Raw genomic sequence first — 121,896 nt, 5'->3', positions numbered from 1 at the left:
TGGTTGCTAACGTTTTTTTGGTGGAAATGTGTTTTTTCACAGCAGTCACCCTCTGTACTTGGACTTATTGGGAGAATCTAAAGGCAAGAACATCCCAAATATTCATTTAGGTCTTTATTTTAGACCTTTAATGTTGCCGTCTGTGAGGAAAATAAATGGGGCTCAGAGCCTCAGGATACTGAAATCTGTATTTTTTAAATCGGTCAAGGGGTACCCTGTACGTAATATAGCAACGGGGAGGGGCCCTGACCGTCCGTCAATATGTGACGGGATGGGAGTGAGAACACACACACACACACACACACACACACACACACACACACACACACACACACACACACACACACACACACACACACACACACACACACACACACACACACACACACACACACACACACACACACACACACACACACACACACACACACACACACACACACACACACACACACACACACACACACACACACACACACACACACACAGGTTACGGGAACTTCTCCCTTTCTCGCGCTGTATGATACATTGTATCATACCTTCTCACAGGTGCAGCTCTGTGCCCCTCGAGAAACACAAACCTCTCACTTTCTCGCGCTAAATGCGAGAAAGTTTTTATAATATACAGTAATGTAAAATAAGCACTATCTTTGAACTTTTGCCCAAAAGAATATGAAATTCACCCCTGGTGTCATTCTGTCTGTCATCCCTTGATTCTACTTGCTTTGATTGTTCAAATGAGATGTCAACCATCAAAATTGGATAAGGGGTTCTTGAGATATCACTGTGCAAAACACACAGGTCAATTTTGACCGAAAATAGCATGCGAAGGGAGGTATGACCTAACGCAAGAGAAGGGTTAAAAGATTTTAATAACACATATCTCAAAATATGTCGACCCATGTCACATAGATCCTAAAGGATGACCATGTAAGGTAAGTTTAAGGGAGACATGTAGCCTACTGATGTACAGGGCTTTATGTGCTATGGCAGACTACAATAAAAGGAGGTATTTCCGTGACAGCCTGAAACAATGCAGAGAGAGAGAGCTGGATAAATGGTATGGAGTACGTGAGGTTTGATAAACATCTGGACATATGTTGGATCGAGTGTTTACAGAGCTGCTTTAGAGGGCAGCTCTCAGGATGTCTGTGACACGCCGAGTGTTTTAGAGAGGTCAACACACACAGGTGTTCTTTGGCTTTTAGGACTTTGTATAATGCTTTTAATGCAGAGAATTTGTGTTTAAGGAATGACTTCTGAAGTAGGAGTTCCTTGAATTGATGAATGGGTTTGCACTTTAGTCTGGGTTTGTTATGTTTAACAAGTGTACCTGCTAGCCTAGCCTAGCTACTCCATTGTTGAGCCGGTTTGTAAAGAAAGCTCACAACCTTTACTTTTAAAATAACCTATTTTATATTTGTGTTACTGATCCTTAGCTTTTGCCCTGGTAATGTCTTAGAGCCAGTATGTAATTCAGTGGATTCAGCACTGAGCCCTGATTGGTCAAACGCAAATGACTGCTATTTTATCCTGAAGTTTTTGAGGCTCTTCTTTTTTTAAACTCTTCTAAAGTTCTGCAATATTTCCCACAGTTGTTTTGGATCTTTGGATTTTGTGGCACAGTGTGGAGAAACAGTGCTACTGTGGACCTGTAAATCCCACTGAGACAATGTATCTAAAATCAGGTAAAACAAATAAGCTTGACATGTACTGGCTTCTGGATGGGGGTTTATGCTTTAAAAAAATAAACAACTCTTCAAACCCAAATGCTTCCTGTTGTTATATCGTTGGTGTCCCTGCATTATCCAAGACCATTTCCTTGTTAGAAAACTATAATTTTTTAAGTGGTTTGTTGGTTTATGTGCATTCAGGGTGTGTTTGTGTAAGAGCTCAGCAGTGTATATGGCTGTAAAACAGAGACAGGCCTGTAACTACACGTAGAAAGAAAACTCTTAAAACTATATTGCAATATAAACGTTCTGTTTGTCAGTATGAGTGCAGTTAGCACCTGTGGTTCACAGTTTGCAAGTGTACGGTGGGTGCAGTTTGGGTCATCCCGGCTGCCCAAATATTGTTTGTTTGATTTTTTCGGAACGTCGACATTTTTGTGTGTGTGTGCATACCGTGGTCAGAGTGCAGAACGAACACTGCCGCCACACCTTTGGATTTGCTCCAGCGCCGGTCATCGGCTGAGGACTACTGATGGGGACAAACACTGAATATTTGGACTCATTAAACACCACTCTCTCCATTTATCAGCACAAACACACAAGAGAGATCCAAACCACCAGTTTAGAGCGTACCATCTTTAATTCAAGGATCAAAAATATGACAATATACAGTACAAGATCTTGCTTAATCAATATTTGTTGCGTGAAAAATACAGTATTTCGGGTAACTTTGTTTTTAAAGCAGTGTGAATAATAAAACCTACTCTGAGGCTTTTATCTCGTAGCCTGGTTCTGCACACAGAAAATAGTTAGCTGCTCTTTCAGTCTCTGACACATACAGTACAAATAAATAAGACACAGATCACACTACTTACTTAAATGCATACTTGACTCTAAACAACATGTGTGTACCTGAAACTAAATAGTCACATAAGGTTGAATACCTCATATTTCTAAAAAGTCAACGGTTCAATTAAGATAAAATCCTTAGATTAAATTATCGATAAACATTTACGGTGCAAAGAAATGTGTGGGGGAAACTGCACCTACATGTGAGCTTTGGCTTTTAACCTTAGGACATTTAAAAACTACCTGTAAGCATTCAAATATAGATACATTTGTTATGTCAATAACTCATCTCAGTCCTGCAAGGTTGAATTGCAAGTCCTCTAAATGTGTTCGTATGATCCTTATCTCATAGCTTTATAATATTTCATCCAATTGTTTTCTTAAAGGGGTGTAAAGGAAAAGTAATATAGTTTATCTGAATCCCCAGATGAACCCCTGGAGGAACCAATGTATGCTCTTTTGATCCAATGTAGAAATACTAAAACTGCCTTAGTCATGACCATTTTAATGAACAACATTCAATGTTGCTGTTTGCCAGAAGTAGACAGGAGAAAATAGCATGCCATCAATTAAGAAACTAGATTTTAGAGATGACTGAAGCATTCTTAGTAGAAATACAATAACATGAGAGAATCTCCTTCAAGTGGCCGAATCCTGAGTCTGTTCAAGATTGGGGATCAACGTGTAAATAATGGTTTGATATCATATTTGTGTTGTCAAATCACCCTCCTGTGTATTCCACTTCACAATACAAGTTATAATGGGCAGAATTGTATCAATCTGGTTATTATTATTGGGAACACATTTCCTCTACTGTAAGTCAAATTTTAGTTAAAGCAACAGTTCAACTTCAGATCCTCACATAAATCAAATAACTGGTGAATTAGTATCTAAGCCAGCTAGTGAAGGGGCATGTCAAATAAGTCTCCCAAAGAAAAACAAGACCATAACATGACTCCACACAGCTTCTGCAGCACAATCCCTGTTTTTGTTTTATAGCCAAATGATTGCACTGCTGTTTCAAAAGTCTTAAATCCCATCGCTCTAGATCTGCCACATTTCCTCATCTCACAGACGTCTGGTTGGCCTAAAGAAATCAGATGGAGTTGTGTAGTAGTCACTCATGCTTTTTAAAGCTGGACACACAAAACGTCAAAGTCATGTTGCTTTTTGGTTACCATTTTTAGAAAATAGAGACACTTTGTCCTGCAAAGGCACAACAAAAACAGATTTCTAGTTCCTGTTTAACATTGATATTGGCTTTAAGTTGTTCATGCTACCGTGTAGGAGAGTTATCATGTGGAAAATACACATCTGTATAAACTGTCTGTATTTGCTGTTCATTAAGTACCCACACGTGTATACTTTACTGTTATAATATTAAACATTTCATTAACCAGGTGAATAAAACATACAGTTCTAACTCAGATTGTATTTGAAGTAAATAATGTCAAATACATGTTGTCTGGAGTAATTCTAATCCCAACCTTTATTTTTTTGTAACCCTACAAAGTCCTATTTTACTAACATAACATTTATTGGGCGACAGTTCACATAGAGCTGCAATACTCTGAATATTGTATAGATATAGATGTGTTCACAACACACTGTGTGACATACAAAGCTCACTGCCTGCATTTTAGAGGGAGCTTTAATGACTTTCACATGAGTGCATAAATGCTACATTGTTTCACCGCTTTTTCCTGAATCATGGGACTCCTGATCAAAGGTTGTGCATCGTGGATGGAAATGCATTAATTAGATAGCCTGCTGATTAAAGCGAAGTACAGTTCCTCGACAGGCGTCACTATGCTGGTCCGGGCAAAGTGAAGACAAAGAAGCAAAGCCAGCCTGTCTGCTGAGAACAATTGAGAGTGGCACTTCTCCAGATCCTGCTTTCTTGTCTTGTACCCACTCACCCTCCAGCTCTCTCCCTCTCTCACCCCTTCTCCTCCCTCAGAGTCAGTGATGTGCTGATATCTCTTGGCAGTGGATGGGGCGCTGCCTCAGTCTTCTGCCCTGTGGTGCTTCTTTATATCTCATAGTGCTTGTGTTTTCCTCCTTATTCACTTCCCTCTATCCCCCCCACCCTGCATGCCTCTGTCTTCTCCTCCTCTCTCACTTCCTGTAGTTGCTGTTTTTAATTAGAATGTAACCGTCAACACATCCCACCTCTGACCGAGTTTACTTCACCTTTGACCCTTTCACCTAATGCTCACTCGCAGTTGCATCCATCTTCTTTTTCACATTCCTCCCTAATTAGTCGTTGCATATACAAAATGCTTGCCTATTGCTTTCAGTTGGCAACATTTCTCATCATGCCCGTTTTCTATTTATCTCTTATGCTTTTCCTCCTCTTATTCCCTGTCGTGTTCTTAAAATACCTTCGTCGACCTTGCTCTCTGCCCCTGTTTTCACATCTCCCCCCCTCCTTGCCTCTCTTTCTCCTTCCCGCGAGACCTGTCAGTGTCTCATGGTGTTCTGGCCAAACTTGTCGCCAAGTTGTTGGATGAGCAGAGCCAGCTCTCCGGCGGCGTCGGACTTCTCCTCCAGGAGCTCATAACGGAGGCTGGAAATGTCTTGTTTGATCTCCTTCAGCTCGCCTACAACACAGTCACACACACGGACACAACAGTGTGAGCAAATACAGACCTGAACGCAAGTTGAAAAAAACATAGAACTGTGCTGTTGTTTCCACGTGTGAGCATATGCAGACATACACTACACAGAATACAATGATGTACAATAGACCTCACACACACACAAACCCCTACCACCACCGAATAAAATAACAAAAACATATTTTTATATAACTTTGTTATTGTATTCGGGATTGTAGGCAACGGTATTTCAATCTCTCTGTCTGTACACACAAATTGAAAGATTGACAATAAAGTTGACTTTGACACTTGTCCCTCACGTCTGAAGCGCACACATGCCCTCAGCAAATAATGACACAATGTGAAAGGGCCTTAATGAAGAGCACATTTTACCTTCATTCACTTCGTCGTTCTCTCTGTCCACTTGAGCCTTCAGCACAAAGCGCTTAATCAGGCGCTTCATGATATTCTAAGCAGAGGAGAGGAAAAGAGAACATCATATATAGAGAGTAGGTGATGGGATGATGAAGAAACATGCCTAAGTACACACTCAAAAAGTCATGCAGACAGTGGTAGAGAACAGCTCTTTGTTGGAGACTGTGAAATGTGGAGTATTGATCTGTAGCCAAAATCTGTAGTTCCTCAAGCAGTCCATCTCCACATGTAGGCACTAGGATATAAGTCTGTACATTTCACTACAAATACAAACGTCTGATAAAGTGGCATCAGGATGCTTGGCGTGTGTGTGATCTTAATTGTCTGATGGATGTTGAAAAAAGAGGAACAGTGGACCAGTGAAGGAAGTTAGATTTCCCTGAGGGAAAAGGTGAAGGGCACCCTCAGGAGGAGAGCATGACTTCCCTCCTCAGTGTGATACTTGGAGTGCTTGCTTTCCATCTCCCTCAAATAGCTCATTAGAGGCTTTTTCAGCCTTGCTACGTTGCTCTCTGTTTCTTTTTGCCTCTCCTTCACTCTTTATCATTTGTTTCCTTCCTTTCAGTTGATGTGGTTTGTCTACTCTTATAATATGATTTCCTCCCTTTAGTCTCTAGCTTAACTCCCTAACTCTCTCACTTATCCTTACCTCTGTCTTCAATCTGAGTTTCTCCTAACCTCTTCCAACAATCAAATGTTCTTGCTTCATCTTTCCTCCTGTCATCCTTTTATCCTTTCATTTTTCTATTCTCCTGGTTAATTACTCAGACTTCCGGACTTCCTTTCTCCCAAACTTTGCTCCACATATACTTCCATCCCTATTTTACCTCATATCTGGTCGGGTGTTTTCCAGATTTTCTGGAGATGAACTCTTCTCCGGGGCGGGGATAGGTCCTGAGGGGTTCATCCTGTTGCAAAGGGGAGATACAGACACAAGTCTAGTCTCAATGTCACATTTCAGGGTTGAATTATGTTTTACAATGAAAGCATTTGAAAAGCGTATCAGAAAAGGCAACACATTGCCAAAACAAAACTACAGTGAAAAGACGCCACGAGTGTTTGTGCCTACTGCTCACAGATGTCTTCAAAGAAAATCACTTGACAGGGTAAAACTCTGTTAACTCATTCATGTCTAAATGCCTTTCACGTCCATGACCTTGCTTTGTAGCTTGTGTGTCACTTCAGCGCTGCAGTGTCAAAATGAGTTTTAACTTAAGTGTGGTCGCACGCAACCAGCTGCGACTAAAAATGCTCCAAAGCTGCTGAGGCATGACGCTATGTCAACTTAATAGCTGGATTATATGAAAGCTTTACAGTTTAAGCTAACACTAATTAGATAATTCTAAATATTAAAGCAACATAATTGTTTAAAATTATGAATATACGACATACGGTATATATAAAAAACATTAAATGTGTTTGAACTTAATCAAAAACAGATTTATTCTTACATTTGACTGAAGTGTATGCTATACCATCTCTATCAACCCACACTATGTGCAGAGAATCAGTAATGTGGAATATTTGTCATTTATAAGATTTCAAAGGTGTAATGTCATATACACAACTACAGTGACATTGTGTAATAAAAAACTTGGGTCACAGGTTTCTCAACGATGCAATATAAATATATACAAGACATAAAAAACAAACAAAAAAACCCCCAATAAAAATAGTGCAAGCTCAGGAATCTGATGGCCTGTGGGATGAAACTGTCCCTGACTCTGGTGGGCTTTGTCCCGATGCTGCGATACCGCCTGCCAGACGGCAGCAGACAGCAGCAGACAGCAGCAGACAGAACAATTTGTTGCTTGGGTGATGGGGGTCTTTTGTAATCCTGCGTGCCTTCTTTCTGAGCTGCTGGGTGTAGAGGTTGATGGCAGCTCCGTCCTGGTGATGTGCTGTGCTGTTTTTACCACCATCTGTAGAGTCTTACGTTTGAGGGCGGTGCAACTGCCACACCAGGCCGTGATGTCATCGGTCAGGATACTCTGAAACTTCTACAGGTTGAGATAGAGGTTGTTATCCTGGCATCAAGATATCCGGGTTCTGACTTCCTCTCTGAGCACCATCTTTTCGCCGTCAGTGGCCATGCAGTCGTGTGTGAACAGGGAGTAGAGGAGAGGGCTGAGCACACAGCTCTGAGGGGCTCCGGTGTTGAAGATCAGGGTGGAGGATGTGATGTTTCCCACCCGCACTACTTGGGGTCTGCCCGAGAGGAAGTCCAGGATCCAATCACAGAGGGCGCTTCTGAAACCGAGGTCCCTGAGCTTGGTGACGAGCTTGGAGGGCACAATGGTGTTGAAAGCTGAACTGTAATCAATGAACAGCATTCTCACATATGTGTTCCTCTGGTCTAAATGGGAGAGGGCAGTGTGGAGGGTGAGGGCGATATCTGTGGCCCTGTTTGCTCTGTAGGAAAACTGCGGGGGTCCAGAGAGTCAGGGAGGGAAGAGGTGAATGGAGTCACCTAAAGGACAGACCCTATTATTTGCTTTATTTACTCATATTTCTCATTTTGCAGGGAAACTCATCTTGTGCCCTCTGAAAGAACAAAATGAACAGAGAGCACATTCTGCGAGTACAAACTATTTACGACAAAGAGGGATTCAAATTAACAGTTTTATCTAGTCACGGTTTATTATACCACACAACCAGATGGCAAGTACTGTTTCAACTTAATATACATTTTAGCAACACATCATTCATGCACAAGTTCACCAAAGCCCAATCTACAAGCTTAAATGTCTTTGTGCGGCACAAAGAATAAATGTAGTCACTCTCAATAAACTACTGCCTCCATTCAACTGACATTCTATCAATTTGATTTTGGCAAGATATTAACTACAGTAAAGGCATGAAAGACACACTCACTAAACTGCTTGAGCATGCCACTATTGCGTACAAGCAAAGACACACAGGTACGTGCATACTTACTGGTTTCTGACACACACACACACACACACACACACACACACACACACACACACACACACACACACACACACACACACACACACACACACACACACACACACACACACACACACACACACACACACACACACACACACACACACACACACACACACACACACAGTAATATGAATTGAACAAACGTGAACTACTTATTTATTATCAAACCAACATACCAATGTTAATTAAAAACTATATAACCACAGGCTGAGTCAGATCCTCTTTCTATTTCACAAACCATGACTTATTATTTTTTAACATATGCTGCTTAGAAACTAAGAAAATTAGCTTTCATATTAGCTTTAATTAGATGTATTAATCTTCACAAACAGTGGGTATCCCACATGATGAATAAACATGGACCGAAACACTAGGAGGAAATAATTACTGATTTAGAAAGACCATGCTGTCTTCTCCAGATCTCTCTTGACATTCTCTTCGCTGCACTGTGAGCTTATGTATTGATTGCTCGCTGCACCTGCTTGGCTCTGCAGTTTAATTGTCAGAGCTGCATAGAACTTCAGGAGCTCCCAGAGGCAGTGGGGTGTAACCCTTCTTGTCTCCATACGAAACCAGCCCAGGCTTTTGAGGAGACGCAGGCAGAGCCAATGGCCTGGCTAATAGCTCAGCCGAGGCGATGGAGCGAGCCGGGGAATCAGACAGAGGAAATGCCTGCGGACAAGGCCAGTGCCAAGATTGATTCTGTGCTAAATGGCCTATGCTATTTTCTTCACGCAATACTTTCTTTTAATTAAAGGAATTTTATTTCGATGGACCATCCTTGAGAGTTACTGTAGGACGTGTGAACATGAAAGTTGCATGCAGTGGGAATGTCATTTATTTCCTGGGTCTTATCCTTTGCCCCTTTTCTAATTACAGCAGTTCTTTAACTGAATCATCAGAAAAATGATAACATTAAACTCGGAAAGATCCTGCAAAGGAATATCCCTCAGAGGAATATCCCTCCTGGTAATCAGTATGTCAGTGTGCTGATTATAACTTGCTTATTCTGTGTAAACTGTCACTTAAATACATAATAATACATAATACAATTTTCCTGCTGACAATGTCATTTACTGAATGGAAGGCAAGAATTAAAAAGTAAAATGTTGTTCCCTGTCATATAATGTATTCAACATATTATTGGGTTTCTTTCTGCAATCCGTCATGAGACGAGGAATCAAACTGTGGACTGACCTTAGCCTGGGAGTTGAGCATGCCCATCTCCAGCTCGTTGTTATGGCGACGGCTGTTGGCCTTGCAGAGGTGTATCAGGCAGGACTTGATGCGAAGGACCATGTAGTAGAAAGACTTTGGGCTGGGGACCAGGTTGAAGGGAGCGGGCAGCGTTCGGCCCTCGTCAAAGTAGGAGATCCACAACTTTGCTCGGGCAAACTTCCACTCCACGTCAGCATCCTCCTGCAGAGACAGAGACAGTATTAGAAATGAGCAGGGCTTTTGAAGACTTACAGAAACACACCAGATTGTAGAAAAAGTTACCTATTTATTACTTCTAGTTGTTAGATGAATCAGTTTTTGTGTGACTACCTCCCAGTGTGGCTCCAGCTTTTATTTTGTATTCTGTGCCTTTTTTGGTTTTCAGTGTATTGATTCTGTAAGGATGGTGGTATTTCAACTCACTCTCTAATTCTCCTGCAGGCTCAGAGGTGATCATAGAATGATTCGTATTGACTTGTTGACAACATCATACCCTTTCCGAATTGACTAACCATCTTATTTATGTACCTCTATCTCCTGGTAGGAGTTGTTGATCATAGCAATGAGCATGTTGAGAAGGACGACCACCATCGTCACATTGTAGACTCCGTACAGCACGTAGCCGATGTTCTCTATGAACTTGTGATCGTACTTCAGCACCACTGAGATCACTTCAGACAGCCCGAAAATCGACCAGAAAAGAGTCTTAAAACTCTCCTCCACCCTGCAACGTAAGAGAGAGAAAGATGTGGCAGAAACAACTTAGAACATGACAGTGAATAAATACACATAAAAGCCCACGTGTTAGCGGTTAATTGCTCTCTCAGTCAGACAGATGAACATACACAAACACGAAAAGCCTTTTATTGTGGTGCAGTTTATGGGGTAGCACTGATGGAATAGCTGATGAGTCATGTCCAATTTGAACACATTATCCCTTTTATCCCTCTTACACACAAACACAGAGACATGGTTGACTCGAAATCTGAAAAGATAGGAAATGACTCGACTTCAGCATGTAAGAGACCATTTGGTTTAAAGACGTTAGTTCATTAAGCATGTTGAACTAGAATGTCACCGCTGTTAATGGAAAAACAAAACATGTTGGTATTTCACTTAATTTATCCATGTAAACCTTAATGTCAATTGTGAAAAGTCCTTTTTGGGGGTAAAAGATGAATGGAGAAAGATTTCAACCCATGAAACTCATTCATAAGACATTAAACATGTTGCACACATTCACATGTGTTTTTTCTTTTCCTCCTGACAATTACATATGAGAATAAAACTCAGAAAATGAAGTGTTCTCTCCCTGGAGGAGGACAGTAAAGTCACTGCTCAGCCTGACACTGACCCAAGGTGAAACTGCATAAAGCTGGAAGACCTGTCAACATTGACATTCAGGTCCATGTCTGCCTTTAAATATTCCATGAGTGGAAGGCATGGGCCTGAAATGACAGCGGGTCGGCTCAGTAGGGAGGAAGAAGCCGCCTGGGTGGAGATGGAAGGAGGCTGTGGGGAGCGAACATCTATAGGCTCCTGGTCTGAGTTGGTGTGTGTCTTTTAACTTAACTTCTTTCAAAGAGAAACAGCATTGGCAGGCAGAGAGCTGGGTGAAGGCGCAGCGAGAAATACAACCTCAGATGCAAAAAAGACAAAACACACTCTAGGTACAGACTCTCACCTCCTTACAAAAACACATGAAGTTCTTCTTTGTACTTCAGCTTTAACCTTTCAGGCATTAAGCCAAACACACTCTTTAACCTTTTAGACTAGAACTGTTTGTGTGTCAGCTGCAGAGCATCCAAAAATAGGTGGTGCCTTTATACACATGTACTTGAAAAATGCATTGCTTTCTAGACAAATCATTCAACTACGCACACACAGTATGTAATTACTTAGATAATGAAAACCCATTAGCTGCCTTTTGCTCACACCAGATTTAGCATAGAACAACTGATTCATTCTTGTTGCTCTTTAGAAACACTTGACTCCCTGCATCACGCTGGCCTTGCTTTACCTGCAGACAGTATTCTCTGTGCGTCCCTGAGTGGCATGATTAACGGTCTGTACGTACCATGTGTAACCATTTTTCTGTGAATTTCACACATACTCTTCCATGAAAAGAACATCTCCATGTTCTTCATTTTGAAAATCTGCTCACCTGATAATATGAAAGTATTAAAGTAGCAAGATATTATGCCCACTTTGGATACATGAGGTTGTACACAGAGCTTTGAACATTTGCTGAATGTTGAACATACAAAAGGTGAACTTGCTACTATAACTCAGTAACTATTTAGACCAGTGGTTCCCAACCACTGGTAATGACCTTTGCTAAAGAGGATCAAGAAAGAGAAAGGAAAAGAGGTTCAAATTAAAAAAAGAATCTTAATAATTAAATGTTTCCACACAAATCATAATGTTTTGCAAGTTATTTGGCGGTCCACTCGCCCACTAAGGGGCCACGGCCCACAGCTTGGGAACCGCTGATTTAGACTTTACCATCAGACTCAAAAGCCTTGAAACGTTATGTTCCCAATCATTGTCTTATTATGAGGGTCATGTATACTGAAACAACTCAACACTCAAACTCCCGACACCAAGATGAACGGCACTCATCCGCATCCCTATTATCCCTGAACCCCCACTTTGCTGAAAGTAAGTACATGAGCCAGTTTTCCAGAGCAAGATATACCAACAAATATATATAAATAAGTACAACAAGGCATTCAATTAACTGCTCCAACAAGTGTTTTAAACTGATATTGTTATCATTTTTTTCCCTAACTAGAATGAAAGTTGTTAAGAAACCACCTCATCATGTTAAAATGGATGCAGAGGCATGCACATTACAGTGACATTCAACACTGGAGGCTTGTGGAAACAGGAACAAATTCACAAGTGTTAATAGTAGTTCTTCTTTTTGTTGGTCTTAAAAATGGCCCGCGACATTGCTGAGAAACTAGCAGCGACCAAAAGCTGATATCAACAATACCGTTTCCTCACTCACTATTCACATCACACACATCCAGCAGCCTGTCATGCAATCAGGAGAGCTGAGGGAGGGGGTTTTGGTTGCCTTGCCTTGAAAAGCTGTTATTTTGAGCCTTCCCTCCTTAAATAATGTCTTGTCTCTTATCTGAAGCCTCTCTTAAAAGATAAAGTTGATTTCCTGTGGCTTTGAAAAATGAAACAAAACAAAAAGGGCGGAAATTATCTGGTCTCTATTACCATCTATCCAAATTATCTTTTAAATCAAATCATTCTGTCTCTCAGCTCTCCTTCCTACCCGTATGAGTGCTCACCCAATTTACATTTTTATGTTCGCAAAAAAAAAAAAAAAGTGAGAGTAGATAATGATGGAGGGCTTGGTTCCAGGCAACATTAATGTTCCATTAAACCAGACACTGGCAGGGACCAACGCTGACACACAATTAAAATTATACACTCACCACTCCGCTGGCTATTTATACCCACTGTTCATCTGGTAGCTTTGGCAGATCCAAAGTATAATAATAATTCAACATTTGTTTTATGTGTTAGCAGCTTTACTTAAAGTTAACTCTCTTTACAGCACCAACAAAGTCAACTATGTTCTTATAGAGCAAAAAAAGATCCATGATTTACGAAAATAAAGAGATATCTGTTTTTCCAGATGAACTATTCCATTTGGAAACAGAAGGTCTTCCTCCCCTCTGGATAATGCTGATGTATGGGCAGCCGGCGCTGTTTTGCACCATCATTTGTTTTTGCTCACCTTGTTTTCGGCTTATTTCATTCACCTAAATGTGTTTGAGAGGCCTCTCGGGGAGGGAGTGCAATTATACAAAATGTAAAACTCATTCTTGGAGATCAGAAACATTGATTAATTTATGATTAACATTAATGTGCTCCTAGGTACTGGACATTTTTGTATTATGCAATAACCTGTAAGTGAGATGAATGAGATACTGGATGCACTGGATAATGGGAGACTTCTTTTACAATGTAAGCATGAGATTATTTCATTTTAAACTTGTGTGTGTGTATGTGTGTTATACTGTAATGTCATTGTACAACAGGCAGTGAATCAGCAGGGACTGTGCATCTGGAGACAGAGGTGGACAGTGTGTTATTATCTGTTATTAAGATTGACATCTCCCAATAGGCTGCATGCAGCATGAACGCTTCACACAGACTCACACACACATGCACACACACACTGCATCTGTGTGTGTGGGGGAATGGTGAGTCACCCGGCTCTGCAGGAGCAGTCCAAACCCAATCACCAACCGACCCAAATCCCCCTCCCCCCTCTCTCTCTCTCTCTCTCTCTCTCTCTCTCTCTCTCTCTCTCTCTCTCTCTCTCTCTCTCTCTCTATTCCCATTTCATTTCCCCTCCCTATCTCAAGCCCTTCTAATCTTTCATCTGAAGAGCTTTTAGCTATTTCTGTCAATCTATTCCTAAGATTTATATTTGAGTTGTTTTAATTATTTCCCCCCTCATATTTTTTCTCTTCTTTGTTTAATGTGCAGCAATATTCTCACATTGGTCAAATGTAAATGTAAACTTTGTGAAAGGCTGCTCCCTGCCTTCTGCGCTTTCTCACTTCTTCTGCCCTTCAGTCATTAGCAAGATATTAAAAACCTCCCTCCTCTCTGCTTTCCTCTCTTCTCCTGCAGACACACAGGTAGTCCGACAGTCAGGCAACTTTTGTCAAAACGTCTTCAAATATTGAAATTAGTTTAACTTTCTATCTGTTGCTCCAAAGGAACAGTCACCATGGCGACAGCAGGGGAGGGCCTTCCTCATCTCACATTTATGTGAATGAATGTTGCTCCCGAGAGATGCTTGCCAGCCTGCGTGCGTGCGTGTGTGTGTGTGTGTGTGTGTGTGTGTGTGTGTGTGTGTGTGTGTGTGTGTGTGTGTGTGTGTGTGTGTGTGTGTGTGTGTGTGTGTGTGTTTGATAGAGAAACAAAAGAGGGAGAAGGAAAAAAGTTGAAATCCGATGTGTGTGTCTTATGGCGGGCCTGTTTATGAGTGTGTGCATTTTAGTGTGACAGGCAGCGGGACACATACGGAGGCGGTAAAAGAGAGAGATGTAAAAGGAGGCTGTTTTGGTGTGTCTTTAGGCAAGTTGTGAGAGAAATCTTATTAAGCAGGGAATACAACTCCACAAGAGGAGTAATTAGGAGTGTTTTGATACTAAATCAACTTTTTTTAATTTGCCTGTTCCACGGTGTCAGTCTGTCTTTATTCTCTATGTGAGTCTCTTGTCTTCAATCTTTTAAAGTTTAAGTTGTGATTTTTTCTTTTTGGATACTATTATGTGTGATACCAGCCAGTCACACTGAGGCCCTGAAGAAAAGCAGATGTGAGGGGGGGTTTGTTGATGAAACTTCCATCTATGAATTAAACTGTGGACAGGCATCAAACACCTTCCAACAACAGCAGTGTTCCAAATACAGCTTGGCTAGGATTGTTCTACTTGATAAAGTAGTGTGAGTTCTACAGTATAGCGGTACAAATGAAGTGTGTGGGGTGGGGTATTTAGCCTTTCAAAAAGCACAAATACAAGGAATTAGGAAAGTTTACACTACAGCAGGGGTTCTCATTCATAACACTCCGTTCGATGTCTCACTATGGGATGCGCCTCACCGCGGAGCAAACAGAAGCATCAATCTCATTACGCCAATCCTGATTGGCTGGTGATCTTGACGTCAGCGTCAGGGGAAATCACCCCCTATAAGTAGTTTGCGCCACGACGCATGCGTCATTCAAACACCTCTTCTCGCTTCAGAGCACATCTCTACAGTAGCCGGGCAAGCTTCACTGTCCACAGACTGAACCCAAATACCTATTTCGGTCGACGGGCGCTCGCCGGCTACTCCTTCTGCTTCGCAGGAAGACGGTAGTACTAACGCTGTTAGTATTTAAAATCGACCTCGCCCTTCTCGTACCCGAGAAAGTAAGGTAGGTCCGATTTTTTCAAGCTAGCAGCACACCTGTTGCTAGCTCGCTCCCTCTCTACCGACACCACGGTAGCGAGGAAGTTTTCTCTTTTCTCTTCTCCACGGAGGAAGGAAGGATTTAAAGAGCATACTGCCACACCAGTCAGTATTCTCCGGGAATAAAAGACCCACACTGTCCTTTTCTCCGGATTAAGGACAAGGTGGTTTTATCTTTTCTCCCGTCCCACCTGTCGAGAGCGGGCCCTCTCCACGCCACGAGGCGACCAAGATGGACGCCCCTCTCCCTCACACCAGAGGAGTCAGGGACTCGGTGGCTCGACTCTGCGGCTGCGGCTTGAAGATATTGGGCACAGACACACACCAGGTCTGTTCCTTCCTGCCTCGGGCTGGAACACGCCCGAGGCGCTATCGACAACCCCGGCTCATGCGGACATTGCATCCGCTTCACTGTTAAGAGCCTCCGCCGAAGGTTAGCTCGACAAGCTAGCCTGTCGGAATAGGACCCCCCATGTCCACGGACCCGCCGACCAGCAGTCAGGACACGGGGGCGTCGGCCACAGAGAGTGAGCCCCTCTCCGTGTCGGTCTGGGGCTCACTATCTGCTATGGCTATAGAACCGGAATCCCGCGCCCTGGCAGGCCGGGACCCGGTGATGGCAAGACACGCGGGAACGGTTTCCCGCGCTCCACCAAGCTGGGGCTCCCGGTTAGACCTCACCATGGTCTCACCCGCGGAGGATGTCCTCGGGCCTGACTACGAGGAGGACGAAGAGGAGGACGCCCTGGCGTTCCTCCTGTCCGAATTGGATGAACAGGAAGAGGACACCTTCATGTCACCGGCTCAGGCTGCAAAGCCTGAGGCAAGTGCTGCTCTCCTGGGCGATAGCACACCAGCTTCGCCCGGTCTGAGCATGGACCTGTAGGCCGTGTGTAAACTCGCTGCGGTCAGACTCAACGTCCCGTGGCCCGAAATGGCCAAGGAGACCTCCGGGTCCCGCTACGAAGGAAAACATCTTCCCCAAGCAGCGGGGAAAAAGAGACAACTCCTTCCAGTCTTCCCGGAGATGTTGGATGAGGTGTTGGTCTCGTGGAGAGACCGGCCCTTCAGCAACAAGGTCCCAATCCAGGGTGCCTCCTCCCTAGACTGTGACGGAATGGAACCGCTGGTAGCGGCTCACCTTCTACCAAAGGTGGGCCCGTCACCAAGCAGGAACTCCACGCTGCCAGCAAAGTCGGACCGTTTTCAGTCAGAAATGACTGAAAAGGCCTACAAAGTGGCAGCGTTGTCCGCCAGGGCCCTGAACGTGTCCTCGCTGTTAACCGCCTACCAAGCGGAGCTCTGCGAGGACCTGTCGGGTAACCCGGGGGCAGCCACTCTGGACGAGATGGCAACGGTCACGGACATTTGTCTCCGTGTCCAACGCTGCGCTGTCCAGGCCACGGGAAAAGCAATTGGGATCATGGTGGTGCAGGAAAGAGCGAGATGGCTCAACCTCACCAACCTCCCAGACCGGGAAAAGGAGGATGTGCTGGATATGCCCATCGTTCCCGAGGGAATCTTCGACTCTGCTCCCGCCTCCATGCAAAGGAGGTGTGAGACGAAGAAGAGGGAGGACGAGGCACTCCACCTCTGCCTCCCTCGTAGGGTCCAGCCGCTGCTCTCGCAGCAGCAGTCCTCTGCCCAAGCTGCCTCGAACTCTGCTCGGTTTAGAACACCGAAGACGCAGAGGTCGCAGCTCACCCCGAGTCCCCAGCCCAGTCTGGAGACAAGGGCAGGCTGGCCTAGAAAATCTCCGGTTCCGGCTGCAGCTCAGGCAACCCAGAATTTCGGCCAGCAGTCGAGGAAGAAGAAGCGAGCGGCGTGACAGCCCCTCCTTCTCCCCTCCGTGAATGTGTTCCCGCCGCCTCGAGAGATGCCTAAACACCATCCTCAAGACTGCACAAACACATGTCACACATTGGTTGATCATTCTGTCATAAAACATTTGCCGCTGACGCATCCAGGCTTCAGGCCGAGGGCGCAGCTCAAAAAAATTATGGATAGAAAATCAATAAAGCCAATAAACAGCCCGTCAACTGTTCCCCTTCTGAGAGCAGCCACGGCATCTCTCAAAAGGCGGATTGTTGACGGGTCTGTGAAGGCACCACCGCCATGCGCATGCGCAGTGCCGGCTGGGGTTGTGAAGGCACCACCGTCACGCGCATGCACAGTGTCGGCTGGGGTTGTGAAGGCACCACCGTCACGCGCATGCACAGTGTCGGTGGGTCTTGTCGAAAAGGGGCACCACTGTGTTCAGACACTAGAGGGCCCCATAACACAACAAATAGAGACTCAGAGAGGAGGAGATGTGACATCCTCACTGGCTCTAAGGAGCATGCAGTGAAAGATGCTCACATCATCCACTTGGGTTTTCAAGACAGTAACACGGGGCTACAGACTCCAATTTGCTGTCACCCCCCCTTGCTTTTCGGGCATTCTGCATTCGCAGGCCGGAGGAGAGTCAGCCCTCATTTTGGAGAAAGAGATTCTCTCACTCCTAGAAAAGAGGGCTATATCTATTGTACCCGCCGAGCAGAGTCAGGGCGGCTTCTATTCCAAGTACTTCCTCGTTCCCAAACGGGGAGGGAACGGAATTCGGCCAATACTTGGTTTAAGGGCTCTGAACAAATATCTAAAAAAATATAAGTTCAGAATGCTCACTCACACATCTCTGCTGCGGCTCGTGCGACAAAACGACTGGTTTACATCAGTCGACCTGAAAGATGCGTATTTTCACATCCCAGTATATTACCCACACAGGAAATATCTGAGATTCACATTTCAGGAGATCTGTTATGAATACAGAGTACTCCCCTTTGGTCTGTCTCTCAGTCCAAGGGTGTTTGTACGGTGTACGGAAGCCGCACCTGCTCAACCTGGGTTTCATGATAAACACAGAGAAGAGCATGTTGTGCCCAGCACAGACTATACTCTTCCTAGGGTTACACCTGAACTCGGTGCCCTTTTCAGCTCGCCTGTCAGCGGAAAGAGTGAAAGCTTTCAGATCTTGTCTCGCTCTTTTCCAGCTGCGCAAACATGTTCTTTTCAGATCATGCTTGCGATTGCTGGGGCTCATGGCATCAGCCATCCTGGTCGTACGACTGGGACGCTTACACATGAGGGAGTTTCAGCGCTGGGTGGCCGCCCTAAAACTAAACCCTTGGTTGGTTACTGTGAGATGCGTAATGGCACTGCGCCACTGGCTGCACCCGACTTTTCTAGTACGAGGTGTGCCCATGGGTGCTGTCCTTTCACGGAAAGTGGTCACCACGGACGCATGTCTGACAGGTTGGGGAGGTATTTATGAAGGTCGCCCGGTGAGGGGTCTCTGGAGCAGAGACCTCCAGCGGGCGCACATAAATTACCTGGAGCTTTTAGCAGTGTTTCTCACCCTAAAACGCTTTCTGCCTTTCCTCAGGGGACATCACGTCCTCGCGAGGACAGACAATACGACCACAATATCGTATATTAACCGCCAAGGGGGTTTGCGTTCTCTCCAGTTACACACACTGGCGCGCAAATCCTATGGAGCGGTAGACGTCTCCTCTCTCTGAGAGCGACGCACGTACCGGGAGTGATGAACCTCGGGGCAGACCTCCTGTCCAGAGGTGCACCACTTTATGCAGACTGGACTCTACATCCAAGGATTGTGAGCCAGCTGTGGGTGCGTTACGGCAGAGCCGCGGTGGATCTGTTCGCATCAAAAGACAACGCTCAGTGTCGGCTGTTCTTTTCGATGCGCGATCTAAATACACTGTTAGGCGTGGATGCACTCACGCATTATTGCCCCCCGGGCCTTCTGTACGCGTTTCCACCCCTGGCTCTGATACCTCCAACTCTGGCCAGAGTGAGAGAGCAACGCCACACACTTATTCTGATAGCTCCACACTGGCCAGCTATGTACTGGCTAGCAGAGATATATCAGCTGCTGTGCGGGCAGCCTTGGCAGCTCCCACTACGCAGGGACATACTGTCCCAAGCGGGGGGGGCGATCTTTCACCCACACCCAGAGCGCTTGGCTCTATGGGCCTGGCCTGTGAGCGGTACCATGATCGGGGGTGCTTTGTCATAATGACCAAGCCCCCAGTGTCCTGGGCTATCCCTTACAAGGGCAAGCCTATTACTAAGCAACGGCTCTCCCACTGTTGTGTGGAAGCAATTGCTGTGGGGCCCATACAAGTCAGAGCTCGCAGGCACCCTCGGGTTCGCGAGTTTTCTCTTGACTCAGGGTCTGGCGGCATCCTGGGCTCTGTCCAGGATGTCTCCCTTTCAAGACATTGGTGCAAGCGGCGAGCTGGTACTCGCTGCTCACTTGTGTCCGCCTTTTAACAGTCTGGGTGTTCTACTCCCAGGTTGACTCAAGCAGTGCTGGGCACCTGGTTGAGTCGGAGTCCTACCTGTTAAAATTCTGATCGGTTGGCGATTTTCGAGATGAGCTCGTCTGGCAATACGGGAGCTACAATATCCCATAGTGAGACATCGAACGGAGTGTTATGAATGAGAACTATAGGTTACTTACGTAACCCCAGGACTCAGAGTAACATGAAGTGAGATGTCTCACCAGACGGCCCTCCTTGCTATGGTGAAGCAAGAAGAGGTGCTTATTTTGAATGACGCATGCATTGTGGCGCAAGCTACTTATAGGGGGTGATTTCCCCTGACGCTGACGTCAAGATCACCAGCCAATCAGGATTGTGAGACATCTCACTTCATGTTACTCTGAGACCTGGGGTTACGTAAGTAACCTATAGTTTTCAAGTGTGGGAAGGTGAGCCTCACCTCAGCCTCCCCTCAGAGACCATAAGAACAGCCGCGCCCCCCTGCTCAATTATTATTGCTATTATTATTGTTGTTGTTGCTATAATGCAGGGGTATTCAATTGCATTTCTAAGAGGTCCAGTAAGAGAAAACGTCATTAAATGCTCTGTTTTCGATGTCTCCCTTTCTCTTTTTTGAGCACGCCATTTTAAGTTACTCCGACGGTTTCTCTCCTCTTGTCTCGTCTCTGTGTGTGTGTTTGAATCTATCGTGCTCACTGACTGCACCCATTTGATTGGCTGAGCAGCGTCACCTCCTTAAAACATTAAACAATAACTTTTTTAAACCTTTTTATCCTTATGTTTTAAACATTTTATTTTTTAACATTTTCAACACCGTGGATAAATCCTTATATTCTCCCGGCCACACACTGAACGTCAACTTTGCCTCCTTATTACACTTACCCCTACTTAGTGGGAATGAGTCTGCGTCTTTGATGCGCACAGGCGGATGATGCGGGGATGCTGGTACTTGCTTTTGATCAAAGTCAATGCGGAAAATCCGCAGTCACACAGGTAGGTGGAGAGACAGGGAACTCGGTCTCCACAGACAGCCACAAGTGTGCAAGTGACACACGTTTTCTGCCAGCCTCACACTTTGAAAACCGCTGCACTACAGCATATACAGTAAGGCCAAAACTTATGTATTCTGAAATAAGTGCTTAGTCCAAAACCTTCAAGCATGGGCATTGTAGTAATATGGAATGTGCTGTAACCATTTGGCAACAAAGGTGCTCCACAATATTATTACTTAATTTTCAAAGGAATTTGAATGGATCCATATCGTACTTTCTTTCCATTAAAGATATTTGATTTGAGTTTAGATACTGAAGCTGATGATTCAGAATAAGAAAACTAAATATAATCAACAGATCTGTCTTAAAACCAAATTAAAGCAATCTACTCTGAGCCAGGGGAAAAAAGAGTGCTAAATCTGGCAGAGCTGGCGTTACTGTAGCCAGATTTAGCCCCCCCCCCCCCTTGTTATTTAGGCCAGGATGGTCATAATCTCACCGAAATCACACTTTTAAACTTAATTTATCCCTTGGTAAAATGTCAAGGTTTTCATTACTATGAATAAATCATAGTAACAACAATAATACAGACCATCAATTGTGAGAGAGTAATTCTACACTGTGGTTAAACTTTACTTATGTAAAAGTTCCAAGTACTTTGTAAAACTGATAACATCTGCTAATGTATTGTCAATTCTGACAAATGTTCAGTTGCGGACAAGAACATTTGAATCATACTAATATCTACCTTTCTCTAAACTGAGAGATATTTTCTTCAAAAACTAATATATTTGTTGTATATCTCTGTAGTTAATTCATTCTTCATGTGATGTCCAATAAACAGTATTGAAGTGTTTTCACCATATGGGGGGATCTTCCTACTGTGGAGCCTCTTAACTCTAACTCCCTCTGAACTAAAGGAATGCATTCTTACCCAAAGACTTAGTGTCAAATGATGGACTGAGTGCTATGTCAGAGGGATTTCATCACTCCAAGAGGGAAATTGAATGCTTTGTCATGATAATGAAATGAGTATTGAAAAATACTGAAAAATGGGACAAATCCTGGAGCTACTGCCCAAGCACTGAGCCCATATTGGTCACAGCAAATGAATGTACTTTCCCCCTGTTATCTGCTCTTATCTCCATCTGTCTCGCCTTAATTGCAATTGTGCCTCCTCTCCTCATTTTGACTTTCAGATGTGCCTGACTGGAAAAGGCTGAGCCCGACACCTTCAGAGCTAATGAATACTCTCTTTTGTTCACTTCGAGTTACTCTATCCGTCACTTTCGACTCAACAACACACACTCTTTGTTTTGTAATCTTCCTCTCAGTCTTCGCTTCCACTTTAACTTCATATTTAAGTCTGAATCTTCATCGCTGCATTCCTGTGGCCCATCATTTATCCTCTCCTCTTTTGTCTGTATTGGCATCACTGTTCTCTCTCCATTCACATTGCATTACACTGTGTTGTCCTTGGCTTGAACCTGATATACCTTCTGTCTAGCCAGCATTGTCTCAGTGCTCAAATCGTGTCTTTCAAATCACAAACATGAATGTATTCGTGCCAAGAAAAAATCTTAATTTCTCTAACAACTTCAACCAAAATAACATAAAATAAAACATAGACAGCAGTTAACAGGAAAAATAATGAACAGCTGGAAAGAACACAGCTCACAGATTATGCATACTTTACACATTATCAAAGTTATTTGCTAATTCCTACCATCTATCAAATGGTTACATGTAAAATGTGTGCAGCCTAAATCTGTGCTGAGCCTACAGTAAGTCTGCCTGACCTTCTCTCATCCTCTCTCCCTCCTTTCTCCCTTCTTTGTCTCTGCATTCTGGCTGGTCTCCCATATTTTGCCTGAACAAACACCTGAACCAGAAACACCCTCCCCTGCATAAACACATCGCTCCCTGTGGTTCTCTTTTCCTCCCTCATTCCCTCCATCTTCTCCGTCTTCCTCCTCCTAATCCCGATTGACTTTATCTTCCTTACTTGTTATTGCAGTGCGTGTAGCTTTTCCTTTGATTGTACTGCATTTATTTAGTATCATGTCCGGTTTCACTTCACCTAGATTTTCTCAAGGTCCTTGACACCCCACTATGTCTTTTTCTTTTTTCTCTGCCCAGCTTCTACCACTGACTATTTCAAAACACAGCTTTTTATTTTAACTATCCTTATTTTCTCCCCTGTCCTCTCCCTCTCCATCTGTCTCTCTGGGCGATTTTGTCATGCATTGTTGGCTTGGACATAGACAGGTCCACTTCTGTCCAAATGAAAACCCTGATAAGCGTGTGAAAATTGATCTGTACATAAATGTTTTGTACGTCTACCCGAGCATCTGTTAGAGCTTACGCAAGAACAAACAGTGGGACAAAGGATGTCCGTACGTGTGTGCCCCCTGTGTCACTGCTTAAGTGTGTTTGCACGTTAATGCGTGGGCACTCAACAAAGGCCATGTGGCGTGTGTTGCTTTTTTAAAGTGTGTGAGTCAGAGAGCTGTCTGAGTCTTTGCGCCCTGGGGATTGGGTTTGCATGGCTATTACTGCTCAGTCTTCATTAAGCCCCATCCAGCTGTGCAAGTATGTGTATATGTGTGCGAGTTATATCTTGTGTGAGCGAGCCTAAGTATGAGAGAGGGAGTTCTATCCTCTTCCTCGATCCTTCACCTTACCCCCCCCCCCCCCTCCGTCCCCTCACATCCCTCCCTCGGTCCATCAGCCTGAGTGGCTCCTCCTAGGCTATCATTAATTCCTACACCTGGCTCCCTCCTCATCTTCCTCTATGAGAGCCATAACATCAGCCCTTTCTTCTGCCCTCCATCAAACATGCCCTGTCAGATAGTTAAAGTCACACAGCCCACACACACAGACACACACACAGAACTCAGCACGAGCACACACACTTACAGCCACACAGGCTAATGTTCGGAGAAAAAAATCGATGGACTGGAGATTCGGCTTCTGCAAATTCCCAATTTGTGTACATCATACAGAAGGCAATACTATTCTCAATAGCTATTTTTGAACAAGGTGCAGTCACTCCTACAAATTAAATGAGTGTAACGTAAAAATAAACATGCACAAACCAAACAGACTTTCCACACACTTATTGGACAAGAGGGTTGACTACATTTACACAAAAACTAAATGAAAATAAATGCAATACCGCCTCTCATCAAGGTTCAGTCAAGTATTGTGCTCTGTAACCACTTTACAGACAGGTCTGGTCTGGTCTGGTCTTTAGAGCCACACTGACCCCTGCTGGCCAGACTCACAACAACAACACAATCTGAGGGGCTTTCAGTCATGCAAGAACCATCTCTCTACGCAGCCGAACAACTGTCAGAGGAACACCAGGGTGGCTCATTTAGATGCAGGAACATGTTCTTGCCTAAAAAACTACTCTACTAAACTACTAAAAAAGAGGTTGTATGACTATAAATAGGGTATATTTGATATCATTTTTGTAACAGCTGTTCTAACGCTGATTTTTGAAACCAGCCTTGATGTGGAGTTCTGAAGCAGAGAGCAGAAGTGATAAGGGGACAATGTACAAAGCTGAATTCATGATGGAAATGACTGTGTGATGGAGAAGATAAGGCACTTCCTATGCTGGGCCTGGGGTCTTTTCTGTACTGGTCCTTTTACTCTTTGACAAGTTTTCATTTTGTCTGATTCTCGGGTTGTGATCGCAATCTGTTTGATTTTCTATTTCAACGCCATTACTCTCTGTTTCTTACTGTCTTTCTGTAAGTTAACTCCGTCTCATGCTCTGTCTGTCTGCTCATCAGGTTTCCTGGATCCTTGGCTCAATGTGGGCAGCCGAGCAGAACTCACAGCTTCTAAGATCCCTGTGCTGCCGCCCAGCAGAGGAACTACTGTATATGCAACCCAGTCTCACGGCATTTCGTGTTATAGTCACAAAATTAATTAAAAGCAATGTATTTCTATTGGTAGTATGTTTCGTGCCTGCACCACGTCTTTTTGTCCGGTCGGGTCTTGGAAAACCAGAAGCTGTGTGGTTCATAAAAACATGTTCTTACTCAATATTTAATCCTAAGCCTAACCCTATCCCTTTTATTTTAAATTATATAATATCGGACTTTTTTTGCAGTCCGCGAGGGAAATAAATGAGGCTCAGAGCCTCACAATTCTGAAATCTGTATTTTTTTTTTATCCGTTTTTCCTTCTAATTTGTTATTATTTACATTGCTTTTAAAATCGTTCTGTGTGACACGAAAAAGATGGCGAAATCGTATTGGTGCACACGAATCAATAGATTAATTTCGTGACTATAACACGAAATGCCGTGAGACTGTGTTGGTATATGCACAGCAGAGGATCAAGGTAAAAGTAAAGAGTCCTCACAGTAGAAGTCCAATAACACCTTTTACGACCAGAGATTTTTCTGTATCTAGGGGTGAATGTTTAGCAGCTCATAAACATGGAAATTGCTCCCAGGCGTCACATACCTCCAAGGTTATGGAATATGTAAGGATACACATCTGGTGCATTTAAATAAAACAGCTGAGGCTGCAGGACTATAATATAGAATTGTATTTTTTGTATTGCACCTGGTCTTTGACCCCATCTACTTTTATGTAGCATATAATAATAATAATATATTTTATTTCTATAGCGCTTTTCTTGAACCCAAAGACGCTTTACATTTGGGAGGGAGGGTAGACAAACAAAACAAAGACAAAGCCAAAAAGAAACAAAACAAAACAGAAAAGCAATCAGGAGGAAGTTGATTGAGAGGGGGGGGGGGCTTATGGATACAGAGTTGAAGAGGTGGGTTTTGAGGCGGGACTGGAACAGGGTGAGGGACTCAGACTCACGGAGGTCTTGGGGGAGGGCGTTCCAGAGCTTCGGGGCTGCCACAGAGAAGGCTCTGTCCCCGAAGCTCCGGAGTTTGGCCTTGGGGATGGAAAGCAAACCGGCTGAGGTGGATCTGAAGGACCGGGGTGGTTGGTAGAGGATGAGGATGTCATTGAGGTAGGGGGGGCCAGATGGTGGAGGGCTTTGAAAGTGAGGACCAGGAGTTTGTAGTGGATGCGGTGTGAAACGGGGAGCCAGTGGAGTTCTTTGAGGGCCGGGGTGATGTGATGCCATGATTTGGTGTGGGTGAGGAGTCTGGCGGCTGCGTTCTGGACACGCTGGAGTCTATTGAGGGATGTAGTGCTGATGCCGTAGAGGAGTGAGTTGCAATAGTCAAGGCGGGAGGAGATGAAGGCGTGAATGAGTCGCTCAGCTGCAGGGCGGGTGAGAGAGGGACGGAGTTTGGCAATATTGCGGAGGTGGAAAAATGAGGTTTTTACAACTTGACGGATGTGGGGCTCGAGGGAGAGGGTAGGGTCAAATATAACGCCAAGGTTGCGTGCCTGGGTGGAGGGGGACACAGGGGTGCCATCAATGGTGACTGTCAGGTTGGGGGTTTTGCTGAGGGTGGATTTGGAGCCGATGAGGAGGAGTTCAGTTCTATTGCTGTTGAGTTTGAGGAAGTTGTGTTGCATCCTGGATTTTATTGCAGTCACACAGGATTCGATGTGGGTGAGGGGGGGTTGTGAGGGGGGGGGGGGATTTGGTGCTGAGGTAAATCTGGGTGTCGTCGGCGTAACAGTGAAAGTCCAGGTTGTATTGGCGGAGAATCTGACCAAGGGGGAGGATGTAGATGATGAAGAGGAGGGGGCCGAGTACTGAACCTTGGGGAACACCTTGGGTGACTGAAGCTGTGGCAGAGGAGTGGTTGTTAAGGGAGATGAAGTGGGATCTGTCGGAGAGGTAGGACTGGAGCCACCTGAGTGCAGTACCTTCGATACCGATGTCCTGGAGTCGGGTAAGCAGGATGGTGTGGCTCACGGTATCGAAGGCTGCACTCAGGTCGAGGAGGATGAGGATGTTGAGGGAACCGGTGTCAGCAGAGGTGAGGAGGTCATTGAGGACTTTGATGAGGGCCGTTTCTGTGCTGTGGTGGGGACGAAAACCAGACTGAAGGGGTTCAAAAAGCTGGTTGGTTTGGAGATGGCGGTGGAGTTGTTTGGAGATGATGTGTTCTATTGTTTTTGAGAGAAAGGGGAGGTTGGAGATGGGACGGTAATTACTGAGGAAGGAGGGATCCAGACCGGGTTTCTTGAGGATGGGAGTGACAGCAGCAGTTTTGAAGGCAGAGGGAACGGTTCCTTGGGACAGGGAGGAGTTGAAAAGGTTGACAAGGTAGGGGCAGAGGACGGGGAGACAGGACTTCAGTAGAGGGGTGGGTAGAGGGTCAAGGGGGCAGGTTGTGGGTTTGGAGGAGCTGATCAGTTGGAGGATTTCAGGGGGGGTAACCAGAGTGAACTGGGAGAGGCGGCCGTGGGGAGGAGGGCTCGGGAGGTCCAGGGAGATGGGGGGAGAAATTGTGGCGGTGGATGCTGGGGGAGATGTATGTGTGTCAGATGCAGCGGATAGGGAGAGATTAATGGCAGTGATTTTGTCAGAGAAAAACTGGAGGAATGAACTGCATAAAGTGGAAGTGGAGGAAGGGAGGGTGTCAGCACAGGGTTTGAGGAGCTTGTTGACGGTGGAGAAGAGGGTCCTGGGGTTATGGGAGGGGTCGGTAAAGATGGTGGAGAGGTAAGCCGTTTTTGCGGCAGTGAGGGCGTCTCTGGAGTTGGAGATGGAGTTTGTAGGATTCATGGTGAACTGTGAGGGATGATTTCTTGGTTAGGCGTTCAAGCTGGCGGCCAGTTTGCTTCATCTTACGGAGTGCAGGGGTGAACCAGGGTGAGGAGGTTTTAAAAGTGACATTTTTCCTTTTGAGGGGGGCCAGGCTGTTGAGGGAGGCGAGTAGGGTGGAATTAAGGTGGTTGAGTTGTTCATCGGGTGAGCTGAGGTTCGAGTGCAGGGGGAGAGTAGAGGAAAGCAGGTCGGAGAGGTGCTGGGGATCAACAGAGCATACATTACGGAAGGTGATGTTCCTGGATGGGGGGGTGGCGGACGGGGGAGGCGATGGTGAACTGTATGAGTTTGTGGTCAGAGAGGGGAAAGGGGCAGGGGTGGAGGTTGAGTACTGGGAGGTTGGTGGAGCAGACAAGGTCAAGGATGTGTCCTTTATCATGGGTGGGGAAGGTGACATATTGGGTAATTGAGAAATTGTCCAGAAGGGAGGAGAATTCAGAAACGAGTTTGCAGGTGGGGGAGTCCATGTGGATGTTGAGGTTGCCGAGGAGTAACAGACGTGGGGAGAGGGATGAAGCAATGGTGAGGAGTTCAGTGAGATCAGAGAGGAAGGAGGGGTGTGGTTTGGGGGGGGCGGTAAATGAGGATAACTGTCAGTGAGGGAGGGGCTTTGAAGGCGAGGAATTCGAAGGATGGTACTGAGGGGAGGGTGAGTTCTGTAGTCCGGATGTTGTGGTTGTAGATGACAGCCAGCCCACCACCACGGCGTGAGGGGTGGGGTTTAGTGATGTAATTAAAACCAGGGGGGGATGTTTGGTTGAGGGAGAAGAAGTCATTGGGTTGTTGCCAGGTTTCAGTGAGCAGAAAGAAGTCGATGGATTTGTGCAGAATTATTTCGTGGAGGATGTGGGCTTTATTGTTAAGTGACCGGATATTGAGGAGGGCAAAATTGGTCAAGTGGGGGTTTGGAGGGGTATGAGGTTGGCCAGGTTAGCAGCGCGGGGGTGGGCACGAGAGGGGGGGCAGTGGAGCAGAGGAGGGGGGCTTGATGGTGGGGAGACATGGCTTGTTATATGTGTTGGGAGGCGGAGGGGAGTGGGATCCGCTCCAGGTATTTCATGCAGCTGGGAGTGTCGGTGAGCGGGGGAGAGAGGAGCAGTAGGAGTTGCGTTCTGATGGCGCGTCAGGTGTGCGACAGTGCGTTGGGTAGAGCAGATGGATGCTATGGATTGTCCGTGCTGAAAGTAAACAAAACTGCGGCGGGTGCTTCGGTGAATGTAGCGGGGTCGACGAAGGAGTCCAAGATGTCTGATGACTGAGATGGAAGACGGGGTGGAGGAGTTGGTGAATGACAGAAGCTGTGAGATGGAGTATGTCAGCATGATGACAGGCGGGAATGCTGGGAGCAGTGTGTTAGCAGCGATAGCGGCTAGCGGGCTGGGTGCACAGAGGTGGAGGATTGTTGTGGAGACGAGGAAGATCCACGACATGGCAGGAGGGTGTGAACAGCGGGATGGGACAGATGTACCCCAGAGATGAAGACAGGAGGCAGAGAGAATCCACGGTTGTTGCGTGGGACGGAGACAGACAAGTAGGCGATGTAGCAGATAGCAATAGCCACCCGGCACTTTGATGGCTGAGTGAGGGCAGCCGGCAACGGCAGCCGGCAACGGAGGCAGAAGTCTAAAATAAGTTAAAATTAAAAACAATGTGCAGTGCAGTAAAGATGTGCAATGCAGGGCAGTAGTCCAATTCGAAAGTTTTGCAAGAACGAATGTTAGCTGAGGGTGATAGAGGGTAACAGAGGCGGAGAAGCGGCGAACAGTCAACGTCAGCGTCCTCTCCGGCGGGAAAAAGAATGATGATATTCATATGAACTGTAAGTGTGATATACTACACATTCTCGTTTCCAAAATGTAACACTGTTTATAGATTAAGTTTAGTTGCTCGCATGCTAAAGAGAAACGCCACGGTATGAAGGAGACATAGAGACCACAGCAAAGGCAGGTGCATAACCACATTAAAAGAATGGGCAGGCAGACAGGTAGACAGGCAAGCAGTTAGGCCCGGGAATGTCTGATAAGAAAAAGGAATCACATTTACTACAAAGCTTTCCAAAACAACTAGAGACATAAAAACGATGGCAATGCCCCCTGGTCACGTTGACTCCATCTTATTTAATCATTTAGTTTGGTTCTATTGTGGATGGGAAACTTCAAGACAGACAACTGAACCAGTAAATCATTATAAAAGGCAGTTCTCAGTCATAAAGCAAGTATCAGACTCCTGTGAGGTTTACTGGAGGACTCCAAACCAAAAACAGCAAACAAGCCAACGGCAGAAGGTTTATGCTTATGAGGAGACAGATGTTGACTCCTGAAGGCAGTTTGTCATGGCTGCAAAGCCTGTTAATACAAAACTATCTGAGGACAAGAATTCAAGTCACACTTGTGTTCTTCACTGATATAAAATACATGTAATGTAAATTATGCAAATCAGCATGATCATCATGCTCCACTAAATGTACAAGTTGGTTGAGAATCTGTCCATCGCTCTAACCTGGTGGGGGGACGTGTTACCATGATAAACCCTAACGTTTGATCCTTAACATATTAGAGTAAAAACTTAATTAACATGAACAAGTGAAAAAGAGAACAGTATATGACGACGTTAATACAGACCAATGCTTTGCTCTATTGGATTGAACCAAAATTGTGTAATGTCATCTGTCTAAATCTGTAGATGTCTTCCTCTGAGAAGACTAATAATGATAAGGGAGACACCTCCGAGAGGGTTTTCAATTAGAGATGAATGACGATAAACAGACTTGCTGAAAGACTTTGTCAGCAGCCAAAAATGGAAAGCTTTCCAACATACATCAGACTATGACAGAGATTGATCCATCACCACTGCAGTTCATGTGAAAAACACAGAAACAAGGATAAGCTAAAATGAATGAAGAAGGGAGAGGCAGTGATATTCAGATGGATGTGTTGTGGGACATTTTGGATGGGTTTGTTTTTTAAAAGCAGGTTGATATACGACACGACAACTTGTCAGTAAAAATGCAGCAGTTAAATTCATAGAACGAAATTTGAATTTCTCGCTGCTGATGTTAATGTTAAAGTAGAAGTACAATAACATATTCAAGGCACTGTATGGCACTGCAGCCTATAGATACATAGTGAATCCTCAGTTCAATGTGAAATTGACTATTTGATTATAATGAAGGTAATGTAGGAGTACTGAGAGCTATGAATACTCTCTTTTCCATTGGAAGTTTTCCAGACTGGATTTTGTTCTCTCAATAATTATGTGGGAAGTGAACATTGTATAAGGATAGAGTTGGAAAAAATGTGACCCTATTCAGGAAGGTCTACTAAAGTGCTGAATGAAGTCTATGTGTTAGAATATGAAATCTTGCTGAGCTTTACAGAACTTCTCTTAGTATCTCCCACACGTGACTGCTTTGAATGAGCCTGAGCCAGTGTCGCGGATACTGTCTCCATGGGGCTTACTGTGGCCTTGGCAATCATCAACTTTCCTTTGACACTAGTCAGCAGTCAGGCCAGATGGCCGACTTTTGTCTTTTGGTACAATGGGCTCCATCATATCACTGTCAACGACTTTGGTGGCGTGTTAAATCCTGTTTCAGATCCGATGAAATTCACTGACTGTAGCCCAGCTCTTTAGTTCTCAGAGAAACTTACCAAATAGTTTGGAATGGCATCAAAACTTTGACACAGCGTCCCAAAGCTCCTTTTGCTCTTTGGGTTCATTAACATCTATATTGATCTAAAATGAAATGGATTTAAAAAAATCAATAGGCCAAGATGATTTGCTTCCTCATTACAGGATGTCATATAAAGATGTTTCTAATCAAAGACTAGGCATTTAACCAAACCAACATTGATTCATTTTCCCAAAGCTCAGACAGATTATCCCATTGACACTTTTCACTAACACTTCCCGCCGCTCTTATTATAAGAAATACAGTTAGAAATGGTTGCTTCTTCATGTCGGAGTTAGAGCAGAGTAGATCTCTCCTCAAAGGAACAAGAAACAAAGAACGTTGCAGGGCAAACGCTACATTTTCTACCCATAACTTTGTTAAAGCTGTGAGCTAGAAACACAACTCACCAGTATTCCCAATCACCGTATTGGAGCTATTTAACCAAAAGAATAATTGCCTTCATAAAGCGAGATTAAAGTTCGATCTCTGTGGATTCAATACTCCCAGGAAACAGTCTGAAAGGAGCACATCTGACCTTTTCTATTGATCTTATCTCGCAATTACATTAGCAAGGAAACCAAATGAAGACACTTTGAATACGATTGTATATTGATTGACTGTATATGAGACACAGTTCTTGTATAACACAATTAAAGTGCAGGCCATCAAGTAGTTACACTATATGTTTCCCTTTTTTAAGTTAATTAAGATGTTTGTAAGATAATTAAAGATGATAGAGACATGAGGATGTAAACACAACCATCATCTAATTACACAGTCACACACATTTGCCAAAACACTCCCGCAGCCAGCCTACCAGGGACTGCAGATGAAAATGAGCCTGTACATCTGCTACATTTAAATGATGGACTCAAGTGCTCATGGGAATGAATGTGGATGTTTCCTTCTTAAATGAATACATATATCAAAATAACTCACGTGGTGAAGGCAGGATTGTACTTGGCTCCCAGGTAGTATGAGTACAGGTTGAACATGCCGATCATAAAGGCCACAAACACCATGATGAAGATGACCATGAACTTGAAGATATCTTTGACTGTGCGCCCGAGTGAGATCTGCAGAGGGCCGAAGCTCTCGTTGGCTGGCAGGATGTAGGCGATGCGTGAGAAGCTCAGAACCACAGCGATGGCGTACAGGCCTTCTGAGATGATCTGGGGGTCTGAGGGGCGCCACTTGTTCCTGGCTGGAGGAGAAGACAGAAAGAGGACAAGCGGCAGAAAGCTGTTAACATTTCATCTGAACAAGCTACCCAATAATACAACTGGGATTGTTGAGTGATTTTCTGATTTGGAGGGAAACTTGTTACATTGGAAATAGGTCCTTGGATTTGATCGAGCTCACATTTCACACAAAATACAATCTGATGCATCAGGTATGCAAGTTCAGCTTCAAAATGCAGGTTGAAATTACATCTGCATTTGTGGGTTTAGGATATCTGAAATCAGAGTGAAACAATTGGTCTGAATGGTTTTTACTATCCTGACTTCTTCTGGGTAAGTACGAAGGATACTTTTTCTAACTGTGGGATCTAAATGTTTGCAAAAGACGTTCTTAGAAATAATAATCTTGATTTTTAACAACATGTGCTTTGATGGAAGAAAGGGTACATTAAGGAGATGGATTAAGTGAGGATGGAAGAGGATGAGGGAGAAGGAAGGACAGACTATGAGACAAATGGACAGCAAAGAGAAAGGATAAAAGGATAGAGTGCAAAAGGAGAATAAAGGAGATAGGTATGGAAGCTAGAGAGGAAAAGTCAGACATTTAAATGGAGAGGATAATTGAACTAGATACATAAAGGAAAAATCAAGTAAGGACATAGACAGAGAAAATAAAGTACAAAAAAACAACTGTTAAATCGTTGACAACCTATGACAAAGAATACATGAATGTAACACAATGTGTGCACAGTGCAGATAAAGGGAAGTAGTGAGAACAGCTCAGCAGTCAGATGGACTTAAAATTGACACAAGATTTAAATCTATTTACTAACGTGTCATGGCCGAGTCAGACCACCAGATGACAGCACTGATGAAGGTTAGCTTGTTAAGCTAATAAGAAGAGTACAGTTCAGTAACCTGCAGCAGGTTTTAATAAATTGTTTTTGGTCTGGAAGTGAAGTAAAAGTTTATAATTTTCTTGAACTATGAGTTTACCGAATAAAACATTATGAAATTCTAGAAAACATTCGAAAAAGAGAGCAGGGAAGGTAGATATGAATTGTCTGAGGTACTTATTTTTAATCACCTTATCAGATGACAGATTTAGCAAAACAATGATTCAAGAAACTCATTTCATCATGTGGTGTCAAATTGGCCTTTTTCCTGTGAAAAAGATAAGATTCTTTCAGATTAAAAAAGGATTTTTACTGTTATGATTAATGGCAGTCACAAGATCTACGAAAACAATAAAAGTGCGCCAAACCACATACATTGGTAACATAAAAAACTAGCTTCCAAAAAACTTTCAAAACCTTTCATCTTATTCCTGGAATAAATGCTCACCGAAAGTAAAGTAGGCGACTTCTTCAGGTAGAGAGGCGGTGCTGATGTCTTCGTCTGGAACGTGCAGGTCCACATACTGCTGGGCTTTGGTCGCCTTCACGAACGCCATGAAGCGTGCTGTGTAGGAGGCCACAAAGATGGACAACATGCCAAAATCCAGGACGTTCCACAGGTGCATGATGTACTCTCTGGGCCCGTCAGTCCAGATCTCCTTGCATTCTGACCAAATCATACCTTTAGAGGGAGACAAGTACAAACAAACACATGGATACAGCGTGAAAAGATGGAATATAGAGGATAGATACACATAACATGGAGGCTTTCACAGGCACTCAAACAAATCTACACAGTTGTTGTCCACAAAGCTTATAATTTATACCATTCATTTATCACCACTTAAAGCTCAGGTGCATCTCAACACTCAAATCCCTTCTACTCTGTCATTGTCTATTTGGAGCCCAAACAAGGAGAAAATTGCTTATTGAAAACCTGATCAGTATCATCTCTGTAACAATTACTGGGCCTTCAAAGCGTGCTGCTGGAATTACAATTACCCAGTTCTACCTAAGCCACCATTCACTGCGCACACACAAACATACGCACACACAGAAATTACACACACGCGAGCACCAGCTGCCAAGAAATGCCATGGACGGCCAGAAAATGATGCCATTACACGTAAACAAATGTGTGTGTGTGTGTGTGTGTGTGTGTGTGTGTGTGTGTGTGTGTGTGTGGGTGTGTGTGTGTGTGTGTGTGTGTGTGTGTGTGTGTGTGTGTGTGTGTGTGTGTGTGTGTGTGTGTGTGTGTGTGTGTGTGTGTGTGTGTGTGTGTGTGTGTGTGTGTGTGTGTGTGTGTGTGTGTGTGTGTGTGTGTGTGTGGATGAAAGGAAGAACATTAGCAGATGGGAGGCAGCTGAGGTCTGACAGATATTGCCATGGGCTATTTATCTGTTGAGTTTGTCTTTGTCTTTCTGTCACCGCTGTCTATCTGTTTCATAAATTCCACCCCTCCCTTTGCTTTCATCCGTCTACCTCAAGACCTCCTGTCTTTTTCACGCTATAGTTATATTCCCTCAGCCACTTCCAAATGTCATCCGTGCCTATGCCTATTGAAGGATTCAGTATGGACACTGCTTTTACACATCTGAACTGTGCTGCACCCAACTAGGACATCAGTGTTTGATCTTTGGAAGATAAAAAATAATGAATAATAAATAAATAATTGTTGTTAGCCCTGACTTTGGCTTTCATTCACTTGGGTGCTGCATTCATCTGTAATTCTGCCTGATATCAAAGTTGTGCAAAAAAGGTTCACAGACCCTTTCCAATGATTTATAGCTTCTCCTTTGGATAACCTTGGTGATCACATCAATATAAACTTGCATCTTGATAAAGTACATCGACATTGATTTGAAAAGTAAATGTATAAAGAAACTCCAATAGGAAACACAAAGCTTTGACACAACTGTATCAAGGTTATTTCTTATCATGAGGAGAAATCTGCCTTGACAGCGGCTATGTTAAACTTTATGCATTTGAATAGGCTGCATCTGTGAATAACTTCAAACACTGCCAGAGTGTGATAAGAGGACTCACCCAAAACCCACTTCATGATCAACATCTCTGTCCAGGAGAACTGGGTGGTCTTGACCCTGAACACCTGGCGTGGGTGGTCTGTGATGGTCTCGTTGGGCAGGTTCTTGACACCCTCAAAGCGGTCGGAGGCGTTTAAAACCAGCAGACCCAGGAAGATGGTGAAGGAGACGGCGTGGGCCACAAACTTCATAAAGGGGCTTCGCAGGATCTGACCAATCTGGGAGGGAGAAGATGGAGGGCATACAATACAGGCTATATGCAGGAATCCTGAAGTCAAATGTAAAACCTTTTAAGACCTTTTTTAAGACCATTCCATACATTTTAAGACCTCATCGCCACTTTGAGTTTTAACCGGTTACATTGGCGACACATTTACTATATACAGTATTGATTGTCCTTCATCCTTATCTTCCAACCATTTGGACGCAAACTTGCATTTCCCCATAACGATGTTGTTTAACAACCGGCGTAAACGGATCTTTGCGCGCTATCAAGCAGTGAGCGTGCGATGTCCTGTTCAGATGGTAATACTTTTTAATAGCCTTCCTTTTCGCTAAATTGATTTATCAACTTTTAATACTTTTTAAGACCCCTCGGACACCCTGCAATAACATGCATGTTTCATTGTGTATGTGTGGCTGCCAACTACTCCCTAAGGAACAAGTGATAAAAGAAAGTTAAAGAGATTAGTAATGTTTGTTTCAACATTCATTTATATATTTGTGAACATTCGGGGCTGCAACAAGCTGTAAAAACGGTATTGGAATATTATCATTCGGTGAACATGTCGTAGTGGAGTACAATGACAAAACACATTAACTTTAGACATTATTATGATTATTAATATTTATAAGGTTGTGTTTATTTGTGTTTGCCAATACACCAACTTGTTTTTGTGTCAGGAAATCAGGTTGTTGATACATCTTTGAGTTGATTTTTCTTTGAACAGTTAAAAAAAGTGACTATACCCAAGAGTAAAATTGCAGCCAAACAAAACATCTGTTTTCATTTACAGAGGTAAATCAGCATTCATGGACAGTTCCCAATGTGTTGGCCCTCAAAGATCAAAACCTGAGCAGCATCACTTCAAAACCATCTTAGCAGGCAAAACCATCCTAGCAGCTGTTGTGATTCATGAATGTGAAAATAATGCCAGGGTAACGAGAAGCCAAACAATCAGCAGTTTGTGAAAATGCACCATATGGGGAGAAGGTAAAGCAAGGTGGTCTGCACAAGGAGCGTGAAATATGCCACCACCTTTTTATTATTACAGAAAAGTAGGCCAAAGCACCCCCCCCCCCACCATACACACTTTCAACCTCATACATTTAACATGCCAACATTTGCCGCTCTCTAACCCTGCTGTGTTGGATATTAACTACCCACAGGATACCACTACTCTGGAAGCACAGTGGCACGTGAAGTGTAACAGCAGTCCACGTGGCACACACACTCCTCAACCGTGGGGAAAAGGAAGTCGTCTGGAGAATCTTAACCCTGCAGAACCTCCTCCTGCCGCTGGGACGGCTCTGCCTCTGTGCTGATAAGGCTGATCCATTTCACGCCTCAGCCGAAACGAGATGGTCATCCTAGGTTAGGCCCACTGCTGTGAGAACTTTGTTGTATCCGTGTGATGGTGACAATAGCTGAGCTTCACTCTTCCAACAAAACTGTGGCCACTGGCAGCGAGCACAGCCAGAGTTAATACAAAAGTAAGGTGAGAAATAGAAATCTCACAAAGCCAGAATGGAGCTGCTGTGCCTTTTACTTTTCCCTAACATCTTTCCAGCTGGGAGAAGCAAGCCTGACGTACACTGTGTGCAGATAGATATCGGCCCTTAATAATTTATTATCTAGACATGAACAAAGACCTTCTGTTATAATGTTTGTATTATTTGTAATTCATAGGAATAGATCATTAGGGACACTTTCATAAATGTTTTTGTTCTCATTGTTATTGACTGTGAATCAAAAAACTGACACACTATCCCATTAACCAATATATGATTTACTTGCAATCCTATATTGACATGTATGTGATTATAGACAACATTCCCTTGGTGAAAAATGCGTCTTTACATAACAATACATGGTATTCAGCTGACCCTTTTATTTAAATCTACTTGGATACACTTCAAAACTGTAGACATTCTTACAGGAGCTGTTTGGGGTTAGGTATCTTGCCTACAAGCACCACTGGCCCTGAGCCATAGCCATCTTCAATAACAGCATTTTTTTTTTACAGATCTGCAGCAGTGTGTAGCAGCCATTACTCTTTTGTCTGCGATGGTGGAAACAAGGCTTGTATGTCAGCAGTCTCAGAAAGCTGTTCAGCAAGGTCGGCAGTGTTGGTAGTGGATGGTTTGGAGGGAGTGGCAGAGAGATGGACGACAGTCAGTGCCATCTTAGATAACCTTTCTCACCCTCTCTACAATAAATTGTGGCAGCTCTAAGCAGAGAGAAGGATGAAGGACAGGCTCAATGACTGGGAGTTGTTCCTCATCGGTGCCCAGGGGCTGAGGATAGATGATGTCATTTGCTCGACAGATTATGAAGCAGATTCTAACAATTTATGAATGAAATTGAACAAGCTTGTATGTGTTAACTTTTTTGGCCAAGTCAAATAAGACAATGCTATGTTACTGAAAATAAGCTACAATACACCAGCACATACCATCTGTATAATCACCCAGTTTCAAGGTGGGTTTCAGTCATCAGTTCAGTATTCTACAAAATGTGACATATTGTCATAATCTCTTCTCTTGCTCTTGAGTGACGGTGTTCGACAATTGGCTTTTAGAACATGTTCATGTCTCAGTGAAGCTGATCTTCTTTTGTATATGAAATCGTCATCACTCAATCATTTCATCCTGTGAGACATTCAAGTGAAATGTTGTCTTAATAAGCATATTATGCATTATCCCTTTTTATTATGCATTTTTCCGTTCCTTTCCATCTATTTTTATTTATTTTCCTTTCCTTGTGCAAATTAAATAGATGACAGACTGCAGAACAGGAATTACATAGAAACAATGATTTGATGGATCAGTGTGAGAACAGCATGTGGCATTTAGAAATGTTGTAATTGACTATTATTAAATCAAATTCAACAATGTGTCATTGTCTAATTGACTGTGATAGCTAGTGTAGTTACCATAAATAAAGAATTGGTGTTTCCTAAAATGTTCAACCACACACCCCATAACTTCTGTATTGAGAATGTAGTATGTTTTTATTTAGAACACTTGATTCACAAGTAACTGTAATGTCTGACTCTAAATCTGTAACTTAGACGAACAGACATAGGATAGACTAAACACGGCAAAAACGTTCCCTTCTTGGTGGAGGTGAATATGAAGGCTGATTTTCTCAACCTCACGTTGTTACTTATTATCAGTAGCCCAACACTGGAATTATAGAAGCACAATAGTAGAGCTGGTATGTTAAACATAACATTAAGTGAAGAGTTTCCCTTTCTCTCCATTAGTCTATCCCTTGAGGACATTAATTAAAGGTGGGGTAGGTCATTTTGGAGAAACCAGCTCGAGTGCGCTAGAATTTGAAAATACACAGCCGGAAAAAATCTGCCTTTTCCTCACAGAGCCCCTCCTCCAACACACACGAACACGCACATGACCAATGAGGGCACGAGATAAGTTTGTGCACAGATGGAAGGCTGACAGGCAGGTAGGCCATCCAGTTATTTTAACCGGGACGGCTCAGATGATTGGTCGTGCTTTTTACAGCGCTACGGCTTCCACAGATGACATTTTTTATGGATTTGTTGTCAAAGCACTTAAGATATTCCTTCTTGAGCCGGTTTCTCAAACTTACCTACCCCACCTTTAACAACTAGAAAATAAATAATTAACTAGATAGCATTGAATGTATTTAGATGTTTTTAATTAAGAAAAGGTAGTGATATCAAATTGTAAAAATACTCAGTTACAAGTAAAAGTCGTTTTAGTAAGGTACATAACTATTAACAAAAACATGATCTTCGACTATTTAAAGTAAAATCTCTCATTATGCAGAGTGGACCCCTTTAAATGTCGTATCTTTAAATTGTATAGGTTAGTTAGGACTGATTTAAGTTAAGCAGCATAATCATTTTGTAAGTGGAGATGATGGACCAAATGCACACTATCAAATATACTGTTGGATGATTAATCAATAATAATATGTTATTCTGTGTTATCATAACCACTGATGCCTAATCAGTGCTGTGTTTGACAGACATCGCCGTCAGATCTCTATGGATTTCGTTGAACCTACTTACCCACTCATCATTCTTGGTGCTCAGTTTGATTAAGATAAGATAAGAAGAACTTTATTGATCCCCATTTGGGAAATGTTTGTGTTGCAGCAACATAAAATACATGGCATTGTACAATACAAAATAAAAGACTAGAAATAAACAAGAAAGTAAAAAATATTGAATAAATAAACCACGTACTTCACTCACAGCTTCACCAACTCCACACCGATAGAGGGCGAATCAGCCGCAGCAATTCAAAACACCTGTGTGCGTGTCTAGAGCACTCATCGTGCAAAGTAACTAGTAATTACAGCTGTATCGTATCAATCATAGTATATTGTTAAGCTTTAATATTTAGTAAAGTAGAAGTATAAAGTATCATAACATGGAAATAATAAAAACGATATATAAAGTACAAGTAACTCAAAAGTGCACTTATGTACAGTTCTTGAGTTAACCTCCATCACTGACTGAATCACTAATGAGTCGGCAATAGTTCATTCAATAATGAAATGCTACAAGTGGTGACCGTTCAAGGGAAAGTGTATGCTTCCCTGTATCATTTGAATCACATTTTGAAAGAGTTATTCCTTGACGAAAGCATGAAGCTTATCCCCTAAAGCTTTTTTAAGAATATTTGAAGAATGTTTCTTAATTGTTCTGTCTCTCAGGTGCCGTGTGTGCAGGTGTGTTTCCTTCCCATTAATCTCGGCATGTTTTCTGTTATCTAATTTTTTTTTTTCTTAAGGAGATTTCTAAGGCAATTAAATCAGCTTTTTCTGTCTGCCTTCAACGATTTACTTTTTTGTGCAACACAAATATGAATATCTTATTCATCTATACCAGGGGTGCCCAACCTTTTTTGAACCGAGAGCTACTTTTAAAGTTGCCAGTCTGCCGAGATCTACCAATCCAAATAGAGAGGCGTAGCCATTACTGATAGCCTACTACCAGGTAAATACACACTTCTACTTGTATAAAACTGACCTTTGTACGATTAATACTGCAGATCCTTTATCTTACCTCTTTCTAATCTACACACATAGAAGTATTTAACTGAAGTTACACAACAGTGTTGTTGATACAGAGTTGGAATTTATTCACACGTGTAGTGCCAAGAGATAGGGAGTCAGAGGCGGTGCAATGAAGGAGCAAAAGGGTACTTTATTTGGGAGCAGCAAAGGTCATGTTGTCCGGTTGAAGTCCGGGAAGAAGAGAGAGAAGCCAGGAGGGCACACAACATAGACACATAACATGTCCGTGTGGAAACAAAACTCCAGCTGTAGTTCCATGTGTGAATTATGAACCCAGTGTATAAATAGGTGGTCACTACACAAGCCCACCCAGAATTCAAACATGGCAAAAAATCCTCGCGTCCGTGGAGGAAGCACCACAGGGGCCGAGGAAGGCGGGGTGGCAGGTGAGGGCCGGGCCATGGAACGGGCCGACGAACGGGCCGTCGTAAGGGGGCCGCAGTAGGGAACCCAGCAGGAAAGAGCGCTGCCCGGTGAAGGGAGAAGGCACGGCGGCGGCGGGCATGAAATCTCTGGAAGGACGGAGCGGTATCCCAGGGAGGCAGGAGCAGTCACCCCGGGAGGAAGGAGCGCAACCCGGCCGCAGGCAGACGCACAACGGCGGCGGGCACGAAGTCCTCGGCAGGCGTTGAGGAATCCCCGGAAGAGAGGAGCAGTCCCCCCGGGAGGAAGGAGCGCAACCCGGCCGCAGGCAGATGCACAGCGGCGGCGGGCACGAAGTCCTCAGCAGGCGTTGAGGTATCCCCGGGAAGCAGGAGAGCAACCCGGCTGCAGGCAAACGCACAGCGGCGGCGGGCACGAAATCCTCGGCAAGCCTTGAGGTATCCCAGGGAGGCAGGAGCAGTCTCCCCGGGAGGAAGGAGCCGTGGACAGATGAGAGGCCAGACAGGGTCCCGGAGCGCGCCGCCCATGGGCCGATGGAGCATGGGCGACGTCCGGAACTGTCGAGGCGAGACGGGATCCAGGAGTGCGCCACCCAGTCGCCGATGAAAACGTGAGTGGCGTCTGGAACCGCCGTCGAGGTGGTGAAAAAGGTGAGTGTCCACACGAGGTCAACCGGCTGGTCGAACCTCCTCTCCGGCACCGGAAAAGATGTGTTAACAGTCAGATGTTAACCGAAATATGTCGACAGCCGTTAACAGCTAGCCGTTAGCAGCTAGCTGGCAGCCATGGGTACTGCTAGCCGTCGTTAGCCCCTCGTGGTTAGCCGCTAGTCGTCGTCCGCTAGCGCAGCCACACGTCCCGAAGAAACAACCCCACGAGGTAGCAATCGGGTTCATCCCTACCCAGCAGGTCGTGCATCGTCTCCCTGTTGGTTGGAAGGCCGATGCGGGAATGGCGAGCAACGTCCCCAGCTCTTCTGCGGGGCGTGCACCGAGCCTCAGTCCGCGTGCCGGTGGCAGCCACGGACGATTCCAAAAATCCCCGGCATTTCGAGAAAAAAACCTGAGTTTCTTTTGCCGTTGTCACTACCCGATCCGTCCCCCTGCCCGATCGGTACTGCGCATGTGCGAGATGGTCCGCCGTATTGGACAACTCCGGACGGCAACCCAAGATGGACACTTCACACAGTGGCTTTTAGCAAAGCTCAAAAAGAAAACTCGAGAAAGATGAGTTATTGTTATTACAACGTGACTTCACTATTATTTAACAACTCTTTTTATTGGGTTCTTTTATTTGGGGTTCAGTACATTGTCAGAATAAGTGAGAAATGGATTTAACTTCTGTTAGACAGCTATCATACTGAATAAATATTTACCGTGAATGTATGCAAAAATGTATGGCATACTGTATAGCTGTCTAACAGAAGTTAAATACATTTCTCACTTATTCTGACAATGTACTTAACCCCAAATAAAAGAACCCAATAAAAAGAGTTGTTAAATAATAGTGAAGTCACGTTGTAATAACAATAACTCATCTCTCTCGAGTTTTCTTTTTGAGCTTTGCTAAAAGCCACTGTGTCAAGTGTCCATCTTGGGTTGCCGTCCGGAGTTGTCCGATATGGCGGACCATCTCGCACATGCGCAGTACCGATCGGGTAGGGGGACGGATCGGGTAGTGACAGCCGTGTTCGGGTCTGTCCCGGAAACTTATCGAGACGTTGTCTGGGTCACCAGTGTAGTGCCGAGAGATAGGGAGTCAGAGGCGGTGCAATGAAGGTGCAAAAGGGGTATTTTGGGAGCAGCAAAGGTCATGTTGTCCGGTTGCAGTCCGGGAAGAAGAGAGAGAAGCCAGGAGGGCACACAACATATATAGACAACACATAACATGTCCGTGTGGAAACAAAACCCCAACTGTAGTTCCATGTGTGAATTATGAACCCAGTGTATAAATAGGTGGTCACCACACACGTCACATACTACAGTGGGTAATGTTTTCAAGAAACATTGAACAGTGCTGCCACATATGACACAGGAAAAAAGTTAAAGACTCTGAACCCTTTCTTTGCCATTATATAAAAATAGTGTTGCTCCAAAAGTATAAATTAGGCAACTCAGATCTGAAGCTACACAGGAATCTGCTGCCTAAGTGCAATAAAAAAAGACAAAATTAATAGAATCAAACCCTTTTTGTTGTTGTTGCATTTTAGTATAAAAAGAAATGTCTTTAAAATAGGATGCATGCAACACTAGTTTCTTACCCTGAATTGATAATAGACTATAATCAATTTAAGTTTGCATTCTTATACCATTTTGTACAATAATTATAATGAATAAGTTCAAACAAACTCAAACTTAGGCCCTACAGCTGATTAATAACGGTATCTAACTTGAGTTTTTATTATATCAAAAACCTGTTGAAATGCTACTGTTATTGTTGTTGTTTACTGTCCCCAAAAGCGCGTCGGCAGCGATGGTCGGCAGCCTCCAGGAATGCTTCTTTCACAACTTCGCCGTCTTGGAAAGACTTCATGTGTTTCGCAAGAACGTGACTGACACGATAAGATGCTATGGTAGCAGCCTTGCTCTTGTTGTTGGGCCTGGTGAAAATGGACTGCTGTGCATTTAGCTGTCCTTTCAGGCCCCTCCCCTTTTGGGAGCGTAGGGTAGAATTGGGAGGGAATTCCGTCTCGTAGCGTTTGTGCACTGTTTTGAAATGCCGCTCCTAAATTACCCTTCTTCGATAAAGCCACGCTCGCATTGCAGATGAGACAGATGGACTTTGAATTGGAATAGATACAAAAAGAATCATCCTCCCACTCGGAGTGAAAATGATATATTTTTGGGCTTTTTTGCTTCTGCCATAATTGTGATCTTTTGTGTGTGCGGACTCATTTCATTTCATTTCAAACCTTTATTTATACAGATAAATCCTGTCTGGGACTGTCACTCCTGTTGCCACGGACAACGTCAGCGAACTAGTGCCTTTATATATACAGTCTATGACTAGTGCCCACCAGCCACGCCCCGACACATGGGGTCACGCCAATCACAAAGCTTAGATGCGTTCAAGTGCATTATTCTGGCACAGGAAGATTATGTTACAGGACATTAACGATAAAACAGAATATTGTTGTTCTATTTTTAGACACATCTCACGATCAACTGGGAATCTCCCCGCGATCGACCAATCGACTGGTTGGGCACCCCTGATCTATACCCACTGATATGAAATGCTATTATGTTTGGGGTTCTGAAAATACTTTGTTGTGGAGAACTTAAAATGGAAAACATCATGAGCTGTAGGAGATGAACAGAGACAAACTAGTGTCTGGGCAAGCTACACACACTCAACTAAAACACATCCACTTCTTCTCTGCAAACTGCAATTAAGTATGTATCTATTTCATTATCAGTTCCTTTAAATATTTATTTTGGTCTCTGTTGTTTATCACATTATGAATAAACGAACACTCATAGGGCTGTGACAGCATTCGCCTATTTATTCACACACACATAAAAGCTGCCATATAAAGTGCCACCAGGGGAACTCTGGGGTTAAGTATATTGTCATGTTGACTGCAGGGCCTGGGGATCGAACCGTAGACCTTCTGATTGGTAGACAACCACTCTACCTCCTGAACTACACTTCATAATTAAATATACCCATACTCACATGTGCACAAATTACACAGGTGTATTCGTGATCAGAAGCAGTTTGTGTTGCTCTCCATCGTCTCTTACACAAAATGATTAATTCATCAGTCACACTAGAGAGGAACCACTCTAAAATGCTCAATACTACTTCTGAATCTACCTTCAACACACACACACACACACACACACACACACACACACACACACACACACACACACACACACACACACACACACACACACACACACACACACACACACACACACACACACACACCACTTGATGATGAGGTAAAGGATTATCCAGGTTAATGAGCAGATTTGCATAGCGGCTTGCTGAGCGCCTGTCTGTGTGTCACTTTAGAGATTATAATATTCTTGATGGGGTATTAACAACATGTAATAGAGGGTCTTATGATCCTAAAATCAAATAGTGATTTAACAGTTCCTTTAAAAATCCTATAACAGTAATGTATTTTGCCCCGATAGAAATTGGATTGCCATTTATTATGTCTACATTCTCATGGTCCACAGAGAAATAATCCCGATAACTTTAGTGAAGAGTCTTTTTGACATGTAAACACATATATTCACAGTAAAGAAGAGTGAATACAGTATGCAGCGACAGTTTTTGGAGAGCTGTTTGTGCAGTTTTATATTATTTATTTCAACTATTGTGACTTAGGTGAATCCGAAATAAATTAAACTCTCTGAGGACAGGGGGGACTCTGTGTCGTTTGCTTGTTTGTGAGTGCATGCGTGTTCATACCTTGCTGCATGGCATTATCCAGTAGGCAACAGCCAGAAAGGGCAGACCTGCAGCGACCCCCAGCACCGTCCAGGTCTTCACACACACAGACTGCTGCCTCAGATCGGGCAGGTTCTCGTACCAGATAGTCAGCAGCTGCTGTTGGCAGTTGGGATGGGCCACAAACTGGAAGGAGAGATGGACAATAAGTACAAATCAATGTCGAAAGCAAAGATGAGATGGGGACAGAGGGGAGGAAATGTGAGAGAGGAGAAAGTAAGAAGGGGGGAGAGGAGAGCAATTAGCAGGAAGCCATACAAATTAGCTTTCCTATCTTCGTAAAACATGCAGGAAGGTTTTAGTTTGTTTAACTGATCTATTGAGGGTTCTGCTTACAGCAGCAGCACATTGTGCATGTGCAACAGATACACTGAAATAGTCTAGCAGTGTAACCAGGATATGGCTTATATGACAGACTGACTGCCGTATGGGGGTTCAATATTTAGCAAGAGATATCCCTGCAGATAGTTAGAGGTTAATATATGACTTTTGATTTAATAAAGACTTATTACATTGTGGTGTTGTTCTTTTATTAAGTATTGAAAACAATCGCAATACTTCTTCCACTACAGTTTTATGACACAACAAGAAATGACGTGTGATTGTTTCATAGTGGAACGAACATGGTGGTGCCGTAATGTGTTGGTTTTTAACATCTGTAAATCCCTGTACATTTCTTTCCCTGATATACCATAGACTAGAATTGAATTGTCTTTCAAATAAAATGTAACCGATGTTGAAGTAGGTGTTATGGTATGCCTGTGTTTTTCTTCCACGTGTTGTTGTTTTATGGTCCATGTACATCTTTTGGACAATATGTTCACTTATATTGTCCCACTCCAGCATTCTGTTAATGCCAAAAAGCAGAAGATTGGTTTTATTTATTCTATTTCTGTACAGTATTAAACATAAAGTACCATTGGTAAACCTGCTTTCTTGTGCTTTTCAATATCATCAATGCAATGTGTGTAAATAAAAGTTGTGGTGGTCAAGATCAGCCTAAGTAGCAGAGTGTGCAAAATGGTTTTCAATTTAGAGCGTATACTGTGTATCCATTGGAATAAATATATTATTCCAAACACTTTTGTATTCACAGGTGCCACTTGTCTTCATTCAGAATGAGAAAAGGTCAACAAGCAGGTTATGAAATCAATTTAAAATACAGTATGCAAAAAGTAAAAAGGCAGCAAATAAGAAGCAGCAAGTGTTTACATTCATTACTCAAGAGTATTCGCTTCAATAAATAAGGGTTGGTCCGTTCTTGTTGCTGACATAACTCCAAGAAAAGAAGTGATAAATGAAAACTGATCTCTTGGGGAGGAAAGGATGGATGTTTTTCTTCCAGCTGCAGGAAGGATGTGGACAACAGGGCAATCGATGCTCAGTTGGAGGTCAACTAGTCGAGCAATCAAACAGTGTTTGTGTATCGTTTTTTTGTGTAAGATGTGAGCAACAGATTACATCGGCTCAACTCTGCTCTACCTTGATTTACACTAGCCTCTTTGTTTTCTCCCACCATCAATCCTTCTCACGCCTTCACCATCAGCCCTGACTCATGTTCAGGGAGCTTTTATCTGATGACGTATGACAACCATCTGCTCCCGTACGGCGATCGAAACACGCACAAGTCTAATTTGTGTGTGTGCACTCAATCATTTCTACATTCAGAGGGAAACCACACACAGCCATAAAACTCCCCCATGCACACTAAATTGTATTTAACATAGTTTCCCACTGGGGTCCGGTGACCAGTCTATCAATTCATGACCCCTTCAATTAACCCTGCCTGCATCCGGTCACATGCATTACACAGCCAGGCTTCACCTGGTTGCCATGGCAATCCATCCCTCCCGGCCTCCTGTGTAATTAGCCGCCTGAGTAATGGTCACGCTCTCTTGTACAGGATAAACACACAGCTCCAACTCACACACAAACACACTCCACCATGCACACAAACACTTGGGATCTAACTGATTAGAGAAAACATGCAGTACATGAAGGTCAAACAGGCATGTGTGTGTGTGTGTGTGTGTGTGTGTGTGTGTGTGTGTGTGTGTGTGTGTGTGTGTGTGTGTGTGTGTGTGTGTGTGTGTGTGTGTGTGTGTGTGTGTGTGTGTGTGTGTGTGTGTGTGTGTGTGTGTGTGTGTGTGTGTGTGTGTGTGGTGGAGAGAAATGGGGAAACGACATTCTGTTTGACATTTTAGTAAGCACACCTCTGCTCAGCAGGGATAAGCTCTTTGTTGTTTTTAGAGGGGCCCTCTGAGGCCACATGCACACAAAAACAAAACCATACTGTACACGCAAAAACACAGACACACAAGAAAAGTAAAGGTTATTTTTAAAACACTGTCACGACTTCCCGTGGGGAGTACTACTGAAAAAAGTCGTAAAATATCCTGTGGCTTTAGAAGAGCTTGCAAACATCTGAAAGAATAACCCATGATGATATCATATTGATTTCATCATGGGTTATCTTGGCTTGCCTGAGGTTAAATATATATATATATATACATTTATAACAGGCGGCCTACAGTAGGTCACAATATTGGAGCATGGAGTTTGAAAGGGCATTTATCAGCCACTCAGAGTTCCTCAAGAGGCATTATCAAGCTGCATTATGGGAAAAAAGGATCAAGTGTTTGGTGCTTGACTTCTTTTGAGACCAAGGGCCCTATCTTACATCAAGCCCAGTGTTAGGGTGAGGTTTAGAAGCAACGACTCCTTTTAACTGTCACATTGCTAATGTCAGACTAACGCAGTTGATACTAACAATGGGTTGTTAATCGTCCTAGAGGAATAGATTCTTGAACTTAAAAAAAATGTTTTCTTGTTTAATAGTATCTGAAGAAAAGTGAAAAAACAAAACAAAACTACCACTGGACTTTACATGCAGTAGATAGTTGATTTATCGGTTGTTTTTGTGTCATCTTACCTTCTTGACTTCGTACTTGATGGCCAGTATGACGCGGCTGAGGCATGGTCGGTTGTAGGCGCTGGGGGGGCACACGTCCACGTCGCCGTTCAGTATGGCTTCCACCTCCTCCGTGTTCCGACAAAGATCCAACACACCCACCACAAAGTCCTTACACTGCATCGACAACTTACGGTAGTCGTTCTGTCAGGAAGAGAGCACAGAGGGCATGAGAAACTTGACTTGACTTTGAGTTAATTATTCAAACAATGTGTTTTGCAGAATTCTTTGAACATGGGAGGAAAGCTTTATACTAATATGAGTGAGTGTACAACTGCCTCTTCTGTTTTGTCTTTTTTAACTGTCCTCGTTTGCTCTTGATATCCTACATTATTTTTGACATGTTCCTTGCACCTCAGATGTTCTAACATGAAGCTTTAATCAAACTTTTAACGAAACACTGTGTGTCATGCTGTCATGTCCTTTTTAAATCCAAAGTTTCTTGCCAGCTGTGCTGTGTATGCCTCTTCACCTGTACGTGCTTCTTTATTAATGGCTTGAGAAATGTCAACTTCATAGGCATTTATTCATTCATTAGAAATTGATATGTTTTGAGTGTGAAAGGTTGAAAGGTTGATACTGTTATTTTATTCATGACTTTTCATCTTAAATAAATAAGCTTAACTTTGCAAATATAGTCAGTGTATTTTTTACCTTTATAATTGTAGTTTTCCTATGAAGAGGGTACACTTGACCTGCTTTATCTTAGTCGTCAGGCAAATGATTAAAAACAGATCAAAAAGCGTCATCCTCACAGTAATCTGACTTTGGAGAATAATTACATCTATGTTACATTCCCAAATGCAAACATCACCAGAAACGCCTCTGGTTCAACAGAAGAGACCTAAACCCCACAAAAGAGCTGAATAAAGGGAGACACTTTGCTTTTGTTATGCTCACTTTAAATTATCATTAAGAACATTCCCATCAAACTTGATTTCTGCACTGCTCATAAAAATAAATCATTGTTAAGTAAGATCCCAAATATTGCGTGATGAGCGCCAGAAATAGAAAAAAGTAAAAATAATAGTTGGGTTTGAGAGAGAAAACACAGAAGGAGAAGAAACACAGTGTGGACACAGGAGGCTAATCCAATTCAATGAACATACTGTATTTACTTGTTTTCCTGGGGAAGCAACAAAGGAACTCTGTACATGTAGGTTCAGCAGAGTAATACATTGGCTACTGGTGTAGTCCTGTTGTGTCTCTTTAAACGTATGAAGCCAAAAACATTGACAAATTGTTGAATATCCCAACTATGTTAACTCTATATTCTGAAGTGAATGCATTAGTGTTATGAGTATGTGGCTTTACTCTTTGATTTTGATGTCTGCCTGCAAGGCCTGTACTTAACTGGAACACGTTTTCTCAAGGTCTTTTCATTAGTTGACTGAAAAAAATATCACATTTGTATCTTATTTGAAACCTTTTGCTGGCATTCCTGATGGGTTGAAACTAATACGAAAGCCACACATTGCATAAGTCATGAAGACGATGTGAATTTTTGAGAATTACGAACAAATCCAGAAAGGCACTTCAACACCCTTGTGCACACGGGATAATAACTCTTAGAAAGCAGATACAAAATAATATATTAAAGGCCTCTCTTTACTTCCTCTTCCGAGTGTTGGAAATGGCTACTAGTGCCAATTATCAAACACCAAAATGCAATTTGACTCTTGCTTACGGAAGCCTAGTATTCGGATAAAACTCTGCTCACTTCGCTAACATTTCTGTCCAGCCTTTTCATCCTATCTTCTCCTTTTCTTCCAGTTTTCAACCCTTTGTTCTCTGTCTTCCCATGTCTCACACTCCTTTCTTACACTGTCCCTTTCCCTTCTGTCTTGTTCTGTTTGAACATTTGGCTGAGGAGGTAATCAGTCAGCGGACCGGTGCTTCTGGCAGGTTTTTAATCCCTAGGGAGTGTTTCTTATTGTGCATTCACAGCTGTGTTTGTTCTGTGTTCAATCACAATACAGTATGTTAATAATGCCTGCTTTCATACCGTCTTTTACACAAGGTCTTCCCAGTAAAATCATCAATTCAGCAATATTTTACACAGTGGGAAATTACAATGTTACACCTGCCTTTGTTAGAGCAAGTGTGAAAGCAGGTATGATACACATATGTATGTAAAGTATGTTCTGTAGTGTGGGTGTGCCTACTGAACATGAACATGATTTGCATTCCTCCAGTGTTTGACCCTATAGGTAAGGTAGTTCCGGTATGACTTGGAGAGTATCCGTCTTGAATTTTAAATGGTTTAATCCGATTTGTGAAGTCACAGTGCGTTTTAACTTCTTACTCTAATACCTGTGATGCAAGTCATACATTTTAAGATCTAGCCATTCAGGCTTGGATTTATCATATGTAAAAAAGTCTGAACAGCATGTTAGATAAGGTTGTTGAAAAGGCTTGTCGCTATCTGCAAATTAAAAAGTAAAATCCTGGAATCAAGCAAAGGTAGCAAGCATCTATTGGCCCGTCGGGAACATGAAGGAAAAGGTGGCATTTGGTGTTTGACCTTTTGGATGATAAGCGGGAAAAATCAAGAACCAACTTGTGTCTGTTAACATTCAGGGAGAGGCACGCTTAAGGGTATGGGATGAACAAGAATGTTTTCTTAATCAATCATGACACCATAGCATAAGACATCAGAGGACACACATCAAGAACACCCATCACACACATGCAGTTGATGTGAAAATCCAATCACAATTCCGGTTATTTGGTTTGTGCCTTGCAGGCTGAGATAAAGGAGACGGAATGATGTTGCAAGATTGAAAATGGGGACAGAGCAGTGTGACGCAGAGGGTGAATGGTTACAGATCAGTGAACTGAGGGGGAAAGAGCCCAGCGTGTGACACTGAGGGAGGGAGTTGTATGATGAACTAATAAATCTGTGTTTAGCAGAAAAACGACAGTTCCTATTATTCAGCCACACAGTATGTAACACTAAACATATTAAATCAAACCGTAAATTAAAACCATCACCTTCAAATGTAAGTATAGGAAAACCTAAATGTATCATGCGTTAAATATATTATCATTGAGGTTGCTCACTGTGCAGACAAAGCACATTAAATTAAAATTGAATTAAAAGCTTGTACTCCAGTGGACATTATTGGTGACTTGCTCATCTTCATTTAAACACAAGTAAACTATAATTGGTACAACATAAGGATAGAAAGATAAATGATTTTGTAAACTAAATGGATATATCTCTCTCTCTTCTTTTGTCCGAAGGGCTTGTGTATGTGTGTGTCTGTGTTTGTCCAAATGCTCTTTTGAGAAATGGATGGGCTGTCTTAGAAGGTAAGATGTTTTAAGATAAATGTGAGGCTGTTAGGAAGGTCTTGATAAGCCTTTAGCAGTCTCCACACAAGCAGCCAACGTGCACCACCAGCAGCTGGCTTATCTGTGCACACTGACAGCTTGCGTATGTGCGCCAGTGCCTTAAAAAGTGCAGTTTGAGGTATTTGGTTGCACTTCGCCTTCGTGTACATGTTTTATTTTCTGTAAGCACAATTTGATACATTGGCCAATACTCGATTCCTGCATTTCGCGTGGTAAAATGGCAACAGATTTTTATTTGGGTGCCACTCCACATGTTTGATCTTAAAAAATTAAGATATTTTTATCCTATATTTAATTTTTTGAATAGGAGGATATTGATACTGATCTTACTTTTTATCTCGGGGCACAACCCAAATTACTTTAGAATGTTTTTCAAGAAAATGTCAAATCTATAAAAACAAGAGAGATCATCAAACACAGAAAACAGTAATAAGGAAACAAGTGAACATTGGTGTAATTATTAATATAATGTGATTCTACGCCCTAGTTTTTCATCTCCATTTTAATTTCCCCTTTTGAAAAATAATGTTGCAATGCTATTGGCAAAAATGTCTTTAAATTATTTTGGATTTTGATGTAATAAGAAGATGATGTGACGAGGGGCTAGGAGACGTATAAAGACAGAAGACAGGGGGTGATAATGAGATGATAATGAGACGGGTGAGCTTCAACACAACGCTGGTCCCTCAGGTGAGCCCTTCTCATTATCTCGTCTGGAGGCAGGGAACAGAATGACAAGCAGAAAAGCCTGACAGGGAAATACAAAGGTGGGCAGAAAGACCGAGGAAAGGATGAGGAAGAGCGGACAGAAATGAACAGAGAGCGGAGAAAGAATGCAGCAACAGATGGGCCAACAAAGGGAGACAAATAAGCAACGGAAATTGTAATGTTATCAGACTTTTGTTATCTGATTGGTTTCATTTCATGATCATGCTTTCAATTTGAATGATCTCGGTTATAAATATAATTCAATATATTATCAATGTGAGCCGAGCACTTCTGGCCACTCCAAGGTGAAACATCTGTAGTTTTATTGTTGATGCTTATTATAAAAAGAGTCACATCACAAACAGTATATGCAATATAACAACTCTTAATAGAAACTAAAGGAAAATCATGAAACAAAATAAACTGCAATATTGAATATAGCAGTCAGGAGGTTGCATTAAATAACATCATGATAGTAGTATAGTATTTGGCCAAGGTACACCATTACGTTGGAATGAGAATGCTGTGTAAATGTGATCTTGTAATATTTCATTTTTGGCGAGAAACTTGAAAGAAATAGGGTTATTTCACAGAAATGTTGCTGATATCATTTAATATGAAGTGAAGTTCAAATAAGCTGCATTTTATCTTGGTGAATCACTCTGTTGGTGAGGGTACTGGACAAGTGTACCAGCTGGCCCAGAGGAGGGAATCATCTTCCTCTTCACCTACAATTGCAACCAAAGCCTGCCCAAACCTCAGTGTAAGTGAGTGGCATGTTATACCCCCAGCCCGAGCCAATCAACCTGCTTCTCGACAGTTGCCAGCATATCTAAGTAGTTTAGATGAACACAAATGTAGATTTTTAGCTTCAGTTACACCAATAGTGTGTGAAGGCCTGCAATAAGGAATGTCGTAAAGCCCTTAGATCTAACCACTCCAAAAACATTATTTACTTTTACACAAATTAACTATGTGTACACGCACGCACGCTATAGGTAAAAACATTGTCTGAGAAAGATCAAACAATCTCTATTCTGCGCTTTTCTGCCTGAACCTCATGAAAAAGTCAAGAAAAAATAGACAAAAGAGTGCAAAAAATGCAAACATAGATTTACATTATAGCTGTTTTATCATTCTATATTCTCTAAATGAAAAAGTAATAAATGGCTAAACAAAAACATTAAAATGAAAACCTCCTTACCTTGAACTCTGTCTCGATGTTGGCCAGCCTTGCCAGTTCGTTGCTGAGCTCCAGGGCAGTGAGCACAGGGTCTTCACTGCTGAGCGACAGGTACGCTGCACTGGCCAGGCCCTTATACGCATTCATCCTGGAGCGTGAGTGACTGAACGAGTCTATCTTCTGCTTCTCCTCGCATTCTAAACACTTACAGAAGTAGTCATGAGGCCTTTCTATGCGGGCCCCCTTCGTCAAAAGGATGTGGACGATCTCGTACTCCTGGCAGTGAGCAGCGAGGATGACGGGTGTGACGTCGTGTGAAAAACGCGTCCCATCCTCGTCATAAGCATAAAAGTCGTCATCACGCATCTCCTGCTCCACAGGACTCAGAGCAAGTCGGATACCTCCGCCAAAAGCAGGGTGGGCAAGAATAGCTTCAACAATTCGAACGTAACCTTTGGAGATAGCCAAAAGCAGGCCATCCCCGATTCGGGCCAAACCGTTCTTCTTCAGGAGCAGCTCAGTCACTTCTAGATGCTCATTGCCCACTGCGAGCTGCAAAGCATTCTGGCCCATGTAGTCGACACAATTGAAGTTAAGGGTTTTGGACTCTTCCAGCATTTTGCGGACCACAGGAATGTTTCCATATTCAGCAGCATCCAGAAAACGCTCCTCCTCTGCGGTGAGGGCCGAGCCTCGTTCATTGAACATGTAAGCCGGACCCCGCACGGCCTGGCGACGCCCCTTTTCTCTCAGAGTGGTGTGACGGCGATGCATGGCTTCCCTGGGGACAGTAAAGTAGAGAACAAACAGTGAGGAGAATCAATCAGAACAATTATATCAAATGGAGGCAGGAAACAAAGGTTGAATCAGAGAAAGGATGATGAAGTGATGGAGGGTGACTGGTAGAAAAAGTTGAGTGCAAAAAAGCTAATTTTAGAGAAAAGAAGAAACGACAGAATCATTAGTTACATCTACCGGTGATAAAAAAAAAAGTCAATCACAATCAGCAGTTAACTTTTCCACTAACCCAAGAGAAAGCCACACTGTTGGGCCATCTCAGGTCAACAGCTCTGATTGGCAAAAGAGAGATTCAGCTGTCACCATAATTGGCTCTGGCATAACAAACTCACACTACAGTATGACTGAGTGGTCTTCCAGAGAGACACTTTGGTCTGTGGGGAGTCTGTCATTATCTTTTAACACACAGATACACACAGGCATGAACACGTTCCTCCAGTAATGTTCAATATGTCTTTATTTGTTTTCTTACTAACATGAGGCCAATTTGAAGTGACACATCTCAGCAAGACAGGGCAGGTATAAAATCAATGTTATCAATAGGGAATTGTCCAGCTGTACCTTAAAAAGAAAAACCGCAGTAATCACACCTCACACTGAAAAACACATTTATTTCGAATGATTGTACTCCTCATTGTATTTCAGAGACACAAAGAGCCACAATGTCTGCAACTGCTGTGTGGCCTGACACTCTGACCCGCACCCACACACTGAAAAAATGCCTTGATGTCTCCCAAAGCTGGAGAAATGAGAGGGAGAAAGACTGAGTGACATAGTGTGTGCAGAGGATGACATACTGAATATGGGTAAGCTTTCAAATAAAAACTGGGAATGGAACATTGGTGGAAATTAATACTCAGAACAATAACTAGCAAATGAGACTTGGGATAAATTATATTACATGCTATTATGATAAACTACTTGCTGCCTTGAAGAACTTCTAAAGCAGAATTGGCTCGTATTGTCCAATCAAAAGACTTTCATTCCTTGTGTGCAATCTGAATTGGTGCAGTGACCTTACAAACAATTAATACCCATTTTAGTTGTCGTTTATGTAATTGTGTGTGTATGTGGTGTGATGTGTGTGTGTGTGTGTGTGTGTGTGTGTGTGTGTGTGTGTGTGTGTGTGTGTGTGTGTGTGTGTGTGTGTGTGTGTGTGTGTGTGTGTGTGTGTGTGTGTGTGTGTGTGTGTGTGTGTGTGTGTGTGTGTGTGTGTGTGTGTGTGTGTGTGCACAGAAGGCATACTAACACACGTGCCCATTGAAGGGAAAGGTGAAAATGGAAACCTGTTCATGGTGGAAATATTCCCTGGGGGCGTGAAAGGATGTGGAACTGAGATGACGAAGAGAGCTCACCAAGGCAAATCACTATAGGGGAGTGAGAGTGTGTGTGTGTGTGTGTGTGTGTGTGTGTGTGTGTATGTGGTGTGATGTGTGTGTGTGTGTGTGTGTGTGTGTGTGTGTGTGTGTGTGTGTGTGTGTGTGTGTGTGTGTGTGTGTGTGTGTGTGTGTGTGTGTGTGTGTGTGTGTGTGTGTGTGTGTGTGTGTGTGTGTGTGTGTGTGTGTGTGGCCTAGCATTACTATACTTGTGGGGACCTACATAAGTTTACACAGTCACGTGTGGGGACTCGCCTCCCTTATGGGGACAAAATGGAGGTCCCCATGAGGGGAATCATTAATTTTAGGGTGAAGACTTGGTTAGGTTTAGGATTAGGGTTAGGTTAAGGGTTAGGCATGTGTTGGTTATGGTTAAAGTTAGGATAAGTCTCCAGGAAATGCATGTAAGTCAATGTAATGTCCCCTGAAGTGATGTATACATGGTATGTGTGTGTGTGTGTGTGTGTGTGTGTGTGTGTGTGTGTGTGTGTGTGTGTGTGTGTGTGTGTGTGTGTGTGTGTGTGTGTGTGTGTGTGTGTGTGTGTGTGTGTGTGTGTGTGTGTGTGTGTGTGTGTGTGTGTGTGTGTGTGTGTGTGTGTGTGTGTGTGTGTGTGTGTGTGAGAGAGGGTAGTTGCCAATGTGTGATGAAGGGGTATAAAAGGTCTGCAGCTTTTGATTTTCGATTTACACAATCAGCTGCAAGCCTTCAGCTGCCAATCAAGATGTCTTAATAACCTCTCACGCATGACCAACAAAATAATAGAAATGTGCCCAGAAAGACAAACATGTGTGTGATCAATATTCATGCAAACTAACACAACAACCAGTGAATACGGCTTTAAATAATGTATAGTGTTTGAAAGGTATTTGTTTTTAAAGCCGTTTTGAGTTGATTTATTATAATGCACTGATTGGTTGCACCTTATATCCCCCCAACGCCAACCCACACTCACAGATATGTTTGTAAGCATCCGTTTAGATAACCTTATAGCTCAGCAATGAATTGCCATTTTCCATCCCTCTCTATCTTCCTCTCCATCCATCTCTGACTGTTTGTGATTCTGATCAGAAATAGAATTGACCTGCCTCATGTCTGAGCATAATTACAGTGGCAGGAGGAGGCAGACATAATGGAGATGGATGGATAACAAGGGTGTTTGTGTGTTCGTGCGTGTGTGTGTGTGCGTGCGTTTGTAGGAGATGGATAGAGGAACTAGAGGAGGGATTGTTTATATATTGTATTTGTATGAGTTTGTATACCAAGTGTGCTTGTTTGTATTCTTACATTATATAATGTTCTTAAGACTAAATTAATTATCATATAATACTATTGTTGCAACCAAGATGACCAGACTTGGATGCTTCAGGGAGAAGAGACCATTTACTACAAAATACACCCACATTATATGCAATCCCATTAGTGTCACCTCTCGGCCTACCTGTTGAATATTAGTCCAATATTCAGCCGGCATTAATCCCTGCTTTTACACAAACACCTGGGGGGAAGAATCCTTTTCACATTTCATTTGATTCACCGTTAATGGACTGGTTTGATGCAATCTTGCAATATGATTATGTGGCAACATCTTAATCCCTAAACCACACACTGCACCAATTCATTCTGTTACTGAGTGACTACACAGTTCTCGTTTTGATGTTTTATCTAAGGCAGAAGCTGCTGCAGATCACTCAAAGACCCTGTCCAAGCAAGCAGCTCCCTCTCCTATTAACAACACAAACTGTCAGAAAAATGAGAAACTATCCTGCACTACTGCTACTGGTCTATAACTACACTCCAACACAGTGGCATTATATCAATGAAATTATATTTTAAGTTATATCACAGTGGCTTTACTTTGATTTACAGTATATGACTCCAATATGGGGTACGTTAGTGTTGAGGTGCCTTTGACCAGTTCTCATTTCTAATACTTTAAGATTTAGCTGCCAAGAAACAGCTCTTTAAATGCATGAACAAACTACAGCCATGCCTCTGGTTACCACATGTTAGCTGACAGCCAGAAGGTAATTGCTATGTTGTTAAGCCAAGAAAACTTTGTGACTGGCCACCTACAAAATAAATGTTGCAGTAAAATGATTGTGATACATTGCTAGATTGGGGATTGTACGCCCATCTATAGAAACATAGGCAATTATTTTTCTTGAAATGGCAATCAGCAGTACCGTATATAAGGCCTTTATACGGAGGGGCCCTGGATATTAGCAGTATCTATAAATGCTCACATGTGCAACTCTCTACATGTATTTCCCCCATAAATAAACATTGACTGTAACAAATGCAGTTTTCAAAAGGTGCCGTTGCGTTATTTTACAGTCTTATTCCTATCGATGAATATGAGCACGTAGAATGTGCTTTTAAAAATCAATACATTCTAGTGATGGGAAAAGTGTTTGAAAGGCACAGAAAGATGTAGTGGAATAAAATATGTATCACTAGCTGTGAGCTTTTCTGTCATGAACTCTGTATAATCGGTTCATCCTAGAGCTGGAGGTTGGGCCACTAAGTTCATTATTTTCAGTTCAAGCTATCAAGTAGGTTAGGTCAATTACCGGTGAACTAGAGAAATGGAAAGAATGATGAGAAAATGAATCAGGTTTGAATCAAAATTTGAGGATAAAGGTGAAAAATAACTTTTGGCTCAGAATTAGAAGGGGGTTATATTATCAGTGACAGACGTGAGTGGAATCTTAGACGAGTTACACTCTCAGCCCTTTCTCTTTATCAACCATGCACACATGGACACTCTTTCAAGCAGTAAATTGTCAATTTTAAGATCAAAGGTGAGCTGCTCACCATATTTCACTGGTAATGAGAAACAGGCATGTTCCCCCTCTCTTGTGCTCTCTTTCACACACAGACACACAAAAAGGCGTCCGACATTTAGTCAGGCATCTGTGATGAGAACATACTGATTATAACCCTTTAAGTTGAACACTGGTGTATCAAAGTAACAGACCAGGGAAGATCAAAGAGCCAACTCTGCGTCCTGCCATTCTCACAATCTGGAAGTCGAAATTGAGCTGGCAGTGATCAATAACCATTAAGTGTCACCATTTTCCTTGCTTATGTTTCCTGAATGCAATGGATAGTATCCACCAAATGCTCTTATCAGCACCTATCTCACAGTTAGGAAGTTAAATAAATAGGAAAAGATATAAATACATTATATAGGACACATCAGTAATTTGGCAAAGCACTGCCATTAAAGGTGTAATGATATTTTGTGCATGTTAAGTGTGTGTGAATAGGGTGTTTCAATCATTTCTATAGTCCTTTCAGTGACTGCATGGGACATCTATGATTGCAATTCAAGCAGTACACGAGAGCATGACGGCCTTAATAATAATGGTCTATTCTTTATTCTATTTACTGCTTACAGGTCCATTTAATCCATAAAGGACCTGTAAGCACAGCTGAGAGCTGATCAGTGTCCCATGCATACACAGGTCAATGCATCTGGCTCAGTCCAAATACTGGCTTTACTCTACTCTCTCCAACCCTGACCTCTACTTGTTGACACCTAGGTGGATTCATAAATAAGCACATATACTTTACACAAGGCCTGACAACTGGTGACTTTACTTATTTATCATGTTGGGGGTGATGAACCAAAGTTGTGGGTGAATATGACAGGATGGCTCACGTTTGCCTGGTGTCGGAGTTGAACCCAGTGTCGATGAGCTCAGTGGAGTGGTTCCCATGGTCCGAGAGCTCCGGAGCCCCGTGCTGTCTCTGTCCGCGGTGCTGAAGGCGCTCCGCGTTCGCAGCGCCTCGTCCTCTCCATTTGGGTAACGGGTCATGGCGGTCGTACAAATCATCTATTCGCACCTCTTGCCGCGAGCTAAACGGAGAGTCGGTGTCCCCGGTTCTCCAGCAGAACTTTGGCGGCGAGTAGTGCGGGGAGTCCCCGGGTCCCAGCTTCTCCGCAGACAAGTGAAGACACTCCGGAGTGGCGAGGTATGGCGGGTCTGTGTCCCCCAGCAGAGGACAGGCGGAGGAGAAGAGTTCCAGGGGCTGCGGTGAGGAAGGAGATCCTCCGGGAAGACATACAGTCAAAGGCGGGGAGGGAGACTCAGGGAGCCGGGCTCTCTCGCCGTTGTCGGTTTCCTCTGCTTCGTCAAACATTGGGAGAGTTCTTGAGAAGTATATATGTCTGGGTATGTGGCAGAAATTTAACGATGTTTGTCAAAGTTTTAACCGCACAAGTTTCTTCTGCCGCGCAGCAGCGACAAGTCGAGTCTCTACCTTCATACAAGAGTGCGCGCACTAATTTGAGAGCACAGAGTGCGCGCGCAGGGAGCCAGCCGTTTACAAAATGGAAGGAAATGAACAGCAACACCACATTACAAAATAATATTACATGTAATCATTACATTAACTTTTGGGGGAAACAAAAACGCAACATGTTCTTCAAGCTATATTATAGTTAAACGTTTGAAATGCTCTTTAAAACACATATTTTACCTTTTTGTTAGCAAGCCAACAGCATACAGGTCAAGTAGCTCAATTGTCTTCTTATACTTACAAATTATGGAAGTTGTTAAGTACATTAATCAAGTACTGTAGTTAAGTATACATTTGAAGTACTTGTTTACGTTTTGTGTAACTTTATCAATCAATCAATCAATCAATCAATCAATCAATCAATCAATGTTTATTTATATAGCCCAATATCACAAATGTTACATTTGTCTCAGTGGACTTCACAGTTTGTACAGAATAGGGAAAGCTGGGTTATTCGGAACATGAGAGTACACAGGTACAGACAGACAGAAGGAAGAAGTAAGGTGTCAGAATCAGAATAGTCCCACGGAGGGACATTTGCGTAGTTACAGCAGGAAAAAGAGCCACAGACAGCTTAATATGTTACATGCATTAAAAAAAAAAGTACTAAGTTATGAATACAAAATATAATAACAAATAAAAAGTTACATAATTTTCTACACATCCTGTAACAGTTCTTAGGATTTAGCAGCCAGGTATATTACACAATTATTAACGGCATATATATATTGCACATATAGCACGTATTGCACATAGTTGGATGGTATTTAGCAGCAAGGGGTGATATTGTCTGTGTTGTGGTGTGTAGGGGGGGGTCTACTGGGGGCTGTGCTGGTTGTATAGTCTGACCGCTGCAGGAAGGAAGGACCTGTGGTATCTCTCCGTGAGACAGCGGGGGTGCAGCAGCCTGTCGCTGAAGGAGCTGCACAGTGAGGACAGGGTGTCCTGGAGGGGGTGAGACACATTGTCCAGCAGGGAGGACGGGACTTGGCTGCCATTCTCCTGTCTCCCATCACCTTCCACAGTGTCCAGAGGACTCCCCAGGACAGAGCTTCCTTACCAGTCTGTTCAGTCTCTTCCTGTCAGCAGCCGCGATGCTGCTGCCCCAGCAGGCCACACCATAGGAAATGGCTGATGCCACAACAGAGTCATAACATGTCTGAAGGAGTGCCCCCTGCACCCCGAAAGACTACAGTCTCCTCAGCAGAAAGAGTCTGCTCTGTCCCTTCTTGTACAGAGCAGCAGAATTATCAGTCCAGTCCAGTTTATTGTTCAGATGAACGCCCAGGTATTTGTAAGATTTCACAATCTCAATGTCCGCTCCCTGGATGTTCACTGGTGTCGGGGGGGAGTGTTGGCACCGTCTGAAATCCACCACCAGCTCCTTGGTCTTCGCTGCGTTCAGCTGGAGGTGGTTCCTCACCACCAGAGGGTGAAGTCCTGCGTCAGCTCCCTGTCTTCCTCGTTGGAGATGAGGTCAACGAGGGCGTCAGAGAACTTCTGCAGGTGACAGGTTGCAGTGTTGTGGGTGAAGTCTGCAGTGTAGAGGGTGAAGAGAAACGGTGCCAGCACCGTCCCCTGGGGGGCCCCCGTACTGCTGATGATGGTGTCTGATTGACACTCCCTGGTCCTCACGTACTGTGGACGGTTGGTGAGGTAGTCCAGGATCCAGGAGTTGAGGTGGTGATCCACCCCCGAGAGCTGCAGCTTGTCCCCCAGGAGCGGGGGCTGAATGGTGTTGAAGGCACTGGAGAAATCAAAGAACATGATCCTCACAGTGCCCCCAGCCTTCTCCAGGTGGGAGAGGGACCTCTGCAGCAGGTAGATGACGGCGTCACCCACCCCGATGGCAGACTGGTAGGCGAACTGCAGCGGGTCCATTGATGGTCTCACGAGGGGCCGAAGGTGTCCAAGCACCAGCCCCTCCAGGGTCTTCATCAGCTGTGGCCTTCTTTTTGATATAAACACATATTTTTACTATTGTTCTGAATGCAGGAAGAGTTTTTTTTTAGTGCAGCTTATTGAATACTTCTTCCAGCAATACTTATAACTCTTACAACTCAGCACACGTTACGTTTTACCTTGTAGCAGAAAAAAACACAAACCAATTGAACCTGGCGATTAGGTTACTAAACTGCTGTAATACAACGATTTTCAACGCCGAGGCAAGTCTGCAGTGTGACCAGAGTAGTTAGTTTTGAAGTCATGCTTCAGAAGAGGAGAGATAGTGAGACAGAGAGCAAGGCCATCCAGTTGAGGGAGTTGGAGGTTGGTCGGGGATTGAAAGGGTTAACATGCCCACCTGTTGTATGCCAATTACTGGTACTGACATAATCCTGTTGTTGCCTCAGAGAACAAGCAATTAATACTAAGAGTAGGGAACATCTTACCTCAGCGCTGGATTTATTTTGTTTATTTTAAATTGAGGCCTGTCTTGATCTTTGGTAAGTTTAAGGTCTCTGTCTTTAGATATGAAAAGGAATATAGTGAATATAGTGTGTGTGTGTGTGTGTGTGTGTGTGTGTGTGTGTGTGTGTGTGTGTGTGTGTGTGTGTGTGTGTGTGTGTGTGTGTGTGTGTGTGTGTGTGTGTGTGTGTGTGTGTGTGTGTGTGTGTGTGTGTGTGTGTGTGTGTGTGTGTGTGTGTGTCTGCCTGTCTATGTAATTAGAAGCAGATACCTATTAGTCACGATGGAGACTTCCTGCACCCCCACACAGACAATGAGCAGCCCTAACCCAGCGCTTTGATCTATTCTTGTATTTATGCAACCAACACATGCACACATGAACGCAAAATAAATCTAATTAAACACAATGCACATGACAAAATGTTGTCACTGATGTTCACATTCAAGAATGAGGTACGAGTCGAGAGGGGAAGTCTGTAGTTCATTCTGAATAACTGGATTTGTTTACTAGATACAGTAAAACACAATGCTTTTGAGTTTTTTAAAATATGGATTTGTTATTACCATACTCATTTTTTATTCTTAATCAATGACACGTCCATTACCCATATCACATTTGCTTTTGAATAAATAAGTTCACTTTCCTGTATTTCTTGACTTTCTTATCTGGAAGTCATAAAACATGCTTCAGGGTCTATACTTACTTTTGTCTCACTCCAGTGGCTTGAAATTGATTAACTTAATGACAAAAAAGTAATTTTCAGGAATGTTATTAAGTAATAAATCTTTTTTTGATGAAATTAGCAAACCAAGAGACCCGTAAAACATTTCAATGTCACATTTTCACATATTTCTTATATTAGAGTGACATGATTCAAATGAAAAAAACGGCAAAGCAGCCCTGCAGGATTAATTACTCTAATTAAATTGAAAATTGTAATGATACTGTAGAACTGGTACAAGCCACTTTTTCACGACTGTGTGTTTACATTTGAAAGTTGCCAGTAAATCACTGACTTGGGCTTTCATAGCAAATGATCTAAAAGCTTTTCACATACAGTGTAAACCTGGTGACCATGAGAGGAAGAACATCTAATGTAACTGAAAATTACTGCTGACATATGTTTGTGTTAGGGTCTGCCATTGTAACTCTTATCTTTCTTTGGGATTTTGAGTACAGAAAGATGGTCGTAAGCTTCAAGCTTTCAAAGCTACAATACGCCTTAAAAAAATATTTATCCAGAGTTATTTTTATTTTGAAAACCAACCAAGCTTACACTGCATTTAAGGAAGCACCTCATGGAAGAGGAGAGTCTGTGTCTTGGTGAGTAACGGCCCGTCCACACAGCGGCGTGCGTTTAAGCTTCCAACGCTTCTGCCCATTCACTTTGAATGGGGTGACGTCACTTTTAGCCGAACTGCATTTTGGGAAGCGACGTGGAGCGTTGCTGGCGTTGCTCGCTTCAAAAGTTGAGCAATGTTCAACTTTTGACGACTCGACGGAGGCGTCAGCCATTCGAATCATATGCCAGTACAAGCTCTAGCCAATCAAACCGCGTTCTTGTGTGTCTGGGGCGGGAGATTCATGTGATTGGTTGTTGGTCGAGTGTCAGACACGCCTGCCGGCAAGCGTCAACGCACGCCGCTGTGTGGACGGGCCGTAAGTGTAACAATTACGTTGGACTCCAGTTGTCCAAGGCACACTATTCATCTTCCTGCTTCACACTTACGTATAAGCCACTGTGGATTAGTACAACAGATCACACTCCATTTGGCAGATTTAAATATTAAAAATAATTGAATTATTCTTTTGGTCATTTTAAAGGGTAAGTCATTATGGGATAATGTTGGGTCTCTCTGTGGGTTGGCTTCACCTCAATCACAGCTTTCCCAGTAGAAGTCTTATTGTCTATCACAGGCAGAACCCCTGCTGGGAAATCACTGATTGAGGGTGTTAAAAAAGCTACCTTTTAATCAACATTGAACAGAGCAGTAGCACTTTTCTTCTCTGTGTGATTCCCAGTGAAATTACCGTTCATAGAAAAACATAGCAAACTCTTCAAAGTGTAAGTGTTTGTACTGTAGGAATCGCATTTAAATATGTTTCCAATCAAAACATCTGAGTTTTGAAACTGTACTCCTAGAAGGGGTTTCACAATATACCTGTGCTGACCATATTATATAAAAATCAGATTTAGAATATGATCTTCTAAAGTTCCAAAGACACAGAAAGAAACCAGCACCTCTGAAATCATTGTTGGTTCTTTCTTTTTGCACAGTTATGTCAAAGACTATAACTTTTCCCAAAATTGTCTAGTGATATCGCAATATTATTATTGTAGTAAAACATTTAGTTAAGATCTTTTATTACATAAACCCTAATTGCTGGTAAGAAATACAGAGATAAAAGTCAAACAGACAGAGATGGAGTTGTTCGATTAAATTACACCTCGCAACAGAACAAATGTCAAGTCACATTAAACACCACTGAACCCCCTGCAGCAGCCCAAACATTCAAGTACTCTTCTCTCGCTGTACATGTTAAACATTGAGAGACACTGAGATCGGCAAAAACCTTTTCTGCTCCCCTAAGGAACCCACAAGAGGACAAACTGAATTAAAGTATAAAAACCAAATCCCCTGTCCATTCAAATAGAGCGTGGCTCGGGTGTGGTGAAGACAGCATGCTCTCTTTCTCTTGAAATACTGCTTCCTCCTTCTTTAATTGTTTCTATCAATAGAGGGGTCTCATTGTCCTCCCCATGTGTGGCTTCACCAGCTGTTTGTAGCATCTGGTAAAAAACCTAGCATCTCTCTGACAGGTTAGTTGATGCCAGATACTGCGTCAGCTACACTGGAGGAAACGGGGGGTTACGTATTGTAACCGTAGTCATAGTGGGGCAACAAAGTATTTAGTCAGCCACCAATTGTGCAAGTTCTCCCACTTAAAAAGATAAGAGAGGCCTGTAATTTTCATCCTAGGTATACCTCAACTATGAGAGACAGAATGGGGGGAAAGAATCCAGGAAATCACATTGTCTGATTTTTAAAGAATTTATTTGCAAATTATGGTGGAAAATTTGGTCAATAACAAAAGTTCATCTCAATACTTTGTTATATACCCTTTGTTGGCAATGACAGAGGTCAAACGTTTTCTGTAAGTCTTCACAAGGTTTTCACACACTGTTGCACATTCCTCCATGCAGATCTCCTCTAGAGCAGTGATGTTTTGGGGCTGTCGCTGGGCAACACGGACTTTTAACTCCCTCCAAAGATTTTCTATGGGGTTGAGATCTGGAGACTGGCTAGGCCACTCCAGGACCTTGAAATGCTTCTTACGAAGCCACTCCTTTGTTGCCCGGGCGGTGTGTGCGGGATCATTGTCATGCTGAAAGATCCAGCCACGTTTCATCTTCAATGCCCTTACTGATGGAAGGAGGTTGTCACTCAAAATCTCACGATACATGACCCCATTCATTCTTTCCTTTACAGGGATCAGTCGTCCTGGTCCCTTTGCAGAAAAACAGCCTCCAAGCATGATGTTTCCACCCCCATGTTTCACAGTAGGTATGGTGTTCTTTGGATGCAACTCAGCATTCTTTCTCCTCCAAACACGTCTAGTTGAGTTTTTACCAAAAAGTTCTATTTTGGTTTCATCTGACCATATGCCATTCTCCCAATCCTCTTCTGGATCATCTAAATGCTCTCTAGCAAACTTCAGACGGGCCTGGACATGTACTGGCTTAAGCAGGGGGTCTCTGCAGGATTTGAGTCCCTGGCGGCGTAGTGTGTTACTGATGGTAGCCTTTGTTACTTTGGTCTGAGCTCTCTGCAGGTCATTGACTAGGTCCACCCCCATTTTGACCCCACGGGTGAGATCTTGCGTGGAGCCCCAGATCGAGGGAGGTTATCAGTGGTCTTGTATGTCTTCCATTTTCTAATAATTGCTCCCACAGTTGATTTCTTCACACCAAGCTGGTTACTGGTTGCAGATTCAGTCTTCCCAGCCTGGTGCAGGTCTACAATTTTTTTTCTGGTGTCTTTTGACAGCTCTTTGGTCTTGGCCATAGTGGAGTTTGGAGTGTGACTGTTTGAGGTTGTGGACAGGTGTCTTTTATACTGATAACGAGTTCAAACAGGTGCCATTAATACAGTTAACGAGTGGAGGACAGAGGAGGCTCTTAAAGAAGAAGTTACAGGTCTGTGAGAGCCAGAAATGTTGTTTGTTTGTCGGTGAGCAAATACTTATTTTACCGAGGAATTTACCAATTAATTCATTACAAATCCTACAATGTGATTTTCTGGATTCTTTCCCCCCATTCTGTCTCTCATAGTTGAAGTGTACCTAGGATGAAAATTACAGGCCTCTCTCATCTTTTTAAGTGGGAGAACTTGCACAATTGGTGGCTGACTAAATACTTTTTTGCCCCACTGTATATAAGCACAGGCGGAGCCCTCTACTGGACTATATGGGTACTACTCTCTACCATGCTATGCGAGCATTCATCTACTGAGTTGCATAAACGTAGCCGGCCAATCGAGGCGAGCCTAACTGAATGCGCGCGCAGGCCCACAGTATATGAGTCGGCTGCGCCTCCCAACTGCCATCCTACACCCTCTTCAGCGAGCGGCATAGGAAAGACAGGGCCCCCAGGTAGAGGGCTCCGCCTGTGCTTATATAACAAGGGTTAAAATACGTAACCCCCCATTATATATCACAGAGGCTCCGCCCTCTACTGGACTCTATGGGTACAGTGGGTGGAGCCCCGATGTATAAACGCCCTGTCGTCTAACAACATCGACACATCACACTGCCCCTGACCGGCCTTTGGTTAACAGCCACCGCACCCCAACTTCCTCTCATCCTGTTGTGACCATGGAGAAGTCGGGGCCGCATCTTGGATAGAGCACACTCACACATGCTTACCTCGTGTAGAGTGTGCATGGAAAATAGTGAGGAAGGCTCTCCCCACTTGCCTGGGAGAGTCCTCCAGCCCTGTATGGGGCTTACTGCGTACCATGATTTTCTTCTTTTCTGTTTTCTTAACCAGTTTGGATTAGAAAAACTGCATATTTCACCAACACTGGTTTTATTGTTGCAGATGCGCTGTTGGATTCCCTGAAAGCCCGAATATGCAAATCCAGTGGTTTTGAGGAAACACAGCAACAAAAGGCATTTTCTAATTCATAACAGAGATGGGAAAACATACCATTCAGTCAGCTGATCCACCATTGTTGGCTTCAACATTTTAAATGTAATCCGAATATCAGGGCAATGGACAATTATTAAGCTGGGAGAGGGCTTCTTGCTGCAAAACAATGTCACTGTGGTCTTTGCATTATTTGGGCTTTCACAAGAAAACACAGAGCAGCCTGCATGGTCTCCTGTCCTTTTGACTTTAACAGCCCCATCAATGTTAATAAATGTACCAGGAGGAGAGGGTGTGAAAGCCAATCACTCACACCCTACATCGACCACATGATAATTCTATTGGGCACTTGATCAATGACACAGACTACCTTCACTGAGGACAGCGGTCCCTCGAGGACAGCAGACGACGGGGACTTTTCCCTCAATGTATTCTCTCTTTCTGCTATTCCAACCACTTAGATCTTTACCAGCTGAGGCTGAAATAGCTGGAAGATATTGGAGTCAATACAAACTCTATGCATATTTTATTGGTCCTGAGCAAATGGAGAGGCCTTGAAGTGTGCGAAACTTTTATTATGCCTGGTTCAGGGTTTGATGAATGACTTGTGACAGTGCATTTAATGAGGTATTCTGCCAACTGGCCTTTATTAAAAATATCAGACACTGTGTGTGTGTATGTGTGTGTTAGTGTGTAGGTGTCTAATTCACAGACCAAAACTGAAGCTATTATGAACACACACACACACCAAACAAAACAATGTAAATTCATGCAAACAAATGTTCTAGGAAAAAAGTTTTTTTCATTAAGATATTCACTTTGAATGAAATAAAAGCATTTGGAACAGCATGAATTGTTGAAATTCCCCATTAGGTGCACAGTAATTGCCATTTATTATTTACATATAACACACAATCAGATTTGTGTGTGTGTGCCCCAGTGAGTGAGCAGCATACAAACTTACTGCATTTAATCAAAATGAAGCCCAAATGCATATACAGTGGGGCAAAAAAGTATTTAGTCAGCCACCAATTGTGCAAGTTCTCCCACTTAAAAAGATGAGGCCTGTACTTTTCATCCTAGGTACTGTATACCTCAACTATGAGAGACAAAATGAGAACAAAAAAAATCTAGAAAATCACATTGTCTGATTTTTAAAGAATTTATTTGCAAATTATGGTGGAAAATTTGGTCAATAACAAAAGTTCATCTCAATACTTTGTTATATACCCTTTGTTGGCAATGACAGAGGTCAAACGTTTTCTGTAAGTCTTCACAAGGTTTTCACACACTGTTGCTGGTATTTTGGCCCATTCCTCCATACAGATCTTCTCTAGAGCAGTGATGTTTTGGGGCTGTCGCTGGGCAACACAGACTTTCAACTCCCTCCAAAGCTTTTCTATGGGGTTGAGATCTGGAGACTGGCTAGGCCACTCCAGGACCTTGAAATGCTTCTTACGAAGCCACTCCTTTGTTGCCCGGGCGGTGTGTGCGGGATCATTGTCATGCTGAAAGACCCAGCCACGTTTCATCTTCAATGCCCTTGCTGATGGAAGGAGGTTGTCACTGAAAATCTCACGATACATGGCCCCATTCATTCTTTCCTTTACAGGGATCAGTCGTCCTGGTCCCTTTACAGAAAAACAGCCTCCAAGCATGATGTTTCCACCCCCATGTTTCACAGTAGGTGTTCTTTGGATGCAACTCAGCATTCTTTCTCCTCCAAACCCGTCTAGTTGAGTTTTTACCAAAAAGTTCTATTTTGGTTTCATCTGACCATATGACATTCTCCCAATCCTCTTCTGGATCATCTAAATGCTCTCTAGCTAACTTCAGACGGGCCTGGACATGTACTGGCTTAAGCAGGGGGACACGTCTGGCACTGTAGGATTTGAGTCCCTGGCGGCGTAGTGTGTTACTGATGGTAGCCTTTGTTCCTTTGGTCCCAGCTCTCTGCAGGTCATTGACTAGGTCCCCCCGTGTGGTTCTGGGATTTTTGCTCACCGTTCTTGTGATCATTTTGACCCCACGGGGTGAGATCTTGCGTGGAGCCCCAGATCGAGGGAGATTATCAGTGGTCTTGTATGTCTTCCATTTTCTAATAATTGCTCCCACAGTTGATTTCTTCACACCAAGCTGGTTACTTATTGCAGATTCAGTCTTCCCAGCCTGGTGCAGGTCTACAATTTTGTTTCTGGTGTCCTTTGACAGCTCTTTGGTCTTGGCCATAGTGGAGTTTGGAGTGTGACTGTTTGAGGTTGTGGACAGGTGTCTTTTATACTGATAACGAGTTCAAACAAGTGCCATTAATACAGTTAACGAGTGGAGGACAGAGGAGGCTCTTAAAGAGGAAGTTACAGGTCTGTGAGAGCCAGAAATCTTGTTTGTTTGTAGGTGAGCAAATACTTATTTTACCGAGGAATTTACCAATTAATTCATTAAAAATCCTACAATGTGATTTCCTGGATTCTTTCCCCCATTCTGTCTCTCATAGTTGAAGTGTACCTAGGATGAAAATTACAGGCCTCTCTCATCTTTTTAAGTGGGAGAACTTGCACAATTGGTGGCTGACTAAATACTTTTTTGCCCCACTGTATCTGAAATATGTGCTTTTAAACAAAACACATTTACATTTTGTGAAGTGTGTTTGTCCTTGGAAGGGTTTAAAAAATTCAGCAGAAGCCAGATTTAAAGGTTTAATATGTTTTAAATTGAATGTGCAGTAAAAGGCAAAAGGGAGAATCTGAAACTAATCCTTCTCAAGGCCAGAGTGACTGTTAAAGCTTGCAGTCCATTTTAAAAAACACCTCTTCACCCCAATGAATACTGCCCCTAGATGGCCAAAATACCAAATGACAACTAACTTTATTCCTCTATAATAATAATAATAAAATAATTGATAGGCTATAGGCTTAGACTGTCGGGGGACACCTTACTTCTTCCTTCTGTCTGTCTGTACCTGTGTACTCTCATGTTCCGAATAACCCAGCTTCCCCCAAATGTATTTCTGGTGTCTATCTACGCCGGGATCCTGAGTCGTGGCTGATCCTGTTGCTGCGGTCCTGTGTCCTGGATCCTCTATCCTGAGTTCTGGATTTGAGTCCTGGACTTCGAGTCGTGGCTGAACCTATCACTGTGGTCCTGCCTGACTCTCATCATACTACTTCCCTGATGGCTCCCACAGGATTGTTGACATCCTCGTGGATTCATCTTCTTATTATAGACACATGCATTTCCAAACATTTGGTCTACCTATGCTGTAAAATGTATTATCTCTTCGATTTACACACGGCATCTATTGCACGTCTGTCCGTCCTGGGAGAGGGATCCCTCCTCTGTTGCTCTCCCTGAGGTTTCTCCCATTTTTCCCTTTAAATCTGTGGGTTTTCTCCGGAAGTTTTTCCTTGTACGATGTGAGGGTCTAAGGACAGAGGGTGTCGTATTGTCATGCTGATATTCTGTACAAACTGTGAAGTCCACTGAGACAAATGTAACATTTGTGATATTGGGCTATATAAATAAACATTGATTGATTGATTGAATCAATGTGCTTGGATGTGCGTGAGATGTTCACCATGTTAACATCCAACTGAGAAATGGTGAGTCCAGAACAATCAGTTATTCCTAAATAAATGCACATTGGCGTATCTCTTGCTGACAGAGTGTTGGTGATTTAGCGCTCCCTGAAGTGGGGAATGCTTTCTATTCACCATGCAGAGCAAATCATTGGAGTAATACCTGCCATCAATTATCCTCACCAGTGGCTTATGCTGAGAGGATCAACACTGGGACTAAGGCGGCTCCCTCGGCTAAACAGCATAGGCAAAAAAAACATAAAAGTCAAAGAGAAATCCTCTAAAATCTCAAATGAAAGTCCACATATTAAGTAAAATATTTGATTAGAAAATTTGAAAAACATAAAAGTTAAACTTGAAAACATAAAGCAGTACATCCAGAAGTTCAAACCAAAAACCCTTCAATCCAATCAAATCTGAGTGCCACTTAAATATTTCAGTCTAAGGAACACCTAATATCAAATATATTAACTGACACACACTCATATTCAATGATGCGCTTGTATTTGTGTTTATGTGATTAGACTGACCTTGAATATATGCTTTTAACGTCTAAACTTGTTCATCCTAACAAATCTGTAAAAAAATAGATTAATGTTGATCAGTTAATCTGTTAATCATGCTTTACATGGCTTCTATACGTTAATCAAAAAGGAAAGCATTGAGAGCAAACAATCCTTAGATATATTTAGAACAATGTCACCTTTGTCCCAATGGACTCTAGTTTTGAATTCCTTGGTTTAGAGATCATATTCTGGTATCATCTAAGTTTTGTGCAGACTACTCTCCCTCGCGGTTGCACACAAGCATAAGGGAAATTCCCCAATTAGGATTAGAAAATCGCGGTTTAGGGTGACCGTGGTGCAAGAGATAGACTACCTCAATGTTCCAGGCAATGCATTGACGTAGACACGTTGTGCCTCTTCACCTCTGTCCCCTACCTCTATCTCCTAGGCTCAAAGTTCATATGGCTAGGGATTACTTTGAACAAGATGCGCCGGCCCGTGCCTTGTAGTGATGGGAATTACGGCTCTTTGAAGGGAGCTGGATCTTAAGGCTCCGTTTTTTTTAAGAGGGTGGGTTAATAGGTTTATCTGCGAAATAATCACCAGGATAATGATTGACTGTATTGCCAGAAATGTACTTTTACTCACAGAAAATGTATCTCTCAGGCAGCCAAACTACTACTCAAGCAGCATGTGTTATGCCATAATCTATGGACAATTTGCATTCAGGAAAGCAAGTTCCTAAAGGTGCGAACGTCACTAGTGCCTTGCCTTGGACTTCTGTATAACTGCTTGGGTCTTGATGGACTGAGTAGGGAAGTCCATGAGATATTTTCTAAACCTACAGTAACCCAGCCTGAGCCTTTGAACTGCCGGGTTTTCCCTAATCCGAAATGTCTTTGACCCGCATCCCCTAAACAACCCCCCCCCCTTTTTTTTCTATTAGACTTGATTTTAGGTACTTATTGCATAACATATAAGTATAATCTTTTTTTATCTGTTATATCCCTCTTATAGTTTATCGGGATTCCATTCATCATGGACAAACCAAAGGAATATACATACTTGAAAAAAATGACTAGAGCCATTTTCACACTCTTGCGAACCTACCATAACTGGGGTCCTATTAAACAAGCCATCGCGGGCAGTGCCCCTGTTCCCAAATCCCTTACTCAAACCAGAGACTGGCTTGCAGGTTCCTTCAGACCATGCCTCCTGAAGGATAACACCTCTGACCTTCTGGCTGGTAATGCGACCTACTGGTTACACACAGGCCTGCAGATCCTTGACGAACATTATGAAGGAACCATTGCAGATCTCCATAGGGGCCTGACCCAACTCTCCAAGGAGGATTGTGAGAGGGCCCGGACTGTAGCAACTAAATGGATTAAATCCAAGTACCAACATGTCCAGGACCAGGTTTTCAGTTTAGCTCGGCTGGATCTTGAACAATTAGGCTAACAAATTCCTTCATCTACCCTCCCCTACCACAGCTCTCCCCAAAATACACCCCTCTAGGGCGCAATCTCTCCCAGCACCATCTCATCCTAACTCACCCAGAAAACCTCCCACAAGCATACGAGCCAGGGTTAACCATATTATAGCACCTGCCCATACAACCCCCATCAGAGCCTCAATCCCACATACTACCAAATGAACAGACGACCCTATATCCCGGGTATTCTGCCCTCGCAGTGTGCGGCTATGCAAAGCTAGACAGGTAGCTAACAACTTGAATCCTCCAATAATCACAAGGCTTTGGATTTTCTTGATGTTTACTGTACGATTCTCATTGTGAAACTAGAAATACAATACAGAAATAAAGCATACATTAGTACACATATAACTGATATACATACATTAATTCAATTAGTCTGCGTCTCATACATACACTCATACATATACACAGCATCTATATGTAATGCTACTAATTAAACCCATTTAACCAAACAAATACAATCCACCATTTTACCATCAAAGGCATATGAAAACAACAGCTTACTGTAAATGTAAGTGCAATAAACACGCCAACATTAATAATGCAATAAGCCTAACATAGTGCATTGACAATAATGCTACGACGAGCAAACTACATGTAAAGCTAGCTGCTAGCTAAATTAAGCATGGTCTAACAAACTCTTCATACAGGGAAAATGTTACAGACTCACATTTTCTACAACATATTACACAGGTTATACATTATGTTCTGGTACTTACAGATCAATAGTATCCAAAGCAAAAGCGTAATAATAAAGGAACTCTGCAGCACCGGGAGTCAGCTGCATGTCGTAACGTCAACTGAAGAAATTCCCTATTACATGCACACATCCTAGGTACCACAAACGAACACGGGGGCAGTATAAACAATGCAAATCAACCTTAATCTTAACCTTAACCTTAACCTTTCTCTGATCACCTGGCCATCATCATGGACATCAACATCCCCATCCCCGCCCAAAAGCAAAAACGCATAATAACCTACAGAAATCTCAAATCCATCTCATCTTCAGCAATCACTGCCTCCATTACCTGCAAGATGTCTGTCTCCCCCCCACCACTTTCTGAAAACCCATCTGAACTTGTGGACTATTATAACAGCACCCTCTCCTTCTGTCTCAATGAACTGGCCCCCACAAAAACAAAAAATGTCTCTTTCATACACTCCGCCCCCTGGTTTACCCCCAAACTCCACCAAATGAAATCAAGGAAACGTCAACTTGAACGCCACCACAAGAAAACCACACTAACAGTCCATCTTCAAATATACAAAGACTATCTCCAGCAGTACAGTAACGCACTCAAAGCAGCCCGGTCTAATTACTACTCACAACTCATTCAGTCTGGCTCCAGCAACCCCAAGCGTCTGTTCTCCACCATCAGCAAACTTCTCAAACCCTGTGACAACGCCACCTCATCCTTCACCACCGAACAGTGCAACTCCTTCCTCTCGTTTTTCCAAACCAAAATCAGCAACATTTACAGCAATCTGACACCCTCATCAGCACCCCCCACCTCCCCTCCTGGCTCCCCCCCCTTCACCTCACAGCCCCTGTCCCACTTCTCCCCTGTGACCCCCATGCAACTGTCCGACTTCATGACTGGAATTAACTCCACCTGCACACTTGATCCAATGCCCTCCAAATTTGTTAAAGAGAGCCTCCCTGCCATCTCCCAACTCATCGCCACCATCATTAACTCCCCCCTCTCTCAAACTGGCTGCTGTCACACCCATTCTCAAAAGACCTGGACTCACACCTGACATCATGTCCAACTTCCGGCCCATCTCAAATCTCCCCTTTCTGTCAAAAATACTTGAACGTGTCGTTGCTTCACAACTTAAAGCCCACCTCAGCTCCAATGATCTCTTTGAGCCATTTCAATCCGGTTTCCGATCAAAACACAGCACCGAAACAGCTCTTCTCAAAATCACAAACGACCTCCTCCTCTCCTCTGACTCCGGCAACCTTAACATCCTCATCCTCCTCGACCTCACCGCAGCATTCGACACCATCAACCACGCCATCCTGCTGTCCCTCTTCGAATCATCACTCAACATCACCGACACTGCACTCTCCTGGCTGAAATCCTACCTCACCGACAGACATCAGTTTATCAACATCAACAACTGCACCTCCTCCACTGCTCCTCTGTCCCAAGGTGTCCCCCAGGGTTCGGTGCTTGGCCCCCTCCTCTTCATCCTCTACATGCTCCCCCTTGGCAAAATAATTCGTCGCCACAACCTTCAATTTCACTGCTACGCCGATGACATCCAACTTTATATCTCAACAAAAACCATCACCCCCACAACACACTCCACTCTCACCAACTGTCTCTCAGAAATAAAAGCATGGATGCAAACAAACTATCTCATCCCCATCCCGTATCAAAGACATCCAGAATTTCAACTTCACCATTGACAGCCACACTCTATCTCCCCCCCTCACATCCGCAACCTTGGAGTCATCTTCGACAGTCAGCTCAAATTCAACCACCACATAAATCACATCACCAGGACCGCCTTTTTCCACCTCAAAAACATTGCCCGTCTCCGCCCATCACTCTCCTCCTCTGCTGCTGAAACCCTGATTCATGCATTCATCACTTCACGACTCGACTACTGCAATAGCATCCTCTACGGCAGGGGTCTTCAACAAAAATGCAATGAGGTCCAGTTAGAGAAAATCTCCCCATGCAAAGGTCCGGAACATCAAAATGTCTAACTTGCTTCATGAATTAGTGTGATATATATTGAAGTATCTGTAGCTTTATCAACATCTGCAATCAACAACTGACTGCCAACAACTGACTGCCAACAACTGACTGCCAATCAAATAAAGAAAGTACAATTCAAAAACAACAATATGTATTGTCAATTAACATTGAACTATACAGATATACAGTAAATACTGTGGATATGTGTAATGTTCCTCTCGGGCTGCATTTACAAATAAAATAGAGAAAATAAATAAAATAGCTTTTGAAAATATGTGCATCTTAAAAGTGATTAATTTTAGATAAATAAAATAAAGTGTAGCAGCAGCTTGAGAGTCCCTTTTTCTTTGTTAACCGTTTCACATCATGACTTAACAGTTTCAGATGATTATAGAACAATATCAGTCTTTACACATCATAACAATTTAACAGTTTTAAAGTTTCTCTTTCTTTCCCTCTTATATTGCAGTCCCTCACTCACTTTTTTTAAATTCAGTGTAAGAATTGAGCTTGAGCTTGTCCTGCCAGGAGTTTGTAGATCTGGGCCGACATGGAGTCAGGGCTATTCTCATACACATGCCGGTGCTCATTGGTTACAGTGATGCAAACACAGGTATGGTGAAAAAAGAGAGAACTATTCGAAGCAGAAAAAAACCAGCGTAATATACTATCTGACAAAGGCCTGTGCTATAATGCTTCAAGTAACTGGCTATTCTTTATAATATACTCAGATCAATAGGAGACAGAGATGTTAAGTTAAAAATCAAGGGTTTTTATTATTATTTACAGCAGGGAACCTTTTTCCTTTCAATTTTTACAACATCCTCCGAGGGTCGTACAAATTATTGAACTCAACCTCTGCTTAAAAAAACTAAAATCACAGCCCATTCGTTTGGCCTTTCTTTCATGCTTTGCAAAGAAAAAGCAACCTCTGAATCTAGATATCTCACCATGACTCACATATGCATGCATGTGCACGGTGTGGCATGACCACCAAAACAGAAAGATATGGACACAAGATGTGTGCAAATGTATTTAGTATCCTCCATGTAAACATGATTTAAGTGAGGGGGGACCTAACCTCCTCGGGGCATGCTCCCTCGGAATTTATTTATTTATTTATTTTTTTAAATATTGAAGTTAAAAGCATCAATCTGGTGCACTTTGAGAGAAACATTAAGAGATCTATGGATACATCTCTCAACACCCATATGAAACAGAACTGTAAGCATATTTTTCTTTTTGGATATTTTACAAATCATTCCCATTTTAAACTCTATTCTTGTTATTTTTAACAACTTTTTTGTTACTGTCATATAGTATTTTATACCAGTTTTTCATTTAGTCTCATTAATAACTATATTGATCATATCAAGGTGTGCCTTAACCTCACTGAGCTGAGGTTATTTGAGCCTCTCAGGAGAGAGCTCTCTTCCACCTGGTTGTAGAAAAACGCTTTAAATTCGTTAGCATAGCTAGCTAACCAGATGCTTATAACAACAGATCGCCACTGTGCTTACAACTAAAGACACAGCCACGCAAACACTGCGGCATGTGTACGGCTCCTTATGGGTATTGCAATATTTTAAGGGTTGGAGCGGCGTTCCGGTGCTCTCTGTCAGCACTCCTTTCAGACGAGACATATACCACGTGAAGACACGTTACGCTCGTGTTGTGTTCAAGGAACCTGTCCTTGGCCAGGAAAAACAGGTACTCGTTTGTTTAATTATTTTTGCGGTCTAGATTTCTTCTTCTTTTTTGAAGTGAGACGTTGTCCGTCAGTCAGACGGACGGACGGACGGACGGACTCCCCCCCCCCCGCCACCCCCAAAACGAAAACTCTTCGGTTCTCCACGAATTACACAAGTCACCCAAATCAGGGTTAAAAAAGCGGGAGGCGCCGAAAAATCCCCTATTAATGTATTGATTATAGCTCCGGGTCCGTATAGGTCGGCGTTTGGGTCCGGATCCGGACCGCGGTCCGCCTGTTGCCGACCCCTGCTCTACGGCATACCATCCAACCTAATCAATAAACTCCAACATATCCAGAACTCTGCTGCCCGCCTCCTCACCCGCTCCCGAGACCACATCACTCCCGTCCTCCAGAACCTCCACTGGCTCCCCGTCCGTCAAAGAATCAACTTCAAAGTCCTCCTCATTACTCACAAAGCCCTCAACAATCAGGCCCCCCCATACCTCACAGACCTGCTGCACCACCACGCCCCTTCCCGCTGTCTCCGCTCATCAGAAGCCAACCTCCTATCCATCCCCACCCGCACCAATCACCGGACCTGGGGGGACAGAGCTTTCTCCGTCGCTGCCCCCTCCCTCTGGAACTCACTCCCCCAACCCATCAGAGACTGCACTGACCTCACCACCTTCAAAAAACTCACAAAAACTCACCTCTTCAATCTGGCTTTTAATGTGTGATTGTTTTTGTATTATTTGACTTTAACTTTAACTATATATTTATTTGTTGTTCCTTCCTTTTCTTTTCCCTTCACTATATCTGTAAAGCGTCTTTGAGCACCTGTCAAAGCGCTAACAAATTAAATCTATTATTATTTATTATTATTAATGATGTATATTGAACAGTTTCACTTTGAAACTAATATTCATCTTCCAAGAAAGGCAACACACTCCCCGCTTGGTATAAATACCATTCTACCACTACCAATACAACATACTCTAAAAACAAGCCTTAGGCTTCAACATACTCAGTCCTTTCTAGGTTTATTCGGAAAGAACAGGGTTGAGCTTCTTGAGTAGGCTTTGCTTAGGGGGTGTCTTTCCCTTTTCAAGACATTTGAGCTCGTCATTAAAGGCGTCGTACTGGACGGAGCGAATTATGACGTCTTTAGCCTGTGAAAGCTTACTTACTGCTGAACGCTTCTTTGAAACACTTCCAGCCCATGTATTCTCTGCATGGAAGGATGTGGCAACATTGATGAGTCTGGCTGTAGTCCCAAAGAGAGTTCTCCAGCTTGAGAATCGCTCGAAGCGTTGAGAACCCAACTGGGATCCGGAGGCTTTAGTGACCAGAGCCGTCACATCAGGCCGTATCTCTGCATCGGCTTCAGTCTTCACGAGGGTGAAAAGACTTGACTCGAGTGACTCCTCTGCATTGGCATGAGACAGGATGGCAGGACCTGAGAACCACGTACTCTGTTGCAGGTGGGCCGCTGGTATAGACCTGGTTGCATGGTCTGCTGGGTTGCTGTCTGTGGAGACATAGTGCCACTGGTCGGGGTGCTTGGATTGTCTGATGCGAGTCACTCGATTTGAAACATACACATAAAACCTTCTTTTGGGCTTGTAGATGTACCACTACCCAAGCACAATCTTGCTGTCCGTGAAGAACTTCACAGCATCCACATCCAAATCGATCTATGATTAACTCGTCAACAGCCAGTACAGCTCCACACAGCTCGAGACGTGGAATGGTGTGAGCAGGCTCAGCTTGTTCATTTTCCAACATATTCCGCATTAACTCAATGTAGTGACTTTGTATTTTTGGCTTTTTCTCAAAAGTTCTCCTAAGTGAGCAGAGACGCTTCATAGCTTGCTCTCTGTTACTAGGAAGACGCTGTCTGGGAGAGCGGAATGGCAATGGTGCCACCCAGCTGTTTCTGTCATCTTGGTAAACCTGTTCATCCATGATGCTCAGGAAGGCCTTGTCATCCATGGATAGTGCTGGCTTGTCATCATCCTTGGACCTTTCAAAGACTGAACACCCTAGGCAATCTGTACCACAGTGAGTCCTGTGTCTTTCCCACAGACAGAAGAGATTGGCCTTTGATGTTGTGTCATGCCACTGTAGTCTTCCTTCACCAGAATACTGTTTGCACATGGACTAAGAAAGGATGTGCGACCGTTGTTCAACACGTTTGTTTTGTAGACGTTGACACCCGCTGGTTTGAGGACTATTCCCAAACAGGCTTCCCCGACTATGACCCATCCTAGGTCAAGTCGCTGCGCATAAGGAGCATTGTGAGGCCCGTTGATTTGCTCGGCACCTTGTGCACCCTTAAGATGTCTCTTCCTAAGAGCAGGAGGATTGGAGCGTCTGGGTCCACAGCTGCAATCTTGTCAGCAACTGGCAGTAGGTGGGGGTGATGGCGAGCAACGTCTTGGGAGGGAATTTCCGTCCTATCATCCGGCATGAGGTCACACTCGATTAAGGTGGGGAGAGGAAACTGTAATTTCTCATCCAAAGTCTCTGTTGTTCCTGAACAGGTTTTCAGCGTGTATGGAGACGAGCTGACCTTGACTTTGAAGAGATCGAAGAACTCTGTCTTTGCCAGAGACCTGTTACTTTGCTCATCAAGCACTGCATACTGCGGTTTCCTTTTTTCCTGCAGGATATGCCTTGACCAAACAGATCTTTGAGCATGAACGTGGGCTGTAAGCATTTCCGCACACCTCTGTACACTTCGAGGTGACTGAAGAAGATACACTGTCGCTTTGTTCATGGCTCTCCTCTTTATCAATCATAAAACTCTCTGTGGTAGAGGGAGGAGGACCTGGATGCAGGGCTGCAATGTGTTTTTCACTGTTGCACTCAAAGCACTTCACTGTTGCTTTGCAGTCTCTTGCTATGTGTCGGGTCGACCCACAACATCTGTAGCATATGCGGTTATCTCTCAGGTATAATTTTCTCTCTTCTATAGACTTGCATCTGAAGCTTCGGCACTTCTTGAGTGGGTGTGGCTTCTTATGTATCGGACACTGACGCTCTGGGTCATCAACTTTCTTCTCAGCAGGACCCGCTTGATTGTCCGAGGTGTCTGTAGGAACATCTGTTTTGTGCACACTCACCGAGGTTTTGTTGCTGTACTTCTCAGGCTCCTCCGTTTTGGAAGGAGCATGACTGCTTCAGGTGGTGAAAGTGAAGCATAGATCATTTCTGATCTTCGCCTGACGTCGTACAAACGAAGAGAAGACAGAAAAAGGGGGAAATGCCACTGCGTGGTCCTCCTTATAATTGGATCCATGAGCTATCCATCTTTATTGAAGGTTAAAGGGGAGCGTCTCTACTATTGGGTTTACTCCACGAGCCGTATCCAAGTATGAGAGGCCTGTCAGAAACCCTTCTGCCTTAGCACACTCCAGTTCAAGGAGAATGTCACCTAGTTCTCGAAGCTTAACGTTGTCTTTGTTAGTTAGCTTTGGGAAGTCTTCAATCTTCTTGAGCAGAGCGTCCTCAATTACTTCTGGTGTTCCATAACATTCTTCAAGACGCTGCCAAACCATGTTGAGGCCTGCTGTGGGATTGAGGACATGTACAGAGCGAATTCTTTTAGCCTGTTCTGATGCCAAGCCATTTTGTTATTAAGTCCAGTTCCTCTCTATGTGACAGGTTCAAATCTTGTGTGGCGCTCTGAAAATATGCTTTCCATGCCCAGTAATTTTGAGGTCGGTCATCAAATTGTAGAAGACTCGAACTCACCATTTCCCTGCGAATTAGGTAGCTTGCAAAGTCTAGGCCCCCTTGTGGCTCCGTAACACACCCTCTTCCAGGATTGGAAAACTGCTGAGGCCTCTGAGAGTAAGTCTTGGATGGAGAGACCTTGCTTGGTTCTCTAACAAACTTAGTGTCTCCCAAATTTGGATGCTTGTGACTTTGGTGAATAGCTGGCTCTGCACAACGATTTTGGAATGGATTGTGAGAGACCATTTGCATCTTTTCATATGGTGATGCTTTGCGAAACAGCTTTGAGTGTTGTTGGATATATTCACTTGTACGCTCAATTGGGCTGAGAGGCTTATCTAGCACATGTGGTTTGTGGCTGCGCTCCCCACTTTCATTCTCCTCAGCTTCTTCATACACTGCAGCTTCAGCTGAGGCAGCAGCGGCAGCTTTCTGGCTTTGGATAATGTGGAGACTGGCCTCTAGGTTAGCTTTCTGCTTAATCAATTCTGCTTCTCTTTCTGCAAAGGCTAGTTTAGCATGGGCAGCTCGAGCCTTAGCCTGTGCTTTGGTGGCTGAAGACGTTGATGACTCTTTGCTTGAGTTCCGTGATGACTTTGAAGATACTTTTGAGGACTTTGATTTTGTGTCAAATGCTCTAAGACACTCATAATTCTCTGTTGGCTGCTCTGTTTCACTACTTGCTTCTTGCTGCATGGTGTGACTGTCCTCCTTAATATACTGTCCTCCTGACCGTAGACTCATGGTTGCTGAGTGTTCGCTTGGTGTGCTTTAGCTCGCTGTGCTCTGATCTTTTCACTATTCTGCCCTCGCAGTCTGCGGCTATGCAAAGCTAGACAGGTAGCTAACAACTTGAATCCTCCAATAATCACAAAGCTTTGGCTTTTCTTGATGTTTACTGTACGATTCTCATTGTGAAACTAGAAATACAATACAGAAATAAAGCATACATTAGTACACATATAACTGATATACATACATTAATTCAATTAGTCTGCGTCTCATACATACACTCATACATGTACACAGCATCTGTATGTAATGCTACTAATTAAACCCATTTAACCAAACAAATACAATCCACCATTTTACCATCAAAGGCATATGAAAACAACAGCTTACTGTAAATGTAAGTGCAATAAACACGCCAACATTAATAATGCAATAAGCCTAACATAGTGCATTGACAATAATGCTACGACGAGCAAACTAAATGTAAAGCTAGCTGCTAGCTAAATTAAGCATGGTCTAAGAAACTCTTCATACAGGGAAAATGTTACAGACTCACATTTTCTACAACATATTACACAGGTTATACATTATGTTCTGGTACTTACAGATCAATAGTATCCAAAGCAAAAGCGTAATAATAAAGGAACTCTGCAGCACCGGTGTAGCAACCCAGTCATGTTGGTGAACACGAATCAATAGATTAAAAATCGTGTTGGTGAACACGAAATGCCGTGAGACTGGGTTGGGTGTAGGTACCAGATGTGTTCGGGGTACCAGATGTGTTCGGGGTACCAGATGTGTTCGGGTGTATTTCCGTCGCATCCGTCATCAGTCATATTTTACGGCAACTCAAGAGGGCCATGATGGTCAAATTCCGAACATTTAAACATAGCCGACACTTCATTATTTACTTTGTCCGTTATTATATGTTGAAGATTATACTTTTCTCCGTCATGTTGTTTCCATAGCAACAACTTCAAACAGGCATAGCCTACACTTCATTCTTTACTTTGTTCGTTATTATATGTAGAAGATATACATTTTTTCTCCGTCATGTTGTTTCCATAGCAACAACTTCAAACAACAACAACAACTAACCGCTAGCCGCAAAGCTAGCATCACAGCCACTGCTCCGTTTTTACAGACTTTGCACATGTTTTTCACAAACATTTTCACACGCTATGAGTACTTCCATTCGCTTCGTCTTGATCTGTAGATGTGATTTGATGTATCGTGTGTCCCCCAACTCCTCTCCAAAGTTCAGATATTTAATAAAATACTCAGGGGAGTTTCCTGAATTTTTATGCCCAAAGCCAAGCACTAGGCCCTGGGTAAATTAAGAGGCTGATCTCGGGCACTTTCGTCCACTTTCCCTGGTGGTAGAAACTCAAGCCAGACATCCCTGGGATCGTATTATAGAGTAGATGATCAGTGGGGCCTTGTTTTTACTGAATGATTTGTTTTTTTATGGGGAATTCAAATATGAGCTTATTTTTAGGATTTTCGGAGACTTTGCACACGTTTTCACAAACATATTCACGCTAGGAGTATGGGAGTACTTCCATTCGCTTTATCTTGATCTGTAGATGTGATTTAATGTGTCGTGTTTGGAGCCAGGATAGCAAACCCACGTGTCTTTGCTGATGGGAACTTGGGTCCCCCTCGCAGTGCGGGTGCAGCGAGCTGTTTGGCTGATGCAGAACGGAGTGCATGTGCTGGGGTGTATAGTTTAACCATGTCCTGGATGTAGGAAGGGCCAGATCCATTCACAGCATGGTACACTAGTACCATTGTCTTGAAGTGGATTCTAGCAGTTACCGGAAGCCAGTGAAGGGAGCGGAGGAGCGGCGTGGTGTGGGAAAATGTAGGAAGGTTGAAGACCAGACGAGCCACTGCATTCTGGATGAGCTGCAGAGGTCGGATGGCACATGCAGGTAGACCAGCCAGGCGGCCATGCATAACACGGCATAACACCGGAGCCTCGCTGCGGGGAAACTTTGGCGCTGTTCCGAGTTTGTTCTAATCTGTCAAAATTACGGACTGCTTTCAGATTTTTCCGTCATTGTTAAAAAAAAATCCGCCATAGATGGAAAATATTCAGTTAACGTGACCTCTGATACCTATATGGGATTGCCCTTAACCTAACCATTCTGACTTTGGTGCCTAAACCTAAGTCCTAGATTATACGCATCAATATAATGTCTAGGCCTGGTCCTTTTTAATTGCCATAGATTTGGACTTCCAATTTCCAGTATAATCAACACGATTTAAACTACAGCTGCTGTTCTTAGTAAAACAACAAATACCAACTTTTAACAGCCAACTCACACACACACAAGTAATTGATCCTAAAAGTATAGATTTTAGATGAAGTATCACTGTACCATAAGGTGGAGTGTCACCCCATAATATAAAATTACTCAAAATACATCCACCTCTAGCCTTGTGCTGAACCCACACAAGCAGTGGGTTGTTGCACCTCAGGTTTATTTGCCAAAACCTTTCTTTTCAGTCTCACCCAGCCTTGACATTCACGGGAAATCCATGCTGTAAACTGAAAAGAGGTTCTGAGAGAATCAAGGGCAAGACTGGCTTTCCTTTTTCACACTGCTGAAGAAAGAAGTGAACACAGCTGCGGTGTTAGTAGTGAGTGCTTTTCCATGACAGCAAGCTGTGTTGTAAAAGGTACAGTAACAGCCCAGTTAATGCATTTAATTGATTTACAGGGAATAAGAAAATACAAAACGGTAGAACTCTAAAAGTTTGATATTTTCATTTCAGAAAGAAAATACACTGGACTGGATCATGTTATCATCAACACACAATGTTTTTTGTCATGACAAAAGCCAATTCACGGTGCATCGCTCTGGTATAAGTAAAAAATATAAGTATTTGTTTTCCGTCATTCACACATTAATTAATTGTCCCTATGTGAAACACGTAGTTAAGAGCAGTTGCTCAGATGTGAGATAACTGTCTTCTGACTGCTGACAGTCAGTGAAAGTGAGGAAGGAGACCGAAGTGATGTCTGTCAGATATCCAAACTTTATCAACAGTCAGATCAATCCAACTGAAAACCTTTAAGTGGGGAGCCGGGCAGCATAGGGAAGAGTGATGACACAGAAAAGTCCGGCGGCAGTAACATTTGATGAATCTTAACAACTGAATCGCTGAAACAACACACATTTTTCATATGTTCACAACAAAAAAAGTTCAAACTCAACTCACAGTCAAAAAGATCAAAAACTGGTCGCTAATCATGACAGTGTAACCGCTCTCTGCCGGATGATATAAACATGACTATTATGATCGACTAATGAAAAGACGTGCAAGTGTATTAATATTGCATAATGAAACGCTATCATTCAACAACATTAGATAAGTTCCTTATGAAATGAAAAAAGGGTGATATTATGTCTTCCTCTCAATTTTATAAGTATGTAGAAACATATTTTATTACCACAGATAATATTTATGTTAGCATGCTTCATCTGTGCTGTTGTGATATTTAAAGGTCCCATGTCATGGCCATTTCCACTGATCATAATTCCATTGTTGAGGTCTACTAGAATAGATTTATACTGTGCAATTTTCCAAACTCACATTGGCTTCGCATACAGCATCTCTGTAAAGTATGTGTATTCATTCTCTCCACTAAACGGCTCGCTGCAGCTCTTGCCCCCCCCCCCCCCCTTCCCTGTGAGCCCAGTGTGCTCCGATTGGTCGGGACCAGTCGGGACGTTGTGAATCGCGCTCCGTGGAGGTGTGATTTCCTTGTTTAGCGATACACAGCGAAACACAGCCAAACTCACCCTGAGCACACACAAAGTTACAGCCAAAGTAAAAACAATAAGTGTGGCTTGATATTGAGTAAGAAAAAGGTTGATAAACGCTGTGAGAATGGGTCTGCAGGGAGAATTTCGCCGCGATCCCAACTGTCTGTTATCAGCCTGCAGCCAGGGAGGAGAAATCAGCAGAGCTGCCTGCACTGAGTGTGTGAGGAAGTCCGTGGATTGGTCAATTTGGACCAATCAGCGGGGGCTTAACGTAACGGCTGTGCGGACGTAATGTAACAGCTCCACGGATTGGTCCATTTCGTTCCGGGGACGACATGACATCATGATGTACCCGGAAGAATCAAATGGACAATGACGTATCTCCAACGAGGCGTTTTGGGGAGATATTTTCTGTTTTAGAGTTTTACTCCCTACATGGTGTACTTTGAGGGTTTTGACTCTGCACACCGTTTACATGCATAAAAACCTTCATAACACACAAGGGGACGGGTAATAACCGGAAAAGCATGACATGTCACCTTTAAGGCTGTTTAATTAGCATAAAAAGCAGGTCCTTCCAATCATAAGTCGTAGTAATGCATGACAATAATTTGTTTAAGGCATTCACTGAGAAGTCATACACGGATAAACAATCAAATCATCCTCAATCATTTTAATCTTAAAATGAGGCTTACATCTAAAATACATATAGATTGACATTCAACCACACATTTGATGCAATTACTGACTACAGCCAAACAGATCCAAATGCATCAAAGCTGTGATAAATGTCTGCTGGGGCAATATTCTCAGTAGAAGCCCCTAATAAATGCCAAGCTTCAATAACCGTTTCACATACACACACATAGCGGCACAACTGCATGAGCCAATGCTCCACTGCCTACCTGGCAGAGTGACAAACTAACTTGCACTGACTGCTGAAATTCAAAAGAGATGTCCACTTTTTCCCAGACATGAAATGAGGTAAAATATTGCCTGCCAGTGTCAGCTAATGATCATGCCATGTAGACCGAGGCATTTAAATGAAAGGGGAAAGAACGGATATGCTTGAAAATGGAATGGTATGCAAACACTGAAGCCATGGACCATATTATTTAAGAAACATGTTTCTGTGTGTTTCTGGTTCAGCTCTAAATCTCCATGCCGTACTAACATACTAAATAGATTTCTAAATAGAAAGATAAGGGCTGTTCAAGTTCACTAAATGCTAAGGAATGTGCTTCAATACTTCGTTTCCTATCTCCATAAGCATAGGGAACACTGGACCATCCTTTACCAAAGCTAGAGATAATGCCATCCCACAAGTCCATGCACCACTTACATCGGGCATCGCTGTTTAATTGTAAATGTTTAGTTAATTGAAAGCTTCATTCTTAGGAGTTGTGTCCATTTAAAAAAAAAAAGTGAGACCGTAGTTAAATTGTACACCATTGAGTTTGTTGCTGTACATTTTGTCTATATTTAAAAACATTTAGAAAGCAAAAAGTCTTGTGAGTGCATTCTCTAAGAAACAGGATCATTTTTTTTGTATGTTTTCCCTTGTGCTCTCCATTACACAAGACCAAGTTTAACGAAATACTTCCTTTAATACATTCAAAATTCTCAGGATAAATTTTTTGGGAGAAAAAAAAACGTGTTATAACACAAGTATAGAAATCAACAAAATATTAAAAAAAGGTCGAAGGAGTACAGCTAGGTGTTTGATACAGAGCATGCAGCTGCTGAACATTTCTGGATAGAAGGATTTAGTAAGGATGAAAAAAAAGGGAAAGATTCATGTCTTAACAGCTGTATTCCTCTGACAAGATAACAGTTTAGTTTAGGGCTAAAGGTGTCTGGGATACAATAGGAATGACAGGAGAAGACAAGAACAAAACGTGGGATCTCAGGCTGTAAACCTGAGGAGGTGTATGCCAGCTTGTCTGTGTGCACTTGTCTTATTTTACGAGACGTCTTACAGTGTGAGAGTTAATGATGAAGACTCCTCGCTCTGAGGCAGGGAGAGCACAGTCACTGAACCCTGTGTTCAATGCGTTTTACACGGTAAACATCTCCCCCATAAAGTGAGCATCGTTAATCAACTTCTGTTCTGTAGGTCTCTGCTACTTTAACAGGACGTTTCCATGTGAATGCGTTTCTGTATTTGTGGTGTGCCAACGGAGAAGCAAACAGGCACTGAAACCAACACATTAAAAATGACTTGACGCACAGTTTTAATTGTATGTCTTTAGACTTTCAGACAATAAGAACAAAAGAGAGATGAGTGTGTATGTATGTTTTCCCTAACATGGGGAGTTATTTGTCCTACTGTAGGTGTTCCTCATTGCCTGGGGCAGGACAGGCAGGACTTTTATTTTCACTCACACACAAGGTAGAGACACATTATTTGCATTGAGCTTCCATGCCTCTCAATTATCTTGCCTCTACTCCTTTTATGAATTACTTTCACATTTTCTCCGGCTTCCATTGTGTTTCGCCTAAAGCCTTCTCTGTCCGTTAAATTCAAACACCATACCATCTGTCAATCCCTTCAATGTGCCCCCAGACTGAGAGTTTGGAGAATGGAGGAAAAAGACAAGGTCTTGCTTAAAATATGGATGAAATGTGCTGGATTTGAAAATGTGTGCTGTAGCACAAAATGGGGCAGGCTGAAAGGGAGAGAAGGAGGGAGAAAATAATAACCTATGAGAACGTTAGACTTACTTACTGCAGCAGAACGTATACTGTGATCTGCAGGAGTCTTTCAGCTGAGTAAGAGTCCAGCAGTGAAAGCAAGCATACGAGAACTGCACCAACTTACTCATGGGAGGAAATTATTCCGTAATGAATTACTAAAAGTAATCTACTAATTTTGGTTCTGTCACCCCCCTGCCACCACCTCCACTCCCTCACTCCCATAATCACATCACATCTCCCCAAGGAGCCGGACAATTGGATCAGCTCACACATTATTAGGGATTTGAACATTCAGAGAAAATTACAAGAATAAAAAGTTGATTTGGAATAGTGTCGAAAAGCAAGTGCAAGGCACGATCCAGAAACCTCTTGAAGTTTAAATTGGGGCGAAAATAAAGATGGAAGGGGGGGGTTGCTCCTGAAGGTTATTCTGTCCCCACAATCAAGCATAAGAGGAGATATGAAGAGCTGTCAGAGAATTGCATGGCTTATCATTCATGGGGCAGAGCCGTCACGTGTGTCTCAGTGTCTCTCTCTAACGTCTTCTACTTTATGCTTACTACTGCATCTGATCTTTCAGTAACACTACATAACATTGCAAACTACACTGATTAAGGAAGACAACGGGTGTGACTGAGTTGTAGCTGTGTATTGTCTGTGAGGCTCTACACAGTTATTGCAAAAACTAATTATTTTCACTGTGTAACCCAAATCACACATCAGCACTTTTACAAGACACATGGCCGTCATTGAAACTGTTATCAGCTGAAATCTGAAAACACAATCAACACCACTAAGAGGGCTGAAAGAAATTAAAATCTCTCCATTATTTTCCTATACAGCCGTAAAAAGTAATTGCAACAAAACAAAGCCCCATTCTTTAAACTAACATGAATTTGTTACATAATTCCTCCAGAGCCGAGAAATTGCACATTTTAAACTTCAAAATTGCATTTTCACCTCTCATCAGACAGACAGCACAAGCAACACCCTTTCAGAGAGGGAGGGGACGTGAAAGGAGTCGAGAGGGAGAGCAACATGGTTGAGGGCTATAAAATATATATCTACATTATGTCACTACACACACATCGGCACACACACAGTGCGACATTTTTAAAGGTTGTATTGATTAGCAGAGAAAGCACGAGCAAAGTAATTATGACTCGAGAGGTTGGTGGTGCTCTAGGGCGTCAAACTTCTGACATTTTAGGAGAGAAAAAGCGTAGTTCTCAGATGAAAAGAGTGTGAAGAAAAACAGACACATTCAGACATGCAGACTGTCCCTTCTCTGAGAGAAGAGAGATCTTTAATTCCTTTTTACTCAACTGCAGCATGTATAGGACACCCTGTTCCTGCCCCTAAAACAAACTAAAAAACATTATAAACAAATGTCAACATTTAGAGTTACTGAAAAATCTAAACCAACTAATCAATAGTTTGAGGTAAAAAGCCAAAAAGATATTTCAAATATGCACTCATTAATAATTGATGCTAGATACTTTCATACCGTACAGAAGAGGCCCTAGAGAACCAGAAGACTGATCATACACTACTCATAAGCAATATTAAATGAAGCTGTTCATTCAGTAACTCACTCACTCATACCGCATTACGCTCACAGGCTTTACCCATGACTGTAGGCAAAGAAAAAGAAAACAATGAATCCCAGGATGTGAAAAAAAAGAAGGAATTGTTATCCTTGAACTCCTCTTTATCTCCCTCACATAAAGCCTTGATCAATCATTTAAACGGTGTCATACAAGACACAAAGTGTAATTAACATGGCTGCCCCTGCAGTGCTAGAGATTCAACTTGTTTTATCAAATAAAATCAAGTTTTATTTATATAACACATTTATAAACGATTTTTGGTCGAGCCAAAGTGCTGTACATATAATAAAAATAGCCTACAGTGGAGACACTTTACAGCAAATACAACAGCACAGATTGTTCAGAATATCAGTATGAGAAAAACGACACCCTCTGTCCTTAGACCCTCACATCGTACAAGGAAAAACTTCCAGAGAAAACCAAGCTCACACATTATATTTCTCAGTGTTTCAGGCCCCACAAAGGGACAGGACAAAAGGCGATACAATCCCAATTAATCCTCTACATCTTATCCACAGAATCTGGCAGAGGGCTCAACAGATGTTCATTATCTTTATGATCTCATCCAAGGCTAAGGAAGCATGTGTGAAAATGACACTTGACTTATTGGACTTGCGTTAAATTGAATCCAGGATGTACAAGGTCATCCACAATCACAGAGTACATACAAAATAATGAACGGAACTCTTATGTCTATTTACCTGGACACTGGGAACTTAACGACCCGACAGCTTCTCCCGTAAATACAGCAGGACAGCAACCCGTCATCTCGCGTCCTTTTCTTTGTGCAGGGAAGTGCTTATTTTGCTAAGAGTACATCATGTGTGAGTGCACAGGTGTAGGACCCTTGATCACAGTTTGTAGGGGCATTCAAAGATTTCCTGGGTCATATTTGCCCTTGGTCCCCATCATTTCCCTGGACTGAACTTTAAATTCAAAAGCCAGCATCATGTTTTCTCTTAATTCTGTATTATCTTCAAATAAAACAATCTATTTAAGAATGGATTGTTATTAGTAAAAGCTTAAAACTAATCAGCTGAATCACATGACCTTGGAAAAAGTAGTTTGACAAAATACAAACGTAAAAGTCCACTCACTATTCTTCCCACTCTTCATATCGTTTAGCATTCAAAAAATGCATCAATCAATAATACAAATATCCACAGAATGAGATTTTAAGCTAATCAATCATTTAATGAAACACTTACAAGAACATCAAATCAGGTCAAATATGTTGAAGTCCACAAGAGGACATAAATGCAGTAAGAGTAGCTTAAGCTTAAACCAAAATGACAAATGGGGAGTTATGTGCCAAAAAACATACAAAGGTGTCGGATTGAAATGAAATGTAATGGCATTTTACTCCTCGCCAGCCCACTCCTCTATTCTTGCACATACAATGACCGTCATTAGCGTAGAGTCATTTTTCCTTCTGAATGGTCACTTGTTCCATTATGCAACAATGCAGATGCTCCATTGAGAAACCCAGGGAAGCTTTTAGACGGCTTCAAAGGAGGAAGTGGAGTGCTGCTCGTCTTTGCAAACAGAGTTTCCGAGGTAGTTATACCGAGCGATGAATAGGGTCTTTCCTCACAGCTAATTAAATTTGTCAAGCGTCTCCAGGCCTGATAACTATAATAGAACATTCAGGGGTATTAGGAAACCCTCATTTCTTGTTTGCCCCTTTATCTGCTTTTAGTCTTCAAAGAGAAGAGAGAGAGGAAGAGAAATGGAAGGACTTCCTGATAATGGGAGTAGGGAGGAAGAGGAGAGGAGAATGTGGGAGGAAAGACAGAAGAGGGGAGGATAAGACTGGCACTTGCAGTGTCTAGCCTCCTGACTAATTCTCACCCAGAGATTATTTTTCATTAGCGTTCATCACAGACTCAGGATTCGCCGTCACTCATCCCCCGTCCTTTCCTCTTTTCCACTGTTATTCTTCCACTTCCCTCTTTCAAACTTCAGACAAATGTAATTAACGAGTATAAAAAAAAGTACACACTCTCCTCAGGGAAAATAAACACAAATATCCCTTTAGAAAGAGACAGGTCAGATTATAGTTTGTGTTCACACTCAAGAATAAAAAAGGTGAGAATGGACAAGGGTAGAGGGCCTGCAGTGTTTACTGCATCGCCACTGAGGGTGGAAGTACTTTAGAAGCCATCTGAACAAGTGAGACAGAAAACACATAAGAAACGAAGAATCCAAAATCACAGCCTTCCACAGTGATAAATGGCTCTCTGAATAAGTCATTACAAACTAACCCATGATTCTATTTCTGTCACTACTGGAATTACACACTCAATTGTATAATCTCTCTGACCAAATGTAATAACACTATCGGCTTCATCGCTCATATTTAAAAAGATCTGATTTTTAACAGATGATGAAGATGAAAAGACATATTCAAATTATGAGTGGTATTACACTTACATCAATATAGCCTAAAAGGAAATGTAAAAATAGACTAATATGTGCAGATTTTGGAAAAGTTGGAGATGATCAGTAGATATATTAATTCTGTGCTCTGCCCTCTCCAATCCATGTACACATGTACTATGGGAACATGGATCCTGAACAAACATGCGACTAACATTCATGGTAACAACCTCCTGGCATTGGTGTGATTCTCTGCATACTGTACTGCTAAAATCACAGAGCACAGTTGGCCCTGAACTAGACCCTGGGGTAACTAGACATCATTAAATGCATGTACGAGCATATTTCCAAGAGCATTTACATTTCAACAAAGATAATATAAGGCAAACTCCAAAAGCAATCAGAGCAAAGCTGCTACAGTGTGGAGAGCAAGCTTTTATCACATTTCTGATTGCTGGAGGACTGTTTACTTCAGACAGCTCCAGTTGTGCTGCTGTACCGGAGCCAAAGATTGCTGGCAGACACAATTGCCTTTATCATTAAAGCATGAAGAGTGTTTAAATATGAATGGGAAATTGGGAAGGGTTGTACAAACAAAGCAAGAGGGTGATCATATTGGAAACATGTTTACGGATGGAAAGGCAGCCTGATGAAGGGAGAGAGATTAACAAGAGGGAGGGGGGGTCAACATGTGCAGTAAAACCGGTGGCCATAGTTACTGTGTGTGTGTTTTTTTGTATGCCTGTGTTTCTATATGTGGCATTCTCCTTCATTTGATAACAGGTGAATGTGCTTGCCAGACCATTAAAACACATGTCTGCATCAAATTCAATCTGTTGCCCAAATCTCCATGGGTACCCTGTGAGCCTAACACACCTTCCCTTTGAGACACCCTGCCTACGGAGACGATGATAATCCAACCATGGTTAAAACTACACTCCTAAACACTGTACATTGTTAGTTAGCCATCAGCACAGAAAGATACACTGAGGACTCTATAACAGTAACATTTGCTGCTGAAATGGGCAACAACATTCAGACACATTTCAGCTGTCTGCAATGCATCACAACCTATGATCACAACCAGCAAAGCACAATGGACTGTTTGTCTCTGATACTTAAAATCCTCACAGAACTCTCTGGTCTGTCTGCTCTGATGTCAGCTGGGTTTAATGTGATTTCACTTTGAGATGATACATAAGAAACAAATGTAGTTTAACAGAAAAGATGAAAGGGAAATATTTCCTGATTTGACATCAGAGAGAATCATTATGAAAAACACCCGAGGTCTCTTTCCTAATCGCATCTCTAATGATGATGAATGCTTATATGTGCACTAATGAGTGGGAGTATTTGCGAATTGAAAAATCAACATACAGACAAATATATGAATGCGTTTGCATGTATCAGTGTGTGTTAGCATCCTATTTATCTGCACACTCCATCTACGTCTACGTGTGTTTGACAAAATGTTTTAAAACGTTTCAGAGTCACTGTTCATCGTCAACAACAATCACTACATACCCCTATTTAACAACCAAAATATATCATGATCTCAAGGAATAAATATGAAGTTAAAGTATTAGTAAGCTGTCAAGTGATTAAAAAACACAAACAACAATATGCCAGCTCAGCTCTTTAGCGAGGGTACTGTAGCTGCTGCTCGGCTGACTGCTCATTAGTTTACTGCAGACAGGTCTCGGCAATCTGACTCACAGTAGTGTACATTGTAAATAAGCGTCCTATTTCAGAAATTAATAGCCACACATACACAACAGTATTCTGTTCTCCCTTTTGTTCCCTCACACAGTGTAAGCAGTCATTATCATCTAATTTAATTGATATGTTGATAACATTACAAATGTCATTGTAAGCTGATGCATGTCGAATTACACCAGGTATCTCGCCTGCCCACTGCACACTGATGTCTAATGCCCCATTTTGATATGGGAGTAATAGCAAATCATTTGATTAATAAATCATGTAACACATTTTATTGAAAGCACTTCAACTGCTTACTACTTAAATAATATGTACTCGTACTTCAGAAGAAAACAGTATACATTTTCCGGACAGCAAAATGTCAATGGTTATATGGCAAACTCACTCAGATATCTAACAATTGAACTAAAATGCATTTTTATTCATTATTATCATGACTCTATACTGTTTCTTCCATCACTGCTAAAAAAAACATGCCCAGTTATAGAAAAAGCTGGGATCCCGAAATCACTTGATCTATCCCTAAAAAACACGCCTGAGTTATGGTTACTCGCCGTCACAAATACCGCTGACCTGCACTTATCCGAGGTATCCATTTTCAAATTGGCCGATCGGTTGCAGAATTTAATTGAATTTGATTATTTGATTTGCAACGGAAAATCCATCAGGTCTATCTTGTTGATTTCAGGGAAGTGAAAAGGAGTTCAGTTGTAAAATTAGCATTTCCAGCATCACTCGGCAAAGTTAGCTGCAGTGACTGAGTCGAGTCTTTTCAAGGCCGGCCTACATGCTCGTTTCAGTCCACAGAACCCTGAACCCTGCACACGTTGCAGCACAAAGTGCTATCACTTGTTTATTCAAAGTGTATCATTATCGAATGTGCCGCAGTCTCAAGTTGCACCAACTTCCACACCACACATCCTTGAGTTCCTAGTAATACACCCGCCAAGTGTGAGGTAAATCAGAAGAATGGCTCTCGAGATATGCTAAGGACATGCTGTACACACACACACACACACACACACACACACACACACACACACACACACATTTGTTGCTTTATAGTTAGGTATACATGTGTGCAGGGACTGTACATGAAAGTAAATTACAGAAGGCTCCTTGATTACACTAAATCTAATTTCCAATACTGAATCCCTCTGGCGCCCTGATGTGGTAGAGCATATTTACGTGCTCCAGATGGCAAGTCATAAATAAGTAACCTCACAACAGCCTGCTCGTATTACACAGTGATTTAATTGATTACTTCATCATTCACCTGCAGGAAACTGGAGCAAAAGCAGCCAAATGTAAGGAAATGTAACTAGGAACTAATTAATAAGACATTAATACATTGAGACATACAACAAATGACTGTACGCAGACACTTATGTGCATTACTCAGAACATATTACAGTCATTACAATGCATTAGAGAGAAGTTACACAGTATGTGCGTGCAGACATACAGTACACAAACAGACACAGTAATAATATATTGCATGTGTTCATAAACCCCCTGGGGATGAATATAGCAGCTTATTAAACAGCTATCATATCCTATAAAGACCTAATGGTAAATTATGACAGCTATCACACACACACACACACACACACACACACACACACACACACACACACACACACACACACACACACACACACACACACACACACACACACACACACACACACACACACACACACACACACACACACACACACACACACACACACACACACACACACACACACACACACACACACACACACACACCACACACACACACACACACACACACACACTTGTAATAAAAAATTAAGCACAGTCTACAAACACACTTTTAAAGATTTATGAGGCGCCATCATTCTGCTTATTAATATTTTTCCTGGATAGTGACTTCAAGGCATAAAGCAATTAATACCAGATGGACCCCGCTTTCTCTGCAATTTACAAAATCATGTTTGCATAATTTAGAAATACTGTCCAATGTGTCAAACTTTAATAAAATAACGTACAAATGTAAGCTCATGCTTGCATAGTCGATTCCAGTCCATAATTATTATGGCTCTGTGGAAAGCAAAATATCCTTATAACATCTGGTTTATTTAATATGCATTCATATCACAATGTAATATTGACAAGTTATGCGTTTGAAGGGAGTTAACATGCTAAACTAAAATACTTGTGACCTGAAACGTAAACAATCAGAGCACAATGTGTGTGTTGTGAAATGTCCTCCCTTCTCAGTGTTTTTTTTCCTCTTCCTGACCCTCTCAGGGGGAGAAACACAAACACACCCTCAGCACACACTGTATTGTGTCCTTTGAGTCGCCATGTTTGACACATTATATAGGTTCCATTACTGGGTTGTATTTTCTTGATTGATGAGACCTCCATTGTCACAAAAATCCCATTCTGCTATCAACCTGACAGCGAGAAATATGAACGCACTACTCTGTTGTGTCCCACTGCAATCATAATTGACAAGTCAGATACAGTTTGTTCCACTTTTGTTTTGCTTTGTTATTCCTTAACACAGAGGAAGCTCATTAAGTTTGCATTAACTATAGGGTCTGTTCACATTCTCACACACACATTGTCTCCCACAAATGTAGTGTGCACACCTGCACAAACTTAATTACCTTACTTTTAAGTATCATACAAAAACAAAAAAACAATTGTGCCGCTACAGCTGAAGTTACATTTCAATTATTGAGATCACAGAATTTTCAGAAGACAGAGAACATCTTCTGCTGGACTGACTGTCAACACAAAAGCATGCAGCGCTGCAACTTTCACTGCAGTTCTCAGAGAAATTCAAAGGTTTTCTCTTTGTACTGTTCATATAAAAGAGTACACCCTCAGACGCTGCTGGAATTCTCCCTCCAGCATATTTAAATAAAACAGAGGAGAGAGCGAACAATGACTGCAGGGCAAGAGAATGTGGTGCTCCTCCAACACAACCATTGAGAACGTACTGTACTTTGGTTATGTCCCATGTTTCATCCCCTAAAGACTGGCTACTTTAGTTTTTAATTTCCACATAACCTCGTCACCACACAATGAAGGTACCTTAAAGATACAAGCATTTAGACACTTAATGATCACAGTTGTTTCTGTGACTTCCTAATCTTTTTGGAAGTGTCGCAAAAAGTCACAGACGTGTTGCCCAGGAACAACAACATATGTACTGAGGAAGTAAAGGGGATCAGCTGATTGATGGCAGAGGCAAAGTCGTCACCAGCGATGAGTTCCCATACTACCATACTATTTAGGAACAATATTTTGTATGTCACGATACATACTATATCCAATGCGACATGCAAATATCCAGCTGCATCCAGTCAAATGTTGAACTATTCATGCCAGCATGCTTTTTTTATGGCCATTTTTATCGTGACCCACTATTCTCTGCGCAGCGGAAGATACAACAGATTCACCTAGCCTCAGAGACAGCTCAGAAAGATGAAAACATGCTGACTGCTTATTGACATTTTGTGCTACAGACAATAATGAATGTGAGCAAAAGAGTCATCGTTCAAGGTGCAAAGTTATGTCAGTATGACAAAAAAGTATGCATTCAGCATGTTAGCAGACTGCAGTACTGTAAATTAAAAGAATGAAAATCCTAACACAGCCACCAGATGCACTTATTAATTTTGATGGAGCGAACACAAGCAACTTCATCACCTTTGTACTCACTTCATCCCTCACTCAGTGACAGACTTTGTTTATGGTTAGCCCCCACTTTGCTGCGATCAAGCCACAACTACTGCTATTACAGTATTATGCTGGAAGGATTTATGTGTCCTTCTGTCTTCATGGTTGACACACCTGCTATTGTTGGCTATGAACAACTGATGAGAATAATACCCAGCATGCTTCTTTTGTAGTACCACAGGTTTACTGTAATCTCTCCCACTGCGAGCACATAAAGCTGGGGTGGGCAACTTTGGAGAAACCAACAAGAGCAAGCTAAGTTTTAAATGTGTGTCCCAGCCCCTCCTTTCAAGAGGGTAGCACACCTTTTTTTATCAATATAATAAAAATGATCCTAACATAAATTGCATACCATGACCTTGGAATAAACTATATCCATACAGCTCACACGGTTTTCCTTCTCTGCATATCCAGTCATTTGTCTCTCCCTGCCGCTCACTCGGGCTTCTAATAACATAATTCCACTGGGATTAGATAAGTGTGGCTGTTGTGATAAGGAGCTGGGAGAAGGAACGACGCAATCTGTCTCCATCTCCTCCCACTGTGGCACCAGGTCTGATCTACCAGTGGATATGAATATCAGCTCTAGTGATGTGCAGTACAGTGTGGCTGGTATCTGAGCTCTACTGAGGATGCAGTGTCTTATCTACAGATGCTGATAATATTCACATGCATACTGAGTATTTCCAATAATGAGAGATGAAAGGTTTGGTGGGCATGGCAATCCTGGTCAATTAAACTCTTTAAAGCCTATAGGAGTTAACGGGTTCATAGTTCAGATTTTCCTTTATCTATCAAGTTATATTCACGGAATTATTTTTAGGCTAATTTTGAATCCTTGGGGTGCATTAAACCTTATCATTAATTTAATTGTTTCCCTTCAATTATTATTCTTGTAGACTTGTTAAGGGGACTTTGATTCTAAAGGCAGGCGTGTGCTGTTCCTAATTAGTTATTGATCTTATTATGCTAATAGATTCAGATGCTTTTGAACTATTGATCCTAGTGTCCACCTCAAAGGAGCACATTATTTTGTGTGAAACATGATGCATTCTGCATGGCAAACACAAAAGAGTCTTCAATGAAGCTGCATTCATCAATAATATTAAATTAGTTTACTGTAGTGCCGAGAGATAGGGAGTCAGAGGCGGTGCAAGGAAGGTGCAAAAGGGTACTTTATTGGAGAGTAACTCAGGTCATGTTGTCCGGTTGCAGTCCGGGAAGAAGAGAGTGAAGAGAGGAGGGCACACAATATATATAAACCAACACAAAACATGTCCGTGTGGAAACAATACCCAACTGTAGTTCCATGTGTGAATTATGAACCCAGTGTATAAATAGGTGGTCACCACACAAGCCCTTCCAGAATTCAAACATGGCAAAATAAATCCTCACGTCCGTGGAGGAAGCACCACAGGGGCCGAGGAGGGTGGGGTCGCAGGTGAGGGCCGTGCCATGGAACAGGCCACGAAATGGGGCTGCAGGAGAGGGTAGGGGCCCCAACGAGGGCGAGGGCACCCCCACCGGGGGCGGGCTGGAATGGGCCGTCGTAAGGGGGCCGCAGTAGGTGTCGTGGCGAACCCAGCAGGAAAGAGCGCTGCCCAGCCGCAGGTGAAGATACAGAGGCGGCGGGCATGAAATCTCCGGCAGGACGGAGCGGAATCCCAGGGAGGCAGGAGCAGTCACCCCGGGAGGAAGGAGCGCAACCCGGCCGCAGGCAGACGCACAACGGTGGCGGGCACGAAGTCCTCAGCAGGCGTTGAGGTATTCCCGGGAGGAAGGAGCCGTGGACAGATGAGAGGCCAGACAGAGTCCCGGGGCGCGCCGAGCATGGGCGACGTCCGGACTGTCGAGGCGAGACGGAGTCCAGGAGTGCGCCACCCAGGCGCCGATGAAAACGTGAGTGGCGTCTGGAACCGCCGTTGGAAAAAAATGAGAGTGTCCACACGAGGTCAACCGACTGGTCGAACCTCCTCTCCGGCTCCGGAAAAAAAAATTGTAACAGTCAGATGTTAAGAGAAATATGTCGACAGCCGTTAACAGCTAGCCGTTAGCCGCTAGCTGGCAGCCACGGGTAGCTGCTAGCCGTCGTTAGCCCCTCGTGGTTAGCCGCTAGTCGTCGTCAGCTAGCACAGCCGGGACGTGCAGCCGCATGCCCCGAAGAAACAAGCCCACGAGGTAGCAATCGGGTTGCTGGTCGACCCAGCAGGTCGTGCATCGTCCCCCTGTTGGATGGAAGGCTGATGCGGGAATTGGCAATCAACGTCCCCAGCTCTTCTGCGGGGCGCGCACCGAGCCTCAGTCCGCGTGCCGGTGGCAGCCACGGGGACGATTTCAAAAAATCCCCCGCATTTCGAGAAAGAAACTTGAGTTCCTTTTGCTGTGTTCGGGTCCGTCCCGGAAACTTCTCGAGACTTGTTATGGTCACCAGTGTAGTGCCGAGAGATAGGGAGTCAGAGGCGGTGCAAGGAAGGTGCAAAAGGGTACTTCATTGGAGAGTAACTCAGGTCATGTTGTCCGGTTGCAGTCCGAGAAGAAGAGAGTGAAGAGAGGAGGGCACACAATATATATAGACCAACACTAAACATGTCCGTGTGGAAACAATACCCAACTGTAGTTCCAGTGTATAAATAGGTGGTCACCACATTACACAGCTAACCTTCATACTTGACCTAAATTAGCTTCATTATGTTATTACAATACCTGAAATGTATTACATTACATTGCATTTAGCTGACGCTTTTATCCAAAGCGACTTACCATAAGTACATTCGACCAGGAAGACACAACCTTGAAGAAAACAGACTCATATAAGTACATCAGGTTTCATAGACTGTAGATAAGCCAGTCCTTTATTAGTATATAAGTGCTCTGTTAGCAGTTCTTTGTTAGTAATTCTATCGCTCGAGGTGGAGTCGAAAGAGATGAGTTTTCAGTCTGCGCCGGAAGGTGTGTAAGCTTTCTGCTGTCCTGATGTCAATGGGAGCTCATTCCACCATTTTGGAGCCAGGATAGCAAACCCACGAGTTTTTGCTGATGGGAACTTGGGTCCCCCTCTCAGCGAGGGTGCAGCGAGTCGTTTGGCTGATGCAGAGCGTAGAGCACGCGCTGGGGTGTACAGTTTAACCATGTCCTGGATGTAGGAAGGGCCAGATCCATTTGCAGCATGGTACGCAAGTACCAGTGTCTTGAAGTGAATTCTAGCAGTTACCGGAAGCCAGTGGAGGGAGCGGAGGAGCGGCGTGGTGTGGGAAAATTTAGGAAGGTTGAAGACCAGACGAGCCGCTGCATTCTGGATGAGCTGCAGAGGTCGGATGGCACATGCAGGTAGACCAGCCAGGAGGGAGTTGCAGTAGTCTAGGCGTGAGGTGACGAAAGCCTGGACCAGAAGCTGCGTGGCTTTCTGGGTCAGCTGGGGGCGTATCTTCCTGATGTTGTAAAGCGTGTATCTGCAGCAACGGGTTGTAGCAGCGATGTTTGCAGTGAAGGACAGGTTGTTATCTAGGATCACACCCAGATTCCTTGCAGTCTGGGTCGGGGAAACAACAGAGGTGCCGATGTTGATTGTTAGGTCAAGAGTGGGACAATCTTTTCCCGAAAGGAAAAGTAGTTCAGTTTTGTCAAGGTTGAGCTTGAGATGATGAGCGGACATCCACTGAGAGATGTCAGCTAGACAAGCAGAGATGCGTGCGACCACCTGGGTCTCTGAGCGGGGAAAGGACAAAATTAGTTGGGTGTCGTCAGCGTAGCAGTGGTATGAAAAACCATGCGGGCTAATGACAGATCCGAGCGAGTTTGTGTACAGGGAGAAGAGGAGGGGACCAAGAGCCCTGAGGGACCCCTGTAGTTAATTGACAAGGGTCGGACTCGGACCCTCTCCAAGTTACCCTGTAGGTGCGGTCTTTGAGGTATGAGGGAAAGTGCAGAGCCTGAAACTCCAAGTTCTTGGAGAGTGCGAAGGAGGATCTGATGGTTCACCGTGTCGAATGCAGCAGACAGGTCCAACAGGATGATGACAGAGGAGAGGGAGGCTGCTTTAGCAGTGTGCAGTTCCTCAGTGACAGCAATGAGGGCAGTTTCTGTGGAGTGACCTGCCTTGAAACCAGACTGGTGCGGATCCAGAAGGTTGTTCTGATGGAGATAACAGGAGAGTTGTTTAAAGACAGCGCGTTCAAGTGTTTTAGACAGGAACGGGAGGAGAGAGACAGGTGTTACGGATGCTGTTTGTCTGCTCATTAATCTGCCTGTGAGTGTTTTCAGCTGTGTGTGTGTGTGTGTTCATGTAAATGAGCTGTGTGGTTGCGCTAACATCATTGGCTGCCCATCTCCTGGTCCGCCTCTGAAGATGGGGATTGGATTGACGGCGTCCAATCGCAGCGCACAGCCGGCGCACACAAAGGCTGCGGACAATCATCACTCTAGAGGCTCTGTATTGTGTGACAGATGCCTCAACCCTCTCATTGTGACAAAGCCTTCCTCCTGTGATTCTGTAGACTGACTAGCAGTGTGTATTCTGTAGGGTTCTGTGCGAGCACACTGGTTAGCAGTGTGTCGTGGTATTCTGTGTTTAGTGTAGGGTTTGTGTGTGTGTGTTGCGTAGATCCAGGTTGCTTAGCTCCTGTAGAACCGCACTTAGGATAGTTACCTTGTGAAACAGCTTAGACCCAGGTGATTAGCACCTGTAGATCAGCATTCCTGTGTGTATATTGCGTATATGGGAGCCAGGTGATTAGCAGGTGATTAGCACCTGTAGACCCGCACCAGCTGTGTTTGCTCACAGTCCCGTTTTGTTATTGTTTGTTTCCACTTTAGAAGTGAGGTATTTTCTTTCTTTTGTATAGTACTGGGCTACTCTCTTTTGGAGACCCTTTTGTGAACTAGTGACAGCTTGACCCGTTGTTGGGCCAAGCTGTTTGTGTGCAACGTTTTGCTCAGTTTGCCGTTACCAATAAAACCACCGGTAACCAATACCAATTACAAACTGGTCGTGTCGTTTCCCTTCCTTACCCCTAGCAAAGAGGGAACGTAACACGTTAGGGATCGTCCGGGATCTTTAAATCAATTCCTGGGGTTATAGGTGGTTGTATTGTGGCTAAAAACTTTGTAGAACGTGTGGGAGGTGCACCCCAAAATTGGCATCCTTCGACATACTGTAGAAGCGTTCTTGGTTTGGCCGTCCTATGAGGAGCTGGACCGATGTAAAAAGGACGATTTAATGGAGATAGCGCGGCACTTCAGTCTTGTGGTAAGTCGGCAGATATTAAAGAAAGAGTTGAAGGCATTGGTGGTGGAAGAGATGGTGAAAAGAGAGTTATTGGTACCGGCTGTACCGGTTGAGCTCCCAGTGTCTGATGTGGTAGCTGAAGACCCGTTAAGTCAGAGGCAGGCGGCGAAGTTTATAGGTACCGAGGAAAAGAGTGATGACAGCGAGGGGGGCGAGTCGTGTGAGGCATCGCTCACGTCGTCTCGCAGAGGTCCATCCTCTCCTGTGGGCAGCACAGATTCCCGGGAAGGGAATAAACTAAAAATCCGTCTCGCCCGGCTTCAGCTAGAGGCTAAAGACAGGGAGCAAGACAGGCAGTTCCAGTTGGAAATAAGGAAAATCGAGGCAGATAAGGAAGTCCGGATCCGGATACGGCAGATGGAGCTAGACTCCGAACTGCGCGCATCCGGTGTTGTTGGCAATCCTAGAGAAAGCTTTTCACTTCCTTCTCATCCACCTGCCTTCAATGTAGGAAAAGATGTTGCGTTGGTGCCGGTTTTCCGTGAGGCTGAAGTGGATGCGTATTTCGGTGCGTTTGAACGCATGGCAGCGGCATTACAGTGGCCGGCTGACGCCTGGGCTCTGTTAGTGCAGTGTAAACTTCACGGGAGAGCTCAGGAGGCGGTTGCTCCTCTTTCAGTGGAGGACAGCCTAAGTTACGACCTGGTGAAGCGTGCCATACTTAGGGTGTACGAGTTAGTTCCCGAGGCTTATCGGCAGAAGTTCAGGAATCACAGAAAGGGGGCTAATCAAACACATGTCGAGTATGCCAGGGAGAAGGGGATGTTGCTGGATTGATTCATGTGACGCTGCAGAGTATTCTGCCTTTAAAGAATTAATCCTGATGGAGGAATTCAAGAGAGGATTGCCTGACCGTATTGTGGAGCATATAAATGATCAGAAAGTGCAATCTCTCTCCGCAGCTGCTGTACTGGCAGACGAATATGTGCTAATGCATAAAACGGTGTTTTCTCCGGCTTTTGCTGAGAACTCTCGCCGCATGCCGGGTGCACCTGTTGGTCAGCCAGCGAGAGCGTTTACGAGGAACAAAGAGGAGAGAGAGTGTCACTATTGTCATCAGTCTGGGCATCTTATTAATAATTGCCTAATTCTGAAGCGGAAGGAGCAGTCACCAAATGTGACCAGGCCGAAAGGCATCGGCTTAATCAACACTAAATCACTCAGTATTTCCACCCCTGACACTGAGGAAGAAATAGATCCCTGTTTTAAGCCTTTTGTGTTCGAGGGATTGATATCACTAACAGGTGAGTCAGACGATCAGAGACCCGTCCGCATTCTACGAGACACTGGAGGCTCACAGTCAGTGATTGTTGCCTCGGCTCTGCCATTCTCAGACAAGTCAGCGTGTGGGTATGGATCACTATTATGTGGCATTGAAATGGGTTACGTGCCCCGTCCCGTACACAATGTACACACAGTCAAAATTAATTACTGGATTTTTCCCTGTTGCTGTGTGCCCAGCATTACCTATACGGGGTATAGTCCTTTTAATGGGGAACGACATCGCAGGAGGTAAGGTAACTCCTGCACTTGAAATATTGGATTCTCCTCAGACTGTGTTGTCTGAGGCCACAAATGCTCACATTTTCCCCATTTGTGCTGTCACCCGCGCGCAGGCGCATAAGAGTGACTCGGAGGTGTCGCAGAATGATACTATGTTTGGGACCCTGTTTACAGATGAAAAAATGCCGGAGGAAAAGCCAGTAGTGGCGAATTCCGTTCTCCCTGCTATGACCGCTGCGCCAGCGCAACCTGCCAGCCCAGCCGTTGACGGTTCCACACTCCCGGTAACCCGAGAGAGGTTACTCGCCGCGCAGAGGGCGGATCCGACGCTTGCGAAGTGTTTCGAGCAGGTGGTGAGTAATGACAAAGCAAGGGGTGAGAAGGTGGCTTATGTGTTGGATAAGGAGATATTAGTGCGCCAATGGTCCCTCACTGCTACTGCTGAAGCTGACTGGAGTGTAGTGCATCAAGTAGTCGTGCCGGTGCCATACCGTCAACATGTGCTATCTGTAGCGCATGAAAGTCAATCGGTCGGGACACTTGGGCGTGACAAAAACCTACCAAATAATTCTGAAGCATTTCTTTTGGCCAGGTTTAAAGAAAGATGTCTCTAGCTTCTGCCGCTGCTGTCATGTGTGCCAGGTTGTCGGTAAGCCTAATCAAAAAATTCCGCAGGCTCCGTTACATCCCATACCTGCTATAGGTGAGCCCTTTGACCGGGTGTTGATAGACTGTGTTGGTCCTTTACCACGTACGAAAACAGGTCAACAGTATTTACTCACGATAATGTGTACGTCGACTCGTTTTCCGGAAGTGATTCCGCTGCGTAGCATTACTTCAACAAATGTAGTTAAGGCCTTGACGAAGTTCTTTTCTACATTTGGAATTCCGCGAGTAATCCAGAGTGACCAAGGGACACATTTTAAATCTAACTTGTTCAAACAGGTCCTCCAAACACTGCAGGTTAAACATGTGATACCCAGTGCGTATCATCCCGAGTCGCAGGGGGCATTAGAACGGTGGAATCAGACCTTAAAAAGCATGCTGCGAAAATACTGTATGGAGACAGAAAAAAATTGGGATGAGGGAATTCCTTTCGTTTTGTTCGCAGCCCGTGAAGCTGTTCAGGAGTCATTAGGATTCAGTCCCGCGGAGCTCGTCTTCGGCCATACGCCCCGCGGTCCACTTAAAATCCTACACGATGAGTTTCTTTCGGCTGATAGTCCTCCTGATAAAAACGTATTAGATTACGTTAGTCAGTTCCGTGAGCGTTTGCACCGAGCAAATTCACTCGCTAGAGAGTCGCTCTCCCCTTCACAAGCTGTCATGAAGCGTAATTATGACCGTGCCGCTGTCCCTAGGCACTTTGAAATAGGTGACAAGGTCCTCGCACTATTGCCTATCCCCGGCTCTGCGCTCTCAGCCAAATTCCTCGGTCCATATGAAATCCACGATTGTCTTAGTGACACGGATTATGTTATTTGTACTCCGGAGAGACGGCGCAAAACGCGCGTCTGTCATATTAATATGTTGAAACGCTACCATTCCCGCGCCGCCGCTGATAGCCAGCCTGCCGGCTCGGAGAATCAAAGAGTAGCTGTTTCGGCGTTAATAGTGGTAGATAGTTCCGGTCCGTCTGACGACGGTTTGGTAATGCGCTCACATCACCAGCCGGGTGCTCGATTGTGCAACTCGGAGATGGTAAAGACATTGCCCACTGTGTTAGGTCATCTGCAGGAGGCCCAGCAGCATGGCATAAGTTGGTGGATCGATTCCCGAGCCTTTTCCATGATGTCCCGACACAAACTAATGTGATAACGCATGACATCGATGTAAAGGGCGGGGGGCAGATTAAACAGCATCCGTACCGTGCCAACCCGACCAAGCGCGAGCTTATGAAACAGGAGGCGGAATATCTCGTATCAAATGGCCTGGCGACACAGAGCTCTAGCCCATGGTGTTCGCCGTGTCTGGTAGAGGCGAAATCTGATGGTTCTCCGCGCTTTATTACGGACTACTGTAAGGTGAACGCTGTTACGGTAACAGATTGCTACCCATTGCCGAGAATGGAGGATTGCATCGACAATTTAGGTTCCGCTAAATTTGTCAGTAAATTGGACCTACTTAAAGGTTACTGGCAGGTACCTTTAACGGACCGTGCCTCAAATCTCCGCTTTCGCTACGCCTGACTTTTCTGCAATATACAGTCATGGCGTTTGGGATGTGTAACGCTCCCGCTACATTTCAAAGATTGGTGAATACTGTCCTCTCCGGAATAAGTAACTGTAACGCTTATTTAGACGATCTCATTGTGTACACGCCCACCTGGGAGATGCACAAGGAGATCCTGGGGCAGGTATTCACCTGGCTCGCACAGGCGTCTCTTACTTTGAATCTGGCCAAATGTGAATTTGGTAAAGCTACCGTCACATATTTAGGAAAGCAGGTTGGGCAAGGCCAAGCCAGACCAGTGGAGGCTAAGGTTACTGCGGTGGCTGAATATGCGGTGCCCGGCACCAGGAGTGATCTCCGTCGTTTCCTCGGCATGGCAGGTTACTACCGCAGTTTCTGCCGCAACTTCTCCACTGTAGCCCAACCCCTAACTAGGTTGATAAGTCCCAAGGTGGATTATGTTTGGACTCCTGAGTACCAGCATGCATTTGAGTGTGTGAAGACACTTTTGAGTCACGCTCCTGTGCTCGCTGCTCCCGATCTTGCGAAGCCCTTTAAACTCGAGCTGGATGCTAGTGCAGTGGGGGCCGGTGCTGTTTTACTGCAGGAAGATGCGGCGGGAGTTGATCATCCTGTCTGCTATTTCTCCCGTAAGTTCAACAAACATCAGGTACGCTACTCTACCATTGAAAAGGAGACCCTTGCTTTGTTGTTAGCTCTCCAGCACTTTGAGGTTTATGTCGGGTCTAGTTCTTTGCCGGTTGCAGTGTTTACCGATCATAACCCCATTGTCTTTTTGTCCCGCATGTACAACCACAATCAGCGTCTCATGCGGTGGGCTCTGATCGTCCAGGACTACAACCTGCAAATCTGCCACAAGAAAGGTTCAGAAAATGTGTTCGCAGATGCTCTGTCCAGACTGGAGTGACGTGTTCTGTGGTCATGGTGTTGTGAGGTGTTATGGTTCACAAAAACCCTGTGGGGTTTGTGTTTTAAGGGGGGTGTGTTACGGATGCTGTTTGTCTGCTCATTAATCTGCCTGTGAGTGTTTTCAGCTGTGTGTGTGTGTGTGTTCATGTAAATGAGCTGTGTGGTTGCGCTAACATCATTGGCTGCCCATCTCCTGGTCCGCCTCTGAAGATGGGGATTGGATTGACGGCGTCCAATCGCAGCGCACAGCCGGCGCACACAAAGGCTGCGGACAATCATCACTCTAGAGGCTCTGTATTGTGTGACAGATGCCTCAACCCTCTCATTGTGACAAAGCCTTCCTCCTGTGATTCTGTAGACTGACTAGCAGTGTGTATTCTGTAGGGTTCTGTGCGAGCACACTGGTTAGCAGTGTGTCGTAGTATTCTGTGTTTAGTGTAGGGTTTGTGTGTGTGTGTTGCGTAGATCCAGGTTGCTTAGCTCCTGTAGAACCGCACTTAGGATAGTTACCTTGTGAAACAGCTTAGACCCAGGTGATTAGCACCTGTAGATCAGCATTCCTGTGTGTATATTGCGTATATGGGAGCCAGGTGATTAGCAGGTGATTAGCACCTGTAGACCCGCACCAGCTGTGTTTGCTCACAGTCCCGTTTTGTTATTGTTTGTTTCCACTTTAGAAGTGAGGTATTTTCTTTCTTTTGTATAGTACTGGGCTACTCTCTTTTGGAGACCCTTTTGTGAACTAGTGACAGCTTGACCCGTTGTTGGGCCAAGCTGTTTGTGTGCAACGTTTTGCTCAGTTTGCCGTTACCAATAAAACCACCGGTAACCAATACCAATTACAAACTGGTCGTGTCGTTTCCCTTCCTTACCCCTAGCAAAGAGGGAACGTAACACAGGCCTGTAGTTTATAACATCAGACGGGTTGAGAGTGGGTTTCTTTAGGAGAGGGTTCACTCTTGCCTCCTTGAGACTGTTTGGAAAGTGACCAGAAGTTAGAGAAGTGTTGATGAAATGGGTGAGAAACGGTAGAATATCAGGAGCGATAGTCTGAAGGAGGTTTGAAGGGATAGGGTCCAGAGGACAGGTGGTAGGGCGGGCAGAGGTAATGAGGGTAAGAACCTCACTTGGAGAGAGAGGGGAAAAGGAGATCAGTGTGTGGGTGAAAGGAGGGTCTGGTGACCCATCGGTGAGGAAAGGTGAGTCAGAAAAAGAAGAGCGAATATCATCAACCTTTTTTTCAAAGTGATTAACAAAGTCGCTTGACAGAAGGGAGGAGGGGGAAGGGGCTTTGGGAGGGTCCAAGAGGGTGGAGAAGATGAAAAATAGTTTTTTCGGATTGGAATAGGAAGATTGGATCTTATCTTGAAAGAAAGTGCTTTTTGCCTGAGAGATCGAAGCAGAGAAAGAGGAGAGGAGAGCCTGATAGGTTAGGAGGTCGTCATGGTGTTCGGATTTCCACCGTTTCCGCTCTGCTGCCCTAAGGACGGTTCTATTAGCACGCAGTGCGTCATTTAGCCAGGGCGCAGGAGGGGACTGACGAGCCTGCCGAGATGTGAGAGGACAGAGAGAGTCCAGAGAGGATGAGAGAGTAGAGAGGAGAGTTTCTGCAGCAGAGTTTGGAGGTAGGAGTTGGAACGAGTCAGAGGAAGGGAGGGCTGAGAGCACCGAGGAGGCAAAGGTAGAGGGGGAGAGGGAACGAAGGTTACGGCGGACAGGTGCAGGATGAGAAGAGATTAGTTTGTTATGTTTGGAAAGCGGTAGAGAGAATGAAATGAAGAAGTGATCGGATGTGTGGAGCGGGTTTACAGAGAGGTTAGAAGTAGCGCAGTTCCTTGAGAATATGAGATCAAGGACATTGCCAGCTTTATGAGTTGGTGGGGACGGAGACAGTGAGAAAGCAAAGGTGGTTAACAGAGATGTTAGTTCGTCTATCTTCCCCGTCTGGAGGTTGAAGTCTCCGAGAAGTACAGCAGGAGGGCCAGATTCAGGGATGTGTGAGAGGAGATTATCTAATTCCTCCAAGAAGTCCCCCAAGGCGCCTGGTGGACGGTAGAGAACAACAATGGTTAATTGTATAGGATGGGTTACTGTGACGGCATGGAATTCAAAGGTGGAAGGAGTGAAGTTAGGTAGCTTGAAGAGGGAAAAGATCCATTTGGGAGAGAGCAGGAGACCAGTGCCACCTCCTCTGCCAGTGGGTCTGGGTGTATGGGAGAAGGAATATGCTGTGGAGAGAGCTGCTGGGGTGGATGTGTTGAATGGAGTAATCCAGGTCTCAGTGAGAGCAAGGAAATCCAGGGTCTGCAGGGAGGCGTAGCCAGAGATGAAGTCAGCCTTAGGAACAGCTGACTGGCAGTTCCACAGGCCGCCTGAAACTAGATGTTGGATCACGTGGGATAGACGAGAGCAGGCCGGTTATAGCGATTAGGAGATACACGGGGCCAGTGATAATTGCGAGAAGACACATGAACAGGAATGGAGAAAATACACATGATTATAGCATGAGGGGCTAGAAAGCTAAAGAAAATAAAAATAAGACACCAGCAATACTTAGCTCAATCAGAGTAGGATTTGCCTCCTCTTTGCCACCCTCGTGACTCCCGCAGGACTCCAATGTCTTTGTCAGTCTTAGAGACTCCCGCAGGACTCCAATGTCTTTGTCAGTCTTCGGCTGTCTGACGCTGAAGGAAAGAGCTACCTAAATGGACGTCTGATTGCTGAGTTCTCACAGCTGTGGTGCGACGCCCCTCTAATTAGTTAACTCTCTACAGCTGATGGGCGACAGCTGAGAGGCCCTGCCTATTTTAATGCACGCTTGATTGCCTACTGAGCCCTGTGTAACAGGTTCACGTGATCAGATCTGAGATTTAAAATCTCTCAAAAGCGCCGTTTTAGCTACAATAACTACAGAACAATTATACAGAGTAGAATAAATGAAATAGAGAAGTCTAATTAAACAAGAATATTACTTACAGTTAGTGATGGCGAGATGAAGCCTTATGAAGCTTTGAAGCTTTCCAGCCAATTGGTTCGCAAAAGGGTTCATCTCATGTGGCTTCATCATGGGCTTCATCTGAACACAAACCCCCCTGTTGGTCAAAGTGTGTAAAACAGGCAGATTGGACATCTCAACAGTGTGTTCGATCTCATACCGAGTTCCCAATGAGTAAAGCCTTAGAATAACTCTAAACAACGAACATAAAATCCTATTTTCATGTTAACAATATTGTATTTATTCCAGTTGAATGATTGCGATTGAAAAGCCTAAGGAGGCTGGTAAACATTGCAAAGAGGGATTTGTATTCCTTAATAATATTCATAAACTTAACCATGTTGTAGCCTGAGAAAGGCTAAACCATATCAAAGAATACATTTATTAACTACATTATCTCATTTAGCTGTAGCTTTTATAAACAACAAAAAATACGTATTGTGCAGTCATTGAACCAGGGACCCTGCCGTCGTGAGTCAACTGCTTTCCAGCTGAGCCACAGCACACACATTACATCTTCCTGAAAACACTGACACATATGTATTCCTGTATTTATTCATTTATTTGTTTATGTTTTTATTCCTACATTTATTTATGCTCGCATCCATTTATAGGCTACTTATTGACATGTTCCAACCTCTATATAAGTGAGGGTCTCTCTTGATTCCATCGTGTCACCGGGCCCGGGACAGGAAGGATAATGTGATTCTTAGTATACATCCATGGGTATTATGAGTGTTGTGGTTCAACGGTTCAACCGATCTGAATCGCTTCCTGAAGCAGTCACGTGGTATCGACAGGCAGCGAGGCTTCGTTTGTCATCGATGACGTCACTGGCCCAAAACGATACAAGCCTCGGTACATGCTTCACGGCGCAATACGTAACATCACTACTTACAGTGGTTGCTGCGTCAATAGGTATTGTCGCCACCCGGTCAAGATGCACACTGACTTCTTCAGTTTTTGAATCCGCTATTTGAATGCTATTTTAGCTGGAAGATGACCACTTCACGCTGTTGTGGTATTAAAGAGAAATATAGGTTCTGGTAAATATTAGTCAACAGGATGCAAGCACTTAGGCTACCAAATCTGCCTTTAAAGATCCATTTAGCTTATTAACCCAGTCTCACGGCATTTCGTGTTATAGTCACAAAATTAATTTAATCTATTGATTCGTGTTCACCAAACGATTTCTTTTTCGTGTAACACAGAACGATTTTAAAGAAATGTATTTATATTGGTAGTATGTTTCGTGCCTGCACCACGTCTTTTTGTCCGGTCGGGTCTTGAAATACGAGAAGCTGTGTGGTTCATAAAAAATTCGGAGTTTTTTTGCAGTCCGCGAGGAAAATAAATGGGGCTCAGAGCCTCAGAATTCTGAAATCTGTATTTTGTCATCTTTTTTTCCTTCTAATTTGTTATTATTTGGTGCCGGCACGAAACATACTACCAATAGAAATACATTGCTTCTAAAATCGTTCTGTGTCAGAATTCTGAAATCTGTATTTTTTAATCTGTTTTTTCCTTCTAATTTGTTATTATTGCTTTTAAAATCATTCTGTGACACAAAAAAAAATCGTGTTGGTGAACACGAATCAATAGATTCATTTTGTGACTAGAACACGAAATGCCTTGAGGCTGTGTTGCTTAATAACACATTATTCCTGTTTTTCACAGTTAGCTAGACTGTTTGTGTGAACTTACCATCTTACGACTGTGTCTGTGACACTGTTTATTTTCTTCTTGAAGAATCCGTCTTGTCCATTTCACACTTTTCAGTTGTCACCAATTCGTCTTCACTGTAGCAAAAAAACAAGAAACAAACCTGAGTCATGCTGGTTAAACTGGGCTAGCTAAACACGTTTTGCAAGGCTTTTAAACAACTCAATAAACTAAAATATCGTAACTTACAACAGTCCTAAAGGCCTTATAGAAAAACCACACAGCAATTTTCATTATTTTTGGCTAAATACCTCTCACCCGGTTGTGTAAGCTAGTAGTACAGACTGTACGCACTTTAAAGCAGACTCCACTTACCTCCTGTTAGCTGTGTTGCTAGCTTGATAGCTCTTCAATGATTCTGTACTCAATGGAATCTTTTATAATCCTGAAACAAAATGCAAAAGAAAATAAGAGCATGTTCCTTTGTTTGCTAACGTGTTTGCTCACTAGAGTAGCTCACCTTTGAGTAGCACACTGTCATGGTTTTGGATTTATGTTTTCCACCTTTGTTTTGAAATGTTTTCCTCTTTGTATAATGTCTGGTCCCTCTCCCTGTGTTTTTCCTCCCTGTCGTTAGTTTCCCTGGTGTGTCTAATTGTCTGAGTGTGTTCACCTGTTGCCCTTGTGTTTCTCCTCCCCTGCCCAGCTGTGTCTTGTCCTGTGATTACCCTTCTGTGTATTTACTCTTGTCTTCCCCTGTGCTCCATGTCTGTTCGTCGTCATTTCATGTCACTGTTGTTGTGTATTAGTAAAAAAACATTAATGAAGCAAACAGAGGATACGGGTACTAAGCTCTTTACTGTTGTTCATGCTTCTTTTCCGCCACAGCATCAACTCCCGGGCATAAACTTATTCTCTCCACATTGTAGGTTACTCTGGTTACACGGCGCCCCCTATTGGCAGGAGTACATAAGAACACAACATTTCCCCTTCTTAAAATAGTTACTTCTCCACTTGAACAGTACACATAACATTAGCATTTTAAACAGACACTTCTGTAGTAACCAACCCATTTTTTGAAGACATCCGCGTGGATGTCTTCAAAAAAATCTTTAGCGAAAGAGTCTTTCAAGACATTCGCGGTTGTTTAGTTAAAGAGCGAAGCAGAATTAAGTGTTGAACAGTGTCGTGTAAAGTAAAAATGCTCCGTCAGCTACATAAAAGTAAGAACACCTGTCGTCGGTGAAACGCCCCTCCTTACTGCAGAACGTCTCTCATTATGTTATAATGTTTTTTAACCGATGTTGTCTGATTATATAATCATATGCGCGGGCCGCTAGTGTCTGTTGATCTCCAGATTAACAGCAGCATGAGAATAACCTGCCGAAAGTGCCAATGCTCTATGGCGGAGGCTCCGGTAGAAATTGCCGGGATTTGCGGTTTTACCCCCTTAATGTCTGACCAATGGTTGAACAGCATTTCCGTGCACATGACTTGTGTTTAAAGTTTATAGTCTGTTTGAGTTTTGCCCGTGTGAACGCAAACCGAACCTACTGAAAAATGAAACAATGTAACAAACTGTGGTCTGGTGCGCACCAGAGAAGCGGACTATTAGGTGTGAATGCACCCTAAGTGACATAGTCCTCAATCCAAGCAGGCTGCTTTCTGATTCGCTGGTTCCTGCTCTGAGCACCATGCACTGTAGCTGGCTCAGCAGGCCTCACTTCTTCTGATGGAGGAGTGAATGTTTCTGGAAGCACCGACAGGTGTGAAGCATCCCAGGTTTTTCCATTATCAAGCGTGTAACTGTGAGGTCCTTTCTGCTGGGTCACTTTCAGAGGCTCACTGAACTTTGGCTTTCCCTTTTTGACATGCAGCGGGTTTCTCACACGCACCAGGCTTCCCGGATGTATTTTGGGAATCTTGGCATTTCTTTTGGCGTCAGTGTATGTTTTCATGTGCCACTGTTTCTTTTCCACTCTGTCTCTCTGTTCCTGATCCTGAGTATCAGTAAACTGTGGCAGGATTGAGAGTTTGGTTTGCATTTTTCTTCCATACATGAGCTGGAAAGGAGATGTCCCTGTAGTGGCGTGAGGTGTAGCTCTGTAGACCTGAAGAAACTCAGCAACGTGAGCTTTCCACGGAGCGTTCTCTCTCTGTGCAGTGAAAATGCTTTCCTTCAGCACTATATTTAGCCTCTCCACAGCTCCATTTCCTTCTGGATGGTAGATTGTAGTCCTGATGTGTTGGATGTCTCTTTCTTCTCGGAAAAAGGCGAGTTCTGAGGATGTGAATTGTGGACCGTTATCTGTCACCACAGAGACGGGGTTCCCTTTTTGGCTGAACACTGATCTCATGAAGGTGATCACTGTTGCAGTAGTGCATCTTGGGGCAAAACACACTTCTGGCCATTTTGAATAGTAATCAGTCATAGTAATAGCAAACTTACAGTCCACCGGACCAGTCTCAAATGGGCCCACGATGTCGAGTGCAAGCTTTTGCCATGGCCCCTGAGGCAGAGGGACTGGTGTCATAGGTGCAGGGTTAGTTTTAGCTGTCTTATCATTCATCTGGCAGGACACACATGCGGCGATAACCGATTGTACCAGTGCATCCATTTTAGGCCACCAATACAAGTCTCGGAGTCTCTGTTTTGTGCGTACAATGCCTTGGTGGCTCTCGTGTGCTAAGGACACCATGTGTGAGTGTAGCTTTACTGGAACAACTAACATGTGACTCCCTCTCAGAATGAGTTGTTCATGTACACAAAGTTAATTTCTCACCCGGTAGTACGGCAACATGTTAGCAGGCAGGCCTTTGGATGAAGCTGGCCACCCGTCTGTCATGTAGTTGCGTAGCTGACGTAACTCTGGACAGGAAGTGCAGGCATCTGTGAAGTCAGACGAGGGAACAGCAGTCAGCAGGGCAGAGACAGCAGCAACAGTCTCTGGTTCCTTGTCTGAGGTGCAGTCCTGTCCGTGTGGCAGTGGCAGGCGGGAAAGGCAATCTGCTGCATGGTTCTGAGCACCGGGTCTGTAGACAATATCATAGTTGAAGCAGAGTAGCCTGGCAGACCAGCGTGCTACTCTCATTCCAGCTCTTCCCATGCCTTTTGTAGCCAAGAGTGTGGTCAAAGCTTGGTGATCAGTCCTTAGGGTGAACTTTGTTCCCCACAAGTAGGTTCTCCAACGCTCTGCAGCCCACACACAGGCCAAAGCTTCTTTTTCTACCACAGAGTACTTTCTCTCTGCAGCACTAAGAGAGCGGGAAGCAAATGCCACTGTTCTTTCAGTGTTGTCAGGATGTATCTGTGTCAGCACCCCACCTATGCCATAGTCTGAGGCATCTGTAGACACTATGGTGGGCAGTGACGGGTCAAAAAGAGCAAGTGATGAACTGTCTGTGTTGAGTAGTTCAACCTGCTGAAAACTACTCTGTGCCTCATCAGTCCATGTGAATGTAGCTCTGCGTAGCACATCTCTCATTGGTTCCACCACAGTTGCATAGTTCTGTATGAACTTGGAGTACCACGATGTTAGGCCAAGAAAAGACCTAAGAGTCACTGGATCACTGGGTGATGGAGCATCCCGAATAGCTGCAATGTGGTCATCGTTTGGCAGCAGACCTTCCTTGCTTATGCTGTGTCCTAGATACATTAGTTTGTCCTGGTAGAATTTGCATTTATCTGTGTTGAGACTTACCCCCTAAACGCACCAGGAGCGTCTGCGCCGCGTTACGGCCGCGCCGCGGCGGTCGTAAGGATCGCGGCCACTCTAGTCAATGGGTGCTGTTCCACCACACGCGCCGCGTTACGGCTCAGACGCGTCCCAGAAGCGGCTCGGCGCAGCGCTTCTCTAAAATTAGGATGAATCCTATTTTTGCCGCGGCGCAGCCGTAAGGTAAGGTCGGGCAGGCAGCCCCCCCCTCGCAGGAAGTGGAAAGGTGAGCATCCGGGCCAGGCCCATCCCGCATATATACTAATTTAGCAGACCCCCCTCCTTCATCACAACACCTCCACTACGATGCGCACAATGGACGACGAGGTGTTCATAATGGAAGTGGAGAAACACACCATTGTATACGATGTAACCAATGCTTACTACGAGGACAACATCAGAAAGGACAAGGCCTGGTTTTTAGTCGCTGCAGTTTGTGGAGTGGAAGGTAACAACTACATATTAATGTTTTAAAGTTAATTAATACTTGTAGGTACAGTACAGAGCCATTCAGTAGTTTCACATCTTGTGAAAGTCGTTAAAAAACTGTTCAGTAAACTTGCATTTCACAATAAAGTAAGATCTTATTTCCTATATCAAGATTATAATATTATTATATTATTATTATTTTGTATTTATATTTTTATAAATATTGGTTTTTTAACTATACTTTATCTTGTGAATTTCGCCCAGGGATCAATACAGTTGTGTTTAACTCTTTATAATGATATTATATTTTTGTATTATAGTTTGTTTTTATTCATGTGTTATAACAACTACCCAAAATACTCTCAATAATGTTTAAATACAGTATGCTGTGGTGGAAAATCTTGCATTTATAGTCAGATAAATTGTGAGGACAGACAAGAATAATTTGGCAGTCATTTGTCAGACAAAACCATTTATTATAAATTGTATTACATACACAGTAGCGCATCCTAGGCTATAGCTGAATGCTAGGCTGACCAATGAGTCCCTGGAAGCCAAGTATCTGAAGGGTAAAAAAAAGCAAAGAAAAATATGTGAAATCATGTTATTAATCTGAATCTATTCTTTGTTTCAGTCGACAAGGCAAGGCACGATGGAAGTCACTCCGGGATGCTTTTGTTAAAAACAGGAAGAAATCTCTCCCAAGTGGATCTGCAGGCGGCACGCAAAAGGGCTGGAAGTATACAGACATAATGTCCTTCCTTTTGCCCTATGTACAGCAAAGGAGGTATGTATGCACATATTTTAATTTATATAATTTTGTAATTTGTGATGATGTATTGCAAAGGGTATGAAAGACTTTATTTTAAATTACATAAATATGTTCCTATTGCATAAATTAATCCCCAGAAAAAAGGTTTTAATTGTTTTCATGTTGTTTCTTTTCATATAGTTCAAAAAGCAGCTTGAGCAATCCTTCCCCTGTAGAAGACATGGAGAGAGCATCTACACCCCTGTCATTGGAAACAGAGGAACATGCCAGGACAGCATGTGGATCTCCAGCCCCACCACCTCTGGTACCCACAACCTCTGCAGAGAGGCAAAGGCCCTCTAGGTCCCGTAGCCCCAGGGATCCCATTTCCACACCAGCAGCGGCCCAGCGTTCCACACGGGACACAAGGAGGAGGCCACTGAGCACAGACCTTGGAGAGCAGCTGATATCTCTACTGCAGGAACCTCCAACTGCACCACACATGCCAGACTCAGAATTAGAGGAGTCATACTACTTTGCTCTCAGTCTTGTGCCCATGTTGCAAAGACTGGACAAAGACAGAAAACATCAGGAGTCTTTTTACGAACAATAGTTGAGCAATTGAGTTCATTGTTTTTTTTACTGTAAATAGTTACTTTTTTTGTGTTGATTGTTTATATTTGATGTTTCTGTTTAAAGTGTTGTTTGGGGTGAAATTGTTAAAAAAGAAAACCTTTATTAAATGTGTGGTCAGTGATGTATTGTCTGTGAAATGGGCATTTGACCTAAGTGCAACAGCCAGTCTCTGCTTGGGTTCAATGGCAGCTCTGTAATTTGTGGATTGTCTGGTCAGTTCAGGGCCCAGGAGGGACAGCAGTTCATCCATCTGCTCTGCACTCATCCGAAAATATTGGTGATGTCGTTGGCTGTCCAGCCTCAGCTCAGCCACGAGGTGATGGAAATCACCTTGTTGTCTCCTTTGCTGGTTGGGGGGGTGCACCCAAAACCGGCTCCCCCTCCTCCCCCCATCCCCCCGTAGTCTTTCAAGTAGGAGAATACATGCCAGCGTTCTCCTCCGGTTTACAGGCACTGTAAATTATATATATATAGAATAATTATGATGATGAATGCATATTTTTTTACCACTAAAATACAGCAACACATGTTTGATTCATATCGTTTATAACTGGAATATTACAATTATTATTAACTGTGTCTGTAGTCTACAACACAACAACATAGGAAATAACAACAATAAACCCGATTTAAACAGACACAAACATAAACTATTTAACTACGTAGCCTACTTACTTGTAGAAGTACAAATGTCCAGGAAATATTCCAAAATCAACAACAACTGCGAGGCTAACATCAAAGACATTTATACCAGATACAAAGGGAAGTGGGAACAGGAAGCACCTGGGGGCAGGGTGCGAACTGGAGGGGAGCAGGGGGAGCTATAGCTCCCCTAGTGGTGACATGAGCTCCCCTGGGAACATGGTTTGTGAAATTTGGGGGGAGCTCTCTAAAATACTGATATGATGACCAAATAAATTCCATTTTGGGCATGTTTTTTTTTTTCAAAGGTGTAAAATAAGTGAAATAAAATTATATTTAGAGTTTATGATTCATGAAAAAAGTGTCGCCTGCTTGCACGCTGCCCGCAGCTCCACCCACTACCCACTCACTCACAAGCTCGTTTAGTTAGCATTGCATGTTTACCAGGCATTGTTGCTGCTGCTGACATGTCGAAAAGAAAAAAACAACTTAGGCAATTTCTTTAAAAAGACGGCTAAACAACCTGATCAAGAAGACCAACCGAATGTAGCTGGTGGTAGCACATCGTACGTTGTGACTGCTGCTACAACAGAACCGAGAGAGGAGGGAGCTAACGTCAGTGCTAGTGCTAACTTGACAGCTAACGTTAACTTGGGGGCTGAAGAGACACAAGAAGACGAGCCAAGAGAAGCTAACTTGATGACTACAACTACCATACAGTAGTAGAGATCGAAGGAGATGTGGAAGAAGATGATGATGCTGCTGATGACCACCCCACCTGTTCTTCCTCTTCCTCCTTGCCTGCTGCTCGAGATGGGGGGCGAAGTTGCTGCGGTGGTCCCGCGGCCGCCGGCTGGCTGGACCAGCCAACAGTGGAGTGAGTGGATCACATTTGAGTCATTTTAAGTTGATTTAATTAAACAGTCAAATGTTACATTGGTGGTCCGTGGATTACTTATTATCAAGTTGATTGAAGTTTGCGTAGCCCATACATGCTCGGGAAATCTGTTGACATTTACATGATCCATCGGGACGTTTCATGTAAATGTAGACCTGTGGCACCACCCCGTGTGCAACAGATGTTCTCTTTATAATATGCCTATGTCTGTGCTGTTGCTATTAATGCACGGATCAGCATTTACCCCCCCCCGCAAAAAAAAAAAAATCCCGGCTCCCCCGGAGACCGTGGTATAGTTCGCACACTGCCTGGGGGAGTAGTAGAAGAGAACAGAGCATTAACAGCAGGATAACATTGGGTCACTCTGGATTAAACTCATCACTGCATCTGATTGGAAAACATCCAAATGGCAATTCTGATCGTTGCCAACAACCAGAGACAATACATCATGTATTTTTTAGCTGCCCGGAATATACAAGGCAAAGACTCATTCTGAAAACTGCACTGGAACAACTCAACATCAAGGACATGGATTTCAAGTCAATATATGTAAAATAAATCAAGAAATGAAGCAAACAAGCTGATCTTCAAATTCCTCAAAAGCACTAGTTTGAGGATAAGGATTTAATATGAACATTTAATAACTCAACAGTAGGTGGCGATATATGCTCCAAGTGGAAGCGATTCGCCATTAAAGAGAAGAAGAAGAAGAAGAACTGCAGGCTGCACACACGATGCTCCGCTTCCGCAACGTTTTGAAACGCCCCTGGTGTGTTAGGTCGCAGGAGGAGGGCGCAGCGCGGCGCAGCCGCAACGTAACGCGGCGCAGACGCTCCTGGTGTGTGTAGGGGGTTAGTCCAGCTTCCTGCAGTCGGTACAGTACTGCTTTCAGGCGGGTTTCATGCTCAGCACGGCATGAGGAGTAAACGATGATATCATCCAGATATGCCTGCACTCCAGGTAAATCTTTCAGCACCATGGACATCATCTTCTGAAATGCTGAGGGTGCTGATGCTAGCCCATAGCAAACTCGCTTGTACCTGAAGACTCCCTCGTGAGTAATGAAAGCAGTCCGATCTCTGCTGTCCTCATGCAGTGGAAGCTGGTAGTATGCATTAGCCAGGTCGAGGGTTGAGAATATGGTAGCTCCTCTGAGTTCTGAGAAGATCTCCTCCATGTGTGGAATGGGGTAGCAAATAGCAATCCATTATGACGGCCTTGTTAGGCTCCCTGAGGTCTGTACACATCCTTATTTTAGATGAGTTATTTCGTTGAATCACAACGATCGATGATACCCAGGGAGAGGCATCTATTTTTTCAATGATGTCAGCATGAAGAAGGCGCTTTAACTCTGCAGAAACAGCATCCCTGACTGAGAACGGAAGCCTTCTCAATTTCTGCTGCACAAGCTTCACATCATCTTTCACTTTTACTTTGTGTACAACGTTCCTAACACAGCCCATAGGTAAAGCTGTATTAACAGGTGCAGTAGGTGTCGGTGTAGTAGGAGTTGCAGATGGGGTTGTTATCTCTCTGACTGTCTGCTCTGACTTCAGTACCACTCTGTTTCTCATGATGACCATTTCCAGTGCCTCAAACAGGTCCAGGCCCAGCAGTATTGAACCTGACTTCACAATGAAAAGGGTAGCTGAGGCAGTATTTCCGTCATGGAATGCACGTAAATGCAGTTTCCCTAGTACTGGGATTCTCTGTCTTGAGTATGTGACTAGAGGAACCTTTGTAGGTTTCAGTGGTATGTGACTGAAGTAGGTCTCGTACACATGAGCAGGCAGCAGTGACATTGAAGAACCAGTATCTACTATCATCTCAAATGACTGGTTAGCAGGAGAAAGTCCCAAATCTACAGTGCACATTATTTTCTTCTCTTTTGGGGCAGTATTATTCAGCAATAAAACAG

At 43.5% G+C, this 121,896-nt stretch overlaps 1 protein-coding gene across 1 annotated transcript; it reads right to left on the bottom strand.

The window, feature by feature from the left end:
- Window positions 1-2,363: 2,363 nt before the first annotated feature.
- trpc7b (transient receptor potential cation channel, subfamily C, member 7b) lies at window positions 2,364-60,374 on the bottom strand. Its single transcript, XM_034092127.2, has 12 exons — window positions 59,804-60,374; window positions 53,986-54,745; window positions 48,678-48,860; window positions 45,707-45,871; window positions 35,606-35,822; window positions 34,008-34,241; window positions 32,422-32,686; window positions 10,280-10,475; window positions 9,731-9,952; window positions 6,385-6,465; window positions 5,516-5,591; window positions 2,364-5,125 (listed from the first exon to the last, which is right to left on the bottom strand). The coding sequence occupies exons 1-12, from the start codon at window positions 60,283-60,285 to the stop codon at window positions 4,986-4,988; spliced, it is 3,021 nt and encodes a 1,006-aa protein (XP_033948018.1). The 5' UTR covers window positions 60,286-60,374; the 3' UTR covers window positions 2,364-4,985.
- Between the last annotated feature and the right edge of the window lie 61,522 nt (window positions 60,375-121,896).

This window comes from Pseudochaenichthys georgianus, chromosome 10, assembly GCF_902827115.2.
Source record: "Pseudochaenichthys georgianus chromosome 10, fPseGeo1.2, whole genome shotgun sequence".
Taxonomy (NCBI): domain Eukaryota; kingdom Metazoa; phylum Chordata; class Actinopteri; order Perciformes; family Channichthyidae; genus Pseudochaenichthys; species Pseudochaenichthys georgianus.
Note: the sequence above shows the minus strand (reverse complement) of the source record. Positions and strands in the feature narration are given on the sequence as shown.

Coding starts and splice junctions, on each gene's coding strand:
- trpc7b (XM_034092127.2), bottom strand. CDS start 60,285: ATGTTTGACGAAGCAGAGGAAACCGACAACGGCGAGAGAGCCCGGCTC. Junction 34,242..35,605: donor GATCATGAAGTGGGTTTTGG/GTGAGTCCTCTT, acceptor CTCCCTCTAAAG/GTATGATTTGGTCAGAATGC. Junction 9,953..10,279: donor ACTCCTACCAGGAGATAGAG/GTACATAAATAA, acceptor CTGTCTCTGCAG/GAGGATGCTGACGTGGAGTG.